The sequence below is a fragment of the Bactrocera oleae genome, chromosome 3, assembly GCF_042242935.1.
Source record: "Bactrocera oleae isolate idBacOlea1 chromosome 3, idBacOlea1, whole genome shotgun sequence".
NCBI classification, from domain to species: Eukaryota; Metazoa; Arthropoda; class Insecta; order Diptera; family Tephritidae; genus Bactrocera; species Bactrocera oleae.
Genome location: NC_091537.1, coordinates 29,851,474 through 29,995,652, shown reverse-complemented (window position 1 = coordinate 29,995,652; position 144,179 = coordinate 29,851,474). Strand labels below are relative to the sequence as shown.

At 35.6% G+C, this 144,179-nt stretch overlaps 2 protein-coding genes across 2 annotated transcripts; both read left to right on the top strand.

Annotated features, from left to right (window-relative positions):
* The first annotated feature begins 43,816 nt into the window (after nucleotides 1–43,816).
* On the top strand, nucleotides 43,817–44,434 carry LOC138856180 (uncharacterized). Its single transcript, XM_070106603.1, has one exon. It carries the CDS (start codon nucleotides 43,817–43,819, stop codon nucleotides 44,432–44,434), a length of 618 nt encoding a protein of 205 aa, XP_069962704.1.
* Nucleotides 44,435–50,065: 5,631 nt separating this feature from the next.
* GABA-B-R3 (gamma-aminobutyric acid type B receptor subunit 3) lies at nucleotides 50,066–90,199 on the top strand. Its single transcript, XM_036375801.2, has 12 exons — nucleotides 50,066–50,579; nucleotides 62,996–63,976; nucleotides 71,208–71,351; nucleotides 73,472–73,747; nucleotides 76,175–76,435; nucleotides 81,838–82,191; nucleotides 82,388–82,689; nucleotides 82,927–83,065; nucleotides 84,549–84,824; nucleotides 86,601–86,919; nucleotides 87,228–87,463; nucleotides 87,616–90,199. Exons 2-12 carry the CDS (start codon nucleotides 63,155–63,157, stop codon nucleotides 88,684–88,686), a joined length of 4,200 nt encoding a protein of 1,399 aa, XP_036231694.2. The 5' UTR covers nucleotides 50,066–50,579; nucleotides 62,996–63,154; the 3' UTR covers nucleotides 88,687–90,199.
* Nucleotides 90,200–144,179: the final 53,980 nt, after the last annotated feature.

The window sequence follows — 144,179 nt, the reverse complement described above, 5'->3', positions numbered from 1 at the left end:
TATTTATTTTTATATCTAAATGGAGGAAAATGAGCAAAATAATTCAAAATTGTATTTTTATATCTAATTGGATTATTAAAAAATTTATAAAAATTTGAGATGGTGAAAAAATTAACCTAAGCCACTACTACCTATCCCAAAACTTGTCTCTGAAATAAATCTTTTTTGTATTAGAGAAAATTGTATAAATCATAAATCTCGAATTTCACCCAGTGTCAACTTTGCACTCAGTAGTAATTATTGATCCTGTAGAAAAATGTAGCTCTAGGTATACAACGGTATATTTTCCAAAACTAAGGTCATTTGTGATTCTACAAGTATAATTATTGTAAGTAAAAGTAACTCATATTATTACTCTAGATATGTATTTCGTAGTGGAAAAGAGCTAACGGTGGCCTCCCTTTTAAGCTAAATATCGGACAAACTCAAAAATAACTTTATATAAAGACTAACTTTAAAAAACAGGGAAATAACTTTTTTACTTTAGACCCAATCTCCCGAAAACAGTGGTTTGATCCAATATCCAGCCGAGTGTTGACCAGTCTAATTTATTTTCTTTTAATATCCGATTGTACCCAATCGGTTGTAGTTGAAGTATTTTTATGCCAGAAATACTCTTGGAAAATTGAAAACATTCCTATTGTTTCTGTCCATCCATTTAAAACCGTGAAAGTTTGGCCCGAGTCAACGCCCGTCGCAAAATATTTCGGAAGTGGTTTTTTAAATTCCATATGAGCACCGAAAACGATGGATGGCGTGGACGTTCCAAAGAAGTTGCGAAAGCTCCGTCCAATATGGGTCTTTAGCGATTTTGGGGTGAGTAACGCATAGCATCAAACAATTAGCGGAGCTTGCAACAGTAGCATGACAAGCTGCTGTGGAAAAAATAAAAACAAATTACTTGTACTATTTCATATTGTCTGCTGCTTTTTGTGTTAATTATCAATGTCTGTATGCATGTTTCGGTTATCTCCCAGGCGAGTAGGTACACGTTTTGAAATCTGGAAATAACATAATTTGATATTTCAATAAATTTGATTCATCCCAATGATAGTCGAGATCACATTGAATCAGTGCACCAACAAGGCACCCACAGAGGGTGTCCAAAGGTACTCTGCAGTCTATGCTTATCTAAAAGTAATAGCACAATATACTTATATTTTCAATTTAATTTCACACGAACACACTGCTTGTTATTCGTGGACTTCAAAATGTTTTGATCCCATGCTAGCTTCGGCTAATTGAACAAACAAAAAATTAAGAAGTAATGAAATAAATTTAAATTTCAAAAGGACCCAGCCGATTGGCCGAGTTTTTATTGAACATATCGGTCAATCTGTGAATTCTAGTAATGAAATCCGGGGAGCAAAAGGGATAAAATTGTGTAATATGGGGAGTAGGCATGGTTGTGGTCCCATTTTCGCACTGAAAGATAAGAATGTTAAGATAATTTTATATACCAAATTTGGTCGAGTGTTGTCCTTCGATATGGGTATTCAACGAAATGTGTGCGGGGCCATGCCCATCGTAAAATTTTGACCCCGGCGCCTATAAAGTTCCCTTGTTTCATTCTGTGTGTAAAATTTAATATCTCTGGCGCTCTTCTTTATTGATTTATCGCGCTTCTAGTAGTTTTTACCAAAACCGTTATGTGGGAAATGTGCGGGGTGATCACCGATTTCATCCATTTTTATAGTGTCGGTAGAGGTGCTTAAGGAATTTGTATTGAGCATTTTGTTGTTATACCTTAAGTGGTTTAGCAGACATACAATACAACCTCTCAGAGGCCGTAGAAACATGTTGCAAGAGTATAACAACTAATGTTCAATTCTATCAAAACTTAATACTTCCATGCCTACTGATTGTTTGGAAAAATTTTAAGGACTGGTAGAGCAGCGATTGTCAAATTTTTATAAATTCTACTTTCATGAAACACATACGACAACACATGCAAGCAGAAACACAAATTTATGTCGTGCTTCGGTACACCTGCGGCCACACCAAACATACCACTATATTTACTTCAATTTTTTTTCGGATTTTTTTCAAATTTTTTTTGGACTCTTGATACAGAGTATAATACTTATGTTCATCTAACGGTTATTTACATCACCTAAAAATAATCGAGTTAGATATAGAGACGAGTTGAAATCCGAGAGACTGTCTGACTCACAAAACGCCATTAATCGAAAATTTATAAATTTTCATAACTAAGCCGCAAATTGAGATACAAAACTGTAATTTGGTGCAAAGAATCGCAATAACACATGAAATAAATAAATATTAGCATGAAAATAGGTGAAATCGGATAACCACGGTTTTGTCAAAAACTACTAAAACTGCGACTAATCAATAACGAAATGCGTCTGAGACATTAAATTTTATATCCGAGAGGACACAAAAGCACACAAATTAAGCACTAAACAATGTATCAGGATAAAATTTGTACGAATATTTCTTTTGAGGTATGACATCTGAGGTCTAAAAATTGTCAAATTGGAACATAACTATTCAAGACCCCAGATACCGGATATATGGAGCCCAGATCCTATGGCTGACTTTTTGCCGAAAATATCGTTATATTTGTCCCCAAATGGGAGTTATTTTAATGAAATTAAGAGAGCGTATTTTTATATAACTGATATTCACGACTTACTCCATACATATGTTTATAGGTAGTTATTTATATACAATACTTATAGAATTGCTTGAAAATAAATTCTCAAGTATATATAAGGGAGTCTATGACCTTCAAAAAATAAAGTAATATGATACCAAATTTTAATGTAATTCATTCACCATTTCGTCGAACAATGAAAGCGAACCTTTCCCGCTGCATTTCTAAAGTTTTGCCAACACCTGAAGGTATTCCCCCGCTTTGATTCTTGTGAGTTGCAAGAGTATGAAATGTTCGGTTGCACCCGAACTTAGCTCTTCCTTACTAGTTTCTTAATTTTTTTTAGTAAGCACAAATAGATTGTTATATATTACCTAATTAAAATTCTAGTGTTTTAATAATTTCGTTTAATGAAAAAAACACAAAGTAGCTTTTCTTTGCTTATATAAAACCTTCGATTTTGTTGTTATTAAAGTCGTTTTTAGTCGCGTTAAACTTTGTATTTCAATTTAAAAAAAATTAAAGAAAACATTAAGTTTAATTAAATAATAATAAAAAATATTCAAAAATTATAATTTTTTACGTTGCGTGTATAAAAGACTGATATTTCGAGCTCATTTTGTAAGCCTCACTAACTTTCAAACAATTTAGTCTACAACTAAATGTGTTCTGTTTCGAATTATTAATATTTGTGATAAATAACTTATTTATAAATAAAACAAGTAAGGAAGGGATAAGTTCGGATGTAACCGAACATTTTATACTCTCGCAAAGTCAAATGGTATACTCGTTTTAGATTTCTTTGTGGATCTTGCCGCCTTGTTCTATGTTGACCGATATTTTCGGTAAAAAGTCAACTATAGGCACTGGGGTCCACATATTCAGTAGTCCAGGCTTGAACAGTTTTAATAATAATAATAATAACCCAACGATTACCCTCCTCCCGCCCAACCGACGCGAGGCGAGCAATCCGCATACGTGCGGAATTAGCCGAGTCAGAAAAGGTAAGAGAGTTTTTTAAGTGTTGAGATCTAAAACTGCTCAGGTACAGAAACAAAAATTTCAACAGCTAAGATTTATAGTTACAATATAATAAATTGTTACATTTTCATTTATTAAGAGAAAACAATAAAGTCTTTTTAATTTTGAGAAGTGAATCAGATAAGTCAAATGTGCTGGAATGAGAATTAAAATCATGACATATACGGCGGAATGGCTCGTTTAAAATCAAAATTTTATCTATAGGATTTTAACAGTAAAGGTCTAAATAGCCTCGAAAAGCGAACCGGGATATTAAATTTAACTTCAGAACTGCAAACTGTTCCATTCAAGATTTTCACTAAGAATATTATGCCAAGCATTTCCCTACGACTAGAAAGTGTAGGTAGCTTAATACGTTTTAAACGAGTAGTGTATGTAGGTAGACTTACCCTAGAATCCCATCGGAAATGCGCTAAGGCGAAAAGTAAAAATTGTTTTTGAACAGACTCTAACTTTTCAGAATGGATTTGGTAGTTAGGGTTCCATACAACAGAGCCATATTCCAATATAGGTCTAACCAAAGTTGTTTAAAGTGTTTTAGTAATATATGGATCTCTAAATTCTTTAGACCAACGTTTAACAAAACTGAGGACAGCTTTTGCTTTCCAGACCATGGTGTCAATATGAAGACAAAAGTTAAGCTTAGGGTCCATATTAACTCCTTAATCAACATAGTTAAAAACTTGCTCCAGAATATGGTGTCTTATTACATAAGAAGAGGGGTGCACAGATCTACGGGAAAAGCACATCGTCTTACATTTATTCAGATTCAATGGCAAATCATTTCTATCACACCATGCAACCATATTGTTTAAGTCGGAACACCTGAAGAAACATTAATTGTATCTGAAGGTATCCTCAAATATCACTCGTTGTGTTCTATTATACAGATAGGAAGCTACCCTTTGAAGAAATCTTGGCTGAAAGCCCAGTAGAACAAGTTTATGTATGAGAATCGAGAGGTTTACTTTATCGAAAGCTTTGCTAAAGTCTGTGTATATAACATCCGTATGCTTATGTTCCCTAAAACCCAATGATTCATGGTTTACAAATTCAAGCAAGTTTGTTAGAGTCGTTTTCCCTTTACGAAATCCATGCTGAGATGAGGAAATTAACGGAAAAATCGAAAAGGTTATATGGTCAGTGATGATAGCTTCAAAAAGTTTAGGTATAACTGATAGTTTTGCGATACCTCTATAGTTTTCAATGTTGGATCTAAATCCACTTTTATGCAAAGGAATTATGAATGACTGTTTCCATATTGAAGGAAATATACCGTGTTTAAGAGAGGAATTAAATATCCTTGTCAAAGGCAAGTAAATATATTTGGCACTATTTTTTAGGAAGCATGAGGGTATCATGTCTGGGCCGTAACTAAAAGATGGTTTTAACTTATTTAATTTAAATAGGACGTCTTCTTCAGAAATAATTGGAGCGGTAATTAAAGTACTCGAACACAGCACGTTGAAATTTGTAAATTCTGCGTTTAGAGTTGGCGAAATCATAAAACGAAAAAAAAATTTGGATTACTTACAACATTCTTTTTTACTTTATTTAAGTAATTGTAATAACATTTTTTGTTTAGGTCACAATATTGTCGACGCAATACGGAAGATTTTGAATAGTCGACAAGTGAACTGGTATTTTTAAAATGTTTAAAGGCTCGAGTTTTTCTGTTTTTCAATTTATATAACTCTTTGGACGACCACGGACTTCTACTTTTACTTTTATTAACAATTACTATTGAAACATACTTTTCAAATAATTTCGTAATAATGTTTTTGTATTAAAATGAGAGACACTCAATTCAATATCACCATTATAATTAGGCCATGATATTGTAGAAAGTTCTGTATTTAACTTATTAAAATTAGCTTTTGCAAAGTTGAACCGAGTACGGAAGCACGAAGTTTGATAATTATTATCACGTACATTGCTCATGATTTCGACAGATATTTCCAAAGCAGGATGATACGAAACCTCTGGTAGAACAAGAGGATTACTCTGAATAACGGAACACATTGAAGAGATATCAACGTATACTAAATGTAAGCATTTACCAAATTTATTCGGAATCAAATTAATGTGATTAAGGCTCAACTCGGACGTTTTTTCGAAAAACTCATGAAAACATGACCGATTGCAAATCGGTGCAATATAGTCATCGAAAGCTTTCCACGAAGCACACGGTAAATTGAAATCTCCTAGTACGATTATTGAATCTGCATTATTTGCCATCGAAGTAGCACTATTTATTAAAGAAGCATGTTGCATGTATACAGATAAGTCCGAATGGGGTCGTATGTAAGACAGGGTTAAATAAATAAAGCAACTATTAACATATACTCTAATAATGGTTTCATTTAGACAATTTTTGGTCACAAGGTGGCATATTTTAAACGCATTATTCACGCCAATTTTAACACCGATACAATCATTGTTCCTTGATTTGCATAGTGAAAAGTGAAAGAATCAGATGGGATTTAAAATGGTGTTATATAGGAAATAGGCGTGGTTGCAATCCGATTTCGCCCATTTTCGTACTATAACATAGAAATATGAAAAGAATGTTATGTACAGAATTTGGTTGAAATCGGTTAAGCAGATCCCAAGATATGGGTTTTCACCTAAAAGTGGGCGGTGCAACGGTGCATCATCTTATACCATCCCAGAGATCAAATTAAATGTCTCTAGCTTGTTAAGTGCTTGATTTATCGCGCTTTTAGTAGTTTTTAGCAGTACCGTTATATGGTGAGTGGGCGGGGTTGTCACGCGATTTCACCCATTTTCACACCGTCGAGAGAGATGCTAAAAAATTTGTTCCCAGTGAATTTTGTAATTATAGCTTCAGTGGTATAGGAGATATGTACATTAAACTTATTAGGGGTCGGGACCCCGCCCTCTTAAAAAAAATGTTTAACTGCAGATGCCCTCTTGTATCTTTTTGTGGAGCTTGCTTATAGCAATTTATTTGTTTTTGATTAATGGCGTTTTGTGTCTTACGGTACCAAGAAACATGTGCACCAAGTTTCATAAAGATATCTCAATTTTTACTCATGTTACAGCTTGCACAGACGGACGAACGTTTGCCAATCCGTTAGATGAACAAAACTATTATACTCTGTAGCAACAAGTTGCGAGAGTATAAAAATTCGATACCGCAAAAAGAACCGCTTTAAAGTGTTCCGTAACGCTGGAAAATTTCGAATGGTAAGTTGTGCTTGGCCGCAGGTGTATTTTCGTATGCAGCATCAAAATATTAACAATGTTACATTTACGCAGTATTCCCAAAATAAACAATCATAAAATATTCTTATAAAAATATGGAATTGTTACATAAAATTATTTAATTAGAATTCATTCCAAAGTTAGCAGATGTTTTAGTTTTTTTAATGATGAAATATTTTATATGTAATAGCATATGTATATGGACCTCACATTTCTAGTAGAGTTCAAAACTTAGGTCAACTCATGGTATTTGAGAAACCCAACACATTTAAAAGGTAATTTATGTTTAATACATTTACTTATGTATCTTTGACCATACCAGCATAAAACTTATTTAAAAGATAAAGTATACAATTAAGCAGTAGACACAATCGTCAACAAACCTATAAATTGTAAACTGCCGCACTAATTTATAAACAAAAGCATAAAGTTGATATGTACACCCTGAAGAATATCCTGCATGTCTTTAATTTGAATTTCTTAAAAAGTATTTCATTGGAATATTTGTGTTTATGCCATTATAATTACTGCACGATGCTTAATTGACTAAAGGCTTAAATAAGCTAAAAGGTAAAAGTTTTACGCTAAGATGGGAATCATTAGTGATCATTATGAATACACATACCAAAGGAAAATTATAAAAATATATTCTCTAGTCCTCGAACGAATGAAATGTAAAGTTTTAATATAATATTTCGGTATTACTAGCTTAAGCTAGCTCAAAAGAGGTGTAAGTTTTACAAAGAAAAGTGTCGGACTTTAAAAGAGCTTTAATTTTGAGATAAAAGCATCTCGAACCTATGTAATAATGTATTCTTAATCATGAACTGGCCTAACGCATCAAAGTTCCTTGTATTCAAAACCAATTGTAAATGGTCATAAAAAACTAGTGGTAACGATTTGATTAGTTTCAAAACGAATATCGCGAAAGTACTCCCTTGAGTTCTCAGTTTATTTTTTTTATTTAGGATATGTATAGTTTATGACATGTGGTTTTATATGAAATACTCTCTGACTCATGGAGAGTAAATTTAAATTCAAGAACGCAGAAAGTACTCATCGTTCTCGCAGGATATACATACATATCACATACCTAGATGTATAAAATTAAAACCACATACAGTTCTTCTATACATAACAAATGCATAAGAGCCTTCTAACATAAAAGCATTGAATATTTTTTGAAAATCTATTCGCAGCTTGCCTTCTTATCTGAATAGGCATGTGAAACCTAATAAAAGTAGATTGCAAAATAATTTTAATGCTGCGATTTGCATTAAATATGCAATTATTTTGAGCGGCGATTCAGAGAAATTCATGTGAGAGCTTTTAATAAATTGGCATATATATGTATGTTTACGGTATATAATATTCAATAACTTTGCGCAGGCATTGTAAAATAACACTGATTACCTATTTTAAAGAAATTTAAGAATAAAAGTTAAATTTTTTTTCCGTAATTGTTAGCTGTCAACTAACTGTTAACTCCAACCTAAATTATGTATTTTAGAAAGTTGTCTAGACAACCTGCGAATGCATATCACTTTCACGTTTGCTTTATTTAATTTATATTATTTTCTTCTATGCAATTCGCTGCATCTTAAATTTCATTGCGACTGCGACTGGAGCTGCCAACAAGAATTGGCAGGAAAAAAGTGACGTAAGAAAATAATTAAGCATTTATTAGAGAAAAATCGCAAGGCATTTAGCCACAATTGCAATTGTTTTAATTACTCTGTAAACAAACCACATGAACACTTGCCACATAAGCGCATTTGTGTCCTGAGTTATTGGCAGGAACGTTCGTTGGAAGATTTGCTTTGTCAATCAAGCTAAATATTGACAGTATCGCCAAGGGCTTAAATTTTCGCGTGAAACAATGACAATTTAGAGAGGCATTTCGAAGAAATTGCTTATGAGCATTTACAAGTATATAATATTAAAGCACATACGAACCATTTCAGCATTTAATGTACGTGTAGACGCAATTAACTGCAAGGGTTATCTGGAGATCAATCAGTATCGATGACCAATTATGGGTACGACTTGAGGAAGGAAATGTTCTTAAAGTATAGTTGATATATTTTTCCCGAGGATAAATAAATGAATCGTCTAATGTATGATGGCAGTAAGACTTAAAAAAAAACCTAGGTGGCTAGTTCCAAAATGTATAAAAAGAGACTCTGCATTAATACAGCTTTGAGTACAAAAGGGTACAATTAGTCTCTTCTCAAGGCATTACGAAATAATAATTTAATTTAATTGATAAGATAAAATTTAAATGCGTGCCAAACGAAGAAGTTGAACAACATTAACACTAAATCTACCGACATATTATATATACCTAGTATTTTCCAGTTGATTGGAATTTATACAGAATTTAGCATAAACAATAAATACAAAATAATTATCATTTAATAATTAAAAAACATTAATTTTTTGGGCTCTAGGAGTACATTTTTAGAAGGAAGGCTCGAAACTGAAGAATTAGTTGTTACTTCAGTAATTTACACCCATATCCATGTTTTCGTTGTCGCACTTTTTACAGATGGAGGATCTCTCCCGTAAACATTTTCCACAAACATATTCCTTACATGTAGAACAAATGTTAAGGGTCTTATTTTTTTTTTGCAATATCAAATTTGACACGTTTTTCGTCTTTCCGAAACTGTATTTCCATATTTTCTTGTTCATGTGTGGCTACATGACTACTCAATCCCCCCTCACCACAAGACACGATACATTCCATATCACTACACCATGCACCAACACGCACACAAATACAACATCACCACGATCACACCACCATGAAGGCATCAATATATAAGGGACTAAAAGAAGGATCCCGCTCGCTTTTTAGCATTTCGATTCGGTTACGACCACATCTCTTTATTTCGAGCACCCGCCTCTTCACTTCGCTTCACTTGTACGAACGGTGAGTGAAATTAAAATTAATTTCCTACTTAATTACGAACATATAGTGCCGTCCCTATGGGTTATAAAATATAAAATAAACAAGTAAGGAAGTCCTAAGTTCGGATGTAACCGAACATTTTATACTCTCGCAAAGTCAAATAGTATACTCGTTTGAGATTTCTTTGTGGATTGACTGATATTTTCGGTAGAAGGTCAACTATAGGCACTGGGGTCCACATATTTAGTGCTTAGGGGCTTGAACAGTTTTGGTTCGATTTAGACAATTTTTGGTCCGTTTTATTGTTATTCTTTGTTCAATAAGTAGTTTTTATTTATGTTTTCATAAAAATTGAAAACATAAATAAAAATAGGTATGCGCAACGATTTTTCATTTGAGAATATTCGTTGTGTCTATTTATAGCATTTCGTATATTGTGTGGTGTATTTTTCTTTTTCGAAGTTATATTTTTCGATGTTCCCTCTGGCATTACAAATTAGTACTCCAAAAAATTTTATTTAACATTTGCTCCTTCTCTATTCATCAACATTCTCTGGTTTAAGTAATTTACTGTAAAATTTTGTAATTTAAGTTGAAGTTAAGTAAATTAAGTCTTTGCATTATTTTTATATAGCCACCAGATGTAGCCTAAATTACTTTTAATTTATATATTTCATTTTAATTTTATATTAAATTATTAAAAGTATTAATCCGATTCAACCCATTTTTGACACAAAAACATACTATTATCGAGAGTTTCATTTATTTATTTTGTTATATGAATTTCAATTGACCGATATTTTCAGTATAAAGTCAAATATATGCACTGAAGTCCATATATTCAGTGACTAGTGAATTAGACAATTTTTGGTCACAAGGGGGCATACTTCAAACGCATTACTCACGCAAAGTATTACTCCGATACAAACATTGTTGCTTGATTTGCATGGTGGAAAGTGAAAGAATCAGATGGAGTTTAATTTGATGTCATATGGCAAATAGGCGTGGTGTTTCCGCCCACATAACATAGAAATATAATAAGAATGTTATGTACCGATTCCAAGATATGGGTGTTCACCTAAAATTGGGCGGTGCCACGCCCACTATCTAAGGTTTAACGCGGCTCCTATAAATTAATCTCATACCATCCCAGAGATACAATTTCATGGCTCTGAGTGTTTAGTGCTTGATTTATCGCGCTTGTACCGTTATATGGGGAGTGGGCGGGTTTGTTCTCCGATTACATCTATTTTCGCACTGTTTACAAAGATGCTAAAAACTTTTGCAAACAAACGGTTTAGGAGATATGCGCATTAAATCTATTAAGGGGCGGGACCACGCAGATGCCCCTCTCTAACCTGACCCTGTGTACCAAATAACAGTCTTTTATAATATTGTGGAGCTTAGTTATGGCAATTTATTTGTAGGTTTTCGATTAATGACTTTTTTAAGGGGGTGGCTGTGGTCCGATTACGTCCACCAACGAGCTCCTATTTGTGCAAAGAAATACATGTACTAAGTTTCATTACGATATCTCACTTTTTACTCAAGTAGCAGCATGCACAGACAGACGGTCACTCGAATTTCAACTCATCTCATCAATCTAATCATTTATATATATCATTTATATATGTATATATACAAGGTGCGTTCCAAAGTAAACAGTAAAAAAGTAAACTCTAGTGGCGCCATCTATATGTCAACAAGTGCGTTAGAATCTGCTATCCTTTATCGACTTCCAGTAAAAATTTCATGACATTTCATCTAATGGAAGTGAAGTTATTGTGTTTTAAGTGTCAGTATGTTTTTGTCATCGGTGCGAAAATAAGCTTCAAACAAAGAGCCAACATTAAATTTTGTTTTAAAATTGGTAAAACTTTTACCAAAACGTTTCAATTGATGACACAAGTTTATGGCGATGATTGTCAATCCCTTAGCAGAGTGCACGAGTGGTTTCAACGTTTTCAAAGTGGTCGTGAGGACATAAATGAGAAATGAGCCAAAACCCAAAAAATCGTGCCTGGAGAAGTCAAAAGTGAAGACAATGCTGATTTGTTTTTATGATTCCAAGGGTATTGTTCACAAAGAATTTGTTCCACCCGGCCAAAACGTTAATGTGGTATTCTACCTTGGAGTTTTGAAGCGTTTGGTGCGCCGTATTCGACGTGTTCGGCCCGAATATCGCGAAGATGGAAGTTGGCGTTTGTTGCACGATAATGCGCCGTCTCATCGATCGGTCTTGTGGCCGATTATTTGACCAAAAATCGAATTTTTACAATCAACCACTCCCCGTATTCACCTGATATGGCACCGTGCGACTCCTACATTTTCGGAAAAATACATTTGCCGATGAAAGGAAAGCATTATGCAGACGTGGAGGCCATTCAAACGGCTTGCACCGGCATACTGGCGGTCATACCGGGCAACGAGCTAAAACACTCGTTCGACATTCTTTTGGACCATGCAAATAGCTGTATTAAGGCAGAAGGAGACTATTTTAAATAAAATTAATTGATTTTGCCGATAAAACCATTTGTTCTGTCTTTTTTTTTAAAGTTCTGTTTACTTTGGAAAGCACCTTGTATATATATAACCTGCAGTAATAAGGGGCACCTGTGGGCTAAAAATGTTGGAAAAGTGGGCGTGGCCCTTTAGTAAGTTTAATGTCCATATCTCCTAAACAACTTAAGCTACAATAACTAACTTCGCTTCAGAAAAATTGTTTAAGAGCCCCTACCGACAGCGTGAAAATGGATGAAATCGGATAAACCCCCGTCCTAAAGGTTTCGTTAAAAACTACTGAAAGCGCAATAAATCAATAACTAAATGCACCCAAGAGCCACTTTCAAAATTGGCGTGGTTCCGCCTACATTTAGGTGGAAACCAACATAACGAAACCTGGTCGACCGATTTCAACCATTCGGTTGCAATCCTATAATATTTGTATATTGCAGTGCGAAAAGGGACGAAATCAGACTATAATCACGCCCCCTTCCTATATAACACAAATTTAAATTACACTGCCCATTTCATTATCGTTTCAGATTTGTTAACACGATTTTTGCACAATTTTTACTTCTAACACGCAGGTGATATGATTTAAAAAAAAACGTGTAAAACCGATTTTGAGATACGTTTTTTGATTCGAACAATGCGCGCCGCTGCGAATTTATCACTTCGTTAACGAATTTGAGTTAGAATTTTCGTTCGTTGTAATGTCATCAGTCAACTAGAGTTACTATGTGTATACATTTTTTTTTTTTTAATTAAAATTTTCGAAGTTTTTTAAATGCAAAACCGCTTCGAAACATCTAAGATTCAAATTCTTATCAATTTCTTACAAGAACATGACCGACCATTTAATAGCTTTTATAATTAATAATTAAGCAATTATTTCAATAATAGAATAAAACACATATATTTAAGAGACTATGGCAATCAACCAATTTGAACTAACTTCGTCATCAAACAAAGTTGTCGTAACCTTGCCTTCTATGAACGTTGATTAACAATCAAAATTTTGAGTAAAATGCTAAATGAAAATTCATTATTTTTTCTATTGACATAATATATATTTGTATAAATAATTTCCAAAATTAGAATTCAAGTTCGATTCCTTGAAATCTTATACCGGCAATAATATTTTCGCCTTTATTCGGAAATAATATTTTCACTGTATTGAATAGTTTATTGTTCGTATTTAGTATTTAATGTATGTATGTACACATGTACATCTCTATTTGGACATATATATAGAGTATGAAAAAAATGTTGTTTACCAGGAGCATGCACTAAATTTTGTATCCATATCTTCATTGATACTTGGGAAGATATCGTAAAGTCAAACACACTAAGGAATGCAAAACACCGTTATATGGAAGCTGTACTTACTCCTTAGTTTACAGTGATAGTTTCTTATGAGAAATTTACGCGGCTATAAATAGTTTCTTAAACTTTAGATACTATGTAAACAACGTTTACAAGACGGTTTGCTTAAAATATCATAAAATGTTACCCTATATTTAAATAAAGCCTCCTTATAGGCGTGATAATATTATATTTCCATGCCGATCTTTTACAATATCTTTTTATCCATACAAGCAAACAGTACCGAAACTGTCAGAACCGCGGTTACCATTTTACATTAAATAGATACACCGTAATTTAGCTATATAGTTCCTTGGCATATCATTAATATTACACAGCTCAACAAATTGTTTTTCCGAAGCTTAGTATGGAAAAGTTAAAAAAGGTGGAATATTCGATGGTCTGCATATACAGCAATTAATGAAAGGTACAGATTTTATTAAGGTTATGACTGCCCTGGAAATTGAAGCTTGAAAAAGTTTTGTGTTGTTAGTCGAAAGATTCCTAGGTAACCATAAACCACGAAATCATGAAGAAATTGTGAAAAATATGCTGAAAAACTTTCAGACTTTACCAAGATCTAAAAGTGATGAAGATTATTGATACTCCTTTAAAAGAGAATGTAAATTTTAAAATTACAAAAGAAACGCTCATAAGAGGAGTTACTGAAATATAATAAGTATATGTTTTCGACATCTATCACTTCTGTTTCATGTGCTGTAAAACATGTAAGGAAGGGCTAAGTTCGGGTGTAACCGAACATTTTATACTCTTGCAACGTGCAAGGATACCTCAAAGATACTCTTTGCGCAAAGTTTAAGCCAAACATATACATTGGGGCTGAATGATTTCTGTACTGAAAAGAGTCATATGAAACTTAAACGTGTGCTATATGGGAAGTAAACGTAGTTGTAGTCCGATTCCGCCCACTTTCACAGTGGAGGATCCACAGGATTATGTTAACTTCTGAATTTCGCTGAAATTTGTAGAGTAAGTCCGGAGATACATATGTGATTTCACTTAAATGTTGAGCGGTGCCACGCCCATCGTCCAAGTTTGACCCCGACTCCTATAAAACCTTCTTGTGTCATCCAGGGTGTAAAACCGTCTGCAATACAAACCATCAAGTTACAGCTTGCACAGACGGACGGACGGACAGACAGTCACCCGGATTTCAACTCGCCTCTTCATCCTGATCATTTATATAAGCATAATCTTAAATCTAACTCGATTAGTTTTAGGTGATACAAACAACCGTTAGGTGAACAAAACTATTATACTCTGTAGCAACAGGTTGCGAAAGTATAAAAATAAATACGACCAGTAATTATAATAAACTTAATCCGCGTATTTAAGAAACTTAATTCAAAATAAAAACTCTTATTAACTAAAAGAGTTTTCGGTTATATTACGGAAGCTAAAATTAATTTTGTCGAAAAAAAAAACTCTATTTACTTAAAAGAGTTTCGTTATATACAAGCATATAGCTTGGATTCCATCGGTCAACACTGAGGAATTTTAAATTTACTTCATTATTTTCTCAATGAGCACAGATTCAAAAGAATCCAAAACAATACAGTCTCTAAAAGTACCTAAAATGATTTCTGAAGAGAAGAGTCCATGTACACCTGCAGAAGCTACACGCTCAAAGCAAGGTGCTACAAAACAAAAACGGGTGAAGGATATTTCATACACCAAATTTATCTATGAAAGTGACAGTCTAATACGATACTGCACTCGATTTTCATCTTCGACGATTCAGGACAATTCTGAATCGGTATTAGAAATCAAAAAGGAAAATCTTGATAATTTCTGGACACGTCTCCAAGCTGCATGTGACGCAATAGTAAAATCTGACGATTCAGATCTACCTGAAAATTTTAAATCCTCGGCTTACGCCAAGTACGAAAACTGCTTAGACTAGTTTGAAGAAACAAAAGCAATGATTTCGGATCAATTAAAATTAATTAAAGCCATAGCACCTGCTCCACATCCGAGAGTAGAGCTGCCACAAATTCAATGTCAAGAGTCAAATTCAGGCATCCATCTCAAGGTGCCCTCATGTGATACCGAAGTCTTTCATGGTGGTTATGAACAATGGCCGTCCTTCCGGGACATGTTTACAGCCGTTTACATAAACCACCCAAAATTAACAAATGCACAAAAATTGTATCACCTCCGATACAAAACAAAAGGTCAAGCAGACGTCATAGTCAAACAGTTCGCACTAAATGACGATAGTTTCAATCTGGCTTGGGCAGCTCTAAAAGCAAGATACGAAAATGAAAGCATATTGGTCGATAACCAAGTAACAATACTAATGAACTTGCCTAAAATTCAAAAAGAAACAAGTGAAGAATTTATTAGACTACAATCCACTGTTTCTAATTGTTTGTCGGTTTTATCGACACAAAATATTCCCACAGACAGCTGGGACCCTATACTGGTAAACATATGCACCGCCGCATTACCAAAAAAATCGTTACTTATGGGAGCAATTGCTCGCATCTCGGAAAAAATGCCCAACCTGGCAGCATATGAAAGAATTTCTAACTACCCAATATGAAAAAGCAGAAAGGGGAAATAGTTAAAAGAGCTAATTACAACAGCAAATCCCGAGATACAAAATCCCGAAAATCGCCAAGAAGCTCCATGCTGGAATAGACCAAGGATCACAACAATCATTTATAGCGTCTAAGGCACAAACTAGGTTACAACTGCCAACAAAACTAGCGAATTTTGAAATCAACGGGCGGAAGATTAGTCCAAAACTCAAACAAAAACTGCCCCATTACCCTAATTTCCACCAAAGCGGATAACCGCATTCAAGCAGAAGCTATTGTCTTACCGCAACTAACAAATATGCTTCCAAGCTATTACATAAATAGCAAGCATTGGCAAACGGTTTCACACATAAAGCCAGCAGATCCCAACTGCAACACTCCCGCTCAAATAGATCTTCTATTAGGCAGCGATCTCATACCACAGATAATACTCGAAGTTATTGAAAAAATTTCAAATACACTATTGGCACAAAATACTATTTTTGGTTGGAGCCTAAGTGGACTAGTTTCGGAACCAGTTACCACCATGACCACTCAAGTTGAGGAAATCTCAAACAAACACCTTAATTCAAAATTAAAGAAATTTTGGGAGTTAGAAGAGCTTCCCCCCATATCAATCACAACCCCTGAAGATCAGTATTGTGAAGATTTTTACAAAGCCACAACTACTAGATCAGATAATGGTTGGTATTCGTACGACTACCACTAAAACGACAATTTCCTAACACACTCGCCTTAGGTCACTCTCGCACTTCTGCAATACAGCACTTTTTAAATATGGAAAAAAAATTAGTTAAAAAGGTTGGCTTAAGCCAGAGCTTAAGCCGGCGTGTTAGAAGAATACCTCCATTTAGACCACATGGAGGAAGTAAGCCCAAATATTACTCATTTTACTTGCCTCATCACGCAGTAGTAAAACCAGACAAAAAAACAACTAAAGTAAGAGTTGCCTTTAATTCATCAAGATCCACTAGCTCGGGAAATTCCCTAAATGATATTCTATTTACGGGACCCCCGCTCTAACCAGATTTAATGCTCCTCATATTAAATTGGCGTATATTCAAATACGTATTCAATGGGGATGTTGAGAAAATGTATCGACAGATAGTCGTGCATTAAGACGACCAAGATTTTCAGCGAACTATTTTCCGAAAATCTCCCAATAGTCCACTCCGCGACTATAATCTAAAAATAGTTACCTTTGGCGTCAACTGTGCTCCATATTTAGCCATTCGAACATTTCACGAATTGGCAGAAAACGCCAAGTCAGAATTTCCCCTGGCAATCCAGGTGTTAAAAGCACAAATGTATGTAGCCGATATCTTGTCTGGAAGTCACAGTCTTCCACAAGCATACGAGTCACTATCACAAGTGGTAAAAGCCCTCAAAACCGCAGGGTTTCCAGGGTATACCACATGAAAATTTGTTAGATACTAATTTCCTTAAATTTGAAAAGGAAAGTACAACAAAAACTCTTGGGATCCAATGGAATGCGATATCTGACCAGTTTTCATACACTACAGAGTCAATATCAGCATTATCCGCCAAATTTTACCCTTTGTGGCAAAACTTTTCGACCCCGCAGGATGGCTTTCGCTAATTGTGATACAAGCCAAAATCCTAATACAAGAATTATGGTTAGATAGAACCGACTGGGACGAACAAGTAAAACCACTTCGTTTAGAAAAGTGGTCCCAGTTTGCGAGCAATCTAAATGATATCTCACAGATACAAATCCCGCGATGGGTAAATTATGCCCCAGAGCACAAAGTCGAACTACACGGTTTCTGTGACGCTTCTGAAAAGGCATATTGCGCAACTATATATGTTCGCACACAAAGCGACATTGCGACCACAAGCCACTTACTAGTAGCAAAAGCAAAAGTAGCTCTGTTAAAAACAATAAGTCGACTTGAACTGTGTGGAGCGCTACTACTAGCCAAACTAGTATCAATGGTGCGAATGCATTTAAATATGGCAAAATACAAACTATATCTGTGGTCCGATTCGGAAATTGTACTAGCCTGGTTAGAAAAACCACCACATGCATGGAAGACGTATATTTTCAATGGAACGTCTCAAATACTTGACCTAGTAGGATCAGGCACTTGGCGACACGTAGCCATTGCTGAAAATCCAGCTGATATAGGTACAAGAGGGTGTAAACCCCTGCACCTTTCCACCACCACCCTATGGTGGAATAGCCCCCGATGGTTGATAGAATCTCCCGATTCTTCGCCAGAATCGCCCATGCGTAACATAATTGCCCCAGAGAGTCGAAAAATCGACTCCTTTTACACAACATTGCAGGATAATGACATCTTCGAGCGATTCTCCTCGTACCCCCGAGCACTTAGGGTTCGCTTATATGCTCAAGTTCAAAGAGCGACTCAAAATTAAACTTAAGGGAGTAACCTCATTATATTCTCAATGCGATACAGACGCACCTAGACTTACAAAAAGCAAAGGTCGCTCTTATCACATATACTCAAGCGCGCCACTTCAGCCGCGATATATCACTATTGAGAGAATCAAAACCTATTGACAAGAGAAGTCCCCTCTTAGATCTAAACCCCTTCCCCGACACGAAAGGTCTTCTTCGTGTGAATGGTCGGCGTGCCAATTCAAGTCTAACGTATAACAAACGCCATCCCATAATTGTACCAGAGAAGTCTCGACTCGCCACATCACTCATCAATTATATCCACATATTAATGCTTCATGCCGAACATCGCCTTATGCAACATATGTTCCGGAACTTTACATTCCCCGACTTAAGCCCCAAATAAAGAAGTGCATTTTCTTGTGCAAAATCTGTACCACGCACAAGCAAAAGATGCGAACACAGATTATGGCAGCACTTCCTCCGGAACGCTGCAACTTTGCTCAGCCTTTCTCCATCACAGGTGTCGATTTTACTGGGCCTTTTCAAATAAAGGTGTCCATGTTAAGTTATCCCACTCTGATGAAAGGCTATGTGGCTGTCTTTGTCTGTTTTAATACAAAAGCAGTGCACCTTGAGCTTTGTACTAATCTGACGAAAGGAGGCTTTCCTTGCGGCATTTGCCCGCTTCGTCAGTCGACGCGGCTTTCCATCGAAGATAATGAGCGATAATGGTAAAACATTTATCGGCGCTCAAAGAGCCACCGAAAAACAATTTGTGGACTTTATCAAACAAGTCTCACCTGAGATTGTACAAAAGGCATTAATTGGCAATTCATCCCCTCAAGCGCTCCTCATATGGGTGGTTTATGGGAATCAGCTGTAAAAAGCTTCAAATCCCACTTCAAAAAAGTAGCTGGAAATTACAAATTCAATTACGAAGAATTCACGATATTATTAATTTGAATTGAAACCGTTCTCAATTCACGGTCTCTTACAGTCCTCTCGCAAGATCTCTCCGATTTCACAGCCTTAACTCCAGGGCACTTTCTCAAAGGAACACCCATTCTGGCCTGAACAAGCACCAAAACTTGGAGATTGTGTCATCATCCATGATGATTGTCTACCTCTTACCAAATGGCAAGAAGCAAAAAACCGAAAAACTCGTTAATAACCATTAAAAATAACAAATAACTAATACTATGTTCGCACCGACACAAAATTCGTGTATTCATAGACAAAAGAGGTTTTCACGCGAAAACTTGTGTTTTCATCCATACAAAATCTGTCAAACGAAAACACAAGTGAAAATTTATATTTTCATATTTTATTATATTTGTTGTTGCATTCCTTGTTATATTTGATTAAAAGTTTGAAATTTATTAAAGAAATAAAAATTATATTATCTACTGCGCAAAAGAATTTTTTCACTTCTGATAGCGTTTCAGTCATAACTGACAATTTTCAGCTATGACGGATTTATGGTCAGCAATGACTCAGAAAAAACAAAACAAATAAACAAAAAGAAAACAAGGCTGTTAAGAAAATAATAGAAACTTTGTTCTGCGCGCTGACAAAATTTTTTCAGCTATGGCTGTCATATTACCCATCAGATGACATCCCCTGTTCGTGAAGTTTTGTTCTCCCGAGAAACGCAACCGCTCAGTAGAAATACCTCTCGAAAACGAAGTTGGAGACAAAAGGAGTTCGATACCGACGTTTTCGATATCGTCTGGAGTGCGGCAAAGGCACCAGGCGGCGACGCCGCCCACTTGGTATCCGCTGTGCAGAAAGAACTAGTTGCAGCATGCGACGCAACTATGCGCAGGACGAGATACAATAACAAGCGAAAACCAGTGTACTGGTGTAACGAAGAAATCGCCACGCTGAGAAAGCTCTGTCACTCAGCTAGACGTCGCTTACAGCGTAACCAAGGAGGCGAGAATGGAAATCACCTCAGAGAAGCATTTAAACGCCAAAAAAAGCTCCTGAAGTCAACAATCACTCGTAGCAAAAGAGGTTGTTTCGAAAAGCTTTGTGAGGAAGCAAACATAGACCCCTGGGGGACCGCGTACATAATATGTATGTCAAAATTTAAAAATATGCCGCAGCAACCTAAGAACGCATCATTTATGAGAAAAGTCGTCGACGCATTATTTCTAATGCTTGCGTAACGAAGTTACAGAGCCCCCTCTATTAGTTACACAAGAAAAACTACTGGCCATTGCGAAAAAAATTAAAAACTCCAAAGCGCCTGGAATAGATGGTATACCAAATAGAGCCCCAAAAAAAAGCCATGACTCTGAGACCCAGTTTGTTCGTTAAAATGTACAATGCGTGTATACTGGAAGGCGTGTTTCCCGACCCGTGGAAAGTACAGCGTTTGGTTCTACTTCCAAAACCGAATCACCTGAAGAACCATCATCATATCGACCTCTGTGCATGCTCGACACGATTGGTAAAGTGTTCGTACACATTGTAAGAAACCGCTTGGAGTTAGCAATTCAAAAGGCCGGCGGATTATCAGAGAGACAATACGGCTTTATAAAAAAGAGGTCCACTATTGACGCACTAAGTGAAGTCGTTGATATTGTGAAATGTGCAATAAGTGGCAAAAGATGGAAAGGTGGCACCAAAGAATATTGCGCGCTAATTACCCTGGATGTGAAGAATGCATTCAATTCTGCGAAATGGGCAAATATCATCAAGGCCCTGTACGAAATACGCGCTTCCCAATACCTTATAAATATTATTATGAGTTATTTTGAGAACAGAAGGCTGTTTTTCGACACAGATGAGGGTACCAAGAGCTACTCTATCTCGAGTGAAGTACCACAAGTTTCGGTCTTAGGCCCCCTTCTTTGGAACCTAATGTATGACGAGGTGCTAAGACTACATCAACAACAATCCGTGAAACTAATCGCCTATGCGGATGACCTCATAGTGGTAGTAGGTGGCTGTAGCGAAACATCTAGATGACCTCCGGGTCAAATGCAATGATTGCATAAATGGTATACGACGGTGGTTCGCAACCATGAGTCTAGAGTTGGCTGAGCAGAAAACAGAGGTCTTGCTCTTTAGCTCCAGGAAAATTGAAGAAAAACTATTGCTCACCATAGGATAATGTCAGATAACTTCACAGCCACAGCTAAAGTATCTTGGCGTTATATTGGACTCAAGGCTAAAATTTAAAGAGCACTTGGAAAACACGGCGGGTAAAGCAAATAAAATATTTATATAATTCTTTATCTAGAATGATGGCAAATAGAGGCTGTGTGCGTTCCAGCTGACGATTTTTAACAGCTAAGGCAATGAGATCCGTTATACTGTATGCGGCTCCAATATGGATCCACGCGCTAGACACAAAATCATATGCTAAACGATAATCACAGTGCATAGGCTTTCTGCAATACGCGTGATAAGTGCTTTCCGAACCGTATCAAGTGACACTGCGGAAGTATTAGCTAGTATGGTGCCCATTGACATCCAGGGAAATGAATTCGCGCGCTTATACCAGCTATTGGGACCCTCTACAGCAACAAAAAGAGAGAAAAGAACCAAGAGCATTACGCTGTGGCAGCAGCGGTGGCAAACCTCATCCAAAGGACGGTGGACTCACAGACTGATACCAGACATCAGACCGTGGATAGATAGACAGCATGGGGACCTGGATTTCCACCTGACCCAAATGCTAAGTGGACATGGGTATTTTAGAAGCTATCTTTACAAATTTCGTCATGACTACAGTCTGTACTGTCCGACGTGTACAGAGTGTATTGGAGACTCTGAACATGTTTTTTACCATTGCCCTCGGTTCTCAAGTATAAGAGAAAATCTGGAAACCACACTTGGCGGTAGTTTCTCGGTGGAAAATTTGACAGCACTTATGTGTGAGTCCTCTATTAAATGGAAAGCAGTCAGCGAAGCGTCAGCTTTGATAATGACAAGATTGAGACACTTACAACAGATTAGGGAGTCAGTCAGTCCGTACCGTAGAGGAGACTTAAATGTCTTCTTCTCTCCCATGAAGTAATACTTTGTGCAGTGTTTCCGTGAGAGATTTGGGTTGGTAGTAGGTTAGCGTTAGCGGATTAAAGTTCCGCACTTCGGCTTTCGATGCTTCCCCCTACTATAAAGAAACAAAAAAAAAAAAGTGTGTGAACTGTCAATGAAAACTCATCGAAAACACACAATGTCGGTCAGAACGACTTTGGTTCCACAATCCACAAATTGTGTTTTCAAGAGGATTTCAATTCGGTGCGAACATAGTATAATAAAAAAATGGTCGATCCATACGATGACCCATTCATGCCACATAGCGTGGCACGATCATCCATATCCTTTATATGGCAAATCTGCATAATTAAACAACTCTTTCATACAGATTAACATGGATGTGGATACGCCAACTGTGCGGTCGGCTAACAACGTGCCACCCTCAACTCGTGCGTGCGGAATGTAACATCAATACGGCGTCGACAGCCTAGACCGCAACCACGATGTTCCACGGGTCTGAGCAGCGTTGTGGCAACGCTACAACAGGTGCAGCGCCACTCAATACCCCCTCACCTTAAGCCACTGTCACACCGCACCAATTCACATCCACATCACCACCCCTACTTACCCTACAAGAACAGTGACGGTCATCTGATGGGTAATAGACAGTCATAGCTGAAAAAAATTTGTCAGCGCGCAGAACAAAGTTTCTATCATTTTCTTAAGAGCCTTGTGCAAAAACTGATGTAAACAAACGTATGTGTGTTAGTTTGCATCTCTCTTTAACACATGGGTATTCGGAATTGATTCACTATATATCTATACTGCTCACTCTCATGTCTTTTTCTGAGTCATTGCTGCCCATAAATCCGTCATAGCTGAAAATTGTCAGCTATGACTGAAAAGCTATCAGAAGGGAAAAATTATTTTGCGCGGTAGATAATATAATTTTTATTTCTTTAAAAATTTCAAACTTTTAATCAAAATTAGTTATAATAATATACCTAAATATAAAAAGGAATGCAACAAAAAATATAATTAAATAATAAAATATGAAAATATAAAAATAAATTTTCACTTTATGCCATCTCCTCCTCTCAATAGCTCTGCGTACGTCTTTCTCCAATCAGTGGATAGTTCTGAATTTAAAAATGCAAATGTAAATTAACTAAATATATACTTTTATTTGAAACTTATTTACCTTACGTATGTATATTATATTTGAAAACACTTCTCTTTCATAAAATTTTATATTTTTAACAAAAAACCCAAAAGAGTTTTGCACAGCTGTTGAGAAACTTATATGGCATTTTATGCGTCCCTTTTTGATATGGTTTTTCATTCTTACACATGTGAGCAATATAATTCGAAAATGTCTCTGTTTACAAAATAACAGTGACGGTCAGCTGACAAGTAAACTGTTCGTCAGTACTGACATATCAAATGTGAGTGTGTTGGTGAACCCATCAGCAGTTTCTTGTAGGATTACCATACATTCCACATCACTACACCATGCACGAACACGCACTCAAATACAAAATCACCACGATCACACCACCATGAAGACATCAATACATAAGGGACTAAAAGAAGGATCGCGCTCGCTTTTTAGCATTTCGATTCGGTTACGACCACATCTCTTTATTTCGAGCACCCGCCTCTTCACTTCGCTTCACTTGTACGAACGGTGAGTGAAAAAAAATAAAATTAATTTACTACTTAATTTAATTAATATGTATCGCGATATTCGATGAAAAGTCCTAAAGTTGTTTGCTTATATAAAATCCAGACATTTATAGCAGCTAAATCCAGAATTTTGAAAAATACCTGGACAGACCATCTATTAGATTTAGATGTTGTGCTGTACTTTTTAGCCATTTGATCCGTCATATCCACGCCAAATTTGGCGTTATTATAAAAAGCAATAGTTCCAGGTATGCATTTACCTGTTTCTTCAGTTTTTACTTATTTATGCATCGAACTTAGTAAGAGAACTTTTTTGTTCGGTTTGCTTTTGTATATTTTTAGAGTACGACGTTTTGATTTGTAAATCTGCGTTGAAAACGTGCCATTTTGTCTTTCTTTTCTTTTCCAGGTTTGGGTAATTCCCTCTTATTCGCCCGAATAGTTCCTACTTAGGTAGTTCTTTTTGATAAAAGTTTTGTTGCTAAAGACGTGCTCGTAAAAAAATTATCGGTAGTTATATTTCTTTCGCACCTTATAAATGGTTCAGTGAGTTTGAGAACAACAAATTCACTAAGTGGTAATTTCAAAAAATTTCATATATATTCTAACAGTCAAAAGACCGCTCAGGGTAGACCACGGTAGAGTACATATTATTATCAGGAAAAACGAAAGAAGAGCAATATATATTAAAAAATTAAACAGCCATATATAATATTATAGAAAAAGTCGTGCAGTAAGTTCAAGGAAAAGAAAAACCCGGAATTAAACATTTTGATTAAAGTCTCAAAAGTGGTCATTTGACCACTCTGGTAGGTTTAGTGTTAACACTCGAAAATATTTTCTGGAGAAAGGTTGCCAGCTTTTCAGAATTAATAATTTAATTTAATTTATAAGACCAAATATACATATGTACATAAATGTCGTCAACCAGGTTTAACAACGATCACGTTTAAAAATATTTTTGAGGAGGGTTGCCCCTTGTTTAGAAATGTAATTGTGATTAAATTGTTAAGACTAAATACTTATTAAAAGTAGAACATAAAACTAGGAAAGTTAAAGAAATTTTACTGATGAAATATTAAAACAAAGCCAATTCTCAAGAACAAAATTAAATTTATCATAAATAAAATGGAACGAACTTGATATTTACATCTCCGAATTCTTTCAAAGCATTTTAACACTAGATGTTTTTTTTTTGTTACATTATTAGTAAAACTGAATTTTCAAAACTAATTAATTTACTTCAAGGCCATCTAATTACTCAGTTTCTAAAAATCCAACAGTTAGTAAAACACTTTTTAGAACCTGGCAATTTTCATTTCGAATTAATATTAACTCTTCTCCGCATTTTATTAGTTATTTAACTTACTATCTTCTTCAACGCTATCATCCCGCAAATTACAATTTTTCATAAATCACTTCCCAACTTAAGTTTAGTTAATAAAATGCACACGCACTGCGAGGAACAATGTTGTCATTAGCCCATTCACAGTACGAACACCAATTATTAAACAGAATCAGGCAGCAACAAAAACAATCGACACTTCTCGCCAAGCTGCGCTTTCCTCATGGCAACTCGATTCTGCAATTCAATGAATCAAATCTGTGTAATTAAAAAACCAAACCGAATCAAACTAAAATATTCTGTGATTATGACGTGAAGATTTACAGCAAATAAATGAATAATTGCAGCATCGGTTGGGAACAACAAATGTATAATCCACACACAAGAATGTATTTGCTGTATATGAAATTATGTATATCGGAGCAATATTGAAATACAATTATGCAATTTACACCGACTATTGAAATCACCGAGTGTTTGAAATGCATCAAACTGTTTGGCCATTGATGTCGGTGCTGGTGAGTAATTGCATCAGCTTAAGCCACGCTCACTGCGCACACATTACCAGAGATTTCCATTTTGAAAATATATATGCGCACACTCACACCGCCACCTATATATCCCCAAGTACTCGTACTATGTAATGGCATAGGAACTTACCCCTCGCCTCGCTCGAAACAAGTTGTGGCCAACCGACTGTCTCTACCAATTTTTCTCATGTTAAAGTTCACCGTAGCAGATACCTGCAGCAGTCAGTAACCCATTTATAACACTAATAACATTAATCACACCATTTTGTAAAGAGTTTATCTTTTATCAGCTGTCAGTGGAAGAACAGTAAGCTGCCAATTGCCAGTGGCCAACTTTCCGCTGCCAACAATTTCATCTTCACTTCCAGACGCCGGTTAAGTAGCAGGCAATGTGCGGAATATTTTGCTTTCACCTTCGTTTCGTTGCATATATTTATAATTGCAGACACACATTTAGTTTTATATACGGATTAGAGTGTTTCTTAGGTATGGAAAAGGTTGATAACACTAAAAAAAAATAATAGGGTAATAACACGAGTCTCAACTAAAGTGCTAAATTTGGTTACATCTAAAAATTTAAATTTTTTTGAGGCTTTTTTCTTAAAGCATCCTTTAGTGTTTAGTGTTGTAATAAAAAAAATGTGGAGGCTTTAAAATTATAATGTATATTATTATATAAATTATAATTCCTTTTGACCAATTTTTGATTCTCCGGTACAGATTGTTGTTTGTGCTCTAAATGAAACGTGTCAATCCTTTGAAAATCTTAAACATCTTTGAAGACTCTCTAAGCATTATTACTATCCCCTTTCAAGTGTCTTTATTTCTTTTAAGCTGTTAAAGAAACTAGTTTAATTTCTCAGCAAAGTACTTTTATCACCAGAAAAACCTCATCGATTTACAATCGGGATCCATGTAGATTGATGTTTAGCTATGGCTAAATGAGCCTACGTTGTCCCGAAAACTTACACCAACACACCTCATACATCACTGACACGCAACATTCACCACATCACCTCTCGCAACATTCACCACCTCACCTCACGCAACATACACCTCACACAACGATACTACCACCCAGGATACACAACACACCGGGCGATCACCCCACCAACCATCAACAAAACCACGGACACTAGAATCGGCTGAGCCCTTCTTCGTATTGAACTCGCAGCGAACACACCGTCATCCGTGGACTCCCGTCCTCGGTCGAAAACCTGCAATCGTGTCACATCAGCGGATCTGATCCCATCAAGTTAAATTTCTATATATAATCAAAAGCATTTATATACATTTTTTTTTCTCTGCGCTGCGTCGCAAGTGATTGTGGTATTAAGGGAGTGATTAAAACCCGTAACTTCATTTATAAATAAAATTATAATTGTACTAAAAGCGAAAGGTGGTGAGTTTGTAAGTTTTTCTTTGAAAAGTTTGAAAAGAATTATTAGTTTTAAAAGAATTAAATATGGTCCGTCTAGCCTAAAAGAAAGGCACTATCGATTTACAAAAAAAAAAAAACCAAAGTTATATATTATATGTATATATGTATATGCAAAAAACCAAAGTGCAGCGAAACAGTGAAAAACCAAAAAAAAACAAAACAAAGCTACCTAAAGTGTCAGTGCAGTGCAGTGTTAAAACAAAAAATGCATCCAAAGTGCTGTGTAGTGTACTAAACATATAAAAGCATATCTACAGAACGTTATATACATATACATATATACAAGGTGTTTCCCTTGGTGAACAAAAATAAAAATATAATAATATCGACTTAAAAGTGGTGTGACAAAAAACAGAAAATATTAGATAAAAACTTAAACCACATATTAATTTACATACAAATAACAACAATAAACAAAACGGGCGCGAAAATAATTCCGAAATCAAACCGGGCGCGATCCTAACAACAAATTTAATATCATACAAATATACGTTCGGGCGCGGAGTAACAAAAAACACCACAAAAAAGCAACACCTAGCACACACAAAATCCAAAAGAAAGGACAAAGGAATTGGAAAGAAGCACAGAAGCACACATAGACGTACATACACGTAACTATTGTATATACACGCAATACATATATTCCCCAAAAGCCCTTGGAGGAAATCAAAGTGAGTCCATTCGATTCCTTTTTCTTATATTTATGCACATACATATATATTTATTGCGAATTGCAGTTTACATTTGTACAAAAAACTGTAATAAAATACCAAAAAAAACCGTTCAATATCTTGGTAACGGTTGGCAATTTGGTATAACTTACCGGTTTTAATCGCGGGTTCAAATAACAAAAAACCGTTTATTGTAATATATATGTACAGTCATACACATACATATATACGGCAGATATATATATGTATATAATATATAATAATTGACTACCTGTACCTTCGTGTATTCAAACACAATATACAAAAAAAAAAACAAATTTAAGTATTTCAAATTTTTCCAGCAATATCCCTTACGCTTAATTAAGCAGTTGTCAAATATCTTCCTTCCGCTTTTTTGTCTTTTGAATTTCGCGGCTATGTACAAAGCGCTACAGAGCTCGTATCTGGCAACACTATACATAATTTGAAAGGTCTTGACATAACCTACAAAACAACGCTATGCATGATTAGTTTGGATATTGCGTTCAACAGTTATGGACGTGTAAACATGGAGTTCACTAACGCCGAAATTCGCGCTATTTTAAAGTTTTCCTTCGTTAAAGGCAAATCCGCTAGAGAAACGTTCCGTGAGATTAATGGTGTTTTGGGGGATGGTACTCTATCACTTCGAACCGCGGAGGAATGGTTTCGACGATTCAGAGCCGGTGAAAACGACACCATGGATAAGCCAGCCGGCGGAAGACCTGTGACGACAAATACCGATCAAATCATGGAATACATCGAGGTAGACCGGCATATTCCATCTCGTGACATCGCCCAGGAAATGGGAGTTAGTCACCAAACCATTTTGAACCATCTGCAGAAGGCTGGATACAAAAAAAGTTTGATGTTTGGGTGCCGCATAATTTGACGCAAAAAAACCTTCTGGACCGAATCAACGCCTGCGATATGCTGCTGAAACGGAACGAACTCGTCCCATTCTTGAAGCGGATGGTGACTGGCGACGAAAAATGGATCACATACGACAATATCAAGCGAAAACGGTCGTGGTCGAGGGCCGGTGAATCGTCCCAAACAGTGGCCAAGCCGGGATTGACGGCCAGGAAGGTTTTGCTGTGTGTTTGGTGGGATTGGAAGGGAATCATCCACTATGAGCTGCTCCCATATGGCCAGACGCTTAATTCTACCATCTACTGCGAACAACTGGACCGCTTGAAGCAGGCGATCGACCAGAAGCGTCCAGAATTGGCTAACAGGAAGGGTGTAGTGTTCCACCAGGACAACGCCAGACCACACACTTCGTTGATGACTCGTCAGAAGCTACGGGAGCTCGGATGGGAGGTTTTATCGCATCCACCATATATGATGATTACCACCTGTTCCTGTCCATGGCGAATGCCCTTGGTGGTGTAAAGTTGAACTCAAAAGAGGCTTGTGAAAAGTGGCTGTCCGAATTCTTCGCAAATAAGGAGGGGGGCTTCTACGAGGAAGGTATTATGAAGTTGCCGTCTAGATGGAAACATATCATCGAACAAAACGGCGCATATTTTAACTAAATCCGATCACTGTAACACTTTTTATAAAGCATTGAATGAAGAGCAAAAAAGCGGAAGGGAGATATTCGTTTAACTTCGTTTATTGCATGTATGTATTTATATTTATTTTGCCTTTTATGCTTTTGGTTTGACCATACCTTTGCTCACATATAATATTATAAGGCCATTGGCAGGGCGTCGTCGGGATGATCTTGTTTCTCCATCAAGGAGTGCAATAACACTGTAGCCTTCTATTGGGAATTCTTCTTGAGGTAAGGCCCATGTCTCGGCAAAGCACAGAATATCAGCAGACCAAATCAGCTTGTCTGATCTGATATCTTCAAAATGCTTGTTTAGGCTAATTACATTTTGATAATAAATATCTAGACGTTGTTCCGATTTTTCAGTCAAAAATCTGTAGCATGTCGTCAATGCCCCTTCTGTCTTCAACCTATTAAGTTGAGTTTTAATTGGATCCTGCGGTCCAAATGGGTTCGGGGGAGAAAATGTCCCGATTATATACAATCCATTGGCACTTGTGGCTCTGCTACATCCTACATATAAAGCTGATCTGCTTACTCTACCCTCTAGATGAACAGCAACTTGTGTGTATGTTCCACCTTGACTTTTATGTATCGTGATGGCTTCAGCTGGAATGACCGGAAACTGCGTTCTATGGTTATTTGCTCATTTCTCTTGTATTGGAATGATCGGACCACGCTCATGATTGGTGTCCAATCTGCATTGCGACTGTGAGGCTGCTTGGAACGTGCAAAGATTCCAACTCTTGATTCTGCGAATTTTATCCATAGTCGCACCACTGAACTTTCAGATCTATGTGATTCGGAATCAACCTGCATTAGTTCCCCCCTAGCACCATTGACGAGACCATCAAATTAAAATCATTTGCTCCAGCATTTGAATAAAATAGATGGATGGCTTCGTTCGGTATCTCATTAGAGGTCTTTTCCCTGCTTTTGATTAATTGGATGTTAGCGTGTGTCATATTTCCCTCTGACATGTTATTTAAAGCGATAGCAAATGCTTGATCTTCACGCTGGCGCATTATTTCAGTGAGCTGAAAGTACCGAAATTGATCCCAAAGCGGTGTTCCTGTAATTGTACTGTAATGATCATTCCTATTCGGCGCAAATATCCATCGATCTCCTACTGGCGGCAGCTGCTTTAAGTCACCAAACACGATAATTGGTATGCCTCCAAAGTAAGCGGTGCTCCTGAAAATTTGCTTTAGCCTGCAATCTAAATATGCAAACATCCTTGCTCCAACCATTGAAATTTCGTCAATTCTAATAAGCCTAATATCTATGAGATTGGCATGAATTGTGTTTAATGTGTCACTATTTAGTGGCCGAAGATCGCCGGAAGACTGGTTGACGGGGAGTAAAAAAAACCGAATGAAGGGTTAGGCCCCCAATTCCGAATGCTGCTTTGCCAGTGGGTGCGCAGAGTAACACCTTGGCTGTTTCGGGGTTGGTTCCTGGTACACTATTAGCTCGCAATGTCAACGATTGATTTATAGTTGTTATAAGCCGACTCTTGCCCACTCCAGCACCGCCTCCGACATATTCGAAGAAGATTTCCCTTTTACTGACATTGTGCATTACATGAGCAAAATATTCCCTCTGTTTGCTGTTAAGTGACTGCACCATTGCCAGTAAATGGTCTTCTAATATTAGAGGTGGGAGTTTAATTAATCGAACCGCCTCTTCCTCTTCCTCTGTATTGTTGTGCTCTTGAAAAACATTAATGTCTCCTGTTTGCTTTGGAACGGCTAGAGCTCTAAATTCGGGATCTAAAAGTTGTGAGGCAGCTCGATCATCAGCTGTTTCTTCCGCTGTGACATGAAGGTTTTCCAAAATCCGTTCTAGTTCGTTCGATGAAAATTTGTCGTATTTGAGCTTATTCAGCTCAATTTGCTCCTTGTGTGAATTGCAAATACTCTCGACGTCATTATTTAATAAGTCTGTTTCCTCATTTCTCCATGGGTGAAACATCATGGCGGTTTCTCTGAAGAAATCGGCTCTTGAACTTTCAACGCTAAAACGTTTCCAACGCAGAATAAGGGCTTGCTTACTTTTCCTTAGAAATCCTGATCCATCCTTTAATGCCATTGGAAGTGCAGCTGTCGTGTCATCCTCGTTCTCTACTTCGTTGTATTCTTCGTTATTATCAGAAACATTTCTGCTTGTTTTGCAAAATCTGAACAATGCTGCAAAATCTGCTAAGCATAGTTCTTCCAATTGATCGGGCCTTTGAGAGTAGTGCTCCAGCACACTCGGCACATATATGTCCGTAGAGTCCTCCTGTAAAGCATTCAATTCAAGTCGGGGCCCTATCATCCTTACTCGGTTGTTTGGATGTGATGTATTTATAAATATTTCCCCATTACTGGCTTCTGATAGATGCAGTCCCAAAATATTATAAGCTGCTTCTTGAGCCGATATTTCCGATCCATTTACAAATTGGTTTCCGATGTGCTGCAGTTTTCTTTTAATGGAGAAATTCCCTGCATTTATTTCCTCCATGGCTTGTCTCAATAATGTTGATACTCCTCTATTGGATTTATTTATATAATTAATGATATAGCTGCAGCAAGCGTATGCGTCCAGGATGAATTGAATGTCCATATATGCTCTATGCAATTTAAGGATAGTTTTATTATAGGCATTTAGAAGCCTGTCTGAAAATTTTCTCTTTAGGAAAATGTGTGGCTTTTTTACAGATGAGCGAAGAGCAAGCTTGTATCCTTCATAGTCAGTGTTGATTCGCTCATCCGCCAAAAAATTTTCGAAGCAGTTCAACCGTATTATTTCTTCCTCTGGAAGATCCGTTAGAGTTAATAGTTCCTGTATTTTTTGGAATTGAGCTTTGTGTTGCTCAATACCTTCCTCATTCTCCAGAGGGAAAAGTATTTCTGTCCGTGGCATCGGCGGATATGGCATGTTGAATCGGCACACTTGTTTTCCATGTAGGTCTCTTAGGCAAGCTCGATGAATGTTTCAACATCATTTGTGTTTGTGATTCCATCACTTTTCAATTGTGGTGCGTTACTTAGCCAGTACATGCCATGACAATGTGGTGATCCCCTATGCTGGAATTCAATTCGTCTCTTGGGCATCTACCTTGTCCTGGTGCCATTGCAACCCATTCAATGGATCGATTTTCAACGGGTTCATTGTCCATTAAAGTCTCCTGACCACCCGGATTAAATCCTCGTCCATTTCAAGCGGTACATTTTCCTGACGGGCATTAAGAAGGTCTCTTACTTCTGCCTCATCTGCAGGATCCGCAATAAATGGCACAGTTTCCTCGTTTCCAGCATTTGCCAGCACATCACTTGGATATTATGCTTGACGTAGAGCTCTGTACCCAGCAGATAGTTTAGTGCCTCCAATATTTTTGCTGGTCGCACTGTTTCCGTCATAAAATTTTGTTCATATTCCAATCGACGTTTCAAGTGCACTTGAATAATATGGCTGTTATCAAATCTTCGTGGAAGCATGGTGACTGTCTCTACAACTGAAATGGGGATATTAACCACTGCTCCACGAATAGCACATTGTCGTTCATATCCTAAGGAGATGATGCGCATAAATGGGATCCTCGGTGATATCAGTCTTTTTTCTAGACACGTTAAATCCTGAAGGCATCCCGGAATATCAGGAAACTCCAATCCCTCCGATAGGCAGATATTTGGTATCTTGCCCTTCCTAACAATACGATAGCATGTGTTGCAAAAATTGTACTTTTGGTTCGAAGACGGAAATTTTGATAAAACACTTTTCTAGCATCTTCTGAGCGCGCAAATTTTGTTGAAGTCTGACATTTTTCTAGTTTTTTCACTTGATGAGGGAACCAAGTGCCACCGCAACAGACACATATTTCAGTGGGTCCTTTCTTTATCAACAATGCGTACATATCAAAGATATTGGCAGCTCGACGTTGACGTTGACGTTCTTGTTCTTCTAGCTGTGCATCAGGAAAAAGTTCACGACGTCTTCTTATATTCCTCCTGGTTTACCTCTCGCTTTCTAACTGACCATTTGCGGGATTCGATCTATGCAATTGTACTCTTTCCAACGTTGATTCCTGCTTGTTTGCTAGTTGTTGCCTGGTTTGCTGGCGGGTCACTCTTCTTTGAGAATACTTTAAAATTGCTCACGACATCTTTTTATTGGATCCTCTCGACGACTTCTCCTCAATGCTGCATCTCGTTGCCTCTCTTCTTCTCTTATTATTGCATTCTGGCGCCGTACAGAACGTTCCATTGTGTCGCGCTCCTGCTCCGCTGCTCTATATTCCGGATCCAAGCGCCTGTTTGAATGACCCATTGTGTTGCGCTCCTGCTCCGCTTCTCTATATTCCGGATCCAAGCGCCTGTTTGAATGACCCATTGTGTTGCGCTCCTGCTCCGCTGCTCTATATTCCGGATTGGTTCTCCTATTAAGATGTTCCGCGGTGTAGCGTTCCTGCTCTTCAGTTCTATATTCCGGATCCAAGCGCCTGTTTGAATGACCCATTGTGTTGCGCTCCTGCTCCGCTGCTCTATATTCCAAATTGGTTCTCCTATTTAAATGTTCCGCGGTGTAGCGTTCCTGCTCTTCAGTTCTATATTCCGGATCCAAGCGCCTGACCGAATGTCCTATTGTGTCGCGCTCCTGCTCCGCTGCTCACTATTCCGGATCCAAGCGCCTGTTTGAATGACCCATTGTGTTGCGCTCCTGCTCCGCTGCTCTATATTCTGGATTCAAACGTCTATTTGAATGACCTACTGTATTACGCTGCTGCTCTTCAGCTCTGTGAAGTAGGTTCTGTCGTCTAGTGGAACGTGCAGAACTATCACGAGTTCTCTCCTCATTGCGGTACTCGTAATTCTGCAATATAGTCAGCGTTCCTTTGTCTATTATTTTCCAAATTTTGACTATATTGTCGTCGGCTTCGATTCAGAGCATTGCGACGTCTTTGTTCCTGCGATTGCCTAGATACTCTTGGCATTTTCAAAAATTATTAAAAAAATATTATACAAATAAAAAATATACTAAAATATTAATAAATTAAGTAATAATAATATAATTAAAAGAATGCGTATTATTTAAAAAAAGGATTTTTACGTTGATTTTGAAAGTTATTTGCGTTGTTGAAAGTTTAAGCTGCTCGCGTAAACTGAAGTGATCCGATGCGTTGGGTCCTATTTATTGAATGTTTTAGAGCCCGACTTCACATCTGTAAACTCTTTTGCCCTTCTTGGTATCATCAAGCAACTTTCGTAGGAATACTAATGTGTTAATTACAGAATGTGCATTGTAGAGGTTCTTTTTTACCTAGGTTATACTTTCTACCTAACTTGCAAACTATGTTTACTTCCTACCTACTCTTCTACCTAGGTTTTGTTTTGTACCTACCCATCAGTTAATTAGGGTTTTAAAACTGAATAATTATCTTTAGATAGTTCTCTATTATTATTAATAAATAATAATATATCTTGAATAATTAGGGATTTATTTATTTTATGGGTAATTAAAAAATATTTTTGCTCCTTACTCTTATGTATATATTCTTAACATAATTTTCTACTTTACAAATTTATTTAGATCGATCAGTTTGTACGGCAACTATGTGATACAGTAGTCAGATCAGAAAAATTTTTTAGGATATTTTATTGTTATCGTGGCCAATAATCCATGCCAAATTTGATCAAGTAATTTTAGTTGAAATAATAAGGCGTTAACTACAAAAGGGGCATTATCGAGGTTTTTTTTACCTAGGTTATGTTTTCTACCTACGTTTCGAACTATTTATTTCCTACCTATTATTCTACCTAGATTTGGTTTGTACCTATCCATCAGTTAATTAGGGTTTTAAAACTGAATAATTATCTTTAGATAGTTCTCTATTATTATTAATAAATAATAATATATCTTGAATAATTAGGGATTTGTTTATTTTATGGTTAATTAAATAATATTTTTGCTCCTTACTCTTATGTATCTATTCTTAACACATTTTTCAACTTATTGTCCCAATTAGCTACATGTCACACCTTACTTTTGGCACAAGCAAAACAGTTTTTGGCAGATATAAGATAATTTTTATTGAAAGCTCAAATTGGACAGTATAAATAATTAATTAATCTGATTTGTTTATAATATTATATATTATTTGTAAAGTGGTTAAATCTGACAGCTGTATGCTATAGTGGTCCGATCTTAACAATTCGTTCGAAGATTGAAGTCACATCTTAAGCAATAAGCCATACTAAAAACTTCCATACAAAAATTTATTTTGATCGGTCAGTTTCTATGATAGCTGTTTAATATAGTGGTCTGATATGAACAATTCGTTCGAAAATTGTAGCGATATCTTGGACAATCATCATCCATGCCATATTTCGTGAAGATAACTTGTCATAAACAATTTTTTTCATATAAGAACTTTATTTAGATTGTCAGTTTGTATGGCAGCTATATGCCATTGAGAGAAATCAATGCCGGATTTCGTGAAGATATTTTATCTAATGAACAATTTTTCCATGCAAGAACTTGATTCCGATCGTTCCGTTTATATGGCAGCTATATGCTATAGTAATCCGATGTGAAAAATTTCTTTGGAGATTGCATTACTTCTTCTAGCAAAAACGTATGCCAAATATTGTGAACATACCTCGTCGAATGAAAAAGTTTTCCATGCAAGTACTTGATTCCGATCGTTCAGTTTGTATGGCAGATATATGCTATAGTGATACGATCTGAAATATTTCTTCGGAGATTGCATTACTTCTTCTAGCAAAAACTCATGCCAAATATTGTGAATATACCTCGTCAAATGAAAGAGTTTTCCATGCAAGCACTTGATTCCGATCGTTCAGTTTGTATGGCAGATATATGCTATAGTGATCCGATCTGAACAATTTCTTCGGAGATTGCATTACTTCTTCTAGCAAAAACTCATGCCAAATATTGTGAACATACCTCGGCGAATGAAAAAGTTTTCCATGTAATTACTTGATTCCGATCGTTCAGTTTGTATGGCAGATATATGCTATAGTGATCCGATCTGAACAATTTCTTCGGAGATTGCATTACTTCTTCTAGCAAAAACTCATGCCAAATATTGTGAACATACCTCGTCAAATGAAAAAGTTTTCCATGCAAGCACTTGATTCCGATCGTTCAGTTTGTATGGCAGATATATGCTATAGTGATCCGATCTGAACAATTTCTTCGGAGATTGCATTAATTCTTCTAGCAAAAACTCATGCCAAATATTGTGAACATACCTCGTCAAATGAAAGCGTTTTCCATGCAAGCACTTGATTCCGATCGTTCAGTTTGTATGGCAGATATATGCTATAGTGATCCGATCTGAACAATTTCTTCGGAGATTACATTACTTCTTCTAGCAAAAACTCATGCCAAATATTGTGAACATACCTCGTCGAAAGAAAAAGTTTTCCATGCAATTACTTGATTCCGATCGTTCAGTTTGTATGGCAGATATATGCTATAGTGATCCGATCTGAACAATTTCTTCGGAGATTGCATTACTTCTTCTAGCAAAAACTCATGCCAAATATTGTGAACATACCTCGTCAAATGAAAACGTTTTCCATGCAAGTACTTGATTCCGATCGTTCAGTTTGTATTGCAGATATATCCTATAGTGATCCGATCTGAACAATTCCTTCGGAGATTGCATTACTTCTTCTAGCAATAACCCATGCCGAATTTTGTGAACATACCTCGTCAAATGAAAAAGTTTTCCATACAAACACTTGATTCCGATTGTTCAGTTTACATGGCAGCTATATGCTATAGTGATCCGATATCGGCGGTTCCGACAAATGAGCAGCTTCTTTGTGAGAAAAGGACAGGTGCAAAATTTCAGATCGATATCTCAAAAACTGAGGGACTAGTTCGCGTATATACAGACGGACGGACAGACGGACGGACAGACGGACATGGCTAAATCAACTCAGCTCATCACGGTGATCATTTATATATACACTTTATATGGTCTCCGACGTTTATATATATATACGTACATATATATATACGTACAAAAAGGAGTACATACATTTACTTCTAACGTATATATAACAATTACATATATAAAATTATATACATCGAGCATAATTACGTATACATACATATGTATTTTTAAATATTAAATATTAAAATCGTATATCACATATCGTATTTTACATACATCTGTATATATCCTATGCGTCATTTGTACATACAATTAAAAATTTGCATACGTACACACAGTGCTTACGGAAAATTGCGCCATTACTTGCTATTGCCAATTTCTCTCTAGCGCTCTTTTACGATTATACATAATTCGCTTATTTGCATTACATACAGTATACAAACCGCTTACTTATATACCCTATATATGTACATAGGGTACAACTATAAGAAAACCAATCATTTCGCATAAATTCGGTTCGGTAAATAAAATGCGGATTATTTAATAAAAATCATACTATATTATATAAAAAATGCGAAATTTTGAACAATATACATACATATTGGTTCAAACCAAATTTATATTTTATATTCAAAGTCCACTTTGGCATATATCCCGCAATACCCCTTCCAGCAAGCAAGCAGGATTGCGTACAAAACTTTTCAGCACAAATAATTCGTGCTTACTCGTACATAGGTACAAAGTGCATTGATCTCTTCAACGAGCTCTCGATTGCACAGGTACATATATACATAACTACAAGTCCACGCATTAGGGTATACCTACATACCCCTAGATAAGGACATCAAAAAATAAAAAATAAAATAGATAAACAATTTATTCAATAAATTGTTAAATTAAATTAAAAATAAATACGAACCGGTATTTATAACAACTGAATCCGGGTATTTCAGTTATTTATTTCAAGTTAAGAACGCTAATTAACAAAAAAAAAATTTTTACGGTTATAGTACATATATACGAAAATCAATCTTAATTTTGTTCAAAGTGGAAAACTCTATTCACTAAAAAGAGCTTTCGTTCACACATTTCTATATACAAAGAAATTTCCTGAATTATCCATCAGTCGACACTAAGGAATTTTGAATTTATTTCATACAATTTTTAAATGAGCTCAGACTCAAAAGAATCAAAAACATCTCAATTGCTAAAAGTACCTAAAATGATTTCTGACGAAAAGAGTCCATGTACACCTGCAGAAGCTACACGCTCAAAGCAAGGTGCTACAAAACAAAAACGGGTGAAAGATATTTCATACACCAAATTTATCTCTGAGAGTGACAGTCTAATACGATACTGCACTCGATTTTCATCTTCGCCGATTCAGGACAATTCGGAATCGGTATTAGAAATCAAAAAGGAAAATCTTGATAATTTCTGGACACGTCTCCAAGCTGCATATGACGCAATAGTAGAATCTGACGACTCAAATTTACCTGAAAATTTTAAATCCTCGGCTTACGCCAAGTACGAAAACTGCTTAGACCAGTTTGAAGAAACAAAAGCAATGATTTCGGATCAATTAAAATTAATTAAAGCCATAGCACCTGCTCCACATCCGAGAGTAGAGCTGCCACAAATTCAATGTCAAGAGTCAAATTCAGGCATCCATCTCAAGGTGCCCTCATGTGATACCGAAGTCTTTCATGGTGGTTATGAACAATGGCCGTCCTTCCGGGACATGTTTACAGCCGTTTACATAAACCACCCAAAATTAACAAATGCACAAAAATTGTATCACCTCCGATACAAAACAAAAGGTCAAGCAGGCGTCATAGTCAAACAGTTCGCACTAAATGAAGATAATTTCAATCTGGCTTGGGAAGCTCTAAAAGCAAGATACGAAAATGAAAGAATATTGGTCGATAACCAAGTAACAATACTAATGAACTTGCCTAAAATTCATTAGACTACAATCCACTGTTTCTAATTGTTTGTCGGTTTTATCGGCACAAAATATTCCCACAGACAGCTGGGACCCTATTCTGGTAAATATATGCACCGCGGCACTACCAGAAAAATCGTTACTGTTGTGGGAGCAATCGCTCTCATCTCGGAAAAAATGCCCAACGTGGCAACAAATGAAAGAATTTCTAACTACCCAATATGAAATAGCAGAAAGGGTAGACCGAAAACTAGTTAGAACTAAAAACGTTCAAAACGACCTCAATAGAAGCTTTAATAGACCCCAAACCAGTAGCAATAACCATTTAAATAGAAGTTTTTTTAAAAATCAATCGTTCACGTCCGAACAGTATAAACAAACGTCATGCGAACTGTGTACAGGAGGGCATAAACTTAAATCTTGCGATAAATTCAAAAAATTAAATATTGTCGATAGGAACAATTTGGTGAGAACAAAAAGACTTTGTACAAATTGCCTATCACATGCACATACACTTAAAGAGTGCGAAAGCAAATTTAATTGCGTTTATTGTCATAAACGACATCATTCAATGCTGCATTACAGCACATTTTCCAGCTCACCCCCAAACAGCGCAAATATGAAAAGAGCCACGGGTTTAGTTGCAACAGCAAATCCCGAAATGCAAAATCCCGAAAATTGCCAAGAAGCACCATGCTGCTCAAAGGCATTAAAAACTCAAACGCTACACAGCGAAAATCAAAGTAGAGTACTACTACCCACAGCAGTCGTCTCCATCGAACACCGAGGAGAACTGTTTAAACTTAGGGCCTTAATAGACCAAGGATCACAGCGATCTTTTATAGCGTCTAGGGCTCAAATTAGGCTACAACTGCCAACAAAACTAGCCAATTTTGAAATCACGGGAATGGGCGGAAGAGTAGTCCAAAACTCAAATAAAATCTGCCCCATTACCCTAATTTCCCCCCAAGTGGATAAGCACATACAAGCAGAAGCTATAGTCTTACCGCAACTTACAAATATGCTTCCAAGCTATCACATAAATAGAAAGCATTGGCAAAAGGTTTCACACCTAAAGCTAGCAGATCCCAACTGCAACACTCCCGCTCAAATAGACCTTCTATTAGGCAGCGATCTCATACCACAGATAATACTCGAAGGTATTGAGAAAATTTCAAATACACTTCTGACACAAAATACTATTTTTGGGTGGATCCTAAGTGGACTAGTTTCGGAACCAGTTACCACCATGACCACTCAAGTTGAGGAAATCTCAAACGAATACCTCAATTCACAATTGAAAAAATTTTGGGAGTTAGAAGAACTCCCCCCCATATCAATCACAACCCCTGAAGATCAGTATTGTGAAGACTTTTACAAAGCCACAACTACTAGATCAGATAATGGTCGGTACGTCGTACGACCACCACTAAAACAACAATTTCCTAACACACTCGCCCAAGGTCACTCTCGCACCTCTGCAATACAGCAGTTTTTAAGTATGGAAAAAAACTTACTCAAAAAAGGTGAGCTTAAGCCAGAATACGATGGCGTGTTAGAAGAATGCCTCCATTTAGATCACATGGAGGAAGTAAGCCCATGCGAAAAAATCATAAATGGCAAATATTACTCATTTTACTTGCCTCATCACGCAGTAGTAAAGCCAGATAAAAAAACAACTAAAGTAAGAGTTGATCCAATGGAATGCGATATCTGACCAGTTTTCATACACTACAGAGTCAATATCTGCATTATCCGCCATAACAAAGCGACAAATTCTATCCTCTGTGGCGAAACTTTTCGACCCCGCAGGATGGCTTTCGCCAGTTATGATACAAGCAATCTAAACGATATCTCACAGATACAAATCCCACGATGGGTAAATTATGCCCCAGAGCACAAAGTCGAACTACACGGCTTCTGTGACGCTTCTGAAAAGGCATATTGCGCAACTATATATGTTCGCACACAAAGCGACTTTGCTACCACAAGCCACTTGCTAGCAGCAAAAGCAAAAGTAGCTCCGTTAAAAACGGACTCCGTCTGCCACGACTTGAACTGTGTGGAGCGCTACTACTAGCCAAACTAGTATCCATGGTGCGAATGTATTTAAATATCGTCAAATACAAATTATATCTATGGTCCGATTCCGAAATCGTATTAGCATGGTTAGAAAAACCACCACATGCATGGAAGACGTATATTTCCAATCGAACGTCTCAAATCCTTGACCTAGTAGGATCAGCCACTTGGCGACATGTGGCCAGTGCTGATAACCCTGCTGATCTAGGTACAAGAGGGTGCAAACCCCTGCATCTTGCCACCAACTCACTCTGGTGGTATGGCCCCCGCTGGTTAACAGAATCTCCCGATTCTTGGCCACAAGCGCCCATGCGCAATATAATTGCCCCAGAAAGTCGAAAAATCGACTCTTTTCATGCAACATCGGATGATACTGACATCCTTGAGCGATTCTCATCGTTCCCCCGAGCCCTCAGAGTAGTTGCCTACATGATCAAATTTATAGAGCAGCTCAAAGCTAAAGTTAACGGAACACCTCCAATATACCCCCAATGCGATACATTAACGCACCTACACTTACAAAAAGCAAAAGGCGCTCTTATCGCATCCACTCAAGCGCGATACTTCAGTCGAGAAATATCATTGCTAAAAGATTCGAAGCCAATCGATAAAAAGAGCTCACTTTTAGTATTAAATCCATTTCTGGACACAAAGGGTTTGCTTCGTGCGAATGGTCGGCTTGTCAACTCCAGCCTGACATACAACGAACGACACCCCATAATCATACCAGAAAAAGCGCGGCTTGCCACATTGCGTCCACATACTGATGCTACACGCCGAGCACCGCCTCATGCAACAAATAGTCCGCCAAGAGTTTTATATTCCCCGTCTTAAGCCTCAAATAAAGAAGGGCATTTACATGTGCAAAGATTGCACAACGTACAAGCAAAAAATGCGAACTCAGATAATGGCAGCACTTTCACCTGAACGCTGCAACTTTGCTCTGCCCTTCACAACAACAGGTGTCGATTTTGCTGGGCCTTTCCAGATAAAGGCTTCAATGTTAAGTTCTCTTTAATGAAAGGCTATGTGGCAGTTTTTGTTTGTTTTACGACAAAAGCTGTTCACCTTGAGCTATGTACAAATCTGACGACAGAGGCATTCGCTCGCTTCGTCGGACGGCGTGGTTTTCCCTCAAAAATAATGAGTGACAACGGCAAAACGTTTATTGGAGCCAAAAGAGCCACTGAGAAACAGTTTGTAGACTTTATCAAACAAGTCTCACCTGAGATTGTACAGAAGTACGCACCCCAAGGCATTAATTGGCAGTTTATCCCCCCAAGCGCTCCTCATATGAGTGGTTTATGGGAATCAGCTGTAAAAAGCTTCAAATCCCACTTCAAAAAAGTAGCTGGAAACTACAAGTTTAATTATAAAGAATTCTCGACCTTATTAATTCGAATTGAAGCCGTACTCAATTCACGGCCAATCACAATCCTCTCGCAAGATCCCTCCGATTTCACCGCCCTTTCTCAAAGGAGCACCCATTCTGGTCATACCTGAGCCAGACGTGGAGTCGCTATCCTTATTAAACCGATGGGAAAGAATCAAAATTCTCCATCACAATTTTAGCCGCTGATGGAAAGAAGATTATCTAAAGGACCTCCACAAGAGGTACCGCTGGAAAGCTCCAGAAAAGGCGCCGAAGCTTGGAGATTGCGTGCTAGTACACGATGATTGTCTCCACCCTACCGAATGGCGGCTTGGCCGCATAGAAAACCTTCACCATGGTTCCGACGGTCACATCCGAGTAGTCGATCTCCGTACGCAAACCGGAACATTAACTAGACCGCTCGTAAAGCTATGCTTTTTACCCACAGCATATACCGAACAAACCTAAATAATAACCCGATAAGAACAAAAAACCGCTAAAATAAATAAATCAAAAAAAAAAAAACTAAATCCGGTAAAAGGTCGATCTAACAAACGACCCATTTATGCTACTTAACGTGGCCCAAATGTCCAACTCAATCATGCGACAAACTTATAAACTAAATAACCTTTTTCCCATATAGATCATTATGGACGGAAATGCACCAACACCAACGCCAGCAATACGTTCGGCCGTTAATGTGCCACGCCCTGGGGCCAATCCTGCACCCCAAACTACGGCTACCACAGCCCCTCCACTCGCTCCTCGTAGTGGCACGCGGCCACTACCTCCGTCAACATCGCTGTCCGCGGAGCAGCACCGTCTCCGATGCCCGCTATGTCGTCGCCCACACCGGTTGCAACATTGCGGCATATTTAAAGGTATGCCACCAGTCCAACGACAGCAAATCGCCCAGGCACATGGACACTGCTTGAATTGTCTGGCACACACCCATGCAACAACCGCATGTGAGTCAAGGGGGCTTTGTCAGATGTGCGGTGAGCAACATCACACGCTACTTCACCGTACCGCGAGGCGCGACAATGGTCGACTAACTGCCTCCCACCGCCGCGGCGTAGTCAGGCGACTCCCAAGGCAGGCATCAGCACGACCCCGCCGATCGGCACCCCGTCCGGAGCCGCGTTCCTGGCGCCCACGCAACGACGCAATTACGCGCCGTAGTCAGCTTCGGTCACAACCCCGCCGTGTCACTGGGCTGAGCAGCGTCGTCTACACGCTGCAACAACTTCAGCGTCTGCTAGGCTAATATTCGCCTAGGGGGGCCGGGATAGCTAAATGAGCCTACGTTGTCCCGAAAACTTACACCAACACACCTCATACATCACTGACAGGCAACATTCACCACATCACCTCTCGCAACATTCACCACCTCACCTCACGCAACATACACCTCACACAACGATACTACCACCCAAGATACACAACACACCGGGCGATCACCCCACCAACCATCAACAAAACCACGGACACTAGAATCGGCTTAGCCCTTCTTCGTATTGAACTCGCAGCGAACACACCGTCATCCGTGGATTCCCGTCCTCGGTCGAAAACCTGCAATCGTGTCACATCAGCGGATCTGATCCCATCAAGTTAAATTTCTATATATAATCAAAAGCATTTATATACATTTTTTTTTCTCTGCGCTGCGTCGCAAGTGATTGTGGTATTAAGGGAGTGATTAAAACCCGTAACTTCATTTATAAATAAAATTATAATTGTACTAAAAGCGAAAGGTGGTGAGTGTGTAAGTTTTTCTTTGAAAAGTTTGAAAAGAATTATTAGTTTGAAAAGAATTAAATAAGCTGATTTAGCTGTTTTTTGATTTTGAGGGACTTCTCAGTTTTACAATGGGCCTCCAAAAGGCCTAGGTGCATCATCAGACAGCCATTCTTCGAACCTAGGGACTTCTCAAATTCTTCTCCCTAAATCACTTGAAGCATAATGGTCTCAACCGAGTCTTATTTCTTCTCATTACAGCTTCACAATAATATGTTGTCATGGCATATCGAAAATTTCGGACTTTAAGCATCTCGAACTTCCTTGACTTCCTTTATCTGGGATTCAAATAGAGGTTTTGTTTCAAAAGAACATTGATTAATTAAAATCCAGTATTTAAGTCATGTGGCATAAAGACGTTTTGTTCTTGTGTAGAATATGTTCTACACGAATATTTTTATACTCTTGCAACATGTTGCTACAGAGTAAAAAAGTTTTGTTCACCTAAAACTAATCGAGATAGCTATAGGGTTATATATTATATATATTGTATAAATGTATAAAATAAATAAAGAGGCAAGAAAATGCTCGTTTTACGAATGTATTATATAAAAGCTTCTTAAATTTAAGGTAGCAGAGTTCCCACTGGGGGACTTGAGTTTCGTGCTCACCGACACATTTCCTCTTAAGCTGACCACTGATCTAACGCTGCTTTGAATGAGTGTACCAGAGTTTACTCTGCTCTTCGTATATATTCCAGAATCGGTTGGATTGATGCAACCCATTTGCAAGTAGTATTCGTTCAATACGTTCTCCTCCGTACTTTTGTAAACGAAGAAGACTCTGCCATGAACTTAGTAGAGCTTCACAATGCTACAGAATCATTGTGAATCAATCAAAATGCGAAATAGTATAGCCTTTCATACAATAGGAGACGCCTTAGTAAACAGATTGTAAAAAATATTTTTCGGGTCAACCCCTTCCCTTGTTTGAAATTGCAAAAAAGTCGTCAGCGTTTAAATTCTATTTTAGCAAATATTTTTCTGATACAAAAAAAAGCATGCTTCCGTGAACAATAAGACGCACCCTAATGTACACACATGCTCCTACATATGTTTCGCTCTCTCAGCAAAACGTGTAATCTTGCGTATTGCAAACAATTTTAATTGACTTTTCCATTTACATTTTAAATATTTAATGTAGGAAGACGTTCCATATTGTTTTTGTTTCCCGCTGTTACTTGCGATCCTGACGAAATAGAAGTTTTAATGTATTTGTATAACTTTGAGTTGAAACGTGAAAATTAATGTTTGCACGGACAGGTAAGTATAATTGTTGTTGATAAGGTAATAGTGAAATAGTTTATGTACGCTATTATTATCATTGTCCTTGCCGGAAAACAGATACAACAAGTAAAAAATTTTCATTCACTAACGCATGGAAAGACCCTGAATTAAAAACGCGCTGCTTACAATAAAAAAAGATTTTTAGGGCATTAATATACCAAGCCTGCTAATTGTGCACTTTATTTTCATTTTAAACCGAATTGATTCTTTGTTGCCAAATTCAGCCTTGCAACCAAACCATCCTAGAAGTGTATGATGAAAGGACATTATTTTTAGATAAAAATTACATATCCATTTCATAATTTTACAGTATAAAGAAATATTAAAACATATTTGAATTTTGGTTATAACTTAGTTATATCTGATAGCAGAGGCTTAAAATTTAGTATATATTGTATATGTAATATGATGTAGGGAACATTAATAAACAAAATAGTAAATTTCGAATTTTACTTACATTTAAATTGCCATAACTAAGCCACAAATTAAAAAAGTAAGCGTGGCTCCGCGCCCTAATAGGTTTAATATATGTATATATCTCCCAAATTAGTTTTGCTTTATCACCCAAAATTGCAGTACAAATTATTTAGACACCTACAGCACGAAATATACGTGACAACGTGAAAATAGAAGAAATCGGATGATAACCACCCCCGATTTTGTTAAAAACTATTAAGAGTTCGATAAGTCTATAACTAAATGCGTCAGACATTAAATTTTACACCCCTGATGGTACAAAAGGGATTTATAGAAGCAAAAATCGGACTGCAACCACGCCTACTTCTCATATAATACAACTTTAAATTACATCTGACCACTTTCGATTATACAAATGAAGCAAATCTATGTGCCTAAAATGTATTAAAACTTGTCCTAGCCCCCATTAAATTAATATCAGGCTTTTTTGCCTTTACCTTATATGGTACTTTAGTGATGATGTACATCACATACCTTAATGAAACTCAGAGAGCATCTGTTTCTGCTAATAATATGTAGTAATATAAATAAATCAAATCGGGTCAATAATACAATCAATACTATCTGCCATATATCTAATAAAAGATTTTCAAACTTCCGGTTGACCTTATACCGTATATATCGAACAATATGTAAGATATCTTCGCACAATAAACTGAACGTATTATATTGGATATACTTAGGTTAATGCCAAATATATGTGATATTATATTATACTCCACATAATAATTTCGCTATTCTAACAAACTTTAGTTAGTGGTTTAGCACTGAATATGAGTGGAGTTGATCTAGACCTTAGCCTTAATCTCATATGCGTAATATCATCAATATCCATCTTTTGGTTGACGTTTTGCACATAAAATATTAAAGTCAGCCTCTTCGGTTAAGTTTATGTTATGGCTTATATTATTTTTGCTGTCGGGAAGTAATATATAGTTCTAAAACTAATGTCTATGACCTATAATAAAACTTAATGAAATGCCAAATATTATTGTAATTCATTCACGCTTTTATCGAATAATGAATGTTGAATTATTTCGCAACACTTTTTAATATGAAGTTTTGCCAACACCTGAAGGTATTTCTCTGACTTTGGTCTTTGTAAGTTGCAAGAATATGCCATTCCCTACTTAGTTATATTTAAAATATTAAGAAGGAAACTTTATTTCGATTATGATTGGAAAAACCCTAATTTTCAAATTTCTTAGAAATCTATACTTTCGTTGGTATAAAAAATATATACGTAAGTAGGTAGGTAGAGTGGTTGTCTAATGACGCACCTCGGCCTTTAGGAGGCGCATTGTGGTACCACCGGGACTAATATCCCCTCACTCTATTGTCTCCCTTCAGAACCACCCGGTGCTTTTGATGAAGCAGAACAAGCAAAAGTTTTGTTTGTGCAACCTCTGAACCGTCGTCAAGAAACCCTCGTCCGATGCGATTGCGATTCTTTTCATGTCAAGAGCCTTGCATTCGAATAGAATATACACGTTATATACGTTATGTACTTGGTTTTTTTTTATATTCTTCGTGGTGACTACAGAAGGCATAAACTGAAAATTTCTAATATGCTATGATCGGTCGTTATTATGTAATGCGTTTTATACCATGGTGGTTGTTAGAAGGTATATTCGAAAGAAGATTAGGACATATTAAAACAGCTTTTTACGTAGTATGTAAAAATATGAAACAAATATTAAATTGAGTAATATATTTTATGAGATCATTGTCCATTTGTACAATATGTTAAAAGATAATTAGTTATTCGCTAATAATATTGTTAGCAAATGCGAAATTTTAGAAGGAGTAGGCTGTTATAAGGTCCAATAAAAAGAACTCTTTAATTTTCCCAGTATATGACTTTAGTAATCAGTATATCAAGCTATATGACATTAGAAAAATAACATATAGACATACTACAACAAACTTCTCAGACAATTTTGCTTGACTCAATTGAGCCTATTTTGCTCAATTTCAATTTTGTCGGTTTCGTTCCGATAATTTTGATGTCAAATATGTTCCACGCTCTGGAATGACACATATCGAAATTATCGATACAACAATGGAAATCGTCTTGTTCGGCAGTCACATGAGCAATATTTGAAATGTCAAGAAACTAAACATTTCACAAAATATCCTTTCAAACAATTTAAAAAGAGCCTCGAAGCTATGGGTGCGAGTTATAACAAAAAATTTTATAGACCGCATTTCCATCTGCGAATCGGTACTGAATCAATTCATTTCTGAAGCTGATATTTACTGATGACGAAAAGTGGGTCACTTATGATAACGTCATGCGAAAACAACGAGCCGCTCCCCTTTAACAAAACTCTTAATTCAGATAGTTACAGCCAACCAACTACTGAACTGTCTGAAGGAAGCAACCGCCCATAAATAATTCGACACGTTTGAAGAAAATGATAATAAAAGAGACCAAACTATCGAGTACAAAAATAAGAAATAAAGGAATTTTTATTATTTACTCATTTATTTCTATTCATAACCTTTTTTAGTTTATATTGTATATGTTTTAAATTTTTAATTATAATATTTTAGTCTCATAAAACAGGAACGATATAATAAAGTTTACACCCCCTTTGTATGAATTTAAGCAGATGATGCAAAATGAATTGAATATGTAACTGTAATTTTTAAGGCCAGCGGAGAGCTGCAGAATAACAGAGAAACCTTTGAAAACAATTATTTTTTCCTTCTGTCAAGCTTAAAGTGTCGTTTAATCAATATGTACCGATAACATTCGTTCTTACAAAGATTTGTAGCAACCTTTTGAATGTAATAAAAAGAGCACTCGATTCCAATGTTAAAGTCAATGTCATTCTTGATAGAAACACAAAGGCAACAAACAATTCCCGTATGCGCCCAATAAACAACCAATAATGTTAGAAAAAATTCTTACAATTTTCCTACACATAACTAGAACAGGGTCAATGCAATCCAAAAATCGTTTCTAATATGGAAATCACACACAGGAATACATATGATGGTATTTCGCAGCTTCACGTCTGCGTCTAACAAGTAGCTGGTCACATAGGAGCATTGTAAAAAATTTAAGAACAACAAAAAAGCAAATTCGTTTAAATGCCTACAAATTGTCTGTTCAATTGTTGAACGGCAACATAACTTATTCCCAAACAATGAGCAGTCTGCAAATAATAACGGCAGACTGCTACATTTTATGAATGAAATTCCAATTGGAGGCGCAACGCATGCGCCGCCGATGAAGCGAAACGACAGCAGCAGTACAGCATCTCGGCGAAGGATGTTCGACGCATATAAAGCAGAGATCTGAAACGACGAAATTCAGTTACGGCGGAGAACTCGACCAGTGTGGCACACTGGAAGGAAACCGAACGGAAACGGTGGTGCTAACAACAGCTATAAAGAATAATAAGTGTTACAAAAAATTGTTACAGCTAAAAAGTCAGATATTTTATAAATAAACATTATTTTTTTGAATTGTTTATTTTTAACGTGAAATAATAAAAATGTTCGTTCGAGCTGTGAATAATAACGGTTTATTTCGGTTATAGAAATTTATATATACATATATTGTCAATCCCTGCACCACCAATACGAAATCCGCCATAAAATATCAATTAAACACATTTGTGACTATGTATGTGCGTGTTTTTACTGTTATCGTTTGTAGCATACATTTTACTTGAATTGAAAATACATTAAAACGCCGTCTTCGCCGCAATCAGTTTCAACATCGATGAATATACAACGACAATAAAAGCAGAAACGCTTGAACGACAACCATATAACAACACAAAGAGCGCCTTTAAGGCAACAACATTCTTTAGGTGCAACGGATACATTAAGCGAAACGTACGTGATTAGGTGATAGTTTAAATTTTACTCCAGCTAGCATTTATGATTGCACCTGTACATATACATACAAGTATATACGAGTATATTGTGTGTGATGTGTGTGAAAAAAATTTGTCTTTGGAAAATCATAGCTGTGATATATGTTTTCATATTATAAATTAATAAACAGAGATTGTGCTGTAGCATTATATAATAATAAAACATACGCATTTATATGTTTTTCCATATTTCCACATGTGCTATACCGAAGAATGTAGTATGTTGCGCCATGGCGTATGAGTAACTCAACAAAATATGCACAAATAAATCAACTCACTCAAAATAATGCAAAGTTGTTGTGGTCACGTGATGAATGTGCTGTTTAAAAAATGCTTTAAACTATGTAAATTAGAATATGTAAATTTTAAAGTTAACTTAAAAATAATGCTGGAAACAACTCCAAAGATTTTAAAATATTTACCTGAAAGGAAAGACATTTTCTATATAATTAATGACCACGCCATTTAAACCATAGAACAATTTGGTTAATAAAAAAAAAAATTATATCATAAATATCTAAATTAAAACTATGTGGACTAAGCGAAATTACATTACTGAGGTTTTGAGGAGATATTGTAAACAGATTTAATACATTTTTATACAGCAAATGAGGTACATAGATGTTCTAATAAAATTGTTAAAGATACCGATATATACAAACCCATATATATGATATTAAGTATACGAACGTATAAGAAACAAAATCATTAAATATCGAAAAACTAAAATTTTTATAACATTTTTGATGCATAAAATCGGTACGCACAAATATTGAGCAAAACTTTACGGATGATTTGTAACGTCAAAGAAACGGCAGCAATCTTTTCTCAAGTCACTTTTTTATATAAATATTCGTTATAATTGTGGTCAACGTTATAAAAATTCGGCTTTTACGGCCCCAAGAGCAAATTGCTTGCCAAATCATAGTTTTTTGACCTTATACAATATATAAATTTTTTATACTCTTGCAAGATGTTGCTACAGAGAATACTAGTTTTGTTCACCTAACGGTTGTTTTTATCACTTAAAAATAATGGAGTTAGTTATAGGGTTATATATTTATAAATGATCAGGATGAAGAGACGAGTTTAATTCCGAGTGACTGTTTGTCTGTCAGCCCGTCCGTCCTTCTGTCTAAAAGATAACTTAAGTAAAAGTTATGATGTCTTAATAAAATTTCGTAGATAGGCGTAATCGAATCACTACCATGCTCACAAAACGCCATTAAGCAGGGTCAAAATTGGACGGTGGACGTGGCATCGTCCACATTTAGGTAAAATCACATATCTCCGGACCTGCGTATGTCGGCTTTTTGCGAAAAATATCGGTCAATCTGTGAGATATGTTGGTGAAATTCGGAGAAAACGTTTTTTTGACAATAATATACCGATGTTTCAAAAATGGGTTGAATCGGGTAATTTTCCTTAGCTCCATATACCTTTTAATATCGGCCAATATGGGAGTTATTTTAATTAAATTAAGAGTGAAAACTTGCCTTAGCCGTAGTTTTGGTCTTGGTGTAAACCATTTTCCGATTCAACCCATCTTTTGACACAAACATACCGTTATCGAGAGTTTCATTTATTTATTTTATTATATGAATTTCAATTATATGTCGAACATATTGGCCGATATTTTCGGTAAGTAGTCAACTACAGGCACTGGGGTCCACATATTCAGTACCTAAGGGCTTGAACAGATTTGATTAAAAGAATCAGATGGAATTTAAAATCGTGTTATATGGGAAATAGACGTGGTCGTAATCCGATTTTCGCACTATAACATACAACTATAAGAAGAATATTATGCACCGAATTTATTTGAAATCGGTTAAGCAAATCCCAAGATATGGGCTTTCACCTAAATGTGGGCACTTTCACAGTCTAATTTTGAACGCGATTACTTTAAAGTCATCTCATACCATCCCAGAGATAAAATTTAATGTCTCTGGCGTGTTAAGTGCTTGACAATCGCGCTTTTAGAATTTTTGAACAGTTATATGGGGAGTGTATAATAATAAAAAATATTAGGGATATTATAATGATTTTCGATTCTTTTGTGACGTTTTTCACTTCAACTCATTACTTCAACTTAGCCTCCTCGGTTGAGTTTATATCACATATATCTCAATTGAGGATGATTTAAGTATAATTTTCACTGACGGGAAGTAAAATATAGTTATAAAACTAACTGAGACTATGACCTTCAAAATAAGTTCATATGATACAAATTTTACTTTGTAAAGTTATTCCTTAAACTGTTTTTTTTATTTTTACTTCACTTTGATGTGAAATTATACAACATAAGACCAACCAGAGGGTAAAGAAAATGTAAAATCGGCTTGTGCATAAAAAATGGGACATTTTATGATTTTATAACATTATTTTGTGAAAAAATATAAGAAAATTGTTTAAACTTAGGTTGGGCTTTGGCACAGCAAAAAATCATAGTTTTTTCTAGATGATTAAATTCCGTACTGGAATAAGTTTTCATTTTTACTATACAATAATTTGTACAAACGCACCAAAAATCCGAACTAAATAATATAATACTATATTTTATATGGAAAATCACAAAGCGCCATCTCTTGAATATTAATATTAAGAGCTTGAACTTTAGAAAAATTTTATTTTTTGTCATTTCGGGCGAGATTTTCACGGTATCTATGAAAAAAAAAAATTTGGTCCACCTACATATATTTTGTACAAAATCTAGATGCCGTTCTTTCTAGGAACAATTAATGCGTTTGAACAAAAACTGTATTCTTATATAGTAAATATCCATACAACAGAAGTCCATATTTTCACCTATTCTGCATGTATACCGACATTTTTGAATCATTTAAAACTGGCCATTGACGGTATATGAATAAATATGTTAGGTCTAACAACAAGAAACAAATTATTATCGTTAAATAGAAGATTTCATTAAGGATAGTTAGATCTACATAGGTGAAATATGCACAGTTTGTTGAATAAGTTGTTGCCATTTAAAAGGCCATGACATAATACCACTGCAGAAAAACTCGTCCGTATTGGCAAACCACTGAGATAGTCGATTTTCACATTGCGTCAAGCAATCACAATACTGAATGAAAAGCTTATTTTAGTACGAAATCTTATCTTTCTAACACCTAAAGTATAACCCGATCGCAAATATACGACGCGTAACACATATTACTAAAGCGATATATTATATTATCTATAATAATGGATTTCTTTTTACTAGACATAATTCTTATGGTCACATTTCGGAATGGTTTCTTGTTCCTTAAAATTTTATTATTCGCAGTTATATAATATTTTTCGAATACTACAAAGAGATAACATAGATTACCGCTATAAAAACATGCATTTAAAAAATCTATGCCACAAGGCGAACCCTAGATATATTTCTGATAAAAATCATTGTGGTAAATTAAAAAATCCAATGTCAAATTCTGACAAGTGGTCAAAATCGTATTTTTATTTTTTAACAAAATGTATTAATTTTCATGTGGATTTCTTTTCTTTAATTTTTTTCTTTCGTAGCAATTGAAAAATAATTTATTCATTGTAGCTGCTTGCGGAGTTCGTGTGGGTGTCATAACTCTGGTGAAATTCAAATAAAAAATGTTGAGACCAGCATAATTGAAGGATACTGATTTATATTCATACCATGGGCTTCATTGGTGTGAAAAGAAAATTTGCTCAAACTATTTTCTCAATTCATTTTCAATCTCTCAGTTGATCCATATTTAAATCACTTTTTAATTTGGATCTTACAACAATTATTGCCACATAAGTTAACTCGAGTTTGACAAACTTTTCTACAGAAGCTCTAACCAAACAACTTTTTAATGTATATATGTATATATATATAATATATATTATTATAAAAGAATATTTGCTTAGTAACACCAAAAAATATTTGTATATGAATTTCTAAAATTAATTATTCTGAACTTTTAGTGGGTTTTTGAAAAAATTGAAATAAAATCAGAGGTGCATGAAATATGGTTTCTGAAACTGCGCCGTGGCAGTTAAGTGATACAATACAATTTTACAAATTCTATGGAGTTAATAAAAAAAGGCAATCAAACTCAATGTCAGAAATGGCCATACGCGATAACCCCTACCTTCTATAAAATTAGTCTAGAAAACTCTTTATAATTTAATAACTAAACTATAGTAAAATCAGGTCAATAAACTATATAAGTGTCTTCAATTTAAAAAAGTAGTAATTTTAATATGGCAGCACCCTCTGTTGGTAGGAGATGTCATATCTTACAAACGTCTGAACCGCAATTAAATAATAACATATGCTTTCGTTGATTATCCCCAAAATGGACACTATTAGTTCATATTGCAGATCAGCTTCCTTGCTTCATCTTTTAAATTGGGTTTCTGGAAAAAACAAGTGAGGTATCGTAATATAGCTAAGAAAAGAGTTGGTGGTTGTTGTAGCAGTAGAATATATTCCTCATTTCCGGTAATTTAGCAGTCCTTGGTCAAATAAAATTCTGGGAAAAGGGTTGGTGGTTGTTGTAGCAGTAGAATATATTCCTCATTTCCGGTAATTTAGCAGTCCTTGGTCAAATAAAATTCTGGGTCCGTTCAGGTTAAGTAGACCTGACTGCCGTTACAACCAACACTTTGTAGACTTTTACTAAAATTAAATGAAATAAGTTAACATACTATTTACTTAGTTGCTATAAACTCAATGTAATGGTTTTCAAATATACTGTTAGCTATACTCTTTCTTCAGTCCTAACAGTAACTTTGGTTCGAAATTGAAGGTTTTTATGATATTTTTTTTCCCATTTCACGTCTTATATTTCTGTATCTAATTACTTGTCCTTCTTTTTCATTTGTGTATGAATTTTTCACCCAGTCGGTACAATTTGAAGCAACATATATTTATTTTTCCTACTTAAATATTTAATGCCATTGCGAAATGTGCAAACAGCGGTGGTTATTTGCTTACTTAAATATGTATTTTAAATAAGCATGGCAACAATGACTGCACTGTGGCGGTGGGGAGCAAAATACAAGTGTAAATGTATTAATGAGGCGTCACAAATTTATTTAAATTCGATTTATGTGGGAAATGGTTGCTAGTCAAGCAAACATCATGTGAACAACAGAAAGGGAGTTATTCTTGAAGAGTCATGTCTGCAATTTATTCACTTTATGATTCAGTTGTACCATTGTATACATGCAGATATAAGTAAATAAGTGTATGTATCTCAGCACTCTGATGGATTTTCAATTTAAAATCTTAATTGGAGGATACAATTTTGTTCCGATCTTCTCTCTCTCTCTTTAACTTCATAGAGACATGTCCTTGTACGGCATAGTCTATCACTAAGGAAGAGGCAATGGCAGCACCCAGAGTTTCATTAATAATTCAAACTCTTTAAAAGTAAGCCAACGCAGTTTTGTATTGTTTGTATAGAATGGCAGTACGAACCTACGTATTTAATTTTAAATGAATCTTCACAGCATCATGTTTGCAAAAAATGTTCCCTCCTATGGGAAATAAAAGGGTATACTCTATTTAATTACATATAAAAATATCTAATTGGTCTTGCCCTTGCTAGATATTTGATGGAACTCGACATTCATTGTTGTGTTCAAATCATAGGAAACCCCGATCGACAAAGTAATTGGATTTTGTAAGGGAAAGGTGGGCTGAAAATTTTTAAAAACTAAATCAAAAAGTGATTTGCTTACTGAGAAATCAGTTAAAACAGAAGATAAACCCGCCCACTCCCCATATAACGATTTTGTTGAAAACTCCCCGTGTTCAAGTCCCCGTGTTGCCAAAAATGGATAATATCGGCTTCATACTTCCCCAAGCCAACATGTATACGTACCTAATCTAACGATTTTCTAACACCCGTTTGACTTTATACCTTATATATTGGTCAATGCAGGAGGTACCTTCAGGCAATTTAAAGAGCACATTTTCTTAGTAATGGTATGTCATAAAACCAATAATGGATAAAAGCCCTAGTCACCATTTACCAATTATAAAGATTTTCGAACTTTCGATTGACTTTGTACCGTAAATATTAATCAATTTGCGAGGTTTCTAAATGAAACTCATAGATCATATTCTTCTGGTAGCAATATTTCGTAATGCCGAAAATGGATAAAATCGGGTCAATAACTCATAAATTACTCGAGCTTCCATATACCACATATTATATAATTATTTTCGTTATTCTAACAGACTTTATGCCGCACTGACGTCGGTCAGATAATTGCATGAAAATATGTTCCCTTGAGGATTTAGGGGTAGTCAGAATTATTTTTAAATTTTCGTTAAGTGTAATATCTTGAAAATAGTTTCTGAAAATTTCAAGTTGATCCGATAATTACTTTTTGAGTTATTCGACAAATAACAAAGAGCGCTCGGTCACTTCAAAGCGCTCTGGAGCTCTAGTGTGAAACTTCAAATGCGTTTTTCTTAAAATTATGTTTTTTGAACTGGTGACAACTGTAACTCGAAAACCGCTCAGTACATTTTAATTAAATTTATACAGCTTTTAGAATACATAATAAAAACGGCCCTAGTCGAAGGATTATTTTAAGACCAATTAACTGTTCATTTTTTCCTTAAAATGTAAGCCTGACGCTGCCATTTTGTTAATTTTTGAAAAAAAAAATGCTTCGATCAGGCCCAGGATTATCTATTTATAAAACTAACTTTTTTTATCCGATTGATTTTAGATGAATCTCCAAGGACTTATACTTGTCACCGCAATTTTTTTTTGAAATTGGGTCAACACAGACAGCTATAAATTTGAAAATTAAATTTGTTTTTTTTTTTTAAATTTTCGTTACGTCAAGTCTTAACATTGTATAATAATGCCATATTACTACTTTTATAAAATAACATGATTTGATAGCAAAAAAAACTTTGCTGAAAATTCTCATTTTTTCGTGCCTCTCACTACCGCTAACCCCTCGAGTAATTCCACAAGTTAACAAAATCAGTCCAGACCGTCCCCTATCCCAAACACACCCGATGTATTGGTTTCCGATGTTCTAACCTTTTATGATGGTGAATATATGTGATTGCGCTAATATGAATTAATTTCGAGTAATATTTAATTTTTTTCAAAAATTTAAAAAGTTTTACTGTGTATTTTTAAAATATGTATAAACATACGCTTGAAATTTTGAAACATTTGATGTACTAGATTTTTTTTAGTTCCCAAAGATCGCATTTATTTAGGCTGTCACACACTTAATATAAAATATTCAAAGTAAGAGAAATGTGAGGTTTTATTTATCTATTATCTTTCTATTAACCTTTTTATGTCTGCATATGCCATCATCAGCACTATTTTGTGGTCGAACATGTCAATACTAATTTTCCACATCGACTAGTAATATGAATACGTAGTTTAAAACGGTAGCACATATCAATATTTCATCAGATGAATGATGTATTCCCGAATTACATTTATACTTACTTACCTATATCGATTTTATTTCAACTCAAATGTCAGCACTCATATAAAAAAGGCATTTGTTTTGACATAAGTGGGAAGTCAACGATAACTCTATAGTAATTTTGCACATACAGTTGTATATAAAGAAAAAATGCGTAAGAGTCTTGCTCAACTTTTTGAGCTGTTTTTATTATCTCAAATACCATGTGGAGCAGTCCCATCAACTTAATTCAATTTTGTCAAACTATGAATATAGAAGTATGACAACAACTTTTAATCCTGGTATTGACCAAACCAATTTTTCGAGAGATTAGATTATAAGTAAAACAAAGAAAATTATTTCTCCAAAAATATTTGAAACATTCTTATGATTTCAGAAACTATACTATACTACTACTATATATAGAATAGAAGAACCTGTTCTTAGAATATACAAAATTTACACCCATTCTTAGAATATATAGAGTATACCGTTTAAATGATACACCAACCCAAGTAAAACAAGTTATGAATAGCTGTTTATAAATCCGTACGTAGGTAATATGGGTGATCATAGTAAAAAATCTTTGCATAAATCCCAAAAGTTTTGTTGAAAATATGAGAAACAGTTTTGTAATCATTTTTATATGAAGTCATAATTTGTTATTCGCCGAACTGGAGGTCGATTCCACTGTATTTTAACCACCTAATTCAGCATAGGTGACTAGAACCATTAAGGGGTTAGACCAGTCCCGTGTCTTAAAAATTCCTGATTTTGATAATTTATTTTATTCGGGGGGTAAAGAAAAAGAAATCAAATTTGATTCAATCTTTATAAAACAATTTTTTGTGAGTATAAAAAATGATTGGAGTTTTGTTACAAAATGGTGGCTACTGGGCCAATCTGCGGAATAGCCCTTTTAAAGATGTAAAAAAAGAAAGAACATTTTGAAATAATAGCAATAAAATGGTAGATAGTTCTTTATGTAATTATATTGGGAAAATACAGTTTAAAATTTGCGATAGTCCTCAAGGACCGAGCTCAATTTAAAAATTGTAGTTTCGTTTTAAGTTACGTAGCTGACTGAAAATGTATCGAAGAAATTTCTAGATTGGCCTAACTCCAAAATTCTTACTTTGCAGTCAACTGGAAATGGTGTGAAATGGGTAGTTTATCCGCTGTATATGCTGTATAAAAAATTTATTTTTATTTTCATTGATATATTCCGCAATTCTGTCGATTATTAAGCTATAAGCAACCTTGATATAATTAATAAAATAATATATGAGCCATAGGCAAGGAAAAAGATCTAACAAGATACGTTTTGAACCACTGAAACGGTAAATTTAAGATTAGTGCCATTAATTTGTGATATATGATATTTCTACTATTCTCGTCATTCCGATTATTTTGATATAAATACATAAAACGAACTAAAACTTTATGTGCCGCGGAATAATTTAAATCGTGCAATTCGAAAAATAGTATCGACAAATGGCCATCTTTGGCCACAAAATCTCCTCTGTGACGCTGCAACCCATTAGCACCTCGTTTAAAATAGTTTAACACCAGACGCGAATTGTTGCAAACACAAATGACAATGGATAACCGAAAACGGCACATGCCTTCATATAAAAAAAGTTAAAAATAACAATAACAGTGTCAACAACGTGTTTCAGATGAGTCCGACAGCTGCAATTATTGCAGAAGTAACAATAGACTTAAAGCATAATTTACAAATATAATATACACCTATCTATGTATATATACTTTTATATGTATAGGGGGTTTTTAGAGATGTAAAAATTTGATTTCAAAATGAAATGGTCAATAAATTGACTTTTTTGTTAAAAAATGTTATGGCATTAGGTTTGAACTGATTTTCAGACAGATGGTCACCGCGATTAATAAATAATATTTACATATTTGTAAAGTAGGAAATTTCGTTCCTTACTGAAAATAATTAGATGTGTACGAGCAGATATTTATGGTAAGCTAACCCATCCATAACGGCAGTTTTTTCCAAGATTTTTAATTGGTTTTTCCGATGTAAGTCTTTGTTTGATTTGTCAACCCATACTGATTGTAAATGTCAAACACATGTCTTTACTTTGACACCTAATTTGAGGGATATCCCTCTAAAAGATTCCATGTCACTAAAGAGGCATCCTATATACCATATACGCTTGATAGTTTGATACTAACTCGAAAACAGGGCAACATAGACAAACAAGCATACTCGCACCGAAAACCCCGCAGCCGTGTGGAACTGAAGCACTCAAACATATGCTATTGTGGAGAAAACACTTTTATAACCGTTAGTGTACAAGGTGCGTTCCAAAGTAAACAGTAAAAAAGTAACAAAGTAAACTCTAGTGGCGCCATCTATATGTCAACAAGTGCGTTAGAATCTGCTATCCTTTATCGACTTCCAGTAAAAATTTAATTATATTTCATCTATTGGAAGTGAAGTTATTGCGTTTTAAGTGTCAGTATGTTTTTGTCATCGGTGCGAAAATGAGCTTCGAACAAAGAGCCAACATTAAATTTTGTTTTAAAATTGGTAAAACTTTTACCAAAACGTTTCAATTGATGAAAGAAGTTTATGGCGATGATTGCCTATCCCGTAGCAGAGTGCATGAGTGGTTTCAACGTTTTCAAAGTGGTCGTGAGGACATAAATGAGAAATGAGCCGAAACCCAAAAAATCGCGCCTGGAGAAGTCAAAAGTGAAGACAATGCTTATTTGTTTTTATGATATGGTCCACAAAGACTTTGTTCCACCCGTACGGTGCGCCGTATTCGACGTGTTCGGCCCGAATATCGCGAAGATGGAAGTTGGCGTTTGTTGTACGATAATGCGCCGTCTCATCGATCGACGCTTGTGGCCAATTATTTGACCAAAAATCCCATTTTAACAATCAACCACTCCCCGTATTCACCTGATATGGCACCGTGCGACTCCTACATTTTCGGAAAAATGCATTTGCCGATGAAAGGAAAGCATTATGCAGACGTGGAGGCCATTCAAAAGGCTTGCACCGGCATACTGACGGTCGTACCGGGCAACGAGCTAAAACACTCGTTCGACATGCTTTTGGAGTGCAAATAGCTGTATTAAGGCAGAAGGAGACTATTTTAAATAAAATTAATTGGTTTTGCCGATAAAACCATTTGTTCTGTCTTTTTTTTTAAAGTTCTGTTTACTTTGGAACGTACCTTGTATACGTATTTGGAGAAAAACGTACTAACTCGCTACGATATATCAACATATGCATGTGGACTTAGCTGTGTGTATTGTTGTACAACTTGAATGTACAAAATTACGCCAGGAGCTATAGAGTGAACGCTCGTACAAAAGCGTACAACCACAATTGTGTAGCCTCCTTACTTTTATGAATGTGGATGTACTTGTATGTGTGTATTGACGGCGTTAGGATAACTGCAGAAGCGGTTACCGATCAAACCCTGCTATCACGCTGTGAACTAAACAAAAGTGTTGAAATTATAACAAAATTCTCAATCGATCGACTTCAATGTAAAAATTGCGATAAAGTTTTCAAATCGAAGCCAGTTGGAAAACTGCATTTAGTTAGGTACATAATTTTGATGGATCTAAGGGTTTTGCTAAGGTTATCATACTCACTTATTTAGTTTTAGATATCCAACTTGCTTTTCGAGATATTTATCTCTTAATTATTTCATGAATACGGAAATCAATACTTTTGTTAAATAGAAGACATAGGTATATTTTTATGCAGTTTATCGCACCAACTGATGTCAGATCTGTCGTGTCCAAACATTGTCGTTAAGATGAATTTATTAATGTTTAATACTAGGATAGTATGAAATGAAGAGTTGGCTGTTGCATAATTTTGTCTTTTTCACAGTTTTACAACCGGTTCTTGTTTTTTCCGCATACTATGTATCTTTCCAGCACAACTACATACAGGCTTATACATATTTATCAATTTTTGAATAACACCTTTTTAACCGATGATTTAGTTGTAATAAATGCATTTACATTTATATAATATATATCTAAATTTTCAAGCTAGATTTGAATACTTTTGTTGTATTGAACAAATATACGGCTGAAATATCGCCCAGTGTCAACCTGCCCAGCCGGTCCAGATGTCGAGTCTCTAAGGGAGATAAATTATCTACGGAAATAGTGGAAATCTTTTAAAGGACATATTTTTGAAGATTAAGCTCTGAAAATATGAAAACAATTCTTTCACTTAATATATAGAATATTATATATACATATATATATGATTTGTTCATGATGCTCTCTGGAGGTTGACCCTGTGTTTCAAGTTGATAAATATATATAACTTAGATACTACTAAAGATACTTTGACTATAATTTGTATAAAGTTAACTTTATAGATTAAGAACTTTTCCTAGCCTCCGTTTACTTACCCATTACAATTATTTCAGTTTCATTATTTGATTTTATCCTGGACAGATACTAAAAAAAATTTCAAGACATTATAAAAAAATGTTCATGCAATTTAAATATACCAAATCATCGAATTTATTTTTCTAATCATTCTAAGCAAGCTTGCCTGAAATTTTGTCACATTGTATTCGTTCATTGTTTGAACTCCTTTGATTCGCTTCCGAACTTAGTCGCACTTTCGCCAACAGCGCGTCGCTCATCTGTCAAAGCGGCGGAAAACGGAAATTAATTTGCTGTGCGTCTGGTGCGAACTCAAGGTTTTGGAAACCTTTTCAATCTCTTTTCATTGTCGTAATGAATGTCTTTTCAGGTGTTGTCGTCAAATGCCAAAAAAGAATAAAGGGCATGAAAAATGTAAATTTAATAGAATCAGAAAACAAATGAAGAGAGTGGTAATAAAATTTATTGATTTTAAATATTTTCCAAATATCCAGACTAATAAATATATGCATGCATTAAAGTTGTTATGTTTTTCCCTCATTGCAGATGCCACTAATGTTGCTGTAAGCTGCTTGTTGCGCCAACTATCCTTCAGTGTCGCAATTGCTTTTCAAGAGTACACGCAGTACTTAATAGTAAAATTTTAAATGACAAGTATTTGCAAGCAAATCCTACCACTCACTTCACCATCATATCGCCCAAGTAATGCCAAAGCCACGGCAAAAACGTTACTGGCATTGGCTAAAAACGGGCCAATTATACCGTCTCACACTTATTGTAACAACAATATGCATACCACTTTGCAGTAGTGCTTCCGGCGCTACGAGCTACTTAACCACTGAGATATATAGCACCCCTAAGAGCAACAACAACAGCACCAGAAGCCAATTGCAAATTTGGCGTTATAAACTTACAAAATCACAGGAGCTAGAACTACAGAACTTACAGCCAACACAAATCAAACTAACCAACACGCACCAAAGCAAACATAAACTTACTCTTCAACCAACACACAGTCATGAAAGTGTGCCAACTGAACGAGCTGTCTTGACGCAGACAAGAAACCGTCCCAACGTCGAGCTTAATTTGCCTACGCCTGCGCTTGATAGAACTGGTGGTGATGATGTGGCAAAGCATAGGCATGTAGCATATGCTCTACAACAAACACCGACCCACGACGACACACTCGTAAAAGTACAAAACGTTAGCGACGGTATGCGGCCTGACCCGCAGACTGTGGAGAAAATAAACTTTAGTCGCAGCTCGATGAGAATTTCAGCCAATTGGCCTGATAACAATTTGAAGGTTAATCAAGTGTTTGAAAGTCAACGTCGCATGACGACGGCAGAAATTCGTCGCAACAGCCGACGAATTGTTTTGCTTGGTCTGTTCGAGCTCTCCAACCGGCAGGGACAACGTTTGGATGGCTGGAGTGAATTGACCGCGGCGCAAATGGCTGTAGAACATATCAATAGTAAGAAAATTTTACCTGACTACACACTGGAGCTCTTGAGTAACGACACACAGGTGAGTATATGGGAATAAGGAGTAAATGTGAGTTAAAAAGTTCGGTTTTACTGTTCAATGGAGTAGAACTACAATAGTAGAGATAACAAAAAATTAGACAAAGCTATTTAAAATTGTTATTGTCTTCAAACTAATTTGCTTGATCTTCAAATACAATAGAATTGGTATGGTTGTTTGTATCTAAATAGATGTTTTGCTTGTAAAAACTTATCCACCCGTACCGCAGTCGGCATGTAAGGATTTGCAAATAATTGAACAATAATTTATTTGCAAATAGCCAAAATTTGCCAAAACATTAAGCTTTCGCTTACTTTAACCTAGCAAGAATTCACATATACATATAAGTGTGTAAATTCATAGAAACTTTGATCTATAAAATTCTATAAAAATGCTTCCTGGCTCAAATATTTTGTTGGGTTAGGTTAGGTCCTAAGGCTGATCCTCATATTAGGGATAGTACGTGGACTGCTATATACCGTTTTTTAACGACTTAAGGAATTAAATCTTGTACGTAGACAAAGCCTGTTGAGCCTATGATAAATCTGTTTTGGCGTTTTATATTCTATTATATTCCCGCTAGCTCACATGGTTGCCTGAAGGTAGTGTGGAAATATATATTATATTTTTTTTTATTATACCTCGTGTTCTTTCAAACAACTTCTTCAGTTGGCATCCATAGCGAAATATCCCTACAACTAGGGAGCCTTGCTGAGGACCTAAAGCTTTCTCAGCGTTTTGATCTAATTTGAGCTAGAAGGATCTCGCGACCACGCATGTACTAATGGTTGATCGCCAAGCTCCCGTGAGGCTCAGTTATCAAGTAGCAAAATGCGGGAAGACAGCGGAGCTGCAACCCGCTCCCTTTCTACTATCGCGGCTGAGGAATAATCAAATTTACAGTTACCTATAATTTTGCTACAGGCTGGTGTCCATATTAGTCTTATCGATAAGTATCTAATGTTGACGAATAATTTCCGACAATAGTCTTTTCCACTAACCATCCTGTTAACGCTTCCAACGGCCTTCCCATTCCCGGTTTCTCTTAGAGCAACTTTCGTGACCATACACCTTTTGGCTAAGTCAACGGGTATTAAGTGCGGTGGTTCGTGCGATACACAGATGCAACCTTCTTCGCAAGTGTAGCTTATTTTGGTAAGAGAACCCATCTTTTGCCAATAGCTCCTAGTCAGTAGAACAATCGATGCATTTGTTGCTCTCTTTGTGATATTAGGATTCAATATTAGTTGACCGTACTAAAAATTATCGCCAATCTTATTAAAATATATATTTCTCTATTAATGAAGATATCTTTAATATGTATAAATCAGATCATAAGTGAAACATCTTTATGCAACTAGCTTTCTGTCAATGTCTCTGGCTTCTTTATGGTAAAAAATGGAGGAAACGTTGTAATTTTTAATGGTAAATACAATATATTTTCCCTAGGCGCATTTTCAAATAATCTTATCAGTCAGGGTAAATATTAAAGCAAAATATCAAGGCAATATTCTACAAAAGTTTAAGAGGCTGTTCGGTATTTAATATGTATATGAAAGAGATCACGTACTCAAAAAGAAATTAAGAAAGTATTTCCAGGTATGTAAAATTATCATTTGATATTTACTCGTTAATGCATTTATGCTCACATAAATCCATATAATAGTTGAATTTCAAGTAAATATGGAAAAAAATTGTATACTACTAGCCTAATAAGTTGTCACTACAAGACATTAATAACTGAAATCAAATTAGTCCAAAAAATAATCTCCTGGGAAAAAATTAACATCAGTAGTTCTACAAGGATAAAAGTTTTACTCCATTTTGGAAAGACCAAATGATGTTTTTACGAGTAATTTGTTTTAACAAATTTAAATTATAATCATAACAAGTAACGAAGGACTAATTTCGGGTGTAACCGAACATTTTATACTCTTGCAACTTGCAAGGGTCAAGGATGGGGAAATATCTTCAAGTGTTCAAAACCTCATATTATTTCGGGTGTAGCTAAACATTTTATGTGTGCAGGGATACTTCAAAGGCACCATTTGTGCATTGGTGCTTGATTTGTGTACTGAAAAGTGAAAGAATTATAAGGAATTTAAAATTGTGATATATGGGAACCCGATTGCGCCCATTTTCACAACTAATATACATCAACCATCAAGGTAATGTTATGTACTCAATTTGGTTGAAATTGGTCGAGCAACCCCGATTCATATAAAGCATTCTTGCGTCATCATGGGTGTAAAATTTAATTTATTATTTTTTGACTTATCGCGCTTTAACTAATTTTTAACAAACCCGTTATATGGGGAGTTGGCGGGGTCATCATCTGATTTCACCTATTTTCACACTGTCGTAAAGCGTATTGTAAGGATTTGTCCTGTGATATAGCCTGAATGGTTTGGGAGATATGTACATAAACCTATTAGGGGGCGTAGCCCAATTTTTACAAAATTTGTAGCTAATATGTGCCCTTTGCTGCTGTAATCTCTTGTATCAAATTACAGTTTTATATCTTAATTGAATATTATAAGTTTTTGATTAATGGCGTTTTGCGAGCGTGACAGTGGTCCTTTTACAGCCATCTGCGAACTCGTCGTCGTCGGATTATCGGCATTAAACTAAAGTATAGCCAATATTATATGTTCAGTTAATTTTGTTAAGATATCTTACACATTGTTCAATATATAACCGGTATAAGGTCAACCGGAAGTTTGAAAATTCTTTATTAGGTATATGATAGATAGGTGTAGTACTGACCCGATTCGATTAATGTTTGGCATACAGTTTTACTATTATCAGGAGAGAATCCTTTTAAAATTTCAATTATACCTATATCGCACACATTGACCGATATTTACAGTAAAAATCAGCCATAAGCTCTGGGGTCCACATTTCCGGTGTATTGGGGCTTGAATTGTTATGGTCCGATTTGGACAATTTTTAGACCTGAGATGGCATACCTGTTTTATCCCTATATAAAAGTTGGAGCTTGATTTGTATACTGGAAAATGAAAGAATCATATGCAATTTAAAGTTGAGTTATATGGGAAGTAGGAGTGGTTGTAGTCCGGTTTCGCCTATTTTCGCACTGTCATATGGTAATGTCAAAGTAATAACTACTAAGTACCAAATTTGGTTGAAATTGGTCAAGTAGGTTCGGAGATATGTGATTTCACCAAAATGTGGCACTTTATAGGTTTTCGTGTAATGACGTCTTGTGGGTGTGGAGTGGTTCAATTACGCCCATCTACGAGCTTGTCCTCACTTTTTTGCCAAAGAACACATGTACCAAGATTCATTAAGATATCTTAACTTTACTTAAGTTATCACTTGCTCAGACGGGCGTACGGACAGACGGACAGACGGACTCACTCGGAGTTCAACTCGTATCCTCATTCTTATCATTTATATAAGTATATGGTATATAACCCTATATCTTACTCAATTATTTTTAGGTGATACAAAAAACTGTTGGTGAAGAGAACTACCATCTCACACTGTATAGCAACATGTTGCAAAAGTATCAAAGTCTGTCGATTGTAATATCGTAGAATAATCATACAAAAATATTTTTCTTATATGGGCGAGATTTAGTTGGCTAATTGAGCAATCTTACAACTACTACAACCGTCAGTGTAGTAGTTGTAAGATTGTTTAAAACTAGTCCGTTTTAGTTCAGGGACATGTACATGTATAACATATTTGTATAGGTAAACTTAGAGACAATTCAGTTAGTTTATTTAAAACAAACTTTTAATGGGCTAACTAAGTTAAGCGCTTGATTATGAAATCGCTTAAACGCACATACTAGAAAATTAGAAAAGAGTGGTGATAAGTGAAGGAGCTTCAGCACAAGCAGTTGTGTCTGATAAACTGCTGAGGAAATATATGCACTCTTTTTAGGTTAAAGTGAAATTGATTTATATATAGTCATAGTAGAAGGAAGAGTGTAAAAACGAACGATTTTTGTGAAACCTTTATTTCTATTGTTGATAACTGACGACCTGCTGATACTGGTTAAGGACATTTTTTTCATTGCGAAACTAAATTGCAGATTTAAATTTATACTCACTTTCAATTTTTACAACTTTTTATGCTTCCAATACCTTCTAGGTTTTATAACTTAACTTAAGTTCGGTCCAGTTGTTGGCAGTAGAGGGCCAAATTGAGCGTTTGGCCCCAGGGGAGCAGCTCATAGTAGATGATTCCTTGCCAATCCCACCAAACACACACCAAAACCTTTCTGGCCGTCAATCCGGTCTTGGCCACCGTCTGGGCCGCTTTTCCGAGCTTTGACCACGACCGTTTGCGCTCGATGTTGTCGTAAGTGACTCATTTTTCATCGCCAGTCACAATCCGCTTCAGAAACGGGTCGATTTTGTTGCGATTCAGCAGCGATTCGCAGATGGAAATTCGGTCCATCATGTTTTTTTGCGATAGTTCGTGTGGCACCCAAACATCGAGCTTCTTTTTGAATCCAAGGTTATGAAAATGGTTCCAAACGGTTTTCTGGCTTATCTTTAGTTCCTCAGCAATTAAATGAGTGCTCACGTGATGGTCTGTTTCCACTATTTCCACGATTTTATCGCGATTTTCGACGACAGGCCTCCCGACGCGTGGTGCATCTTTGACATCGAAATTACCAGAACGGAACCTGGCAAACTATTTTTGTACTACACGTTCGTTTACAGTATCGGGCCCATAAACAAAATTAATTTTTTCAGCCGATTTGGCTGCTTTTTCGCCTTGATCGAAGAAAAATTGTAAAATATAGCCAATTTTCTCTTTGCTCTTCACTCACAACGTACTGAGTCAATCAAAAAAACTGTCAAAGACAAACTTTTAGCGCGAATAAACACTTTTTAGCGCCGTATAGTATGCGTATATAGTATGGCATGATATATTATATTATATAAATGCACATGTATTCTATAAATTCTGAAAACTGTGTATCTGCTAATATAATATGATCATGGATACTGGGAGAACATTCCTATTACATACTGTATATGTAAAACCAATAGGTAGAGCCAAAATGGGACTATGGGAAAAATGGGGTTTTATGTTTCGATATATCTCATACGGAGGCGAATGATTATCAAAAGTCGTATCAATGGTCTAATTTTGTTCACTTAATTATGACGGTAACGTAGGAAAGTTTAAAGATAAGGAGCTTCTGAGGCGCGTAATATTTCGGTCTTCATTTCCCATAATTCTGAGTACCCTACAAAGAAACAATCTTTATATTAATATTATTTCAATATTCGTGCTTGAGCTGATGCTTTCTGGTAAAAGACAACATAATTAAAGGATTCAAATGTTTTAAACAAGACTGTGCACATTTTAGGGGAGGAAAATCTCAGATAAGTGACTTAAACGCAATTTAAGCATGCACAATTTTGCATTGATACTCGAATTTGTTGGGAGGTAAGGACAGGCAATACTACTTGTATTTATATAACAAACCACCTGTATATATAAATACATACTCGTATGTATATGTATACTCATTCGCAACAGCATCTCAACATAAATGCATACATACATATCTAAGTAGACACATATGTATGCATATACATACTATGTGTGTATAAGAATCTAAGGATATCCATACCTAATGAAAGGAAATCTCGTTTCGAGTTTTATTGTACAAATCTATATAAAATATTCATGGGACACAATGTACTCTACTGTTTAATAGCCTGAGCAAACTTTCTTTAACGAACATTTAGTCGCTTTAAGTGTGACATGCTGAAAATATTTTCAGTTAAATATACAAACATTTATATATGTACATACATGTATGTGTACAATAAGTATAATTAATACAACATTTTTATTGCTGTTGCTAATAGTTTTTGTTGTTGTATAATAGTTTTGTTCACTTAATGGATGTTTGTATCAGAAGCGGAGAATAATTTGTTGATTTAAGCAAGAGCTCGTGTCTAATTTCGTGAAGATAGCTCGTCAAATAAAAAAATTTTCCATGCAAGCAGTTTACTCCGATCGTTCAGTTAATATGGCAGCTACATGTCATAGTCATCCGATCTATACAATTTCTTCGGCGATTAGATTATTGCCTGAAATAATAACACATGCCAAATTTCGTACCTCGTCAAATGAAAGAGTTTTCCATACAAGCACTTCATTCCGATTGTTCAGTTTGTATGGCAGCTAAATGCTATAGTCACCCTATTTGAATAATTTCTTCGAAAATTAAATTGTTGCCTTAAATAATAATCCGTGCCAAGTGAACATACCTCGATAAATGAAAGAGTTTCCCATACACTTGATTCCGATTGTTCAGTTTGTGTGGCAGCTATATGCTATAGTGGTATCGGTCGTTCCGACAAATGAGCAGCTTCTTTGTGAGAAAAGGACAGGTGCAAAATTTCAGATCGATAGCTTAAAAACTGAGGGACTAGTTTGTATATATACAGACAGACGGACAGACAGACATGGCTAAATCAACTCAGCTCATCATGCTGTTCATTTATATATATATTTTATAGGGTCTACGACGTTTCCTTCTGGGTGTTGCAAACTTCGTGGCAAACTTAATATACCCGGTTCAGGGTATAATGAAATAGCGTGTTTTACTTATAAAAGTGGATCTTAACAATCACTAATAACAGAATTTTCGAACATGCGACTGTCTTTACTCCAAATGATTGGTGATGGTATATGAGGTAACTTATTGAAAACCTGTGGCAATTTATTAGCCTGTGGTACATTAGTAGTATGTGGTATTGGCAAATATTGATAAAATCGGGTCAATACTACCCGCAAATCCCATATACTATTAATAATTACTTTCGTTATTCAAATTTCATGCCAAATATGTCGGTCAGTGAGTATTATTTATATATGTTTCCAAATATGTTCAAAATTAATGCAATCACTTTCTCGATCGCCATTATACCCTATATAATGATTTCCGCCTTTCCACTTGACTTGTTTAATTCTTGACATTTTTTAATATAAAATTTTGCCAACACCTGAAGGGCTTTGATTCTTACAAGTTGCAGGAGTATACAATTTACTTGTTTTAATATTTGGTTGCCTAAATTGGAGATGATTTTTTTCAAATAGCGGGTATAACATAATACATATAAACAATTTCTACGATATATGTTTACATAAGTATATGTCTATGTCTGTGTATAAACAATATATTCTCTTTACTTTGCAATTCTCTGTCCGAATGCTTACCCGTCTGGCTTAGTGTGATCCCGGTGTTGGAGTTGATCGATTTTTTCATGCCATCTATACGCAACCTGACACACGTATGATTATGCTGCTGGGCTCCGCATGTTCGGAGGTGACTGAAAGCTTAGCCAAAGTGGTGCCGCACTGGAGTATTGTGCAGGTAAGAAATCTTGAAGGCATTATATGTATGTATGTAGTAAATACATCACTGAATTATACATTGGAAAGTTTCCGGAAATTGTCATTCAAACTACCCATGCTGAATATTTTTCAGCACTTTTTTTTGTTAAGTTGGTAGCACTGTCTTTAATTACTACGCCGAAAATGAGCGCGATCTGTCAACCAGTTTGTTTGCAGCAGCTGTTGAAATCAGTCGACCTTAATATTAATTTGCGATTTTTACAATGGAAAAAAATATTGAACAAAGAACTTGCATCAAATTTTGTGTTTCAAACCAATTTCGTGTGCGGAATCGTTGCGAATACTAGAAAAGCTCGCGGAAATGCTTGGCTTGTTCCAAATGAGCTGCATTTTTTGCAAAAAGGCCATCGTGTGCGACGATTTTAAGACCAAAAATTCGTTCAATACCATCGATCAACTACCGTATTCACCGGATTTGGCCCCATGCAGTTTTTTTGTTTCCACCTCAAGTTACCACTCCGGAGGAGCCCGTTTCGACTCGATTGAGGCCGTAAAAGAAAATTCGCAAAAGGAACTAAAGGCAACCCCCCAAGACAAGATTATAAATTTTTCGTTTCCGGAAACTTTCTGGTCACAAGGTACATAAATATCACTGTACTTTTACTTGAGGTCAATTAATCTTATTATTCTTATTTGATAAATGAAATTTGTACAAAAAGTTGAATTTTAAGCTTTATGATTTGATAAATGTTCTAATAAAATAAAGAAATAGTCTCAAATGCTCGATTTATCTTTAGGGAAATTCTAAAGAAAGTTAGTAGCCTGTAAAATTATTAAAAATGGGTCTGTCTTTTTGAAGCGGTACCGAAAATGCCGATGAAGTGTTTAAAAAATGAATATATCGATTGGACTCTTACCGTTATTGGAGATAATTTTTTAAGATATGTTCCAGAGAAGACACTTCGATAAAAGATAATCTTATGGATATAAGTTATTCAGAAGACTACTCGTTTTATTGTTGTTGTTTAATTAATTTGACGAATGCCACCAAGTTGACAGTGTTTGACCTGTTAAAAACCGAATTCTTTTCGGTAACGTAAACCCAACTGATGTGGGAACTAAAAATTTGATTTTTGTTTTTTAATCACGATGTTGTACGCGAAAAAAATTTGTATTCTAAAATAAATTATTTTTAATACCCTTTTATTAGCTTAGGTTGTATGTATGTAATGGAATCTTAGAGCTCAATTTTCACCGGTTTCCAGAAGTCTGATCAACTTGAAACTTTGCAGACGTGTCAAGAACCGATGACAATGCAATAAGTTGATAACAGTTTTCCATTACTTTAAAGGTGGGTGTAACCCCGCCCCTAAATGGTTCAATGTCTATATCATCCAAACCGCTAAAGCTCAACCAAATTTGCTGAGAGACCCTTTTTCATATGCTGTGAAAATGGACAAAATCAGATAATAACCACGCCCACTCCCCATATAACAGTTATGTAAAAGTATACTAAAAATATACTTTTATTTGGTTTTGTTTAATCCCGTATTTGGGATTGCAAAATAAAAAAACTTAATTCAAATGTTAACTCATATATTTTTTTAATGCATTATTTGCAACCCTGGTTATGTGTAATCATCATACGTTTTTCTGACTATCGAACTCGTACCACCGACATTTAATATTGTGTTTTTAAATAAGTATTTGTATCCATCAGCAATATATTTTTCATTTATCAAAAATTTATCGAAAAAAGTATCAAAATATATTCTAGTATAGTCTAACGAACTTCATCCATTTTTAAGAACACTCTATATTGATACATGCAATGTGCCAAATTAAAATTTGTTGCAAAACCAAACTAACTTGTCCAAAAATTTAAAAGGAAACCATAGGGCACAAATATATACAAGTATTATATAAATAAATATATATTGTATCAATTTGTAAAACTAGCTGTCCCACTAACACAATATGATTGGCATTTCTACGTATTATAAATACATACATACGTACATATATTTATGAACAGCAACCTTACCGCCACGCACACATACAAATTACAGATATATATATGCATATGTATGTAATAAAGTATAACCGAAAGTCGTTTTTTTTGGTTATATGTGCCCACAGGTTTCGTTTGGTTCCACTTCACCAGCGCTCAGCGACCGCAAGGAATTCCCCAACTTTTACCGCACCGTCGCACCAGACTCATCGCACAACCACGCGCGTATTGCTTTCATACGTTTCTTCGGTTGGGATACCGTTACCACATTTTCCCAGAACGAAGAAGTCCACTCATTGGCTGTCAATGATTTAGTAACTGAACTGGAGGCGGCAAATATCTCGTGTGCGGCAACCATTACATTTGCAGCGACAGATTTCAAGGAGCAACTATTACTGCTACGAGTAGGTAGAACTATCGACATATGTTTTGCGTCTGTAGGTACATAAACCGCAAACACAAATTTGTACGCATACACATACCGTTCTATATATTTATTGTGGTGATAATTCCCATAAGCTTATCAAGTTTGGGTTTGATTTCTGTGCTTTTGTTGGGTATATAGACTTACATAGTATATGTACGTGTGGGTGAGTTTTAGTTTATATGGATATAACATCTATATTTGACTGAGAGCTTTTTCATATACACTCGAGTTTTAAAAGCAGTTTGTAATTAATTATGGCCAATCGCAATCATACTTAAATTCTGAAATTATAATATTAGCGGATGGACATCCCAATTAGGCGTTGGAAGCCCAAGCGAACATCTACTATTTCTTATTTTTTTATTTTTCTTGTCTACTGGAATTTCATAAGAAGCTATTTTCTTTTCAGATATGTGTTCAGCAGATTGCTTTAACTATAGATACATTTTTTTATAACTTTATAACTTTATTGAGATTTTTACCCGTATTAGAACTTTGTAATCGTAGTGGTGCCACTTTCTATAAGAATTGAAGGTCGTACAAAGTTGTGCCAACCTTATCCCAAAGCCAAAAAGCATGGAGAGACTCTTCCAGACGGCCAAGGAAGACATCATAACAAAAGTCCATTTTCTCATATTGACAGACTACTGATTGAACATGTTACAGATTGCTGAGGCATTAGAAATTTCAAAAAACGTGGGTATGGGGAAACTATTGACGCGATGTGTGCCGCGTTTCCTATCTCCAAACAACAAACTCAACAGTAAAACTACTACTCAGCAGTGTTTCTACATGATTTACACTATTTTTTACACTAGTGCACATCAGGGGCTAAGTAACAGTGAACTTCACCAGGGAGAATGCTCTAAACATAGCGAAGTATGTGATATCGGCCGAAAAGGAATCGTTCCCGTTTTCGGGTATTGCAGATGAGCGTAAAGGAAAACTTATAAAATGACATAATTGAACACTTAATTAAGATACATGACAGTAATTTGGTACAGGGGTTCGCAGTAACAAGGAACATCTATTGGCAAACTTTTTTTTTATGTGAGTGTAGCCCCGCCCTCCTAAATGGTTTAATGTACATATCTCCCAACTGCTGAAGTTAACACAGCCAAACTTGCTGGGAAGCATAAAAGGACTTCTTGCGCTTCTTCATATACTGTGAAAATGGGTAAAATCAGATAATAACCACGCCCACTCCCCATATAACGGTTTTGTTAAAAACTACCAAAAGTGCGATAACTCGCTGAATATGCTGTGCAAGAGTTTTATAGGGCTTAGGTGAACTCACTACCAGACGGATTTCAACTAAACTTTGTGAATGAGGTTACCCAACCATTGCTATTAGACACTGATTCTTTGACTTCCAGTACACAAATAAAATACCAATTATTTAAGCATATGCCCAAAAATTGTCGAAATCGGGCTATAACTGTTTAAGGACCCAGACACCAAATATCTGAACCCTATTGCATTTGGCTGATTGTTTACTAAACATATTGGTCAGTATGTGAGGTCAAATATTGAAATTCAGAGAGAATATTTGTGAGATTACAGCATGCCCTTGTGCCAAAAAACGGGTAAAATCGGGTAAATACCTCTCTTAGCCCACTTATACTTAATATAAAGTTTTTCGACTTCCGGTTGATTTCTATTGGTCAACATATAGCTGCCATACAAACTGAACGATCGGTATGAAGTGCTAGTATGGAAAACTCTTTCATTTGACAAGGTATTTTTACGAAATTTGGCATGAATTATTATTTAAAGCAGCAATGTAATATCCGAAGAAATTGTTCGGATCAGATATATCATATAGCTGCCATACAAACTGAACGATCGGAATCAAGTGCTAGTATGGAAAACTCTTTCATTTGACAAGGTATCTTTACGAAATTTGGCATGAATTATTATTTAAAGCAGCAATGTAATATCCGAAGAAATTGTTCGTATCAGATATATCATATAACTGCCATACAAACTGAACGATCGGAATCAAGTTCTTGTAAAGAACCTTTTGTATTTGTGAAGGGTTCGGTACAACCGAAGTTAACACACCCAATCACTAGGAAAGGCCAATCTATAAACTTCTTTACAACATTGTGTGAACGAACTCATAACAAATTCAAAGACGCGATATAAAATCGATAAATCTGTAGTAAATGCTTGCAATTTCAACACATACTTGTTCATTCCCCAACTTTTTTCATTAATCTGCATTGCTGAAATAAAAATATACGAATCAATATACATACCTATATTTTCATCATTTTGTTATATTTCCATTTCTTTTCACAAACCACTGACCGCACTGCTGTAATCGAACGAATCGAACATCGACAATTTACGTTGACAATTGTCAACCGCCTACAAAACGCCATTTTTGCTGCGCGCAAAGGAAACGGATACGCGCATTATTATCGGCAGCTTCTCGCAGGATTTAGCACCACAAGTGATTTGCGAAGCATTCCGGCTACGCATGTTCGGCGCGGATTACGCCTGGATATTGCACGAAAGCATGGGCGCGCCTTGGTGGAACGACCTATCGGCCACGGGAACCAATTGTACAACGAAGGAACTGCAGGATGCCGTCGAGAATTTGCTGATCATTGCCAGTCACAATAGGATTGTGGGAAATAAGACCAGCTACAGTGGATTGGTAAGTCGATTATAGTAACAAGAACAACACGAGTAATAACACTACTATGTAACGATATTTATTATGAGGAAAAATGAAAACTGATTTCGCGAACCGTGGGATGTCGAGCAGCAGACCTGTGCCTGTAAATCGTATTTGCCTACGTATTGACAAGTATGCATGTGTGTGTGTCCAGCTATACATATTTATGTGTACTTGACGTATTTTCGGCGATTTATAGGTTTTTCCATGCTGGTTTGTCCATTGATTGTTTACTTTATGGCAAATTGGTCTGCAAATTTGACGGCACGAAAAATGATTTATTTGATTAGACTATTTCGTTCTGGCAAATGGATTTGTGCTAAATGAGAATTGGAATTCAAAATGTGTGTATTTATTTAGCAATAAAATAAGTTTAGTCACACTTAATAAATTTGCTCGATAAATTTTTTAAAGTAGTTGGTGAATTGTAGAAAAAAATAAATGTGTTCTTCTTTTGGAAATGAATAAATATAGTTTAAAAAAAAACTAAAGACACACGCTTTTAAAGAATATCGAACTAAAAAGTTGAAAATAATTTTAACAAGTAAGGAAGGGCTAAGTTCGGATGTAACCGAACATTTTATACTCTCCCAAAGTCAAATGGTATACTCGTTTAAGATTTCTTTGTGGATTGACTGATATTTTCGGTAGAAGGTCAATTATAGGCACTGGGGTCCACATATTTAGTACTTAGGGGCTTGAACAGTTTCGGTTCGATTTAGACAATTTTTGGTCACAAGGTGGCATATTTTAATCGCATTATTCACGCAAAGTTTTACCCCGATACAATCATTGTTGCTTGATTTGCATACTGGAAAGTGAAAGAAACAAATATAATTTAAAATGGTGTTATATGGGAAATAGGCGTGGTTGTAATCCGATTTTGCCCATTTTCGCACTATAACATAGAAATATGAGAAGAATGTTATGTACCGAATTTGGTTGAAAATGGTTAAGCAGATCTCAAGATATGGGTTTTCACCTAAAAGTGGACTGTGCCACGCCCACTGTCTAATTTTGAACACGGTTCCTATAAAGTCATCTCATACCATCCCAGAGATAATATTTGATGTCTCTGGCGTGTTTAGTGCTTGATTTATCGCGCTTTTAGTAGTTTTTAACAGTACTGTTATATGGGGAGTGGGCGGAGTTGCCACCCGATTTCAACTATTTTCACACTGTAGATAGAGGTTCTAAAAGCATTTGCTTCCAGTGAATTTTGTTATTACAGCATTAGGAGTTTAGGAGATATGCACATTAAACCTCCCTAATGTGATCCTGTGTACCAAATAAGAGACTTGTATTTTTTTTTTTGTAAAGGAGAGTTACAAACAAACGTACTGGCATACAAATGAAGCTAACAAAAGCGTGTTAAAAATAAATTTTCGTAAATACTATGTATTTGGTGGGTGCAATTAATAATAGATACAATTATTGCACAACAGAAAATGGAGGACATTTTAAATAAACATTTTAAAATGCAAGTGACATTGGAGGCATTTTTTTTCTATTTAAAAATAAAGACACGTAAGGAAGGACTAGGTTCGTTCAACACCGAATATAAAATAATCTCCCAAACTATGCAAATTTAACCTTAGAGTCTCAAAGGCGTTGCAATAATTTTAGTTTATTAATTTAAGTGATAATTGGAAAGATCCCTTCGACAGGCCTGAAGTAAAAGACTTGGACATAATTTAATTAAAAGCTATATTTTATTTGGTTACTTACTTATTTTAAGTGTGGAAAAACGCAGGTGAAATTTATGAGCTTCTCAAAAAACTTAATATTTCGAGAATGTTTGTTTTTCGCACCTTGGGTTTGGTTCTTCTCTATATAGACCATTGATGAACTAATATGGTAGATTTAAATTTTTAAAATCAATAAATATTTGTATTATTATTATTGACATTAATTTAATATATGAAATTAATGACATCCGCATACTTACTATATGGTGAGTAAAACGAACTGAACCTATTTTCAGTACCATTATCATAACATTATAATAATTTTTATTTTGTCAGCTAATTTTCTATATGATATTCAGTCAATCAGATATTTCCCGGATAAGTTCTGGATCGATTGGTGACAAACTATCACTATAGTTACGGTTTAAAGGAGTTGAACGATTTTGAATAGTTTACTGTCCTGCTAACCGACTTGTCCTGCTAACGCAGAAGGGCCGACAAGTTGAGGCAATTAAGCTGACAAAATTTCTGAGAGCATATAACAGGAAGCTGCACTTCGCATCAGCTATTATACCCACAATATCTAGCTCGAAACTCTTCTTTGAACCATTACATTGATGTAAAATTTTATATTAAACAAGTAAGGAAGGGCTACCAAATGTCTTCAGGTGCTAGTAAAACTTTATATTAAAAAATGTTGTGGAAGATTTAAACATCCATTATTGGAGGAAGTCTTGAATAAATTACAATCAAATTTGGTATCTTTCTTGACTTAGATCATTACCTTAAACTCAATTTTATTGCTATAGCGTCAGCTAAAATTATATTAAAAACATTTTCAAATCAGATATATGTGATATCAATTCAACCGAAGAGGCTAAATTTAATATATATTGAGTTGATATGGAAAACGTCAATCAGAGGATTTATTTTATTATGGATATGCGGCTTATACCAAGGTCTAGACTAATTCCATTCTAAATTGGCGCTAAACCATATCTTTTTAAAGAAAACTTGTCCATTTAATTTCATTAAAATATAACATTTTGAGCAACCTGAACGGTGTAAAGTCAGGTGGAAAGACGGAAATCTTATAGGGTCTATAGGAGGCAGAGCAAGGGATGGGTTGACTGCATTAATTTGGACATTGCTCAGGTATACTTGAGAACATATTCACCATAAAACTTGTTAGAAAAACGAAAATCATTATATGTAATAAATGGGCATTGGGGGGTATAGTAGTGACCCAATTTTATTGAGATAACTCTCATATTTGCCAACATATTCGGTATAAAGTCACCCGAAAGGTCGAAGTATAGACTCCACTCAACCTAATTTTGATATTCAGACATCCTGTTATTAGGAAAGGATTCTCTCCGAAATTCAGTTATTTATCATACATATTAACCGATATTTTTAATAAAAAGTCAACTATGGGCACTGGAGTCCACGAATCGGTACCTAGGGGATTTAACATTATTTATGCAAAGTTTTACCCCTATGCATTCATTGATTTGCAAACTGGAAAGTGAAAGAATCAGATGGAATTTGAAAATGTGTTTTATGAGAAGTAGGCGTGGTTATAGTACGATTTCCTCCATTTTTGCAATGTAATATAGGAGTCAGAAGAATGATATGTATCGAATATGGTTAAAATCGGCCGAGATATGTGATTTCACCTAAAAGTGGGGTCCCACGCCCATCGTTCAAATTTGACACCTGCCCCTATAAAGCGCTCTTGTTAGTTCCTGGGAGTAAAATCTAATGTCTCTGACGGACACTTCTAGTAATTTTTAACAAAAGCATTTTATAGGGAGTGGGCGTTTTCATCCGATTTCACCTATTTTCACACCATCGTAAGAAGGGTTAAAAAAATGTGTCTTGTGGATGATATAGCTTAATTGGTTTGGAAGATATATACATTAAACTTATTATCGGGGGGTGCCACGCTAAGTTTTTAAAGATTTTCAAACCGCAGGTGCCACTCCTTAGTGTGATTTGTTGTGCAAAAATTGAATTCTCTATCTTCATTTACGGCTTAGTTATGCCCCTTTATACGTTTTTGATTAATAGAGTTTGTGGGAGTGGCAGATCGTCGATTACGCCCATCTAGCAACTTGTCCTCACTATTTTACCAAGGAACACGGGTATTAAGTATTAATATATATTAATTTTTACTCAAGTTAACGCTTGCACAAACGGACGGAAAGACGAACAAATAGACAGTCGCTCGGATTTCAAGTCGTCTCCTCAATCTGATCACCTATATGTATATATAACCCTATATCTAACTCGATTATTTTTAGGTGATATAAAAAATGTTAAAAAAATGGCACTATTTTGAAAAAAAATTTAAATGAAACAAGTAAGGAAGCTCTAAGTTCGGGTGTAACCCAACATTTTATACTCTCGCATCTTGCAAGGATCAAAGCCAGGGAAATTCCTTCAGGTGTTAGCAAAATTTTGTATTAAAGGAAGTATTGATCTGATTCAACCAATTCTTAACATGATATGAATTTAAATTATATATCTTACACATAGGCCGATATTTATTTTTGTAATCCGATTTCGCCCATTTTCGCACTATAACATAGAAATATAAAAATAATGTTATGTACCGAATTTGGTTGAAATCGGTTAAACAGATCCCAGGATATAGGTGTTTTCACCTAAAAGTGGGCGGTGCCACGCCCACCGTCTAATTTTGAAGTCGGTTCCCATAAAGTCATCTCATACCATCCCACAGATATAATTTAATGTCTCTGGCGTGTTTAGTGCTTGATTTATCGCTCATTTTCCCACTGTCGATAAAGGTGCTAAAAAAAGTTGTTCTCAGTCAATTTTTTACTACAGCTTTAGCGGTTTAGTAGATATGCACATTAAATCCATTAGGGGGCGGGACCACGCCCAATTAAAAAAAAAATTTTAATGCGGATGCCCCTCCCTAATTTGATCCTGATACAAAATAACAGTCTTGTATCCTATTGTGGAGCTTAGTTATGGCAATTTATTTGTTTTTGATTAATGGCATTTTGTGGGCGTGGCAGTAGTTCAATTATGCCCATCTGCAATACCAATCGTCTTACGGTACCAAGAAACGTGTGTGCCAAGTTTCATAAAGATATCTCAATTTTTACTCAAGTTACAGCTTGCACAGTCTCTTCATCTCGATCGTTTATATTACATATATATATGACGGTGATACAAACAACCGTTAGGTGAACAAAACTATTACAATCTGTAGCAACATATTGCGACAGTATAATAAATTCAAAACTCGATTTTGTAATAGCAGGTATTATTGCTTTTTAATTCCTAAATAAATATAGCAGAGGAAAAAATTATTTAACGCAACTAAAATGTCGTCTTATCGGTATGTAGAACATATTTAGGATATCCGTTAGTATATTGTTGTATAGTAATTTATTTCAAGGGTTGCGTTATATTTTCTTTCAAAAACGTTTGTTTTAGTAGTCACGCCATATAATTAAGGTTTCATAATATCGACATTACCACAACTATAATTTAAGTAATGAAAGAGTTTGATAATTTCTGTTTTAATAGTCATACCTATGATGAAACATGCATATTCTGAAGATAATTTTTAAATATTAGATATGATAAGAAATACGAGTATTATTCATTCTTCAAGTAAAAATTTATGACGTATGCAATTTTATTCTTTATGATCAGAACAATGAAATGTTCTTGTCCCAATTACGTCAAAGGGCGAATGGTCTGCTTGATAACGGCAGTGTTGATAAACAACGAAACTCAAATGCGGCGCAAAGTCAGAAAACGATTTCATTAAGGGATAAAGTATTGAACACTAACGACATACCCACCCTAAACGCTATGGCCGTATCGACTTATGCACCTCAAACGTATGACGCAGTTTGGGCAATCGCTTTAGCGTTACGAGCTGCCGAAGAACGCTGGCAAAAGTTGGGTTTGCAATCAAAAATCAATCAATTCGATTATGTGCGAGCGGATATGGCACGGGAATTCCTTCAACAGATGGCGAAATTGGATTTTCTGGGAGTGTCGGTAAGTGAAGCGACAATTGAGTATTTTCCTTAAGAATTTTTAACTTTTTTTACAACAGATAAATGAAAACAAGTTGCAAAAAACAAAACGAAGTTACGTTCTATATAATATAATTGTACAATATTTTTCATGTGTGTGCTCTTTTTTTTTTTTTGTTTAACTATATTTTCCTTTATCCTTCACTTACAACTTCCAGGGTCCAGTTTCGTTTAGTGGCCCGGACCGCATTGGCACAACCGCCTTCTATCAAATACAAAATGGCACACTCGCGCTCATTGCCCTCTACTACCCAGCAGCCAGTCGTTTGGATTTTCACTGCCCCCATTGCTGTTCGGTGCGCTGGCATAGCGGCCAGGTGCCCATCGCCAGACGGATTTTCAAAATGCGCGTCGCCACTATTGCGACGAGCGCCTTCTATACGATAGCCACGCTATCGGTTATCGGCATCATATTAGCCTTAGCTTTCCTCGCCTTTACGTTGCACTTTCGAAAAATGAAGTGAGTAGTCAGTTGTAGACTTTAACGTTCTGATAGTTTCAAAAAGTGCAAGAGCACTGCGAAATGGCAAATATGAGAGTGCAAGTTAAGTTGTCATAAAAGTGCTTGCCATAAACGTATATTTGAACCATTTCGCCGTTTTCTTTCATAGAAGGTAACACACACTTCAACAAACTCACTAACTTTCTATTTATCGTTTTTTTATTTTTTTTACAAAACAATTTTTCTTGGCTGAAGAGCAATTAAGCTCTCCAGCCCTAAACTGAGCAATATTTCTGCAGTTGGTTGCGTTTGTGTGTATGTCGCAGTAATTTTGCTCGGACTGGATTATTCCACATTACCCACTCCGGAGACTTCATATTCTAATGTTTGCACGGTGAGTATTGTATGACAAATACCCTGATCAGGTTATATTAAATTTAGCACGATGTTTGTAACACCCAAAAGGAAGAGTCAGAGACCTTATAAAGTGCATATACAAATGATCATCGTGACGAGCTAAGTCGATTTAACCATCTCCGTCAGCCCGTCCGTTTTTTTGAGATATTAATCTGAAATTTAGTACCTGTCGTTTTCTCACTAAGAAGCTGCTGATTTCTCGCAACGGCTGATATCGGCTTTTCCATTTTATGAGATATCTTCACGATATTTGGCTTGGGTTATTGCTTAGGCAATGATGCAATCTCCGGGAAATAGTTTAGATTTTTCTTGTTTTAAATTAAACATCAAGTTAGTTTAGCACTCTTTGTTTCATTACTTTTAAAAGTTTGGTTCCCCTAACGGTTGTTTGTATCACCATATACATATATAAGTGATCAGAATGACGAGACGAGTCAAAATCCGGATGACCGTGCAAGAAAGGGCTATATGGGGTTATAAAATTGGACAATTGGCGTGGTACTGCCACTTTTAAGTGAAATCATATATCTCAGGAACTACTTGGCCGATTTCAACCAAATTTGGTGTGTTTAATTTAGGTAAAATACCATTTGATTTTTTTTACAAATCAAACATCAACGAAGTTATTAGAATAAAACTTTGAACAAATTGTGTCCTCAAGGTATTTAAGCTCACACCCAAAAATTTTTGAAATCGGACTATAACTTTTCTAGAATCTAGGCAGCAAATATGTGGACACCAGTTCATATGGCTGATTTTTTGCCGAATATATCGCTTAGTCTGTGAGTTATATATTGAAATTCGGGGAGAATGATTTTGTGATAACAGCATGTCTTTCTGTCAAAAATGGGTAAAGTCGGCTCAATACTTCCCTTAGCCCCGATTAATCTATTTCTAATAATAGTGTAACGTCTTGTCTGTAATTGTAAATAATGGATGCAATACTTCCTATTTTTAATTAAAATATATATGAAAATCCCGTATATCACTACCTTGCGAGAATATAAAATGTTCGGTTACACCTGAACTTAGACTTTCCTTAATTGTTGCATTTAACTTTGCAAACAAATTAAAGTCAATTCTAAGCCAAAAAGCGCATTTGTTATTATTGCCCCAAAAATTAAGCTTTAAATTATTTGACCCAATACGAGAGATTTATTTTCATGTTAATAAATTTGTATGCAAAGCTGCAACAACAAGGAACGCCATCGGCCTAATTTGCATAGTTGAATATCTGAATAAACCATTGCTATCCACACAAACAAACAAACACAGTCACGCCGACATAAGTGAAAGTGTCACAAACAATATCAAATTTTAATTTGCACAACTTGTGGGACGCTGCCAACGAATTTGTGACAATTCGTTATTCGAGTTTTTTTCACTTTTCTTTCGAATGTGTTGTACATAATTCACAAACCTTTTATTTAATTTCTATCTTCCCACGCCCACCTTTGCAGGCACGTGTCTATTTGCTCTGCGCTGGCTTTTCACTGGCATTCGGTTCGATGTTTGCCAAAACATATCGCGTTCACCGCATTTTCACACGCACCGGCAGTGTATTCAAAGATAAAATGCTGCAGGACGCGCAACTTATAATGTTGGTATGTATACTGTTGGTTGTCGATGCACTCCTCGTCACCCTCTGGGTATTCGTCGATCCGATGGAGAGGCATTTGCACAATTTGACATTGGAAATCAACAGTATTGACCGAAGCGTCGTCTATCAGCCACAGGTGATTTTTAAAGTTAATACATACACATACATACAGAAGTATTTCGAAATAACGAGTATTAGTTTTACCGAAAACCACTTATAACGAACAAGCAAATTTTTTACATTACATTACGGAATTTGTCAGTACTCGGTTTAGCGAATAACATAGTGGTGAAAACAAAATACAAAAATGTAAAGACATGAAAAAAATGCAAAAGAAACATTTATTGTATTAATGTTTCTTTATGTTTTGTATTTCTTTCCTTTTCCACTAAATGTAAAGCAGGGCAGTTTTGTTGAATAGGATGATATTCCTATTTCGTCATTAATCCAAGATTAGAATACTTTGGCAATAAGGAATGGAGTTAAATTGTTGAATTCGGGTTTTCAAATGTAAATAACGATAAATTATATGCTTTCAAACAAATATTTTTTTAACATTTGCGGCTTCAATTTTCAGTCAGGGTTGAACAAAATTACATACAGGATTCCGATTAGGTTAATGATAAAGTGGAAAGGAATGACGAAAGTGATAATATATACCCAAAAATTAAACATAAAGGTGCAGAAAAATTTCGAACAATTTATCCAGTGGCCAAAGCATAAAAATGTCGATTTCATACAACTTATTGTATTGACTGAACTTCAGGAAGAAGCCGTCAAATTTAATCTTAGTATTCCAACGAAACAAACTACGATTAATCAATTTTTTAAACAGGTATAAAAACTTATATTACTGATTTAAAATTTTTTAATCTCATTTTCTTTTTAAGCACATTACTTCCTTTAAGGTAACATGCAAAAGCGCTTTGAATTGTTTCTTTTTGGTTTTTTTCTTTTTTAACAAATAATTTAATAAACAACAATTTTCGGATTCTTTACTAATTTTAATTGAAAAATATACCTCGCTAAGTATGATTTGGCGAAGTTAAGTTACAGCGATTGTTATCAGAGCTTGGTAACAAGCTCGTTTTGAGAGGACTGACAAAAATAGATAGAACAAACAACGATAGCTAAAAGACAAAAAATAATAATCTTCGTGGATAGTTATCTTGGTCTCAATTAGTTATATTTTTGAAGCGGGACTTGATAGCGGAAATAGCATCAAATTTTACTGTGTAAATGCTAATAATGATTTGAAATAAATGTATTTCGCTAACAAATCGCCTGAAAAACAGGACATAATTGAAATTCTTTATATTAGATCAGTTATGCCAAGGAAGAGAGCCAAAATGGTGTGAATGATAAATAGGAGGCAAAAATTAGTATTATAGGTCGATAGGTCTTTTGAAACTCATTAATCGTCATTAATCTTGAAACCCTAATTTGTGGTTAACTCTAAATTTGCTGTTTAAGGTCAGGCTTAGTTTCCCCCTAACCATAAAATATAAAAACTTGGCAAAAGAAATTTATTACGAGTATTACATCCAAATAACATGGTCAAGATCATGCCCCCGAAATTCGCGACTATTATTGTATCTTACCTAGCGGGCTCGAATCTAGCTTATCTGTTGGCAGTTCACCGAGGCTTTAACAGTAACAGCCTTAAGATAAATACTAAAGATTGAGTATAGATCTGACCTCGCACAGTAAAAATTTTCTGGTGTGAAAGAAATACAAATATTTAATCAAACGGGCCAATTTTGCATTCAAGATTCTTACAAATGGTGGAGTTGGATGAAATAAATATCTTACTGAGAAATATTTTATTAATATTATTTATTATACAGTTTATTATTACAAAAACAACAAAACATTATAACAGATATAAAATTCTAACTTACTATTAAACCAGGTCGAAGTTTGTCGTTCGCAATACACTCAAGGTTGGCTGGGCGCTTTGTATGCCTACAAAGGACTGTTGCTTGTGGTCGGCGTGTATATGGCTTGGGAAACGCGTCACGTGACCATACCAGCGCTTAACGATTCGCAATATATTGGTGTTTCTGTGTATCTAGTAGTAATTACAAGCGCTATAGTTGTGGTTCTGGCCAACTTGATTTCAGAACGAGTTACACTAGCGTTCATAACTATAACATCACTGATACTGGCATCAACAACGGCAACATTGTGTTTGTCATTTATACCGAAACTTTATGATATTTGGGGACGAAGTAAGTATTTAGTAGAAGCTCTTCAAATGAATTGTTTATGTTAAGAAAAAATTTAGTTTGGATTGGTTGTGGGATGACTTGAATCAAACATCCTTTCTTTGTAATTTCCGATTATATCTTTTCTATACCTCAATAAGTATTGCGATGTACATACATTTCCTTGCAACAGACTTATATTGATAGCGTAATAATATTTTAGTTTCGAAATCAGTACTCAATGTAGTTCTAATTAAGAAATATAAAATAGACTAACACTTTCTTTCACCTAAAAACAACATTAAGGTCCCATTATAATTTTTTGTGTTCAGATGTTGTTGTCGATCCAGTTATCCACAGCATGGGCTTAAAGATGGAGTGCAACACGCGACGATTTGTTATAGATGATAGACGAGAGCTACAATACCGCGTAGAGGTACAAAATCGCGTCTATAAGAAAGAAATAGCCGCGCTAGACCAAGAGATACGAAAACTTGAACGCATGCTTGAGTTTGGCACTGCGTCACCAGCTACATCTGCTTCCTCGTTAGTGGGAGGACAACAAAGGGTAAGTTTAAAAAATATACAATACTTTATATAAATTATAGAAATACCCCTTAGAAAACAATAACTAAATTGTCAATTGAAAGAACTTTTATTTATTAAACCTTGACAGACTGCTTTTAACTTTACTTAATATACACACTTTTATTCGGACAGCCTGAGTTAACCGTTACCAGCGACACATCTATATTTATCCCTCCGGTATTTCCTGCGTTGCCACCGAATAATAATAAATCACGCGCCCCCAGCATATCTGGTATACTGCCCAATCTTTTACTATCTGTTTTACCACCGGTAATACCGCGTGCCAGTTGGCCCTCCGCTGAATACATGCAACTTTCTATGCGTCGTTCCATTGCGTTCGCCTCACAGCCACAGTTGGAAGAGCGTAAAAGCACTGCGACCTGTCTAGCCGCACAAGACCTATACAATCTTCGTATTGCCCACCGACAAGCAACGGAAACCAAAACAGGACTAATCAATCGTCTACGTGGGATATTTTCTCGTACAGCGTCAAGTAACAAAGGTTCCAGTGGTAGCCTTGGCGAGCAAAAGAGTTTGCGTACTGCATTTAAGTCGCATATGGGACTCTTTACGCGTCACGTACCCACCACGCAAGCAGCCTCTTGTAATGCCATTTACAATCAGACAAATCATAAAAATGAAGGTTCGAACGAGTCTAATGAGGCGCCACTTAAATCTGTGAAGCGGTTGTCATTTGCTAAGAGCGGTACACATTTGGATGTTGCTACGCCTGACCCCAATTTTCTGCAAATACCAACAATATCGGCGGAAACACCAGAAGAGCCGACTCACATGGGTTTGATACTGCCACTCGACCAAAGCGAGTTGGAACGCATCGGTGTGGCGCGTTATACCAAAGCACACGAAACTAAAGTGAATTTCCAACTTCCTGCAAATCGGCGGACGTCCATTCTAGAACCTCAACCATCTATGAGAGTGCGTTGCTCACCACGTTTTCCACATCGCGTGGTGCCAACCAGCAGTCTGTTGTCATTAGAGGAGGCTGATGATCGGAGTAGCATAGCGCTGCTGGAACGTATACCGTTGGGGCGTGCGACTGTTGCTGGAACTTGGAAATCTATGGAAGTCACTACCGAATCAAAGTTGTCATTCAGTGTGACACCCAGCGGAAAAACTAGTACACCGACGTCAGGCGAAGTAGAAGATATAACCGAAATTGAAAATACAAAACCCATGAATTAGCATAACTAGCAGATGAAAACCTATTTTCCAGATTTGGTAGCCTCATATTTTAATTAGGTAATGAAATGAAGAGATGAGCATTCTAAAGTAATGCACGAAATATAACTTCCCGTTAGCTATTGTAGTTTCAGTTTTTAGTAAATAATACCCGTTAACAATTGCCGTTATTTCAAATTTTCTACCTGATACTTTTACACAGACAATCCTTTAGAATCTACATTTGTAAATAACTAGATAAGTAAAAAGAAAATGCCGTTTTAATGAACTCTAGAAACTATTTGTAAGTAGTGACTTTTAATGATAATACATATTAAAGAATTTTAGGAACTCAACAGCGTCAGTTAACTAAAAATTAGGTAGGAAAAACTACAAGTTGTAAATTGAGTATTGAAACTCAAGAACGATAAATTACAATATATATATATATATTATAATATATAAAGTAAATTACTGATTTATGTTGCCTTTTTAACAACTTTTATGAAAAATAACTTATACATTTCAAGCTCACAATTATTTTTAATTTTTTTGTAATTTTAAGATTATTCGACTGTGGTAGGTATCAGACTTACCTAGACTCAATAGAATAGCACGCTAACTATCAAAGCTTTATATTTATTTCAAAATCAAACGGCCTAATGGAAATTCATATAGTAATGACATGGTTGATAAGAAAATGCACTGGCTGATTATCTGAAGTAGCTATTTGTGAAACCTGTACCTTAAACAGCCGCACTTTTCAAAAATAAAAAAATCCAAACAATTGAATATTTAACTTTTTGATTCGTAAGTTTGTAGGCAAAATTAATGAAAATTTTGTGTTCTAGTATAAATACATATTCATTGAAACTCTCAAAATAAAAAATACAAACAATTATACAAAAAGCTTCAATTTGAAGTCACTATCATTCTTATCAATCGAATAAAATCATGAATGTGATGTATCTTTTTTCGAACCCCTAGGTGTACAAACTTTCCATCCATATTTACGAACGCTAGTATAAGCAATATACTTGAGCATTCGAAGGAACCTCACGGTGTACCTAGGTTAATCTGGTGTAAGAATAGAAGTAACAAAACAATCTTAGCTATATTTGTCAAATTATATGTTATATAAATTTGGGTACTAATAATTAGGTATACATAAATAGACCCTTATATTTGCAATATTTTACACCATTAAGGGCTCCTTATGAGCCAACTACGGTATGAAAAAGCAATATTTAATGAAAAGTAAACATAGGTGATTTAATACCAATAAAAAAACATATAAATTGCTTAAGACAATTAAAATATGTATTATACTTAGTGAGATACTAGAACTTTTATGTAAAAACTGGAACACACAATTAATGAAAAATGTAGAGGAAAGCAAAAATGCGAATTGCAAACGAAATATTTTATGGTATCTATGTACAATATAGGATTACTATATACACCTTTAATGTATACACGATCACCTTTATAAAGCAATACGTTTAAAAATAAAATAAAGCAAGTCACTCAATGTACAAAGGAAAAAACAATTGGTATTTATTTTATCGCGTGAAATTACTTATGTGTTAGTGAGAGGTGAGTAAAACTTTTATTATTATAACCAGCATTTTTATCTAAGTTCTGGCTTCAATTTTTAACACTTTAAGCAAATTTCACAAGTTTTTAGTGTTTTTAGAGGTATATAATTTCTTTAAGAGTTAACTGCAAATTAAGCAGAATATCGACGCGGATTTTGCGAGTTATGGAAAAATATTTTAGAATTGTAAAATATTATAAATCGAAAAGAATTATGTTGCCATTTTTGTCACTTTTTTCTGTGCGTGTTAGGGGCTATTTGGCACAATTTTATACTAGAATCTTATCTAAAATGTTTCCTATTTAAGTAGCACATCCGTTTTAATGTTTACGGTATTGCATAGCTTCTATCGCAAGCTTTGAGCGCTAAGACCGAATCAAGGAAATCCGTAACCGAAATAAACATAATCACTAAGTATGCGCAAAATGTTTGCATATTTTTAGGCGTATTTTCGCATATCTCAAGCGGAACAAATCAAATGAAGAGCAGGGTGATTTGAAAATAATATACAATTACAATTTTTTAATGGCAAATAAAAATATGGAATTTAATAAAAACTAAATTAGTAACAAATAAATGATCACAAACAAAAATTGGAAAACAATGAAAATCTTTTGTGATGCTATGCTTAGTAGTATTAGGTTGCAATTGAAAATTATAAAAAATATTTATTAATTTAGAGCTAATACAATTATCCTTTTGATTAAGAATAAAAGTTCAGAAATCATTTTTTTTAATTTTTTACAAAATCACAAAAAAAAGTTTAAATAGTTTCTGCATATGTTTAACGGATAGATGTGTAATAATATTTAATCTTAATAAATGTTGGGTATTTTAATTTAAATTATAAAAATTATTATTTTGTCCGATCTGGCTACAATGGAAAATGTTATAAAAAACGTTAGCTTTGAGGCGTTCTCACAGTGGAATAAGTTGAGCATCCCTTTATTTCTGGTTTCAATGATAAAAATTCCTGAATAACCTACATGTAATGTAAGATAATATTAATATTTTAAACAATATTAACCTTTCATTTATTTAATAAAAGAAAAGATTTTGTTTACTTCTCGGTAGCCATGCTCAAAAAGTTTAACTTGAATTAATATCAAAGAAGAAACTTGAAATGATATCAAAGCAAAAAATACTGCTTAAAAAATAAATAAATAATAATTATTATCAGTTGAAAAAAATGCTATGCAATAACTTTACCGCCCGAGTGCCACACGTATCTTTGCCGAATAGTGCTGATCATAAGTTTCGAACAAAATATTTATCTTAAAGTACACTTTGGGGTCGTAAAAACATTTTTAATTATTAAAATACCGAAATAATCCCTTTTCTCTGTCCACTGGTGGTGGACAATTGGTGTTGAGTCAGTCAACTTCAGCTTCAGCACGTTAAACCTTAAATGTTTTCTCAAAACTGCATTTCTCTAAGCGCGCGACGAACATACTCAGAGAATATCACACGTATCCAATTCAAATTTTAAATATAGCTACATTGTAATTCTAACTAATAAACTATGTACGTACGATTTTTTGTTATGTTTGGAACTTTTTTTACTAAAAATATACTGTAAATTTGACGTACTTTACTACGTACTTATGCAGATAAAAATCCTGAGTTCCTAGGACCACTGTCACACGTAGAGGTTCTTTTGAAAAATATTATGAGAGCCCGCCATTGTATAAAAAAGTGTCGAACAAAAAAGTATAGGTATTTTTTTGGACTTTAAAATACACGTTTAAAAATTCCTTAAAGAAGTCAAGCGGTATATGAAATACGAGTATAAGTTCCCAAGCTTACACAATAGTTTTTGATATAATTGCAAATTTAACTCAATTTTTTTTTGATTCTTGGACTATCAAATTAAAGTATGGAAATACATAAAACATAGCTTCATAGATATTTATAATATTCACATTTGACTTTTAGCTGAGTGCTTGATCGGACTTCTTATATTGGACGCACTGGTGTCATCTGAAAAATGTTGGTGCTACAACATTGGTAAACTTTTTATGATCAGCTTTTTAATGGCTAACACATACTAGACTAGAACTTTGCGTATACTTTGAGTATACTTGGTTAAACAAAAAAAAAAAAACTCCGTTCAATTTCCTTCACCCTTTAATTGAAATCAATCAAAAAAGAAAACACAATAATAGTTTTATTCATGTTTGAGTTTTATCTCATGATATGTACATAAATCCTTTCTAGAAAAAGCGTGATGTAAGGAGACACACAATCAAGAATTTAATACGAAAATGGGCATATCGGGAAGATCCAGATTTCTTGACTTTTTTCTGCTAGAATTTTCAGTGGCGGGTTGCCAAAAGCTGTCAAAGTAGGACCATTATCAGATAAAAGGTTTGGCAATGTTGGTTGGAATTTAGGATGGAAATTAGTATTAGGATGGATAGGATCGCAATCGATGGGTGATCGCAGGACTGTTTACAAAGGAAAAAAGGGTATAATCATCACTATACAACTAAGCCATTTGATAAAGCCTTCTTAGTATATTTTTTCAAGTGACAACAATAACAGTTTTTTTAGAGCAATTAAATTCCAAAAATAACTTTAGAACACAAAAAGTCCCGTATTTAATGTTCTCAATATTCTGTTAAAGAGCATAAAGACTCAATACCCAACTAATATATGTAGAAGCACACATACAAACGAAAAAATAAGAGCTAGTAAAAGAGCAATCATCGTTAGAAAATTTGAATTTTCTTTAAAATGATATTTTAATGCGTAAAATCACCGTAAAATGCTCTCTTAATATGATATAAATGAGCCGATAACTACATCAGACTATAATAAAAATTTAATGGCCGAAATACAACGAAGGATATACAGCCACACACCTCTACATGGATACACACAGGCTTATGTACATATTACACTCGGAAACAGTAGTTTTGTTTTATGAAGTTTCTTACCTGATTTTGTATGATTTTGCCATGCCGATTCTGATGGCTAATGCTCATCTTATGCTAGCCTCTGGAAGTGCAACATGAGCAGCTCAATGTGTTGAGTATAGTCTGGAGACTTTTTATTTCCTAAGAAATTTCGCACAACCCAAACAAATTTAATCCATGCAGATTTCTCCTTATCTGTCATACACTCAGTAAAATGTTGGTCCTTTATTAGTTCCCTGATTTCAGGATCGCCAAAATATCAGCATTAATTTTTTCTGTGCTCAATTTCGGAAATATTTTACTGATATATTTAAAACCCATTCTTGTTTACAGTTTTTACAAACTGTTTTATCAGACCTCACTTTATATGAAGAAGGGGTAATATAATATAATGCGGCTCTCTGGCTACTAGAGGGGCATTTATAACATTCATACTACTCAGTACTAAATCCACTCTCAAAGGGCAAACTGTTGTAGTCCTTAAGCACATGAAACTGGGTATTTGGTATATCCTCCTTGTTGACCCAAAAGGAAATTTACCACTTTAAGATCGACGCACATCAGCCAGTTATCTATTTTATTTTCCCAAAGTTGTCCAAATAGGCTTAGGACGTCAAATTAGTAAGAAAAAGTTTGAAAACTTCATAAAACAAAAAAAGGTAAATTTTGTTTACTAGTGTTATCTGTGGTGCAATCCCTTTAGGAATGGAAGCTTAAAGTCCACGCTAATATAGAGAATACGATAGACAGACACACACACTTATATTGTGGAACAGTGTTCGTGGGACTGCAAAGCCATAAATTTAAAAGTGTAGGAAAAAGCGACAGGATATAAAGAAATCGAAAACTGTTAGGAAGGTTATTCTTTAAGAAATGTATGTGATGGACAACGTTGACATAAAACAACAGCAACACAACACACAATCACACTGTTTGGAATGTCCCGAAGGGATTTAAGCTGGGAAAAAAATTAAAGTTACCAAACTGTCAGTTGAGAGCTTGCTGGGTCTTGTCACAAGTAGTACATCACTTGAAAATATGTGTTGAACGACAGACGCAACAACAATAACAGTAACATCATTGTAAGTGAAAAATAAGTGCGAAAGTGAGAGTCGAGGCAACGGAGCAACTATGGCAATAATATGCTCATATACGAAATCGCATACTTGGGAAATGTCTGTAAACCACTCCGAAAAGGCACAACCGTAAAGTAAAATGGGCTTAAACTGAAACGCACAGCCATATATTCATATATGGTATCTATATAAGCAAGTGTATATGTATGTGTCAATGTGTGAATCCAATATATCAGCACGTGAAGGCGAAAAAAGTATTTTAACGCAGAAAAACTGTGTGAAAAGGCGGATGGCGAACAAAAGGCGGCAAATATTTTATTACATATTTTGATAGACAAGCGTGCAATTGACCCTAAATAGTTCCATTTAATACGAACAAACATCTTGGTGTTATGGATAGTATTTTTTTAGAGATATAGAACTATTCTTTAAAACAAAATCGTTGAAATCGAATAGAAAGGCAAATATTCTGGGTTTATTAGTCGGAAAATTGTAAGACTTTAATGAACTCGAATATTTAGTGACCATGACTGTATCTTATTAAGCCTCTTGGGGTGAAAAAGACGTGTGCGAAATTTCGGATCAATATCGCAAAAACAGGGAGACAGACATGGATATGTCGACTCAATTCATCACGTTGATCAATTTCGAGTATATATATACTTTAAAGAGTCTCCGTCGTTTCCTTTTAGATCGTACAAACTTTAGGGTATAATAGATAATTAGTATTTCTGCTTATTAATTTTTGCTTATAACACCCCAATTCTCGCTAGTTAACATATATAGAATTAAAAATAATTTTAAATAAAAAATATTTTGTTTTGTTGAGTACGGACTATTGTCAGAGTTAGCATCAGATTTAGTATCAGACTAAAATCAGACTATTTTATTTCATATTTTTTGCTACACTTGTATCTCTTTCTTACATTTTCAATTTCTGTTACTTAGAGATAAGGATGTTGTGGATTATGTTTACTTAATACAATAATATGTTTACCTATGGATAAACATATTTTGGTCACTTTATTATTGGTTTTTTGTAATGATTAAATTGTTTTGAAAAATAATTGTTTTGTTACGATAAGGAATACGTTCCTTAACTCGCTCGACTTTCATCAATTGTCATAGAAGGCCAAAGTATTAATATTGACTTGTTTACAAGGTGGAGAATAACTTCTAATAAGCAAATGTAATCAAGCGGTTATACAAAAATATTATATATCAATAGACTTTTATGCAATAAAGTATACATATATTCAAACCTATCGATTTGTATAATTCATATAGGTAAAAATTGAGAATACTAAATAAGTTTATTTCCCAAGTGAATATGTTTCTTTTAAAACCAAATTACTAATAATGCATTAATTATCTCTGAAGGTGCGAATTATGTAAGACAGCTAAGATTGAAAATTTATTGAATAATATTGGTTTACAAACATTTACATGTCTCGTTGAGCTTCGCACCATCCAACAGAAAATGAACTTATATTTATACATCATTACGCTAAAAATCTAATTTCATTACTAGTTTTATTTATCTGATTTCTAAACATATCAAACTCGGAAGGTGCAGCATTAATCACACCAAGAAATTATATTACTGCTACGTATAATGCTGTTTTAAAGGGTGTGTAGAAAACACAGTCTTTCGATTGTAATTTTTTTATTGAATCATAAAGTACATAGGATAGGGTTATTTATGTAATAATACATCGGGCAAATGGCCTCCACGGCTTCCATACACATATGCATAATGTGGCATACTTTACTACATAAATAGTGGCAAATTTAAATCTTGCGTTAATTTTGGGACACCCTGTATAAAAGCAAAGGTTTTAGGTCCATGTATCACAGACATGCCATAATTATGTCATTATTCAAGAGATAACACTTAACCACTATTTCGCAAAAATATTTTATTTCATTGTTGACGTTGCTTTGTTATGTACGGTTTTTATTATATCAAAATTAACGGCAATTTAAATGAAAGTAATAAAAATGATTGTCACTTGTTTTCTATTACAACTAAATCTCTAAGTTCGCAACCTAATGACAAAGTCAAATATGATAATTCCAGTAAAAGTGTTGTTATACTCTCGCAACCTGTTGCTACAGAGTATAATAGTTTTGTTCACCTAACGGTTGTTTGTATCACCTAAAACTAATCGAGTTAGATATAGGGTTATATATATATAAATGATCAGGATGAAGAGACGAGTTGAAATCCGGGTGACTGTCTGTCCGTCCGTCCGTGCAAGCTCTAACATGAGTAAAAATTGAGATATCTTTATGAAACTTGGTAGACATGTTTCATGGTACCGTGAGACGGTTGGTATTGCAGATGGGCCACTGCCACGCCCACAAAACGCCATTAATCAAAAACAAATAACTTGCCATAACTAAGCTCCGCAATAAGATACAAGACTGTTATTTGGTACACAGGATCACATTAGGGAGGGGCATCTGCAGTTAAAATTTTTTTTTTAAAAGTGGGCGTGGTTCCGCCTCTAATAGGTTTAATGTGCATATCTCCTAAACCGCTAATTCTATAATAACAAAATTCACTAGAAGCAAATGTTTTTAGCACTTCTATTGACGGTGTGAAAATAGTTGAAATCGTGTGGCAACTCCGTCCACTCCCCATATAACGGTACTGTTAAAAACTACTAAAAGCGCGATAAATCAAGCACTAAACACGCCAGAGACATTAAATTTTATCTCTGAGATGATATAAATTGGCTTTATAGAAACTGCGTTCAAAATTAGTCAGTGGGCGTGGCACAGCCCACTTTTAGGTGAAAACCCATATCTTGAGATCTGCTCAACCGATTTCAACCAAATTCGGTGCATAACGTTCTTTTCATGTTTCTATGTCATAGTGCGAAATCGGGCTACAACCACGCTTACTTCCCATGTAACACCATTTTCAATTCCATCTGATTCTTTCACTTTCCACTATGCAAATCAGGTAACAATAATTATATCGGGGTAAAACTTTGCGTGAATAATGCAATTAGAGTATGCCACCCTGCGGCCAAAAATTGTCTAAATCGAACCAAAACTGTTCAAACCCCTAAGTACTAAATATGTGGACCCCAGTGCCTATAGTTGACCTTCTACCGAAAATATCAGTCAATCCACAAAGAAATCTCAAACGAGTATACCATTTGACTTTGCGAGAGTATAAAATGTTCGGTTACATCCGAACTTAGCCCTTCCTTACTTGTTAAATTTACTTGCGATTGACATTGACAGCTTGTTGCTATTTGAGTTATTATTATCGATCAATTTTATTTCAACGAAATTGTACAGCCACAATTGTACGTCATATTGACGTAATTGAATTTGACACGATGACACAGTAAACAATACATTCGGGGATTGTAAGTCCACCAGTCCATGTAATTAAAATGCGATAAATATTTAAATAATAATTTAATTTATATGAACTGTCATTAGAAGACATACGAGTATTTTAACACTAGTTAGGATATAGTGAATATATGACCTAACAATGCAATAAATCGAAAAAAATGGTCAAATTTATTTGATGATAGTTTGACAATGCAAAAAAAAGAAATACTTTGAAAAATAAATGGAAAGCAAACAAAAAACTCTAAGGGATACAACAAAATTTACGCAAAATTGGGTAAGCTTTTTTCATGAGTTCTGCTGCATACACTTCTTCTCTATGTTTCCAACTTTATCTCACATACTATAAGTCAAGCTACTGGACATGCCATGAATACAACACATAATTACCAAGTTAAGTTATTTAAGCTCAACCAATCATTACTTAATTGACCACAGATAATATTTGTAATATATGTGATTAGCTGTTGGGAATTTATATTTATTGGTAAAATTACTAAATTGCCTAAATATTAGGGCAAATCATATATGAAGTGAATATGTTTACTAACAAGGTAAATACTAAGATAGAAGTATAAACATAAGTATGAAAGACTATGTGTGAGGTATGTTTGAATTATGCTAATATACGGGATGTTTTTAGAGGTTAGGAACTTTTATTTCAAATATGAAACAGAAATGTTAATAAAATGGTAATATTTTTTCTTACAGCATAGAAATTACTTCAGACAATGACTGTTTCTGGATGGAGGTTAACCTGAAAGCTTCCTTGGATTTTTCCCACTACAACTAATAAGACATCGCTTAAGCTTCTCCGATGGCAAAAATGTTAATTTATGTGTACTACACAGGATGCAAGTTTTGGGAATAAATTTTCAGAATTTTCAAAAGCTTTTTCGTAAAAATACTTATTTGTCAAATTATACTGCACATAAATGACAAACAAGTTTTCATATTTTGACATCCCCTCTAGGAAAGGTTATATCTTTAAAGAACACCCTATATAATATTGTTTCGGAATAAAACAAATTGCCATACAAACAGGCTTAGTAAATATTTATCATTAAAAACTGACAAATCGTGAAAAAATGAAAATATATTGCAAATTGTGGGTTTATAGGGGCAACTATAAAAATATTTTCAGTTATTTGAAATAGTCGATAAAAAAATACAGTAGAATCATTACAAAAGCAAACAAACAAATATCACGCTGGTTTGATATTTTTTGATAAATATTATTATTTATAGTTGGTGCAAAATACTATTTATTAATAAACACGTGTTGCGCGGCAATGTCCCACATTTAACGCAAAGCTTAATTTAGTCCGCTCCAATATACACTCACTTATTGCAAACTCTTTGGGATTATTTTTCGTTTAATGTGGAATTTTAATGGAGTGACAGATAATTAAAACCCTGCTATAAACATATTTGCTATGTTCTGTAATGATAAATGTGCGCGGGGCGTATGAGTTACTTTTTATACTCTCGCAACCTGTTGCTAAAGAGTATAATAGTTTTGTTCACCTAACGGTTGTTTGTATCACCTAAAACTAATCGAGTAAGATATAGGGTTATATATATATAAATGATCAGGATGAAGAAACGAGTTGAAATCCGGGTGACAGTCTGTCCGTCCATCCGTCCGTCCGTGCAAGCTCTAACTTGAGTAAAAATTGAGATATCTTTATGAAACTTGGTAGACATGTTTCTTGGTATAGTAAGACAGTTGGTATTGCAGATGGGCGTGATCGGACCACTGCCACTCCCACAAAACGCCATTAATCAAAAGCAAATAAATTGCCATAACTAAGCTCCGCAATAAGATACAAGACTGTTATTTGGTACACAGGATCACATTAGGGAGGGGCATCTGCAATTAAATTTTTTAAGTGGGCGTGGTCCCGCCCCTAATAGGTTTAATGTGCATATCTCTTAAACCGCTAAAGCTATAGTAACAAAATGTTTTTAGAATCTCTACCTACAGTGTGAAAATAGTTGAAATCGGGTGGCACTCCCCATATAACGGTACTGTTAAAAACTGCTAAAAGCGCGATAAATCAAGCACGAAACACGCCGTGGCACCGCCCACTTTAAGGGGAAAACCCATATCTTGGGATCTGCTTAACCGATGTCAACCAAATTCGGTGTATAGCGAATATCTTTTTATATTTCTATGTCATAGTGCGAAAATGGGCGAAATCGGACTACAACCACGCCTATTTTTCTATATAACACCATTTTCAATTCCATCTGATTCTTTCACTTTCCACTATGCATATCAAGCAACAATGATTATATCGTGGTAAAACTTTGCGTAAATAATACGTTTAAAGTATGCCACCTTGTGACCAAAAATTGTCTAAATCGAACCAAAACTGTTCAAGCCCCTAAGTACTAAATATGTGAACCCCAGTGCCAGTGTTGACTTTCTACCGAAAATATCAGTCAATCCACAAAGAAATTCAAACGAGTATACCATTTGACTTTGCGAGAGTATAAAATGTTCGGTTACATCCGAACTAAATATTTAAATATGTTTTTATTTCAAATATTTTCAAATAATTGCTCCATAAGCTGTCAACCTGTATAATGAATACTCGCACGCCAAGTTTGTGTAAAAAGAAAGGAGAATTGGCAACATGACCTCTTAGCGATTTCAAATATTATTTTAATTTTTTTCATATTATGCACTATTTATGGCATTAAATTATAAACTTTATATAAAATTGCCATTCATAAGAAATCTTTAACTACTTCTATATATTCTAAGCACACTGCATAGAGTACTTTTATATGTTTACTAATTATCATTGTTTCATAGTTTTTCAATTTAGCCAATTTTATCTAAATACGACGCTATGAAAATGCAGCCCAATCGGTAATCACAATATTTCAAAAGAGCAAAAGTCAACTTTCAATAGCAAACCACTGCAAAAAGGACAAACGAGACCAACATAGCCGACCGACATTGTCGTAAAATTGTCGATTCAAACAAATTTTGTCAACTCCGCCAGATGCGCAAAATTCGGCGTCAATATGTATGCGAGCTTATATGTATATATGTATGTATGTTTGTCGACAAAGTCGTCAATTGGTTTTTTTCAACAACACAATGTCCGCGCGAACTCGCCGTTCTTTCGTTGGCTTGCCACCATGCACAGAGGCGTGTCAAGTGAGGGCTCATAATATATTAATATGTTGCTTAATTTGTATTGAAAAATACTTATGCATTAATGACTAACTGACATAATATAATTAATAGATACGTAAAAATATAAATACAAATAAATTCATACCTAATATCGTTTTATAATAAATTCGATTAATAAAAACTATCTGAAATAATTATGTGGCAGTGCGCCCCAGACCCCTTCTTGTTTGCGATCGTTCAACTTGCTTCTCGCAAAAAGCAAAAAGTGTGAACAAATGTCATTGCATGTGCGGGGCAAGAAGAAGCAAGCATCAGCGTACGTGTACATATGAATGTATGTATGATTATCACATTTGTGTAAATACGCATAATAAGGAAATATTCAATAAACCTAAACATATGAACATATTTTCCTGAAATATTTTAATTATCTCAGGAAGTTAAATATGCTATTAAAGTAATTGAATTGAGATATGCTTAGATTCCAATTAATAAAATAAAAAATTAAATAAAATTTTAGTTTCATAGCCACCGTTTTATTGTTATCCTTTGCTCAATAAGCAATTGCTCACGCAACGCACATACATAAGTTGGAAAACTAGCCTATTAAATGTTTATTTTATTATGAATTCTGGGGTTTTTACCGGTAATACAGATTTTTAATTCAGAAGGCTTTTCATAATTATAAATTTGTCATATCATAGAAATTGAAAACATAAATCTAAATAGGTATGCGCAATGATTTTTCATATAGAAATATTCGTTGTGTCTATTTATAGCATTTCGCACATTGTGTGGTGTATTTTTCTTTTTCGAAGTTATATTTTTCGATGTTCCTTCATGTGGAATTACAAATTAGTACTCAAAAAGTTTTCATTTAACATTTGCTCCTTCTCTATTCTTCAACATTCTCTGCTTATGCTCTTTTGAAATATTGTGATTACCGATTGGGCTGCATTTTCATAGCGTCGTATTTAGATAAAATTGGCTAAATTGAGAAACTATGAAACAATGATATTAAGTAAACATATAAAAGTACTATATGGACTGTGCTTAGAATATATAGAAGTAGTTAATGATTTCATATGAATGGCAATTTTATATAAATTTTATAATTTAATGCCATAAATAATGCATAATATGAAAAAAATTAAAATAATATTTCAAATCGCTAAGAGGTCATGTTGCCAATTCTCCTTTCTGAAGGGAACACCAGACAAATTCTTCAATTTCTGATTTTTAGCAAATGTTGTGAGGAAGCAGCTTGTGGGCAACATACAAATGCGAGGGGGATGGAGGATTTTCAGTGATACAAATTGTAAAATTGAAATTTTGCCGATTCTTCGATTTTACTTTACGTTGCTTTGAAGCAGACGCACGTTCCTTATGAATAAATTTATTGTCGTTGTAATATGAAATACTTAGAAAATATGCCCCGAGTTCGCTTGAATATTATTGGCCGATGATGGCGTCTACGTTTTTTGTCACTTGCTCGAATGTTTGATTTTTTGCGAAAGACATATTGAAGGACATACATATGTACATATTTGTACATATGTATATGCAAATATATTAGGACATGCGAATGAAGGAAGGCAATTTCAAGAATATTCACATATAGACATATGAATATTTCAAGCAAGTAAACAACAATGGTTGTTTGAGTTCACAGATTAGACAAACTAGTTCGAATATCGCTGCTTCTATAGCACACTCAATTATTGCAATGAAATATTTTGCCTAAGTTCAAATCCTATCAGACATTTTTATATACTATTTTTTTATTTTTATAACCATTTTTTATTGAATGATATTTTAATTATATTTTCATATTATTTCCCTCACTATTAATGTTTTCTAGTCCGAAGTCAATTACTTTCGTTTTTATTATTTCAATTTTTGTTTATGCGCATATCAAAGAACATCTGTGCATATGTATGTGTATACATTTTGCTTATAGAGTGGTGTAGTTCGTTTCGTACCCTGATAGTTGTGGTGAAATTTTATTTTCGAACTTGCGCGTTTTCGATGTTCCTTCATCGTAATTAACATTTTAGAACAGCTAACATTTGCTCCTTCTCTATTCTTTAACATTCTCTGGTTGAAGTTTAGTAAATTAAGTCTTTGCATTATTTTTATATAGCCACCAGATGTAGCCTAAATTACTTTTAATTTATATATTTTATTTTAATTTTATATTAAATTATTAAAAGTATTAATCCGATTCAACCCATTTTTGACACAAAAACATACTATTATCGAGAGTTTCATTTATTTATTTTGTTATATGAATTTCAATTGACCGATATTTTCGGTATAAAGTCAAATATATGCACTGTAGTCCATATATTCAGTGACTAGCGAATTAGACAATTTTTGGTCACAAGGAGGCATACTTTAAACGCATTACTCACGCAAAGTATTACCCCGATACCAACATTGTTGCTTGATTTGCATGGTGGAAAGTGAAAGAATCAGATGGAGTTTAATTTAATGTCATATGGGAAATAGACGTGGTGTTTCCGCCCACATAACATAGAAATATAACATAGAAATATAATAAGAATGTTATGTACCGATTCCAAGATATGGGTTTTCACCTAAAATTGGGCGGTGCCACGCCCACTATCTAAGGTTTAACGCGGCTCCTATAAATTAATCTCATACCATCCCAGAGATACAATTTCATGGCTCTGAGTGTTTAGTGCTTGATTTATCGCGCTTTTAGTAGCTTCTAACAGTACCGTTATATGGGGAGTGGGCGGGTTTGTTCTCCGATCACATCTATTTTCGCACTGTTTACAAAGATGCTAAAAACTTTTGCAAACAAACGGTTTAGGAGATATGCGCATTAAATCTATTAAGGGGCGGGACCACGCAGATGCCCCTCTCTAATCTGACCCTGTGTACCAAATAACAGTCTTTTATAATATTGTGGAGCTTAGTTATGGCAATTTATTTGTAGGTTTTCGATTAATGACTTTTTTAAGGGGGTGGCTGTGGTCCGATTACGTCCACCCACGAGCTCCTATTTGTGCAAAGAAATACATGTACTAAGTTTCATTACGATATCTCACTTTTTACTCAAGGAACAGCATGCACAGACAGACGGTCACTCGGATTTCAACTCATCTCATCAATCTAATCATTTATATATATCATTTATATATGTATATATACAAGGTGCGTTCCAAAGTAAACAGTAAAAAAGTAACAAAGTAAACTCTAGTGGCGCCATCTCTATGTCAACAAGTGCGTTAGAATCTGCTATCCTTTATCGACTTCCAGTAAAAATTTCATGACATTTCATCTATTGGAAGTGAAGTTATTGTGTTTTAAGTATCAGTATGTTTTTTTCATCGGTGCGAAAATGAGCTTTGAACAAAGAGCCAACATTAAATTTTGTTTTAAAATTGGTAAAACTTTTACCGAAGCGTTTCAGTTGATGAAACAAGTTTATGGCGATGATTGCCTATCCCGTAGCAGAGTGCACGAGTGGTTTCAACGTTTTCAAAGTTGTCGTGAGGACATAAATGAGAAATGAGCCAAAACCCGAAAAATCGTGCCTGGAGAAGTCAAAAGTGAAGACAATGCTGATTTGTTTTTATGATTCCAAGGGTATTGTTCACAAAGAATTTGTTCCACCCGGCCAAAACGTTAATGCGGTATTCTACCTTGGAGTTTTGAAGCGTTTGGTGCGCCGTATTCGACGTGTTCGGCCCGAATATCGCGAAGATGGAAGTTGGCGTTTGTTGCACGATAATGCGCCGTCTCATCGATTATTTGACCAAAAACCGAATTTTTACAATCAACCACTCCTCGTATTCACCTGATATGGCACCGTGCGACTCCTACATTTTCAGAAAAATGCATCTGCCCATGAAAGCAAAGCATTATGCAGACGTGGAGGCCATTCAAAAGGCTTGCACCGGCATACTGGCGGTCATACCGGGCAACGAGCTAAAACACTCGTTTGACATGCTTTTGGACCGTGCAAATAGCTGTATTAAGGCAGAAGAAGACTATTTTAAATAAAATTAATTGATTTTGCCGATAAAACCATTTGTTCTGTCTTTTTTTTAACAGTCCTGTTTACTTTGGAAAGCACCTTGTATATATATAACCCGCAGTAATAAGGGGCACCTGTGGGCTAAACAAGTAGAAAAAGTGGGCGTGGCCCTTTAATAAGTTTAATGTTCATATCTCCTAAACAACTTAAGCTACAATAACTAACTTCGCTTCAGAAAAATTGTTTAAGAACCTCTACCGACAGCGTGAAAATGGATAAAATCGGATAAAGCCCCGTCCTATAGGTTTCGTTAAAAACTACTGAAAGCGCAATAAATCAATAACTAAATGCACCCAAGAGCCACTTTCAAAATTGGCGTGGTTCCGCCTACATTTAGGTGAAAACCAACATAACGAAACCTGGTCGACCGATTTCAACTATTCGGTTGCAATCCTATAATATTTGTATATTGCAGTGCGAAAATCAGACTATAATCACGCCCCCTTCCCATATAACACAAATTTAAATTACACTGCCCATTTCATTATCGTTTCAGATTTGTTAACGCGATTTTTGCACAATTTTTACTTCTAACACGCAGGTTATATGATTTAAAAAAAACGTGTTAAACCCGATTTTGAGATACGTTTTTTGATTCGAACAATGCGCGCCCGCTGCGAATTTATCACTTTGTTAACGAATTTGACTTAGAGTTTTTGTTCGTTGTAATGTCATCAGCCAATTAGAGTTACTATGTGTAAAATTTTTTTTTTTTAATTAAAATTTTCGAAGTTTTTTAAATGCAAACGCTTCAAAATATCTAAGATTCAAATTTTTATCAATTTCTTACAAGAACATGACCGACCATTTAATAGCTTTTATAATTAATAATTAAGCAATTATTTCAATAATAGAATAAAACACATATATTTAAGAGACTATGGCAATCAACCAATTTGAACTAACTTCGTCATCAAACAAAGTTGTCGTAACCTTGCCTTCTATGAACGTTGATTAACAATCAAAATTTTGAGTAAAATGCCAAATGAAAATTCATTATATATTGACATATATTGACATAATATATATTTGTATAAATAATTTCCAAAATTAGAATTCAAGTTCGATTCCTTGAAATCTTATACCGGCAATAATATTTTCGCCTTTATTCGGAAATAATATTTTCACTGTATTGAATAGTTTATTGTTCGTATTTAGTATTTAATGTATGTATGTACACATGTACATCTCTATTTGGACATATATATAGAGTATGAAAAAAATGTTGTTTACCAGGAGCATGCACTAAATTTTGTATCCATATCTTCATTGATACTTGGGAAGATATCGTAAAGTCAAACACACTAAGGAATGCAAAACACCGTTATATGGAAGCTGTACTTACTCCTTAGTTTACAGTGATAGTTTCTTATGAGAAATTTACGCGGCTATAAATAGTTTCTTAAACTTTAGATACTATGTAAACAACGTTTACAAGACGGTTTGCTTAAAATATCATAAAATGTTACCCTATATTTAAATAAAGCCTCCTTATAGGCGTGATAATATTATATTTCCATGCCGATCTTTTACAATATCTTTTTATCCATACAAGCAAACAGTACCGAAACTGTCAGAACCGCGGTTACCATTTTACATTAAATAGATACACCGTAATTTAGCTATATAGTTCCTTGGCATATCATTAATATTACACAGCTCAACAAATTGTTTTTCCGAAGCTTAGTATGGAAAAGTTAAAAAAGGTGGAATATTCGATGGTCTGCATATACAGCAATTAATGAAAGGTACAGATTTTATTAAGGTTATGACTGCCCTGGAAATTGAAGCTTGAAAAAGTTTTGTGTTGTTAGTCGAAAGATTCCTAGGTAACCATAAACCACGAAATCATGAAGAAATTGTAAAAAATATGCTGAAAAACTTTCAGACTTTACCAAGATCTAAAAGTGATGAAGATTATTGATACTCCTTTAAAAGAGAATGTAAATTTTAAAATTACAAAAGAAACGTTCATAAGAGGAGTTACTGAAATATAATAAGTATATGTTTTCGACATCTATCACTTCTGTTTAATGTGCTGTAAAACATGTAAGGAAGGGCTAAGTTCGGGTGTAACCGAACATTTTATACTCTTGCAACGTGCAAGGATACCTCAAAGATACTCTTTGTGCAAAGTTTAAGCCAAACATATACATTGGGGCTGATTGATTTCTGTACTTCACTTCCACTCCACTCCACTTTCACAGTGGAGGATCCACAGGATTATGTTAACTTCTGAATTTCGCTGAAATTTTTAGAGTAAGTCCGGAGATACATATGTGATTTCACTTAAATGTTGAGCGGTGCCACGCCCATCGTCCAAGTTTGACCCCGACTCCTATAAAACCTTCTTGTGTCATCCAGGGTGTAAAACTAAGTGTCTTTGGCGCAGCTGGTTATTGATATATCGTGCTTTAAGAAGTTTTAATAAAACCGTTATATGGGGCGATGTTGGGGCTATAATCCGATTTCATCACACTGTCGGTAAGATTTCTTATAGGATTTGTTATTTGGTTATTGTAGATTCAGTAGTTTAGGAGATATGTACATTAAACCTATTAGAGGGCGGGACCACGCCCACTTCTTCAAAACCTTTAGTTCACACAGCCCCTTGCTACTGTAATCCCCTGTAATACCAGGTTCATATCTTAATTTAGTGCTTAGTAATGGCATTTTATCTCCGATTAATGTTACGAACTAGTCTTAATTTTAACTAAAGTTATCAGTTGCACAGACATCCGGAGAGACAGACGGACAGACAGACAATCACTAGGAATTTAACTCGTCTCGTTATCCTGATCATTTATACATATATATCCCTATATCTTACTCGATAAGTTACAACCGTTAGGTGAACAAAACTATCATACTCTCTAGCAACATGTTGCAAGAGTATAAAACTGTTGCGAAAGAATTCAATATTCATTATATGAAGAAACCGTGAATAAATAACAATCAAATTTTATATATTATTAACTTATATTGAAAGTCATATACTCACTTAGTTTTATTAATATATTTTAATCGCGCCAACGAAAATTATATTAAAATCATGAAAATGAGGAATAAGTAATATACCACAAACTCAACCGAAGAGGTTAAATTTAGTATTTTTAGTTGATGTGAAAAACGTCAACCAGAGGATCGAAATTCATTATATTAGGGATATGAGGCTTAGACCAACTACATTCATAGTCAGTGGAAAATCAAATAATATTCAAGGAAACAAGTCCATTTAATTTCATTAAAATGTCCCACATTTTGACCAACCTGTACTGTTTTAAGTCAGATGGAATGTGGGAAATCATTATATACGCTATATTGGGGGCAGAGAAAGTGACGGGCATTAATTTTAACATTGCTTAGGTATACTTGAGAACATATTTTCAAGCCCACACACTGAACGACATATTCGTCATAAGGCTTGTTAGAACAAGGCTAAGTTCAGGTGTAACCGAACATGTCATACTTTTGCAACTTACCAGGATCAATGCTATATTGTTATTAGAAAAGCACGCTCTTTCAATTTCATTAAGAAAACACACATATTGACCAATATATGCGGTATAAAGAAAGCCGGAAGTTCGAAAATCTTTCTATTAGGTATGAAGGGCTATTTTTGAAGTACAGATTATTGTCAGAAGAATATTATTTCCGAATTTCTTTTAATATATCTCACAAATTGACCGATAATTTCAATAAAAAATTCGCAATAAGAACTGGGGTTCATATATTTGGTATCTGAGGGCTTGAGCAGTTTTGCTCCGATGTGGGCAATTTTAGTCATAAAATGGCACATCTCAAAGGTACTATTGTGCAAAGTTTTATCAGAATCCATTGATTGGTTCTTGATTTGTAAACTGGAAAGTGAAAGAATCAGACGGAATTTAGAACTGTGTTATATGAAAAGTAGGCGTGCTTTTTGTCTGATTTCTCCCATTTTTACACTGTAATGTCGAAATATCACAATACTTTCTCCTAACGAATTTAGTTGAAATCTATTAAGGGTTATCACCTGAATATAGGCGTTCAAATTTGATACCGGCTCCTAGCCTTCTTATACCATCTTGGATGTAGAATTGTATGTCTCTGGCGCATTTAGTTATAGATAATCGCACTTTTTGTAGTTTTTAACAAAATCGTAATATAGGGAGTGAGCGGAGTATCATCCGATTTCACCTATTTTCCCATTGTCATAAAAAGGTTTGAAACAATTTGTCCTGTGTAAATTTGGATGATATAGCTTTATTGGTTTAGAAGATATTTACATTAAACTTTTTAGGGAGCGGAGTCACCCCCAATTTTTAAAGACTGAGTTCTAAATCGTTGGTAATGACTCATTTATGGCACTTTAAACGTTTTCGATTAATGGCGTTTTGTGGGCGAGGCAGTAGGTCGTAGTAGTAAAGTTTATACTTTATAATATATTAAATTGTATATAAGGTATATGAGGTCTAAGGGATGTATTGACCCTTTTTTATCTGCTTTTGGCAATATGCTACCTGAGTTTCATTAAGGTATACTTACCATCACGAATATATATGGAGATAAGTCAGCCGGATGTTCGACAATCGTAATATTATTTTATATATTTTAGGCACAAAGATACAATGTTATTAGTAACACACGCTCTCTCAATTTCACTAAGATAACTTACATAGTGGCTGATATATGCGGTATAAAGTAAAATAAAAGAACCATATTATATTTAAAATTGAGTTATATGGGAAACATGCGTGGTTGGTCAGGTTGATCCGGTTTCGCCGATTCGCACTAAAATATAAGAATGTCAAGATAATATTACCTGTTTAAATGAGTTAAACTCCCTCCTCCAAGTACACCACTCTACTCGGGAAAAACTGGCGCCCCCTAATAATGCCCATCAATACACCACACCAGATGACACCACACAGGACAACACAACATACCATCTTACATTCGCTTATCGTCTACGGGCCTGAGCGCCACATCAACTTTTCGCTTATACACTTTCGAACAACGATCCTGCGCGCTACTCTTGCCGATTAAAAGCCCGTCGATCGACATCGGCCCAAAATATTACTTTACAGATATGTATTAAAAGCAATAATAATAACTGGCTTTTATATGTAATAAAATATTGTACATTGTAAACGAGAAAAATCGCATTTTTATTATAATTTTAAACGCGATTGTATTGAGTGTCAACATTTTAAAGACAGTGGTGGGTGCTCCCATACAAATTGTGTATCGCTTTAATCATTACCTATCCAATATGGTCCATATAGGTTGAGTAGGTCCTGATATGGGTTCTCACCTAAATGTGGGCAGTGTCACTCATTATGACTCCGGCACCCAAGAGTAAAAATAAACGATCATATATCCAAAGTCGATCTTATATCTAAGGCAAAAAAGCTACTGTGGACCCGTGTTATCATTATCATTACATGCGTATATAAGTAAGTACTTTTTATTAATTGGTGGAGCTACAATTAAAATATATATCTGAATAATCGATTGTATAGGAGCATAATCTTACTATTGAACAATCTAGGAATTTATAAAAAACATCGTAGGCGAACAGTTCGAATTTGGAAAATATTTAAATTGCTCAATATTTCGAAACCATTTTTAATGGATCAATCTGTTTGTATTATCGCAAACAAATAAAGAGTAATTAGTACGAAAGTGTACAAGAAGAAATACATCTACTCTATTTTGATATGTCATATATTATATACATATATACCTATAGCTATATGTATTTCGAAACTATTTCCAACAACCAGCGAAAAGGTCGGTAATTTGTATTAATGTGTACAAATTAAAGGCAACAAATAAGATTAATGAATGAGGAGCTTGCTGTGGTCACTTCCAGGCCTCGAAATAATAATGACATTTTACAAAATAAATCGGTTGCAAAAATGCAGATTTAACAACATTTTGTTTAACCACGTGCTGCGACTCATCCAACGCTTACATTTGGAACAACTTAAGCGCTCCGCTGCTTTGCAATTGAGAACCCTTTCACGACGTATTTACACAATTAAAATTGTCGTAATTTAATTTTCTTTGTAGCCGAATAAAATAATGAATAAAAATCAAACAAAGGAGCAGCTGAAAGTGTCACGCTGAAAAAAGAGCATATAAAGCAAAAATCTGTCAATTTGAGAACACAAATAATTCGTCAATTAAATGTATTACTTACTGAAAATTGTGCTGAACGCAGTGAAAATAAATGTTTTTGATTTATCTAAAGCCGTAGAATGAAATTGGATTGTTGCCATTAATCTAAATTAAGCGAAAGACACCTCTAAAAATGACAGATTGTGGTAATCAAATATTTAGCCTGTCATGTTATTTTTTTGCATTTAAAAGTCAAAAAAAATTAACATATCATAAGGACTTGGCTTTTGTAACACTACTAACCTTGTCGCCGCAATACTAACCGTATGCCGAGGAGTGTACAGTCTGTTAAAATGTTATGCAGATACATATAATCGCATATCTGATACTCCTACTTACCACAATGAACGCATTCAACCACCAGCATCGTAGCTGTCAGCAACCTTTATCGCATACTGTTGCAGCCTGTGCAATGATAACGAGCAGCGGAATATTTAACTAGCTGTTGTTATTATCATACACATACAGGGCATATAACTCAAAAGCAAACTGTAGTTTCCATTGCGGACGAATTCGGGTCAGTGGTCAACGTAAAGTCCATTAGCATTTTAATCTCGTGACCACGCGCAAAAACACTCGTGACCCCTCTTGTGAATATTACCGTAAATTTAAAACGCATATTCATATGAAAGCAACAGAAGTGCAGGAGATAAGGGAAAATAATAAGTTTTCCTGGTCTATGAAGAGATGCAATACAAATTTAAAATATTTATTTTATTAACACATACTTATTTTTTTATACTCTCACAAAATGTTGCACAGGGTATAATAGTTTTGTTCACCTAACGGTTGTTTGTATCACCCGAAAATAATCGAGTTAGATATAATAATAATAACCCAACGATTACCCTCCTCCCGCCCAACCGACGCGAGAGGCGCAATCCGCATACGTGCGGAATTAGTCGAGTCAGAAAAGGCAAGAGAGTTTTTTAAGTGTTGAGATCTAAGACTGCTCAGCTACAGAAACAGAAATTTCAACAGACAAGATTTAAAGTTACAATATAATAAATTGTTACATTTTCCTTTATTAAGAGAAAACAATAAAGTCTTTTTAATTTTGAAAAGTGAGTCAGATAAGTCAAATGTGCTGGAATGAGAATTAAAATCATGACATATACGGCGGAATGGCTCGTTTAGTTCAAAATTTGATCTACAGGATTTTAGCAGTAAAGGTCTAAGCCGCCTCGAAAGGCGAACCGGGATATTAAATTTAATTTCAGACAGAATAAGAGAACTGCAAACTGTTCAATTCAAAATTTTCACTAAAAATATTATGCCAAGCAATTCCCCTACGACTAGAAAGTGTAGGTAGATTAATAAGTTTTAAACGACTAGTGTATGTAGGTAGACTTACCCTAGAATCCCATCGGAAATGCGCTAAGGCGAAAAGTAAAAATTGTTTTTGAACAGACTCTAACTTGTCAGAATGGATTTGGTAGCTAGGGTTCTATACAACAGAGCCATATTCTAATATAGGTCTAACCAAAGCTGTATAAAGTGTTTTAGTAATATACGGATCACTAAATTCTTTAGACCAACGTTTAACCAAACTGAGGACTGCTTTTGCTTTCCAGACCATGGTATCAATATGAAGACTAAAATTAAGCTTAGGGTCCATATTAACTCCCAAATCAACATAGTTAAAACTTGCTCTAGAATATGATGTTTTATTACATAAGAAGAGTGGTGCACAGATCTACGGGAAAAGCACATCATCTTACATTTATTGAGATTCAATGGCAAATAATTTCTATCACACCATGCAACCATATTGATTGAGTCTGTAACTTTTCCACGAAGCATACACCAAATATGTATATGTGCACCAGTGCATATGGCTGATTTTTTGCTGAACATATCGGTCAGTCTGTGAGATCTAGATCTATCTGACCGCATCTATCGGTCAAAATGTAAGAAATCTTATTGAAATATAGAAATAAACTCTTTTTAGTAACAGTGTATCTTCTTGCATGTGATTGTATATAATGTAAGCAATACAGCCTACTTTAATTTAAAAATATACGAAAATTCTGTATATCACTTTACCTTACGTGAGTATAAAATATTCGGTTTCACCCAAACTTAGCCCTTCCTTACTTGTTATACTTAGTCACATCCAGAATCGGTATATTATTTTCAAAATTATTTACCCAGAATTTACATTATCAGAAAGCCATTACAAAGAAAAACCGCAAAAATGATGACTAATAAGTTTTGATTCGATTTAGACAATTTTTGGTCACAAAGTGGCATACTTTAAACGTATTATTCACGCTGCGTTTTACCCCGATATATTCATTGTTGCTTGATTTGCATACTGGGAAGTGAAAACATCAGATGAAATTTAAAATGATGTTATATGGGAAATAGGCGTGGTTGTAATCCGATTTCGCCCATTTTCGTATTATAATATAAAAATATGAGAGGAATATTATGTACCGAATTTGGTTGAAATCGGTTAAGCAGATCCCAAGGTTTTCACCTAAAAGTGGGCGGTGCCACGCACACTGACTAATTTTGAACGTGGTTCCTATAAAGTCATCTCATACCATCCCAGAAATAACAAGTAACGAAGTGTTGATGGGATGTAACCGAACATTTTATACTCTCGCAAAGTCAAATGGTATACTCGTTTTAGATTTATTTGTGGATTGACTGATATTTATGGTAGAAGGTCAACTATAGGCACTGGGGTCCACATATTTAGTACTTAGGGGTTTGAACAGTTTTGGTTCGATTTAGACAATTTTTGGCCGCAAGGTGGCATACTTTAATTGCATTATTCACGCACAGTTTTACCCCGATATAATTATTGTTACCTGATTTGCATAGTGGAAAGTGAAAGAATCAGATGGAATTGAAAAAGGTGTTATATGGGAAATAGGCGTGGTTGTAGTCCAATTTCGCCCATTTTCGCACTATGACATAGAAACATGAAAAGAACGTTACGCACCGAATTTGGTTGAAATCGGTTAAGCAGATCTCAAGCTATGGGGTTTCACCTAAAAGTGGGCTGTGCCACGCCCATTGTCTAATTTTGAACGCGGTTCCTATAAAGTCATCTTATACCATCTCAGAGATAAAATTTAATGTCTCTGGCGTGTTTAGTGCTTGATTTATCGCGCTTTTAGTAGTTTTTAACAGTACCGTTATATGGGGAGTGGGCGGAGTTGCCACCCGACTTCAATTATTTTCACACCGTCAATAGAAGTGCTAAAAATATTTGCTTCCAGTGAATTTTGTTATTATAGCATTAGCGGTTTAGGAGATATGCACATTAAACCTATTAGAGGCGGGACCACGCCCACTTTTTAAAAAAAAATTTTAACTGCAGATGCCCCTCCCTAATGTGATCATAACAGTCTTGTATCTTATTGCGGAGCTTAGTTATGGCAAGTTATTTGTTTTTGATTAATGGCGTTTTGTGGGCGTGGCAGTGGTCCGATTACGCCCATCTGCAATACCAACCGTCTCACGGTACCATGAAACATGTCTACCAAGTTTCATAAAGATATCTCAATTTTTACTCAAGTTAGAGCTTGCACGGACGGACGGACAGACGGATGGACGGACAGACAGTCACCCGGATTTCAACTCGTCTCTTCATCCTGATCATTTATATATATATAACCCTATATCTAACTCGATTAGTTTTAGGTGATACAAACAAACGTTAGGTGAACAAAACTATTATACTCTGTAGCAACAGGTTGCGAGAGTATAAAAATTTAATGTCTGTGGCGCGTTTAGTGCTTGAATTATCGCGCTTTTAGTAGCTTTTAACAGTACCGTTTTATAGGGAGTGGGCGGGGTTGTCACCCGATTCCACCCATTTTCACACCGTCGAAAGAGATGCCAAAAACATTTGTTCCCAGGAGATATGCGCATTAAACCTATTAGAGGGAGGGACATCGCCCACTTTAAAAAAAAAACTAAACTGCAGATGCCCCTCCCTAATGTGATCCTGTATACCCAATAATAGTCTTGTATCTTGTTGTGGAGCTTAGTTATGGCAATTTATTTGCTTTTGATTAATGGCGTTATGTGGGGGTGGCAGTGGGCCGATCACGCCCATCTGCAACACCAATCGCCTTACGGTATCAAGAAACATGTGTACCAAGTTTCATAAAGATATCTCAATTTTTACTCAAGTTACAGCTTGCACAGACGAACAGGTTGCGAGAGTATAAAAAGTAAGGAAGGGCTAAGTTCGGATGCAACCGAATATTTTATACTCTCGCATAGTCAAATGGTATACTCGTTTGAGATTTCTTTATATTATATATTTTAATAATTAGAGCAATCGTTCTTGTGTTTTGTTGTATACACTTGTAATTTATTTTATATAGAATGAATTACAACTGTATTGAGGAGTATGAAAATAAATCGTTTTTTGACAATGAATAAGATTTTTTATTTATTTTATCGATATTATTATACATGTTTAGCTTAAAAATAATAAATATTAACAACTTTAAAAATTATATTATTATATTAATTTGTATATAATATTTACAATATTAAACATAAATTTTTATATAGATTCTTATACATATATCCAATTTATTTTTCTTTTCTCCTTATACTATTTAATTTCTATCATATATTTATACAATAATGTCTTATATTAGGTAAAGTAAAAAGTTCGTTCGGTTTTTTATTGATTTTTCAAAAGATGATAACTTTGTGTACAGTCCGATTTAAGTCAAATATGCTTGCCGTTTTGTTCGTAAACTTGTTGCCAACGAAATACCAACTTCATTATACCCCTCTCGTAGAAGGCTGCGTCCCTATTGGCAAAAAACTCGGAGAGCCAATTTTCACAGGCCTCTCTTGAGGCTAACTTCTCACCATTCAGCGCGTTCGCCATGGACAGGAAAAGATGGTAATCACTTGGTGCCAGGTCCGGTCTATAAGGTGGGTGCATTAGGACCTCCCATCCGAGCTCCCGGAGCTTCTGGGGCGTCACCAAAGGCGTGTGTCACCTGGCGTTGTCCTGATGGAACACAATTCGGCCTCTGTTGATCAAAGATGGCCTCTTCTGGATGAGTGCTGCCTTCAAGCGGTCCAGTTGTTGGCAGTAGAGACCGAATTGAGCGTTTGGCCATAGGGGAGCAGTTCGTAGTAGATGATTCCTTGCCAATTCCACCAAACACACAGCAAAACCTTCCTGGCCGTCAATCCGGTCTTGGCCACCGTCTGGGCCGCTTCCCCGAGCTTTGACCACGACCGTTTGCGCTCGATGTTGTCGTATGTGACCCATTTGTCATCGCCAGTCACAATCCGCTTCAGAAACGGGTCGATTTTGTTGCAATTCAGCAGCGATTCGCAGATGGAAATACGGTCCATCATGTTTTTTTGCGTTCGTTCGTGTGGCACCCAAACATCGAGCTTCTTTTTGAATTCAAGGTTATGAAAATGGTTCCAAACGGTTTTCTGGCTTATCTTTAGTTCCTCAGCAATTAAATAAGTGCTCACGTGACGGTCTGTTTCCACTATTTTCATGATTTTATCGCAATTTTCGACGACAGACCTCCCGACGCGTGGTGCATCTTTGACATCGAAATTACCGGAACGGAACCTAGCAAACCACTTTTGTGCTACACGTTCGTTTACAGTATCGGGCTTATAAACTAAATTAATTTTTTCAGTCGCTTTGGCTGCTTTTTCGCCTTGATCGAAGAAAAATTGTAAAATATAGCGAATTTTCTCTTTGCTGGTGTACATCTTTGACGAGCGCTCACAACGAACTGAGTAAATCAATCGAAAAACTATCAAAAACAAACTTTTAGCGCGAATAAACACGTTTTCAGCGCCGTATAGTATGACATGATGTGACACGTAACACTAATACTATGGTCAATAACGCCATCTCTTAGATAAAAACCGAACGAACTTTTCACTTTACCAATATAATAGCAAATTATACATATAATTTAAATTTACTTAATTAGATTATTTACATATTATTTTTAAAATTGCCTAAAAACTACTGTCAAAATTGCTTTACCATTTCTTAATATGTATTTGAAAAAAAAAAAACAAAATGAAGAACTATTGCAATAAGTCTGAAAACTTTAGTTGAAAATAGAGACACAAATACTGTCATGATAGCTTTGTACTGTCTCAAAAGTAATTGCATTAACATGGGAAGGATGCATGTTTGAAAATGCCCAATCAATTTGTGTACCGGCAAGTGTAGTTGAACATTCCACACCAAGCAGGGAACTAAAGTTTTTTTCTTGGAGCAGATTTCCTATTGAATTCCCTGTAGACATTAAACAAATGTTAAAATCTCCAACAATTAGCACATTTTGATTGCATAATTCAGAAGTAAGGACTTCCTGAAGTTCTACAATTAAATGTCTGACAGAGAAAGCTGAATTTCTGTATAGAACCAGAATATTAATAATTAAACATTTAAACATAACCGCTTCTAAAACTTTGCGACCTGAATAAATTTTATTTACAGCATTTGGATCTACAAGTATAGAGCTAGCAATACTATGCTTTGCATATATTATAATGCCCCGTTTATTTCAGTTGCTTGTTTCCGTGCTATCCTCAGCTCGTTAATTGCAGTAAATCCTGGTATATCCAAATTTTCGCACGAATAACTCCAAGTTTTTACAAAACATAAAATATCTGAAGATAGCATCAAAAAATCCCTTTTTATATCATTAATGTGAGCATGAAGACTCTGAACGTTATGGAAAAAAATTTGATGTCCTGATGTTCGGGAATTCATAAAACTAAAACTTGTTGTAAGAGCTTTATTTGTGTACAATTCCCTTAGTTCCTTAAATACAGAATCCGATTCAGAAAATTTGTTAGGAAGAATAAAATTTTCTATGATGAATAGACCTTCTGCAGTAGTAGCTCGACTGCAAGCGACATACAAGGTGCGTTCCAAAGTAACAAAGTAAACTCTAGTGGCGCCATCTATATGTATGTCAACTAGTGCGTTAGAGTCTGCTATCCTTTATCGACTTCCAGTAAAAATTTCATGACATTTCATCTATTGGAAGTGAAGTTATTGCGTTTTAAGTGTCAGTATGTTTTTCTCATCGGTGCGAAAATGAGCTTCGAACAAAGAGCCAACATTAAATTTTGTTTTAAAATTGGTAAAACTTTTACCGAAACGTTTCAATTGATGAAACAAGTTTATGGCGATGATTGCCTATCCGTAGCAGTGAGGACATAAATGATAATTGAGGCGAAACCCAAAAAATCGCGCCTGGAGAAGTCCAAAGTGAAAACAATGCTGATTTGTTTTTATGATTCCAAGGGTATTGTCCACAAATAATTTGTTCCACCCGGCCAAACCGTCATGCGGTATTCTACCTTGGAGTTGAATTAACTGTGTCATTGCTAAGTGGCCTCAACTCTCTATTCAACTGTTTAACAGGTAAAGAGAATATTGAATGAAGGGTCATTCCACCTATTCGAATGCTGCTTTACCCGTAGGTGCGCAGAGAAGAACTTTTAAGGAACTTGGATTGGATCCAGGTGTAGAATTGTAACGATGGCTAAGTGCTTGATATATTGCAGATATCAAACGACTCTTTTCTACACCTGCACCGCCGCCAATGAACTCATAAAATGGGCGATTTGTTTTTAGTTGGTGCGCCAAATGTGTCAAATAAGTTCTTTGCTTAGTATTTAGACTTTGAACTAAAGAAAATAATTCCTCAACTGGAATTAAAGGGGGTAGTTTAATAAGTCTAATATTGCAATCAGATTCAGTGCCATTATCTGCTGAATCTTCACCATGCAAGTCCAGCTAATTTATATTTGGGTTTATTTCTGGAAGTGCCAACACTCTGAACTCATTTTCCACTATATGTAGTTCATTTTGAGCACCTTCCTCTAAATCTATTTCATTATAAAGGTTTTAACATCATATTTTCTTTGATTTTCCTAAATTAGAATACGATGTGTTATGCAAGTCTGCTCATTATCGTTTACAATGAGATCTTGCTGTTCATTCCGCCATGGATAGTAAAGCAATCCCATTTCGCGGAAATAGTCAACTCTGGCCAAATTTTCCCTCTCTTCTTCTTCATGATCACTGTCTTGTGCTCTTCTACTAGATTTAACATATTTATACATAGATGCAAAATCAGCTAAGCAAAGAGTTTCTAACTGATCGGATCTTTGAACATAACGGTCTAAAATACCGGCTACGAATATTTCAGTCGAACCTGAAGTAAGGTTCTGAAGTTCTGCTCTAGGTTTCACCATTCGAACACGTTGCTCAGGTCGAGAGGTATTTATAAACATTTCTGCATTACTTGCTTCCGAAAGATGGAGCCCAATGCAGCAATATACTGCTTCTTATGCAGATATTTCTGTACCTGATATAAATTTGTGACTTATATGTTTAAGTTTTTGCTTAACAGTATAATTTCCAGCATTTACCTCTGATATTGCTTCATTTAAGAACCTAGAAACTCCCCTGTTAGACTTGCATCCAGTATATATTGGATATCCATATTTGCTCTATGGAGTTCCAAAATCAGAGGATCATAAGCGTTTATAAAACGATCCTGTAATTTTCTTTTTAGAAAAATTTTGGATTTTGTTAAACTTGATCTAAGAGCTAACAAATAGTCATCAAAAGACATATTTATTCTACTATCAGACAGGAAGTGTTCAAAATCGTTTAAATTAGAAATGTCTTCTGTAGTCATATTTGAATTTAAAACGACATCAGGGAATGTCTGAGGATATTGAAGGTTGATCCTGGGAGCATTATTAAGCCAATACATGCCACGTACATGCGGGGAACCTCTCTGTTGAAACTCCACTCTCCAGTAGAAATTTGTAACAAAATGCTCTCCAAAAATGCCGGCATTATCTTTAAAAAGCTTAAGAATTTGTCGATAGCGGTAGTCAAAATATCTAGCACAAGTTATCGTGTCTGACCGAATTAAGCGATATCTATTTTGGGTTGTTAAACTGTTGGTTTCCTCTTCCGAAATATCTTTAGAATCAACAGTTTTAGAGAAGATGACCAAAAGCTCAACCCACTGAGATTCTGCAGCCGATAAAGTGATAAAGAAGGTTGGAAGCCCAAATTGGCGAATCATAGCGATTGCCTTTTTCTTCTCAGCTTCCCAGTGCGCAGGTGAGGATCTAACGCCTTTCAAAACCTTGTAACCATCATCGTGTTGAATCAAGTTTTGAACAAAGTTTTCGTTTAATAAATTTTGGCCTTAACTCGGTTGCGACCTGAAAACTTTCTAAGGCAAATGGATGTACTATTCTTAATTTGTAGCAGTTCTAATTTTTTGCAATCATAGAACAACTTTGGAAAGGTACACGCTCTTCTGTCAAAACAGCGAATTTCAGAACGTATTATTTTGCTATATGTTTCAGAGTATGTACGTTTCTGCCCAGCGTATATTATTCCAAAGGACAACTCTTCTGAATTATTGTCTTGAATTATGTCAATTGGTCTTTGTCCTTCAACTGGCGCTATGACTAAACAGTTATAGTCTAAGTTTTCTACAGGAATATTGTTCAAAAGAGTTGTTTTAATTGCCTGGGTTCAGCTCGGAAGGTAAAAGACCCATGGGAATATTATAACCTGAGGGATTATCATGAGAAGTTTGTGCCGCATGAAAAGATTGAACCAATCGGGAATCCTCTGCAGATGCAACAAACGGAACTTCTTCTTGGTTATTAAATTCTGAAATCCAGTTCTCCTTAATATGTATATTGTGCTCACGATACAGAGGGGTATTCACTAAAAATTGGAAAGCTTCCATAATCTTTGCGCGGCGTATGGTATCGATCATGAAATCATGATTGCCCTCCAAACGCCTTCTTAAGTGAATTTGTATCACATGAGCCTCATCAAGGATCTTGATAGAGATGTCACAATATTGTTAACAGAAATTGGTATATTAACAACAGCACCTTTGAGAGAACTCTGACCTTGATATCCTAACGGACGGATTATCATAAAAGGCAATTTATTCATTATGAGACGTTCTTCAATTGGGGTTAAATCTTTCAAACAATCCGGTATTTCAAGAAGGTCTAGACCGTTAGCTAAACATATTTTTGGAACGTTCTTTTTAACAATCGCATTTTTGCAAGTAGCACAAAAATTGTAATTTGAATCTTCCAAAGGAAATTTTTGCATTAAATAGAAGGCAGATGATTACGCAATAGTTTCGAAATTTAATTTGCGAGCTTGGTGTGAAAACCATAAGCCGCCGCCGCAAATATATATTTCAGTAGGGCCCTTATTTATATTTTGGAAATAAATGTTTTTGAAATCTGTTAAATTGCCACTATAATCATTTTCTATAACATTATTTTCTCTCGTTAATCAGATTCGTTGGGACTGTCTTTCGTTTTCAATTTGCCTATTGACCGGGTTAACTCTACAAAGGCGAACTTGACTTTGTCTAAGACGTCTCTGATTCAAAATTTCTTCCCTCATACCCCTCCTACTAAGCTGTCGACGTTGTGTTTCTCTATCACGCTCCTCTCTCCTTATTTCAGGATTTCTTCTTGCATTTTCTCTTTTCATTTGATCACGAATGCGCTCTAAATTCCTATACTCAGGATTTCTTGCGCGAAATTCTCTATGATCCCTAGTGTTCCTACTTTGCTCATCATAACGTATCTCGGGATTTTCTCGACGAGACCTACGACCTCGAGTATTTCTTATTTTCTCTTCAGAGCGAATTTGCGGATCTTGCCGCCTTGTTCTATGTTGAACAGTATTTACAACTATGACCTCGAGTTTTTCTTATTTGCTCTTCAGAGCGGATTTGGGGATTTAGACGTCTTGCCCTATGTTGAACAGTATTTAAATTTTGTTCAAAAGCCTGTACCTAGAGATTTTCCCGCCTGGTTCTATGTTGATTTGCATTGATAATTCGTTCGGACAGACGTACATCGGAATCGAATCTACGATTAGCGTGACTTACAATATCTTGTGACTGCTCACTATCTCTATATAAAGAGTTTGCACGAAGAACTCTCATACGTCTTCTATTCTGAAGACGACTTAGTAATAGTAAAGATTTTCTACTTAATCTAGGCATAATTAATAAATAATAAATGGCTTAATATATAAAATATATAATATATAAGGCTTATATAATTCCGTCCGTCCGGGTCTGAAAAGTTGGATCCTAGGTGCTGCTCTCTTTCACTGTAATTGAATCCTTGCTATGACTCCTTTCCTGTTCGGTGTATAGATACTATGTTATACTGGTGCACATATGTATATGTGTTTGCTCGCCACTGTATATAATACGGTTTTCTTGCCACTGTATATAACAATAGTTTAAACACTAGATAACTAATACACTGAAATTAGTCTGAATACAGTACTATGCTGGTCAAGAAATCTAGTGTACTGATATTTATTATACTCTTGAAACATGTTGCTACAGAGTATAGTAGTTTTATTATGGTATATTTTTGTACACACAGCTTACATACTTTTGTATACCTATATATTACATAGATAATCACTAACATAACAATACAGATTATTTACTTATATTTATATTATAGAAATTAGTAGTTTATTTCATTGTATTAATGCTTTTTAAAACAGGGATCTGTGGTACCTATTTTGAACGGTCTGCTTATGAAGGCTAAATTAACAACAACTTACATATAATTAAGTATGGTACACACATATGTAGAGCAAGTATGTAAATTTTATTCTTTCTGTCTTAATATCTAAACCTTTCATAAGCTGCCAACGGCGCTGGGTAAATCCCAAAAAGTACTTAAATGTAATTTTCTTGAGTTTACAGTTCACCTCATGACCTTCATATTAAAATGTGTCGCAAAACTGAAATAATCGATAATAGCATTTTAACCGATGGGTTCGCAGTTTATCTATTACCACATAAAAAGGATCTTTAGCCCTTTTGATACTACACTAATAATATTTATCTCACGCGATTTTTTCTAGAAAGATATTTTTGCTCTATACAAAGTCCAGCACTCTAAGAAACTTGTTTACATTGTTGTCTGGTATATTTTGTTATAAGTTCAACAGGATGGCTGATTATTAGAAGAAATATTTGTATGTAGAAAGCTATATCTATCTCGATTAGTTTTAGGTGATGCATACAACCGTTTGGTGAACAAAACTATACTCTTATAACTTATGTTATTGATCATTGATTTACTATTTTAGATAGATACTATTTTTTCTCCGAAATGTTAACTTTAACAAAAAGAAGCTATTTAACTCAAACATGGTATATGTGATATAAACTGAACCAAAGGGGTTAGATTTAATATGTGGGGTATATGAGGTTGCTGTTGTACCAGAGGAGCGGAAATCAGTATATTAGGGTTATAAGGTTTAAACAAAGGTCTAGACCAATTTCATTCATATGCAGCGATAAACCACATTATTTTTAAGGAAAACTGTCCATTTAATTTCATTAAATTATAAAATTAACGAAATAAATTACACCAGTAGTACATGTATGCTGGGGAAATTCGTGGATCTATTTCACACATTTTCGGCATTAAACTGTTGTATATCTTATATTTTACGTTTATATAAAGCGAAACGAAAGTTTGAATTTTTTACATAAAGTATGTCGGAGCTAGGGTCGATATATACCCGATAATGGGTACTAGGGCGGAACCAAGAATTTTATACTCTTGTAATTCGCAAGAATCAAAGGCCAGGAAATTCCTTCAGGTGTGGCAAAGTTGAGAAAGAATTAAACATCCATTATCAAATGAAATCGTGATTAAATTACAATCAAATTTGGTATCTTCTTGACCTATATTAAAGGCCATGAACTTAGTCTCAGTTTTATTGCTATATTTTAGTTTGCGTCAGCGAAAATTATATTTAAAAAAAAAAAAAAAACTTCTTGAAGTGAGATATACATAAATATGAATGTGATATTAACTCGACCAAAGTGGCTAAATTTTATATTATAAGCTTGCGTGGAAAACGTCAACCAGAGAATCGGAATTCATTATATGAAGGTGTGAGGTTTAGATCAAGGTATATACTATTTTCATTCTAATTCAGCGTCAAACCACATAATTTTTAAGAAAACTTATCCACTTAATTACATTAAAATATCACATTTTGATCAACCGGAACGGTTTAAAGTCAGAAGGAAAGACGGAAATCATATTGGGGATATATGTAGAAAGATATTAATTTTTACATTGATCAGCTATACTCGAGCATAGAGAACATGCTCCCACTGTTTCATTAAGGTACCTCACATTCCATCACCAATCATATGGAGTAAAGTCAGACTAATGTTTGAAAATCCTGATATTAGTTACATGGGGGCCAGGTAAAATTTTCACTCGATTTCATCCATTTTAGGCACAAACATGCCTTGTTATGAGTAAAACACGCTCTCTCATTTTCATTGAGATAACTCACATATTGGCAGATATATGCGGTATAAAGTCACCCGGAAGTTCAAAAATCTTTATATTAGGTATATGAGGACTATAGGAAGTATTGATTCGATTGAACCCAGTTTTTGACACAAAAATACTATTATCGAGAGTTTTATCTATTTATTTTATTCTATGAATTTCAATTAAATGTCTTACACATTGACTGATATTTTCGGTAAATAGGCAACTATAGGTACTGGGGTCAAAAAATTCAGTACCTAGGGACTTAAATAGTTTTGGTTCGATTTAGACAATTTTTGGTCACAAGGTGACATACTTCAAACGCATTATTCACGCAAAGTTTTTCCCCGATACAATCATTGTTGTTTGATTTGCATGTTTGAAAGTGAAAAAATCAGATGGAATTTAAAATGGTGTTATATGGGAAATAGGCTCATTTTCGCACTATAGCATAGAAATATGAGGAGAATATTATGTACCGAATTACCGGGTTTTCACCTACATGTGGGCGGGGCCACTCCCATTGTCTAATTTCGAACGCGGCTCCTATAAAGTCAGCTCATACGATCCCTGTGTTAAAATTTAATGACTCTGGCGTTTATCGCGCTCTTAGTAGTTTTTAACAGTAGCGTTACATGGGGAGTGGGCGGGGTTGTCACCCGATTTCACCCATTTTCACACCGTAGATATGCATATTAAACCTAATAGGGGCGAAACCATTCCCACTTTTAAAAAAAATTTTAACCGCAGATGCCCTCCCTAATGCGATCCTGTGTGCCAAATAACAGTCTTGTATCTTATTGTAGAGCTTAGTTATGACAATTTATTTGTTTTTGATTAATGGCGTTTTGTGGGCGTGACAGTGGTCCGATTACGCCCATCTGCAATACTAACCGTCTTACTGTATCAAGAAACATGTGAACCAAGTTTCATAAAGATATCTTAATTTTTACTCAAGTTACAGTTTGCACAGACGGACGAACGAACGGACGGATAGACAGTCACCCGGATTTCAACTCGTCTCTTCATCCTGATCATTTAGATATATATATAACCCTATATCTAACTCAATTAGTTTTAGGTGATACAAACAACCGTTAGGTGAACAAAACTATTATACTCTGTAGCAACATGTTACGAGAGTATAATCACAAGTAGTTAACCACTTTAATTATATTACATTAGTTTCGATTCGTAAATATCTCTGCTGGCTATCGCGCGGCGCTCTTTGGTAATACATTTACATGTGAAACCAAAAAGCAAAGCTATCGAGTTGAATTGATACAATAGAGTATGCCGATACCTCAGTAAAATGGTATAACCAGTAATTTTCTTCAATGATACCAAGTTTTGTTTTACACATTTTAGACCAGTTTTACCGCTGTAAATGGCTCAAATGACAAATTACTCTGAAAGTTTTAAGAACAAACAATACTTTTTGTTGATTATGAAAACTCAAACCTTGAAAAATATTACAGTAGTTCATAAAAAACGTAACGCACTAAACAAAGGGGTTATTAAAATGTTTTTTTTTTTTTTACAGTAGGAAGAATTTCTCCACCAATGAAAAAATCGCGACAAAATTGCGTATGCGTAAGAGGACTTGTTAGTGCAAGTTGGCAATGCAAGTTCTGCCTGTTTTTTTAAACAACTGGTATAATCTGCTTGATTTACATATCTCCAACGATTGCCAAAAAAAGTTTGGCAGATATGAAAAATTGTTTGTCGAAATATTTAAAAATGAAAGAAAACAAAAATGTATAAAAAACGTAAATCAGAGAAATAACACCAATATTATTAGTTACTCTTATATACTTTAAAAATGCCTCGAAAGCGGAAATCTGCGCTATCAAGAAATTCTTCGTCGGTCCATAAAGCTAAAGTTGCACGAAATCAAGAATCTGTAGTTCACGCAGATCTAAGAAGACAACAGCAAGCAGAGCGACAACGTGTTCAGAAAGACAAGCTAAGCAGCAGGAAGCTAGAAGAGCGACGGAAACGGAAGAACAATTGCAGGCAAGAAGAATTCATGATGCAGTAGTAGGACCACACGTATCGTTACATCTGTCTTCGTTACATTTCTCTAAATCAGAAAAAATTACGATCAGAAAATTACATACATCTACAAGATGCCATTAACGCAAATGACAATATTAGACCTAATGACATTGGCAAAATGGTTATTCTGTCGTCCACTTTTGTGAACAGTCCCCGTTATCTGCATGAGTACACTCAAGACGCTTTTACTTATGTACGAACTTATGGAAGGCCTGACCTCATCGTAACTTTTACCTGTAATCCTTCGTGGCAGAATGTTACTCAAGAACTTATGCCTGGTCAAAAAGCAACTGATCGTCACGATATAGTTGCTCTCGTATTTCGTTTAAAGGTTCAGAAGTTAATGAACGTTGTGACTAAAGGAAAAATATTTAGAGGCATCGAGTGTCATATGTACTCCATTGAATGGCAAAAACGAGGTCTACCACATGTGCACATATTGATTTGGTTAAAACAGAAGCCACTTCCTAATCAAATAGACAAAATAATTAGGGCTGAAATTCCAGATACAGAAGAAGATAAAAATCTGTACGACACGGTTATTAAACAGATGATTCACGGTCCCTGTGGAACTCGAAACCCTGCATCACCTTGCATGAAAGATGGCAAGTGTTCAAAAAAATATCCTCGAGAACTGATTAGAGAAACAGTTCATAGTGATAAGGGTTACCCGTTATATAGACGAAGGGCGCCTGCTGATGGTGGTAAACATGTTAACATTCGGACTCACAATGGGGAATTAAAGAGTTTGATAATAGCTGGGTTGTGCCCTATTCGTCAATTTTGTCTAAAATTTTCAACGCCCACATAAATGTTGAAGCCTGTAATTCTGTACGTGTGATTATGTATATTTGCAAGTATATCAATAAAGGAAGTTATCAGGCAATCTTCAATTTGCATAATAAAGATGCTGTGCAGGTCCCCAATGAAATACAAACCTACTAAGCGGGAAGATATATCAGTAGCAACGAAGCGGCATGGCGGCTTCTTGGCTTTCCACTGCATGAAAGATATCCTACTGTTACACATCTTGCAGTACATTTAGAAAACGGACAGCATGTTTTTTTTTAATGACAATACTTTGTCAGAATGATAATTTTGCAAAGACATTATTGTACTCTGAGGTCCCCCGTTATTATAGATGGAACACCTCAAAAAAAACAATGGCAACGTCGCATTCAAGGTACATCTGTAGATAATCAACCTGGGGTTAAAGTATCAGATGCTCTTGGTCGTGTCTATACCGTCCACGTTACAAATTTCGAATGCTTTTGTCTGCGTATGCTATTGCACCATGTTAGAGTTCCAACTATGTAGCTTTGCAGAACTTAAAACTACATACAGAGAAGCATGTGAGGCACGACGATTGTTAGAAAATGATAATCATTGGGACGAAACTATGGAGAAAGCCGTACAATGTCGATCACCAGATAGAGTAAGGGAATTTTACGCTACACTTTTATCTTCTTGCGGTCTTTCTAACCCTCAAACTCTTTGGGATCAGTACAAAGAATACATGGCTGAAGATATTTTACATCAACTTCAGCAAGTACATACAGATATGACTTTCAATGAACATATTTACAACCAAACGCTAGTTCTAATTGAAAACAAGGTTTTTACAATGGTTGGAAAAAAATTAGATGATTTTGGAATGAAAGGTCCTCGAAGAGATAATGAGGATGATTTTAACAATGGATTTCCTCGAGAGCAAAATTATGATTTCATAGCACTTCAGCAACAAGTTGAAGAATTAATCCCTCTGTTACTTCCAGAGCAAGCTCATGTTTTTCGTCAAGTTTTACATATAATATGTAGAATAGTATCCTGCAAAGGTGAAGTCTTCTTTCTCGATGCACCAGGAGGAACTGGAAAAACGTTTTTGCTCAACTTATTATTAATGTACATCAGAAAAAACAGACAAATAGCAGTTGCAGTAGGATGGAATGGTAGTTTTACTGGCTGGTGATTTTCGCCAAACTCTTCCGGTTATTCAGAGGGGAACACCAGCAGATGAAATTCAAGCATGCTTAAAATTATCAAGCCTATGGTCGAAAGTTGAAAAACTCCGAATATGAGAGTGCATCTTCATAATGACGTGGATTCGGGACTTTATGCTGAAATGTTATTGAAAATTGAAGATGGTTGTTTAGATGTTGAAGGTTATGTATCACTTTCAAGAGAATTTTGTAATTTAGTAGAAAATGATGTGGATCTCATTGCCAATGTTTTTCCAGAATTGCAACAAAATTTTAGTAGTGATCAGTGGCTGTGCGCAAGAGCAATATTAGCAACAAAAAATGAAGTTGTTAGTAGAATCAATAATGACATTTTAAAAGAGGTGGAAGGGGAAATGATGGAATATTTGTCAATTGATACAATTATGGATACAGAATTAAGTACATCATATCCTGTTGAGTTTTTAAATTCACTTGAACTGTCGGGTGTACCATCTCATAAGCTTAAATTGAAACTAAATGTACCAGTAATGCTTATGCGAAATTTAAATGCTCCTCTGCTATGTAATGGAACACGACTTCGGATAACAAAATTGGGACAGAACATACTTGGCGCTACTATTTTAACAGGTGTTGGTAAAGAAAAAAGTGTGATCATACCCCGGATTCCAATTATTCCCACTGACCTTCCATTCCAATTTAAAAGAGTTCAGTTTCCCGTCAAGCTTAGCTTTGCCGTAACTATAAACAAAGCACAAGGACAAACATTACAGGTGGCAGGAGTGCATTTAGAAAAGTCATGCTTTTCACATGGTCAACTATATGTAGGCTGTTCGCGTGTATCTAATGCCCGGAATTTACACATATTTGCACCCAACGGAAAAACGTATAATATATTTTAATCTTTGTTGTATTGATTCAATAGAGTATATTTTAAAATTTGAAAATTCATTGCATCTAGTAAGTTTTTCAAGTAAGTAATCCAAGCCAAGCAATAAAATATATTCTTTCTATTGATCCGTTTCTACTATAATGATATCTGATACTTATTTGATGGAATCGATGCGAGCGAAGCCGCGGGTAAAAGCTAGTAATTATATATGTATATACGAGTATATGTATTACATGCTGTGAACCTAACGCTTCAAGGCTTATATAATATTAAATGCGGTAAAGGTCTAATATTGATGAACTTTCTTTTTGCGGAAACGACTTACCACATACAAATGTGTATTCTTTGTCTTCAACATATTTTACACCAACAGATACATATTTTGCTTATCAAACTAAAAATGTATACCAACAAGTTTTTCTACTCTGGCAATGTGCCTAGACTACATTGCAGATGTGTATGAAGTAAATTCAGAAATTGTCAACCAGAGAATATTACAGATTGTAAGATAGTTTCGGTAAAGGTTAATCAGGGACACTGGGGTCCATTTTTAGCACAAAGATCGGGTCAAAAATTTTCTTAGCCCCCATATAATTAACATCAGAATTTTTCAACATCCAACATATTGGTGATAGTATGTGAGGTACCTTAATGGGACCTGTTTCTCTTAATTATATGTAATGATTTTAAAATCGGGTCAATACTACACCTATTTTTCAGATATCTACCTAATAAATGATTTTCAAACTTCCGGTTGACCTTATACCGTATACAAGTATGTCGGTCAATATGTAAAATATCATAGCAAAATTAACTGAACATATAATATTGGATAACTTTAGTTTAATGCCGAATATATGTAAAATTAAATTGTACGACATTCAATTTCCGTTGTTCTAACAAACCTTATTATGCTAATTATATATTTATTTAGTATATTTATTATATGTAAAATAATAATACAATTATTATTATACAAAGTAAAAGGTGCACTAGCTTCAGAGGCTTTCAGCTCGCAGCTTAATTATAAAGATCTTAAATAATAACAAGAACGGAAGTTCTAAGTTCGGGTGTAACCCAACATTTTATACTCTCGCAACTTGCAAGGATCAAAGCCTGGGAAATTACAATACTTCAGGTGTTGGGAAAATTTTATATTACAGAAAGTATTGATCCGATTCAACCCATTTTTGACACAAAAACATACTATTATCGAGAGTTTCATTTTATTATATGAATTTCAATTATATATCTTACACATTGAACGATATTTTTGATAAAAATCAAGTATAGGCACTGGAGTAGACATATTCAGAACCTAAGAGCTTGAACAGTTTTGGTTCGATTTAGATAATTTTTGATCACAAGGTGGCACACTTTAAACGCACTGGGTGGTGTTATATGGGAGATAGGCGTGGTTTCAATCCGATTTCGCCCATAACATAGAAATATGAGAAGAATGTTGTGTACCAAAGTTGATTGAAATCGGTTAAGCAGATCCCAAGATATGGATTTTCACCCATGAGTGGGCGGTGCCACGCAATTTAATGTCTCTGGCGTGTTTAGTGCTTGATTTATCGCGCTTTTAGTAGTTTTTAACAGTATGGGATGTGGGCGGGCTTGTTACCCGATTTCACCCAGTTTCACACTGTCGATAGAGGTACTAAAACATTTGTTCTCAGTGAATTTTGTTAATATAGCTTTAGCGATTTAGGAGATATGCACATTAATCCTATTAGGAGGCAGAACCACGCCGACTTTTATTCAAACATTTTCATGCATGTGCCCCTCTCTAATGTGATTCTGTATACCAAATAACAGTCTGTGGAAAAAATATTTAGAGACAATATGTTTTTAGGCAATAAAAATTATATGTTATAAGTAAATTTAGAAAAGGAAGGATTAACTTAAATATATTTTTTTAACTTTTTACGAGATAGGAATTCAGAAATCTTAGTAATATTCACAATATATATTATTTTTAATAAATCAAGAGCTTTATTGTTCTGAAAGATACTGGTTCTCGAAGAGTTGAAGCAGGGGCATTCATCTAGTAGATGGATTATGGTCGACGAGTTGCAATATGTGCAGGGGGGAGATCTGTTTCTATTTAGTACCTGAGAGTGCGTTAATGACGCAGGGTAAACAGCTTCCCGCCCTGATTGCAGATGGCGTAGTGGTGTTGACGTGCTAGAGGTAATGCATTATACAAGTATATGGCTGCTGCCTCTGCGGTGTATACTTAGCGGTAGTTGTGTAACTGTCCAGCTTTTATGGTATTTTCAAATTTATCGACAATAGCAAGTGACGTGTAGAAGTCGGCTTTGGAAACGTCCGTAAAAAGGAGTTTCCGATTTGCGTTGTGTTGTACAATGAAATCTTTAGACAAAATTTGGTATTCCGCGGAGCTAGTGTTATTCTTTTGATGTTTTTGAAGTTGTAACTCGAATGAGGTTTTTTAAGTAACCATGGTGGGGCTAATGAAATAGACTTTTTTACGGATACAGATGCAATACCTAGATCTCTAGCTAGTGTGATGCCTCTAGAAATAGTGGAAGAAATATTGGAGTTTGTTTCATCAGTACATTTGGCTTTTACTATACCATATAAGAGGTTGCTGTTGCACAATAATAGTTTTGAAATAAGTTTTTGCGAAGTGTGCGTTATTTTTTCCTCGATAGATTCGCTAATATAAACTTTATTGGTGATGTAATCATATTTGCTTTATATTGCTTTTCGCACAATTGCCGTAGATAGGGAGACCATAACCTATTTTAGATAAAATTAAAGCTCTTGTAAAATTGATAAGAGTCGTGATATGTGTTAAACAATATTTTGATGATAAATACTAAATTATATTAAGCTTGGAAGCTAGTTGCTTACGTATATGTGTACAATGCTCCTTAAAAGTAAGTCTCTTATCGAATATTAAATACAGTCACCGGGAAAATTATATTGTATGTTACTTAAAATTTGTAAATATGGCAAGTAGGCGTGTGAATTAGAGCTCTTGATATTCGACTAATATATATAAGTTTATAGAAAATATGCAATATATCCGCACACAATTGGCATTTTCACAAATTTAAAACAAGCTAAAATCAAAAGTTGCATCGATTTCAGGCAATTTACATTTATTTAAATACTCGCAACAGAGCAACTACTCGAATAGTCGCAGTACTACAACTATCAATGTTATGACTATTCGAATAGTTTTAATCGGTTAATATTAATATGAACGATACGTTACAAACCGGTTATTCCAATAATCGGTTTTCAGGTTATTCGAATAATTTTAACAGCCCTAGTGTGAACGTCAGGATAACATTATGCACCAATTTTTGTTGGAATTGGAGCAGTTCCTGAGGTATAGGATTTTCTCTAAATGTAGGCGGTGCCACGCCCATAGTCCAATTTTACACTGATTAAAGCCCTTAAACACCAGCAATGTTATGAAAGTTAATGGGTGGGAGTGGTTATCATCCGGTTTTATTAATTTTTCCAATGTACGAGGAAGCGCCAGAAAGAGTTATTATCTGGAAATTTGGTTTAAATAGCTTTAATGGTTTGTGAGATATGTACATCAATCCTATTAGGAGTTGAGTTTATTGAAAACTTGTCAAAATATCTCCTCAGATTTGTGGGAAACGGCCTATCCTATAACAAGCAAAGGGAATATCCGATTTCTAATGGGTTTCATGAGAAGCGTTTTTCATAACCCTGTGGTTACATATTCCAACTGAAATTAGTTAAGTGTGGCTAAATGACCACTCAATCCCCCCTCACCGTAAGACACTGTCACACTACACCAATTCACATCCACATCACCACACCTACTTACCATACATTCCACACCTACATACTATACATTCCACATCACTACACCATGCACCAACACGCACACAAATACAACTTAACACCGATCACACCACCATGAAGACATCAACAGATATATAAGGGACCAAAAGAAAGATCCCGCTCCCCTTTTTCATCGACTCGCTAGCGATCAGTTCTTTGAGCACCCACCTAAATCGACTCTCTTTCCTTTTTAATTATTATTTGCTAACGGTGAATGAAGTTAAAATTAACTTATTAGTTATTGAAACATGGTCCTTCGAGCCCTAGTAGACGGCACTATGGGGTACAAAACATAAAAAAAAAAAAATTTAAATAACGTGGAAAATAAAAATTAACAAACAGTGAAAAAAAAGAACCGGTGCATTTAAACAAAAAACAAGTGCAGTGACAAAGTGAACAAAAAAAAAATATATATCTATATTGTATGTACATAGAATTGTGTATTGTATGAATAGAACGTAAAGTGCAGTGGACAGTGAAAACAAAAAACATCCAAAGTGCGGTGAAGTGTATTAAACACATTATATAAAAAGTTATTTATACATACATATATGCACAGTGTTTTCCGAAAAAAAAAAAAAATATATATATATATACCTATACATATATATCAAAACTAAAAAACCCCCTTATGTGCATATTAACAACATAAAATAAACAGTGTCTAAAAAGTGGTGTGACAAAATCATAAAAAACAGAGAGATAAAAGTTTAAAATACATATTAATTTACATACAAATAACAACAATAAACACAAAACGGGCGCGAAAATAATCCCAAAGCCATTGCGGGCGCGATCCTAAAACCAAATTTAATCTTACAAGTTTATACAAACAACACATACGGGCGCGAATGAACAAAAACAAATACACAAAGGCAACACCTAGCATACAAACTCAGAAACAACAGAGGACAAAGGAATCGGAAAGAAACACAGAAGAACACATAGACGTACATACACGTAACTAATTACACACTCGCAAGTACATATATTCCCCAAAAGCCCTTGGAGGAAATCAAAGTGAGTCCATTCGATTCCTTTTCTTATATTTATGCACATACATATTATATTCATTGCGAATTACAGATTATATTTTGAACAAAAAACTGTAATAAAACATTAAAAAACCGTTCAATATCTTGGTAACGGGTGCCAATTTGGTCTAACTTACCGGTTTTAAATTGCGGGTTAAAATAACGAAAAACCGTTTATTGTATTATATATAATATGTACATTCATACACATACATATATACGACAGACATATATATGTATATAATATATAATAATTGACTACCTGCTTTAAGTATTTCAATACTTTCAAATTTTTCCGGCAATACCCCTTACGCTTAATAAAGCTATAAGCAGGATTGCGAAATATATGTGAGCAAAGGAAAAGTCAAACTTAAAGCATAAAAGGCAAAATAAATATACATAAATATATACAATAAACGAAGTTAAACGAAAAAAAAAAACAAAAAAAAAAAATATATATATATATACGTACCAAAAGGAGTACTTCATTTACTTCTAACGTATATATAATATAACAATTATACCTATATATAAAATTATATACAGTGCATAGTTATGTATACATACATATGTATCCTAAATATTACATATTAAACATTAATATCGTATACAACATATCATATTTTACATACATAGGTATATATCTTATACATCATTTATACATACAATAAAAACCTTACAAACATACATACAGTGCTTATTGAAAATTACGACATTACATGCTTTTGCCAATTTCTCTCTCGCGCTCTTTTACGACTATACATAATTCGCTTTTTTACATTACTTACAGTATACAATACTCTTATAAGTATACCCTATATATGTACATAGGGTAAATACGGTTCGGTAAATAAAACGCAGATTATTTAATAAAAATCATACTATTTTTTATAAATAATACAAAATTTTGAACAATATACATACATATTGGTTCAAACTAAATTTATATTTATATTCAAAGTCCACTTTGGCATATATCCCGCAATACCCCTTGCAGCAAGCAGGATTGCGTACAACATTTTTCAGCACAAATAATTCGTGCTTACTAGTACATAGGTACAAAGTGCATTGATCTCTTCAACGAGCTCTCGATTGCACAGGTACATATATACATAACTACAAGTCGCATTAGGGTATACCTACATACCCCTAAATAAGGACATCAAAAAATAAAAAATAAAATAGATAAACAATTTATTCAATAAATTGTTAAATTAAATTAAAAATAAATACGAACCGGTATTTATAACAACTGAATCCGGGTATTTCAGTTATTTATTTCAAGTTAAGAACGCTAATTAACAAAAAAAAATTTTTACGGTTATAGTACATATATACGAAAATCAATCTTAATTTTGTTCAAAGTGGAAAACTCTATTCACTAAAAAGAGCTTTCGTTCACACATTTCTATATACAAAGAAATTTCCTGAATTATCCATCAGTCGACACTAAGGAATTTTGAATTTATTTCATACAATTTTTAAATGAGCTCAGACTCAAAAGAATCAAAAACATCTCAATTGCTAAAAGTACCTAAAATGATTTCTGACGAAAAGAGTCCATGTACACCTGCAGAAGCTACACGCTCAAAGCAAGGTGCTACAAAACAAAAACGGGTGAAAGATATTTCATACACCAAATTTATCTCTGAGAGTGACAGTCTAATACGATACTGCACTCGATTTTCATCTTCGCCGATTCAGGACAATTCGGAATCGGTATTAGAAATCAAAAAGGAAAATCTTGATAATTTCTGGACACGTCTCCAAGCTGCATATGACGCAATAGTAGAATCTGACGACTCAGATTTACCTGAAAATTTTAAATCCTCGGCTTACGCCAAGTACGAAAACTGCTTAGACCAGTTTGAAGAAACAAAAGCAATGATTTCGGATCAATTAAAATTAATTAAAGCCATAGCACCTGCTCCACATCCGAGAGTAGAGCTGCCACAAATTCAATGTCAAGAGTCAAATTCAGGCATCCATCTCAAGGTGCCCTCATGTGATACCGAAGTCTTTCATGGTGGTTATGAACAATTGCCATCCTTCCGGGACATGTTTACAGCCGTTTACATAAACCACCCAAAATTAACAAATGCACAAAAATTGTATCACCTCCGATACAAAACAAAAGGTCAAGCAGGCGTCATAGTCAAACAGTTCGCACTAAATGAAGATAATTTCAATCTGGCTTGGGAAGCTCTAAAAGCAAGATACGAAAATGAAAGAATATTGGTCGATAAGCAAGTAACGATACTAATGAACTTGCCTAAAATTCATTAGACTACAATCCACTGTTTCTAATTGTTTGTCGGTTTTATCGACACAAAATATTCCCACAGACAGCTGGGACCCTATTCTGGTAAATATATGCACCGCGGCACTACCAGAAAAATCGTTACTGTTGTGGGAGCAATCGCTCTCATCTCGGAAAAAATGCCCAACGTGGCAACAAATGAAAGAATTTCTAACTACCCAATATGAAATAGCAGAAAGGGTAGACCAAAAACTAGTTAGAACTAAAAACGTTCAAAACGACCTCAATAGAAGCTTTAATAGACCCCAAACCAGTAGCAATAACCATTTAAATAGAAGTTTTTTTAAAAATCAATCGTTCACGTCCGAACAGTATAAACAAACGTCATGCGAACTGTGTACAGGAGGGCATAAACTTAAATCTTGCGATAAATTCAAAAAATTAAATATTGTCGATAGGAACAATTTGGTGAGAACAAAAAGACTTTGTAAAATTGCCTATCACATGCACATACACTTAAAGAGTGCGAAAGCAAATTTAATTGCGTTTATTGTCATAAACGACATCATTCAATGCTGCATTACAGCACATTTTCCAGCTCACCCCCAAACAGCGCAAATATGAAAAGAGCCACGGGTTTAGTTGCAACAGCAAATCCCGAAATGCAAAATCCCGAAAATTGCCAAGAAGCACCATGCTGCTCAAAGGCATTAAAAACTCAAACGCTACACAGCGAAAATCAAAGTAGAGTACTACTACCCACAGCAGTCGTCTCCATCGAACACCGAGGAGAACTGTTTAAACTTAGGGCCTTAATAGACCAAGGATCACAGCGATCTTTTATAGCGTCTAGGGCTCAAATTAGGCTACAACTGCCAACAAAACTAGCCAATTTTGAAATCACGGGAATGGGCGGAAGAGTAGTCCAAAACTCAAATAAAATCTGCCCCATTACCCTAATTTCCCCCCAAGTGGATAAGCACATACAAGCAGAAGCTATAGTCTTACCGCAACTTACAAATATGCTTCCAAGCTATCACATAAATAGAAAGCATTGGCAAAAGGTTTCACACCTAAAGCTAGCAGATCCCAACTGCAACACTCCCGCTCAAATAGACCTTCTATTAGGCAGCAGACTCATACCACAGATAATACTCGAAGGTATTGAGAAAATTTCAAATACACTTCTGACACAAAATACTATTTTTGGGTGGATCCTAAGTGGACTAGTTTCGGAACCAGTTACCACCATGACCACTCAAGTTGAGGAAATCTCAAACGAATACCTCAATTCACAATTGAAAAAATTTTGGGAGTTAGAAGAACTCCCCCCCATATCAATCACAACCCCTGAAGATCAGTATTGTGAAGACTTTTACAAAGCCACAACTACTAGATCAGATAATGGTCGGTACGTCGTACGACCACCACTAAAACAACAATTTCCTAACACACTCGCCCAAGGTCACTCTCGCACCTCTGCAATACAGCAGTTTTTAAGTATGGAAAGAAACTTACTTACTGGCGTGTTAGAAGAATGCCTCCATTTAGATCACATGGAGGAAGTAAGCCCATGCGAAAAAATCATAAATGGCAAATATTACTCATTTTACTTGCCTCATCACGCAGTAGTAAAGCCAGATAAAAAAACAACTAAAGTAAGAGTTGTCTTTAATGCATCAAGATCTACTAGCTCGGGGAATTTCGTAAATGATATTCTATTTACGGGACGCACGCTCCAACCAGATTTAATGCTACTCATTTTAAATTGGCGTATATTCAAATATGTATCTAACGGAGGCGTCGAAAAAATGTATAGACAAATAGTCGTACATAAAGACGATCAAGATTTTCAGCGAATTTTTTTCCGAAAATCTCCCAATAGTCCACTCCGCGACTATAAATTGAAAACAGTTACCTTTGGCGTCAAGTGTGCCATATTTAGCCATTCGAACACTGCACGAATTGGCAAAAAACACTAAGTCAGAATTTCCTCTGGCTACCCAGGTGTTAAAAACACAAACGTATGTAGACGATATCCTGTCTGGAAGTCACAGTCTTCCACAAGCATACGAGTCACTAGCACAAGTGACACAAGCCCTCAAAACCGCAGGGTTTCCGTTAAAAAAGATAACGTCGAACCACCCTGATATCTTAAAGGACATACCTAAAGGAAATCTGTTGGATACTAATTTCCTTAAATTCGAAAAGGAAAGTACAACAAAAACTCTGGGGATCCAATGGAATGCGATATCTGACCAGTTTTCATACACTACAGAGTCAATATCTGCATTATCCGCCATAACAAAGCGACAAATTCTATCCTCTGTGGCGAAACTTTTCGACCCCGCAGGATGGCTTTCGCCAGTTATGATACAAGCAATCTAAACGATATCTCACAGATACAAATCCCACGATGGGTAAATTATGCCCCAGAGCACAAAGTCGAACTACACGGCTTCTGTGACGCTTCTGAAAAGGCATATTGCGCAACTATATATGTTCGCACACAAAGCGACTTTGCTACCACAAGCCACTTGCTAGCAGCAAAAGCAAAAGTAGCTCCGTTAAAAACGGACTCCGTCTGCCACGACTTGAACTGTGTGGAGCGCTACACTAGCCAAACTAGTATCCATGGTGCGAATGTATTTAAATATCGCAAAATACAAATTATATCTATGGTCCGATTCCGAAATCGTATTAGCATGGATAAAAACCACATGCATGGAAGACGTATATTTCCAATCGAACGTCTCAAATCCTTGACCTAGTAGGATCAGCCACTTGGCGACATGTGGCCAGTGCTGGTAACCCTGCTGATCTAGGTACAAGAGGGTGCAAACCCCTGCATCTTGCCACCAACTCACTCTGGTGGTATGGCCCCCGCTGGTTAACAGAATCTCCCGATTCTTGGCCACAAGCGCCCATGCGCAATATAATTGCCACAGAAAGTCGAAAAATCGATTCTTTTCACACAACAGTGGATGATACTGACATCCTCGAACGATTTTCATCGTATCCCCGAGCACTCAGGGTAATCGCTTACATGCTCAAGTTCATAGAGCGACTCAAAATTAAACTTAAGGGAGTAACTTCATTACACTCCCAATGCGATACAGTGACGCACCTAGACTTACAAAAAGCAAAGGTCGCTCTTATCGCATCTACGCAAGCGCGCTACTTCAGCCGCGATATATCACTTTTGAGAGAATCAAAACCTATTGACAAGAGAAGTCCCCTCTTAGTTCTAAACCCATTCCTCGACACGAAAGGTCTTCTTCGTGTGAATGGTCGGCTTGCCAATTCAAGCCTAACGTATAACGAACGCCATCCCATAATTGTTCCAGAGAAGTCTCGACTTGCCACACTACTCATCAATTATATCCACATATTAATGCTTCATGCCGAACATCGCCTCATGCAACATATGGTCCGCCAGGAATTTTACATTCCCCGACTTAAGCCCCAAATAAAGAAGTGCATTTTCTTGTGCAAAATCTGTACCACGCACAAGCAAAAGATGAGAACACAGATTATGGCAGCACTTCCCCCGGAACGCTGCAACTTCGCTCTGCCTTTCTCCATCACAGGTGTCGACTTTGCTGGGTCTTTTCAAATAAAGGCGTCCATGTTAAGGTATCCCACTCTGATGAAAGGCTATGTGGCTGTTTTTGTCTGTTTTACGACAAAAGCAGTGCACCTTGAGCTTTGTACTAATCTGACGAAGGAGGCTTTTCTTGCGGCATTTGCTCGCTTCGTCGGTCGACGCGGCTTTCCATCGAAGATCATGAGCGATAATGGTAAAACATTTATCGGCTCTCAAAGAGCCACCGAAAAACAATTTGTGGACTTTATCAAACAAGTCTCACCTGAGATTGTACAAAAGTACGCGCCCCAAGGCATTAATTGGCAATTCATCCCCCCAAGCGCTCCTCATATGGGTGGTTTATGGGAATCAGCTGTAAAAAGCTTCAAATCCCACTTCAAAAAAGTAACTGGAAATTACAAATTCAATTACGAAGAATTCACGACATTATTAATCCGAATTGAAGCCGTTCTCAATTCACGGCCTCTTACAATCCTTTCGCAAGATCCCTCCGATTTCACAGCCTTAACTCCAGGGCACTTTCTCAAAGGAACACCCATTCTGGCCATACCTGAGCCAGGCGTGGAGTCGCTATCCTTATTAAATCGCTGGGAAAGAATTAAAATTCTCCATCACGATTTCAGCCGTAGATGGAAAGAAGAATACATAAAGGATCTCCATAAACGATACCGTTGGAAGACTCCTGAACAAGCACCAAAACTTGGAGAATGTGTCATCATCCATGATGATTGTCTACCTCCTACCGAATGGCGGCTTGGGCGCATAGAAAAGCTACATTACGGCTCCGACGGTCACATACGAGTGGTTGATCTTCGTACACAAAGCGGAATGCTAACCAGACCGCTCGTGAAGCTATGCTTTCTCCCAACCGCCGATAATAGTCACACAGCAAATCGCAAACAATCAACCGATACTACCGCAATCCAATAAAATAATCAAATCAATAAGCAAAAAACCGAAAAACTCGTTAATAACCGTTAAAAATAACAAATAACTAATAAAAAAATGGTCGATCAATGCGATGACCCATTCATGCCACATAACATGGCACGATCATCCATATCTTTCATATGACAAGTCTGCATAATTAAACAACTCTTTCATACAGATTAACATGGATGTGGATACGCCAACTGTGCGGTCGGCTACCAACGTGCCACGCACGGGGCCTACCCCAACGCCCCGATCTGCAGCTGCAACTGCCCCTGCAAGCGCACCTGCAACGACACCGATGTCCGCATCAGTTCCTCGCGGTGGCACGCGACCTTCATCGACGCTATCATCGCCGTCTTCAGAGGCACATCGTATACGATGTCCCATTTGTCGGCGCCCACATCGCCTGCAACATTGTGGGATTTTCAGAAGTATGCGACCGTTGCAACGACAACAAGTTGCCCAGGCACACGGGCACTGTCTAAACTGCCTACCGCACACGCATGGGACTCAAGAGTGTGTGTCCACGGGTCTGTGCCAAATTTGCAGCAGACCACATCACACACTACTTCATCGCACCTCGAGGCGCGACGTTGGTCGGCCACCTACTCTGCGAAGCCGCGCAACAGGACCTCGACCCTCAACTCGTGCGGTACACCCGCGGAATGTAACACCACGGCGTCGACAGCCTAGACCGCAACCACGTCGTTCCAATGGACTGAGCAGCGTTGTGGAAACGTTACAACAGCTGCAGCGACTACTAGGCTAATAATTTGCCTAGGGGGGCCGGGATGGATAAATGACCACTCAATCCCCCCTCACCGTAAGACACTGTCACACTACACCAATTCACATCCACATCACCACACCTACTTACCATACATTCCACACCTACATACCATACATTCCACATCACTACACCATGCACCAACAAGCACACAAATACAACTTAACACCGATCACACCACTAGAGATCAGAGATTTGGACGAGCCAACATCAGTCGAGGAAGTCTGCAATGCAATAAATGAGAAATTGCCCGATGATGACAAAATAGAAAGCAGTTCCATTAAATCCATGCGTCGCCTCAAAGACGAAACACAAGTAGCACTTATTAGTCTTCCTGTAACAGTCTCGAATAAACTCCTTAGCGCAAACAAAATAAGGATAGGCTGGGTCAGTTGTAGAATCCGAGAAGTCGCCAGACCAGTCCGCTGCTTCAAATGTCTCGAGTTTGGACATACACTACGCAACTGTAAAAGCACTAGAGATCTTACCGGCTCGTGTTTCCGATGCGGAGAGAAAGGTCACACCGCAAAAGGTTGTATTAAAGACCCTTTGTGTGTGCTATGCCCACAAGGTGGAAATAAGCACCCGACTGGTTGTTACATCTGTCCAGCATACAAAAAGGCTGTTGGAAAACCTCAGGCAAATGATTAGGTGCCTCCAACTGAACCTGAATCACTGCTCAGCAGCTCAAGCACTACTGACAAAAACTGCATCAGATCTCAACACAGACGTACTACTACTCAGCGAACAGTACAAAACCCCAGGTAGTGACAGTAATTGGACCGAAGATAAAAGCTCAAAATCCGCGATATGGGTTTTTAGCAATATAACGTTTGAACAAGCACCCAAAAGTCAAAATAATGGCTTTGTATATGCAAGGATAAAAGGCATAAATTTTTATAGCTGCTACGCTGCTCCCAGCCTATCACTTACGCAATTTCAGGACATGCTCTTCAAGCTCACAACGCACGCAAGGGGTAAGGTACCACTAGTGGTAGCCGGTGATTTTAATGTGTGGGCGGTCGAATGGGGAAGTACCTTTACAAATGCGAGGGGTACATCATTCATTCGCAAATCTCGACCTAGTACTTCTTAACAATGGACGCAAACCAACTTTTATTAAAGGCAGGGCGTCGTCTTATATTGACCTTACCTTTGTAAGTTCATCCATAGTTTCACAGATATCATGGCAAGTCTCCGAAGTATATACTCATAGTGACCACCAAGCCATAACGTTCGATATAAATCCGCGACATAGGCAAAGCCCCAGTAGTACGATGCCCAAAAATATGACAAAACGTTGGAAGATAAAAGCTTGCGATCTAGAAATGCTTGAATATGCCACTGGCCAAATCAATGAAGACACACGAGGTGATGCACAGAGCCAAACGCAGAACATAACGAAATCCCTTACAATGGTCTGCAATGCCGCAATGCCACGAAAGAAAAACAGGGTAAACAAACCACCCTCGTACTGGTGGTCCGAAGAAATCGCTAATCTGAGAACTGAATGTCTCAGGTTTAGACGTAGGCAACAACGGGCGAGAGGAAGACATGACTTTGAGGAACTCCTTATCAACTTCCGAAAAAAGCGGAAAGAACTACATAAAGCAATAGTGAAGAGTAAGAAAAACGCTTTCAACCTGCTCCTGTCACAAGTAGAAAATGACCCTTGGGGAAAAGCTTACCAGACAGTGATGAGGAAACTGGGAAGATCAAGAAGACCCCCTATATCGCCCATCACCCTGCGCGAGATAGTTAGTGCCCTGTTTCCAAGATTTGAACCCATGCGAGTGCCAGTTTTTCGTATAAACACGGATGAAATCCCGGAAGTGTCCCATGAGGAACTGAAACATGCTGTGACAAGAATAAAGGTAGGAAAAGCACCTGGCCTGGACGGAATACCCAATTTCGTTATCAAGTACATCACAAAAAGAAAACCCGAACTGTTTCGTCAAGCGTATACAAGTTGTTTGAGGGAAGGGATTTTTCCCCAAGACTGGAAGCGGCAACGGCTAGTTCTTCTCCCAAAGGGTGACAAACCTCCGGGAGAACCCTCATCATATCGCCCTCTCTGCATGCTCAATATGGCAGGAAAGGTTCTGGAAACCATAATACGTAAACGGCTTGAAAAATACACCGAAGGAGACTGTGGATTGAACCCAATGCAGTTTGGCTTCCGGAAAGGACGAAGCACCGTGGATGCCATAGACACTGTCACAAAACTGGCAAAAAAGCACTGGAAGGGAGTAGATGGCGGTGGGGTGATAAGCAATACTGCGTTGTCATTACCCTCGACATAAAGAATGCCTTCAACTCGGCCAAATGGACGCTAATTATAAGGGCCCTGAAAGAGCTAAAGGTACCGGATTACCTTTGTCGAA

Bases quoted from the DNA above. Each gene is read 5' to 3' on its own strand.
- GABA-B-R3 (XM_036375801.2), top strand. From the start codon at position 63,155: ATGCCAAAGCCACGGCAAAAACGTTACTGGCATTGGCTAAAAACGGGC. The intron at 73,748-76,174 runs GTAGGTAGAACT...CTGCGCGCAAAG, and splicing joins AGCAACTATTACTGCTACGA to GAAACGGATACGCGCATTAT. The intron at 82,690-82,926 runs GTGAGTAGTCAG...TCTTGGCTGAAG, and splicing joins TTGCACTTTCGAAAAATGAA to AGCAATTAAGCTCTCCAGCC.
- LOC138856180 (XM_070106603.1), top strand. From the start codon at position 43,817: ATGGACGGAAATGCACCAACACCAACGCCAGCAATACGTTCGGCCGTT.